The 121,896-nt window shown below is 35.3% G+C and overlaps 10 protein-coding genes across 16 annotated transcripts; 8 read left to right on the forward strand and 2 right to left on the reverse strand.

The window, feature by feature from the left end:
* The first annotated feature begins 13,301 nt into the window (after window positions 1-13,301).
* LOC128675486 (uncharacterized protein) lies at window positions 13,302-16,350 on the forward strand. Its single transcript, XM_053754927.2, has one exon. It carries the CDS (start codon window positions 13,429-13,431, stop codon window positions 15,421-15,423), a length of 1,995 nt encoding a protein of 664 aa, XP_053610902.1. The 5' UTR covers window positions 13,302-13,428; the 3' UTR covers window positions 15,424-16,350.
* Window positions 16,351-18,891: 2,541 nt separating this feature from the next.
* LOC128675483 (putative neuropeptide precursor protein) lies at window positions 18,892-21,803 on the forward strand. Of its 2 annotated transcripts, XM_053754924.1 has the most exons (5): window positions 18,892-19,111; window positions 19,691-19,816; window positions 20,195-20,435; window positions 20,512-20,667; window positions 20,742-21,803. In XM_053754924.1, the coding sequence occupies exons 1-5, from the start codon at window positions 19,033-19,035 to the stop codon at window positions 21,271-21,273; spliced, it is 1,134 nt and encodes a 377-aa protein (XP_053610899.1). In that variant the 5' UTR covers window positions 18,892-19,032; the 3' UTR covers window positions 21,274-21,803. The 2 variants fall into 2 exon arrangements, with proteins under 2 accessions (XP_053610899.1, XP_053610900.1); XM_053754925.2 differs by lacking the exon at window positions 19,691-19,816 and having other exon boundaries at window positions 18,917-19,111.
* A 238-nt stretch (window positions 21,804-22,041) lies between these two features.
* Window positions 22,042-26,337, forward strand: LOC128675290 (uncharacterized). 3 transcript variants are annotated; one of them, XM_053754596.1, is made up of 5 exons: window positions 22,042-22,266; window positions 24,060-24,264; window positions 24,761-24,928; window positions 25,405-25,493; window positions 25,861-26,337. In XM_053754596.1, exons 1-5 carry the CDS (start codon window positions 22,242-22,244, stop codon window positions 26,250-26,252), a joined length of 879 nt encoding a protein of 292 aa, XP_053610571.1. In that variant the 5' UTR covers window positions 22,042-22,241; the 3' UTR covers window positions 26,253-26,337. The 3 variants fall into 3 exon arrangements, 1 of the variants encoding a protein (XP_053610571.1); XR_010370067.1 differs by lacking the exons at window positions 24,060-24,264; window positions 24,761-24,928; window positions 25,405-25,493; window positions 25,861-26,337 and adding an exon at window positions 22,527-23,193 and having other exon boundaries at window positions 22,042-22,446; XR_010370066.1 differs by lacking the exons at window positions 24,060-24,264; window positions 24,761-24,928; window positions 25,405-25,493; window positions 25,861-26,337 and adding an exon at window positions 22,527-23,193.
* Window positions 26,338-26,556: 219 nt separating this feature from the next.
* Window positions 26,557-52,438, forward strand: Tak1 (TGF-beta activated kinase 1). The gene is made up of 10 exons (XM_053754546.1): window positions 26,557-26,819; window positions 26,898-27,197; window positions 27,435-27,614; window positions 27,921-28,056; window positions 29,533-29,633; window positions 30,204-30,926; window positions 31,233-31,320; window positions 49,880-50,055; window positions 50,387-50,497; window positions 50,939-52,438. Exons 1-10 carry the CDS (start codon window positions 26,739-26,741, stop codon window positions 51,032-51,034), a joined length of 1,992 nt encoding a protein of 663 aa, XP_053610521.1. The 5' UTR covers window positions 26,557-26,738; the 3' UTR covers window positions 51,035-52,438.
* A 226-nt stretch (window positions 52,439-52,664) lies between these two features.
* On the reverse strand, window positions 52,665-78,414 carry Pgant5 (Polypeptide N-Acetylgalactosaminyltransferase 5). Of its 2 annotated transcripts, none has more exons than XM_053755063.1 (14): window positions 78,254-78,414; window positions 77,781-78,001; window positions 76,595-76,799; window positions 75,565-75,694; window positions 71,047-71,213; window positions 69,745-69,909; window positions 66,692-66,845; window positions 64,875-65,052; window positions 59,871-60,051; window positions 58,587-58,726; window positions 58,264-58,362; window positions 57,900-58,034; window positions 55,782-55,982; window positions 52,665-55,374 (listed from the first exon to the last, which is right to left on the reverse strand). In XM_053755063.1, the coding sequence occupies exons 2-13, from the start codon at window positions 77,931-77,933 to the stop codon at window positions 55,815-55,817; spliced, it is 1,875 nt and encodes a 624-aa protein (XP_053611038.1). In that variant the 5' UTR covers window positions 77,934-78,001; window positions 78,254-78,414; the 3' UTR covers window positions 52,665-55,374; window positions 55,782-55,814. The 2 variants fall into 2 exon arrangements, with proteins under 2 accessions (XP_053611038.1, XP_053611037.1); XM_053755062.1 differs by lacking the exon at window positions 59,871-60,051 and adding an exon at window positions 62,613-62,793 and having other exon boundaries at window positions 78,254-78,412.
* A 567-nt stretch (window positions 78,415-78,981) lies between these two features.
* Window positions 78,982-81,624, forward strand: LOC128675575 (solute carrier family 41 member 1-like). The gene has a single exon (XM_053755067.2). The coding sequence runs from the start codon at window positions 79,449-79,451 to the stop codon at window positions 80,766-80,768; it is 1,320 nt and encodes a 439-aa protein (XP_053611042.1). The 5' UTR covers window positions 78,982-79,448; the 3' UTR covers window positions 80,769-81,624.
* A 1,053-nt stretch (window positions 81,625-82,677) lies between these two features.
* On the reverse strand, window positions 82,678-84,048 carry RpL37A (Ribosomal protein L37A). The gene is made up of 3 exons (XM_053755068.1): window positions 83,889-84,048; window positions 83,572-83,700; window positions 82,678-82,858 (listed from the first exon to the last, which is right to left on the reverse strand). The coding sequence occupies exons 1-3, from the start codon at window positions 83,889-83,891 to the stop codon at window positions 82,718-82,720; spliced, it is 273 nt and encodes a 90-aa protein (XP_053611043.1). The 5' UTR covers window positions 83,892-84,048; the 3' UTR covers window positions 82,678-82,717.
* Window positions 84,049-86,153: 2,105 nt separating this feature from the next.
* On the forward strand, window positions 86,154-96,569 carry muc (midline uncoordinated). 2 transcript variants are annotated; one of them, XM_053755064.1, is made up of 10 exons: window positions 86,154-86,401; window positions 87,571-87,749; window positions 88,662-88,844; window positions 89,292-89,336; window positions 89,734-89,916; window positions 92,481-92,776; window positions 93,046-93,140; window positions 93,647-93,846; window positions 94,422-94,524; window positions 95,201-96,569. In XM_053755064.1, exons 1-10 carry the CDS (start codon window positions 86,286-86,288, stop codon window positions 95,328-95,330), a joined length of 1,530 nt encoding a protein of 509 aa, XP_053611039.1. In that variant the 5' UTR covers window positions 86,154-86,285; the 3' UTR covers window positions 95,331-96,569. The 2 variants fall into 2 exon arrangements, with proteins under 2 accessions (XP_053611039.1, XP_053611040.1); XM_053755065.1 differs by having other exon boundaries at window positions 92,529-92,776.
* A 966-nt stretch (window positions 96,570-97,535) lies between these two features.
* LOC128675264 (uncharacterized) lies at window positions 97,536-100,828 on the forward strand. 2 transcript variants are annotated; one of them, XM_053754562.1, is made up of 3 exons: window positions 97,536-97,671; window positions 98,003-98,157; window positions 100,273-100,800. In XM_053754562.1, exons 2-3 carry the CDS (start codon window positions 98,007-98,009, stop codon window positions 100,737-100,739), a joined length of 618 nt encoding a protein of 205 aa, XP_053610537.1. In that variant the 5' UTR covers window positions 97,536-97,671; window positions 98,003-98,006; the 3' UTR covers window positions 100,740-100,800. The 2 variants fall into 2 exon arrangements, with proteins under 2 accessions (XP_053610537.1, XP_053610538.1); XM_053754563.2 differs by having other exon boundaries at window positions 97,552-97,671; window positions 98,000-98,157; window positions 100,273-100,828.
* A 3,383-nt stretch (window positions 100,829-104,211) lies between these two features.
* On the forward strand, window positions 104,212-121,632 carry Itgbn (Integrin betanu subunit). Its single transcript, XM_053754871.2, has 13 exons — window positions 104,212-104,475; window positions 108,207-108,345; window positions 111,937-112,094; window positions 112,603-112,768; window positions 114,406-114,550; window positions 114,810-114,996; window positions 115,210-115,331; window positions 115,689-116,018; window positions 116,758-116,930; window positions 117,261-117,446; window positions 118,158-118,327; window positions 118,627-118,827; window positions 119,925-121,632. The coding sequence occupies exons 1-13, from the start codon at window positions 104,403-104,405 to the stop codon at window positions 120,296-120,298; spliced, it is 2,424 nt and encodes an 807-aa protein (XP_053610846.1). The 5' UTR covers window positions 104,212-104,402; the 3' UTR covers window positions 120,299-121,632.
* Window positions 121,633-121,896: the final 264 nt, after the last annotated feature.

Genomic DNA, 121,896 nt, shown 5'->3' on the forward strand with positions numbered 1-121,896 from the left:
CACATATATGAATTGTAATTTAAAAAGTTGTAGTAGCTAGTAAAGAAAACGTAAAAACATACTTTCAGGTTGATCGGTTTATATTTATAAACTATAAATTATACGCTCAAAATCCGTCGATCTACTTTTTTACAGGCCACACATCACAGAAACAGCCAAACTATTCCAAATATCGGCGAACTAGTCAAACTTGAGCCGCCGCCGGGCCGACCTCAAAGCGGTCGTAACAGCGACCCGAAGTTACATGGTGTGTGGCCACAGTGCGGGGTAGCGCAGGATATCAAAACGGAAAGACGAGCGATACTGGCGAGCTAATCACGAGGTCGCACCGCGAACATTCGCAGGTCAGCCGCGAGACCGCGCCGTCGACCGCGGCGCCTTGCCAACATACATTATTATAGCGAATAGTTTACCTTTCTGATTATTTCTGATGTAAATTTTACCGTTTACACTGTTTCATTGTTCAATTAAATATTCTCTTAAAAATAGATATATTTTCAATCATTTTCCTAGGTACAAGAAAAGTAAATAAATATAAGTACGTACAATTTTCCAAAGTACTCTAACATTTTTTAATACTTACAACTTTAAAATGATTCATCGAATGATATTTAATTTTTCATCGATTGCAAACGAAATGTAAGAAAACATATATCATAAGTACTATTTTTGAATACCAATCTCTATCTTCGATAACACGCACAATCTCTTACCGAACACACTCCGTACAAGGCTACATAAATAATCGAAAAGCCGACATTGTCGATGTCACTGAATAAATAACTCGACACTTGTTCGCAAATAAACAATTTAAAATGTCAAGAATAGGGAAAGGGTACGCAACCCTTTTCCTTCTGACATTATGTTTTCTGACAACCAATTTTAGACTTGTTTGCCGACTGAAACGACTGCGGATGTTTGCAGTTTTGTAACTTCAATATGTGTTACATTTAGATTTTAATTGTGGCGTTAAATTGCCAAATCATGAAAAAGAAAAGACGAAAATCATGTTATTGAACCTTAATTCTCTCTTTTTAAATATAACAAAAATCTGAAATAAAATTTGTAACAACAAATAAGTATGTTTTTAAATACTTCGCTTATGATTAAGTTAAAATCCATTACAATTTATTTTTACCGCTCAAGAGTATAGGCCCGAGGCTTCGTTATCGTGGTAATTTCGAGATAAAAAGTACCCTAAGTGTTTTCCAGGTATAAAATAATATTCTACCCGTGTACCAAATTTCATAACAATGCGTCCAGTAGTTTATAACTTATAATATTAATAGGAATAGACCTTCACTGGAACTTTTTCACGTCAAAATTTAAATTAGATACATAGTATATTTATTTATTTCTAAAACACATCATTCTAAAAACATTACACAACGACATTTACCTTTTCTTTCAGTTCGCTCACATAACTCGTCCTTGGTCTCCCCGGACCAAATATTCCCTGCATCTTTCCTTTAATAAATAACAATTACTTCCATAGCTAAATATGTGAATAACAATAATAACATAAAGTGAATAACATAACCTCTTACTGGTTCATAGCTATAAAAACCCGTGGTTTAATGCAGTATGAGCTGCTCGCCTGCAGTTAGTTATAATCGAGCAACGAAACTGCAGCTGTGCGCCTGAGGAACGAGCAACTAGGGATGGGTCGTTTATCGATAGTTTTCTTTGATTTTAATTTAATCTCTGAAAGCAATAACCTAATGTAATGTATTCTTTGATGAAATAAAGAAATAAGTTGTTTACGACTACAGAAATAGAAGTACACAAGTGATAACCTCAACAGTAACTTTCAGAGGACAAGTTTATGTTGTAAATACAATTATCGAATTTACAAAGAAGAAGACAAGACAAAACTATATTTTTTTGTATCAACTTCTCTGAATAAAACGCATCGTAGCACTCGTCGTAGATGTGCTACGCCAGTGCTACGCCAGTGCTATGATTTGACTACGCCAGTACTATGTTATTTTCACACGTGAATTCCAAAAAGGCAACCGGTCATAAAATCAGAGCTTAATCAGGTATTTTATACCCGAACCTAGGGCGCGGGCATCACAATCGATAATGTAATCAGGAACACGTAAGTATAAGATAGAGACAGATTTACGTAATAAATAACCGAAAGGTAAATTATTAAGGGTAAATACCCGAAAACGAAACCCGGAAAACTCTGAAATGAGAAAGAAAGAATATAATTTATTGCATACACACCCAAAATATAATGTATATTTTGGGTGTGTATGCAATATTTAACAACAAATATCGATATATCTTCCCTAACAATCCCATCCCTACAAAGTCTCGCCATATGCTACGCTCGCCCTTAAATTACAGAACTTCCCGCTCATAATAGAGAGATATGCCTTTAATATCTGCCGGAACTGCCTTGTTTACTTTTTGCCTCCGTTCTTATATTAGAAATTGTGCTCTATACGAGTACGCCTCCAACGAGGTAATTGTGATGTATATTTATTTGATATACTCCGCCATTCTCCGTTGGTATCAAAGTTTTCGGATGACACGGATACAAATGGGTGAAGTATATTCTTATTTTGTACTCCTTTTTATATATATTGCTAACCCAATGTGCTATAATAGAGAACGCTTGTTTGTATGTGAATAAAATTATCTACAAAATTAATAATTTTTATTTTATTCATTAATATTTTGTGTCAGGCTGTGAGTGTAGATTTTTTTTTGTCAGTAAGTACAGTAAACCGCAAGTAAGGTTACCCTGCATGGACCGGTTTGCTGCGGTATTAAATGCAAATTTTCATTGAATTTTAATGGGCTGACGTACAACTGTCGACTGTACATGGTTACGATATTGTTTAATTTTGTTCATTTACTTGTCTTTATGAAGGACAATTTCTGTTATTTAGAAGCTACTCAGTCTCATGGTGTTTAATAGGTTTATAAGATAAAAAATGTTCATCTATATTCAGAGTATATTTGCGGTAGTTATTTGTTAATCTTGAAACATAAAACAAAGAGTGTATTCCCTTAACACAACGACATAGATACTCAGAGAAATTCGAACATTATTAATAAGGCAGCCCTAAAACAATCAAAGTAGGACCGGCAGTGCTCATCATTACAAAGTGGCCAATAAAAGTGTCCCTTCCATCCAATCACAATGTCCTGTCGCACCTGCCCGCTGTCAGTAACGTCACGTGCGAGGCTAAGAGGCTGCTTAACGGGAGTGACCTCGCTTACCAACTCACAACTGTGACTAAGACTGAGCGCTGAGATTAACGGAGTCTAAGCGAAGCGGGAAGCGGAAAATAATATAAATAATTCAGAACTAATCACTCTAATATAACTATTCCTTATATAGTGATTCCTCATATAGAAACCTAGATTTCTAAATAGTCAAATAAATAATATGTTTAATTGGAGAGTTGAAAATTTTAATAACCTATTATATCTGGATGTACATAGTCATGGATATGCTTATATATTAGATTCAAATAAAAATATAGGTTACGATTATTCAACATTCCTGTTACGAACAGGAATTGTAACTAATAATGGAATGCGCATAATATTTAATGATATTAAAAATCTTATTAAAGATATAGATTACAATAATAATCAACTAGAAAATAATACTCCAGAAGAGGATTCTTCATTTTTTCGAGACTAAGGCTTTGTACATTTTACATCAAAACATTGCAGGGTTATTAAATAAATCTGATGAGCTTTGCATTATTTTACAAGAACTCATTGATAAGAAAATAGACGTAGACATCATTTGCATAACTGAACATTTCATGGAGACTGGATACGAGACCTTCCTAAACTTACATAATTATAATTTAGCTGCTTGTTACGGTAGAAATAATTCCAAACGAGGAGGAGCGTGTATTTTAGTGAAGAAAGAGCATAAGTGGAGAGAAATAAATGTTAAAAAATATTGTGTTCCTAGTACATTCGAGTGCTGTGCGGTTGAGTTAATTGATTATAAACTTAATATTCTTTGTGTATATAGGGTGCCAGATTATAAAAATATATATGATTTTTTCCAAAAGTTGGAACAAGTCTTAAACGGTATATCGAAATGTAGTCAAAAACAATTAATAATTGCTGGTGACTTTAATATTGATAATCTGAAAAATACTAAGGAAAAAAATGAATTTGAATGTATATTAAATAGTTATGATTTAAAATTAGCATTGAAACAAGTCACTAGACCAGTAAGCCAGACATGTATTGATAATTTTGCTCATAATTTCAAAAAGAATTGTATAACGGAAGTGTTAGATTTCGGTCTGTCAGATCACACAGCTCAGCTTATTAAATTGCCTATTATAAAAACTGTAAGATTTAAGTTTTGGCGTAGAACAGTGCGAGATTACAGTGTCGAAAATATTAATAAATTTATAGACTGTATAAAACGCTTAAGTTTTTCGGAAATATATAATACGGTGGACCCCAATATTGCGTATCACAGTTTTGCAGAAGTTTTTATATTATTTTATGATTTATGTTTTCCTAAAAAACGGATTATAGTCAATGTCTATAGAAAACAATCTTGGATTTCCAAAGGATTAAGAAATTGTAGTAAAAAGAAAAGAAGTCTTTTGTGGAAGTTTAGAACAAAGCCTACTCTTAATAATAAAATAAATTACAAAAGATACACGAAACAGTTTAAAAAAATTATTAAATTGACAAAATTAAGTCAAAATAATTATAAGATAATGACGTCCGAGAACAAATCAAAAACCACATGGCAAATTATAAATCAAGCTAGACTAAACATACCAAAAGAAACAATAAGTCGAATTAAAGTTGATAATCACTATATTACAAATCCAGAGGAAATAGCTAATTCATTTAATAATTATTTCATTGACAAAATCAAACCAGAAAAAAGAAGTCGAGCCAATACCATATCTGCTATTACCCATAGACAACATTCAATGTTTATGGCACCATGCTCACCAGAGGAAGTTTATAAAATTATAAAAGAACTTAAAAATACGGATAGTGTTGGGTATGATGGTGTTTCAACCAAAATACTCAAAGCTGTAAATGAACATATATGTCATCATGTTAGTCACTTAATAAACCTTAGTATAGAAGCTGGTGTTTTCCCTCAAGACTTAAAAACTACCATAATTAAACCTTTATTAAAAAAAAATAACAAAGAACTAATGCAATATTATCGACCTATAGCTTTAAATTCTATATTTTCAAAGGTTTATGAAAAACATTTTTCCAACCAATTAAACGTCTATTTTGAAGATAAAAAAATTTTGTGTAATGAACAAAAGGGGTTTCGTCGTAATAAAAATATAAATATGGCCATCTATGATTTTTTGAAAATTGTATTAACTGAAGTTAACATCAGAAAACCCATATGCTCTATATATTGTGATATGACACAAGCTTTTGACTATGTTCAACATGACATACTATTACACAAGTTAGAAGCGTACGGAATTAGGGGTAATGTGTTAAATTTAATAAAATCATATTTATCTAATCGTAAACAGTTAACAGAAATTTCAAAATTCAATCCTAAAACACAATCGGAACAACATTACTTATCAACTGAACGTTCTGTATTATATGGTGTTCCACAAGGTAGTGTGCTTGGGCCCCTTCTTTTCATAATATATATTAACGATCTTCCAAACACTACCAAACATAATATGACTTTATTTGCGGACGATAGCACGGTAACAATAAAATGTAATGATGTAAATATTTATCAATTAGATATTAATGCAACTTTAACATCCATAATTGAATGGCTTGATAATAATAATTTAAAGATAAATCTTGACAAAACCAATATAATGCATTTTAGTCAAAGACCGCTTGATACGGAAAATTATAAAATAGAATATCAAGGCCATGTGTTGAAAGAAGTTGATTCAACAAAATTTCTAGGGCTAACTATAGATTCTAAATTAAACTGGAAACCCCATATAGATGGTCTTAGTAAAAGACTTAGTAGTTCGGCGTTTGTACTATTTAAACTCTCAAATGAATTAAACATAAAAGCGCTTCTTACAGCTTATCATGGTTTAGTGGAATCAATACTTAGATATGGAATAATTTTTTGGGGCAATTCGACGGATAAGGATATAGCTTTTAAAATGCAAAAACGCTGTATTCGCGCAATGTTTAGACTCCAAAGCACTGATAGTTGTCAGCCGTTTTTTAAAGAACACAAAATTCTTACACTTCCGTCACTTTACATACTTGAGGTAGCAACATTTGTGAAAACCAATGCTCATTTATTCCCTCGTCTAGCTGATGTTGTATTGAGGAATCATCGAGATATCTATCGATTATGCATGCACCCATCAAAAACTGCTTTACTCGGTAATAGCATAGTATGTATGGCACCGAAAATTTACAACAAAATTCCAAATCAATATAAAAGCTTAAATTTAAATCTATTTAAAAAGCACCTCAAGTCTTTATTAACTGATAAATGTTATTATACTTTAAATGATTTCTTTAATGATAGACTCGGATAGAATTTAGGGCTAGTATAGTACATTATAGTTCATTATAGTTTGTTTTGGATTTGTAGTGGATAGCATGCTCCTCTTTATTTAATTATATTTGCATACCTATATTCGGTAAAACGTGTAGGTCTAATTCATTTTGACCATTTGTACTCATGTTTTTGGCAAATAAATGTTTTCTTTCTTTCTTTCTTTCTAAAGAATATGTATCTTCATTGCATTTTATTCAATATGTCTTATCTGTCCAAGTAAATCTTTATTTCCCGTCTTAAGAGCGTGTCCCACTAATCTTCATATACAAGTAGGTATGCATGAAGGTCAGTGGCATGTCCTATGCATGGATTTAGTAAGTACTTCGGAGTACCTACTAATTCCAGTCCTGTGTTGTGTGTTGCTATGTCGTCGTCCGTCACGTTGACAGACGTCGACGGATCAACGCAGAAGAACGTAGAATCGTATAGAATAGAACGTATATGAAGTTTTGACGCATAGCAACGCACGTCAATGACAAAACCTATAGAAAACAACAGAAAACGATAAAGTACTGCATCGAAGACTGTCATCGCAATGAAGCGCGACTGAGCAATTGGAACACGCTCATACTCGTACTCACTTCCAACACATTCACATACCTCATGCCGATTCCTTTTTTGAGTTTACAGATAAAGTTTTTATAGAGAAAACGCATTTTTTCAGTTCACTTGATTGTGAGTCTTTTAAAAATACAGACAATACTAAACATTACCTTTTTGTTGACCCAAGAAATCTTAAAAGTGCAATAAAGACAAAAATATGTTACATCAATTCTCAAACTTTAGCGGTTATGTATGATTTGTATTGAACAATACCGCTCTAAGCCCACAGTTTCTAAGCACACTACCTAAGAGATACTTCAATAGCCGGCAATTTCACGTGCTACAGACGCCAGATGCGACCGACACGGCCCAAAAAATAACATCCCCGAAAAACATTTGGAAAGAAAGGGATATTAGTCTCCGCGGGGCCATCATCGAAGCCAATCGCCGACCGAGGCCCCGACGCGACACTTTTTTATTTATATTATGGCTTTATACGCGGTGATATCGTAAAAGTATTTTATTGGCACGTGTCTAGATTCTTGATTTTATAGGTTATTAAAAAAACTAAAATAAATTAATAGCATATATTAATTTATTTTAGTTTTTTTAATTGTTATGCTGGATAGAGCTAACTAGCCTCAAGCAGATTTACCTAGAAGTTGGTTTATCTATTACAATATTAAATTTTGTCAACCAAACTTTTGTGGTTTCCATTACATCACAATAATAAATAATTGTTTGTCATTTACGGTTATAGTTCACTATCAACTACTTTTTCTATATTCCATCTGTGTCATCTATCTGAAATATGGTCACGGTGATGTGAAAGAGTACCATTTAGACTATCACGTGGCAGTAAGTTGTATATCTCGTAGCACATTCGTAGCCGATGCTACGAACCCTCTACGAAATACAAACAACATGAGTGTTGTTTTTGGTTATGCGGATTTAATCTGATGTTCATTTCTTAAATGAATATAATGTATTACTTAGAAGAGGAAGAAATAAAAGTAAATTGCGTTGCTCTGAAAGAGAAATTTTATTATCTTAGATATGTTTTACAAATACAATCTTTATTTCAAACCTTATAACTAAAAACTTACCTGAAAAAGAAACAACATTTAAATCTATTATTTCTCCTACTTTAATCTAAACCTAATAATAATAAGAGGGAATATTTAGTTTAACAAAAGGAAAATAACACTTATCATTCACTGACATTAAGTTCTGTCATGTCATCAACAAAAAATAAACCTTAAGCAAAGAAGATTTATTCTTACATGAATAAAAAAGTAACACTTTTTTTCCTAAAAAAATAAATTATGTTTTAAGTTAGGTACTATCAGAGCCGAAACTGAAAATCGTTTTTATTAATTCTCACCGTCCAAACACTGAATTTCGAAAACAATTTCATAAGATAATTGGAGCCATCAGGAACACGCCGGCGCGGCGTGGGCCGGTAGTTAGGTAGTTATTTCGGCTCGCGTTACGTATCAAGATTCGATTTCGGAGGCGACAAGTAGCGGCGTGTCACGCTGTCACGAACATTGCTCCTTACAATTTGTAGTACGAGCGGTCCTCTAAATGAGGGTGCATCTTTTTATATAATAGAAATGTATAGAATACCATTATTAATTTATTAATAATAATATTAATTTAAAGGTATAATCTTAGAGCCACGCCGATTGCTCAGTCGTGCTCCTCCATTTTGACTTCCGTTCATAGACAACGCAGAACTCGTTTGAAGTTTTGATGTACGTCAACACACCTCAGTGTCAAAATCTAGAAAACAAGGAAGCGCGACGGACCTATAACGTGCACGGAGCACGACTGAGCAATGTGGCATTGCACCTTTTCTGAAAATCTGACACCAGTGCTACTCGTAGCAATAACACACTCACACAGAAGTACAGGAATAATTTAAAAAGTTTAAAAAATTGTATATGTGAAAAGCTACCACGAACCTATATTTAATTGAAATCTTAGCTCTTAGCTTGAGAATATCTACAGCTGCCCATAAACCTATATTTAATTGAAGTCTTAGCTTGAGAGGGTATCTGCCTACATTCACTTTATTTCCTTTGGTAATTATTTCCTACAATTTATTACAGAAGTAGGAAAGGAATACGAGCATCCGTCTTTGTATACCAGCTAACTCGCTACGATCCAGATTGAAATGACCTTCCTACCTATGACGAGAAACACTGCACATTACTTAGACGAACGCACTATCACCAATTTTCCAGGCAGCCCCCGGTTTTTTCCAATACGCGTTCAAGATCATTTAACATTTTTATGTGTAATCTTGCTCGGTGGCGATAAGGTTAGATTTTTGCGTGCCTCGCCTTTATTTTATCGACATTTTACTGCGAGTCTAAACAGATTAAATCTAAGAGGGCTCCCGCATCAACTCGAAATGTTTACTGGCTTGTATCAGTATGTTTTTATAAGATAACTGACTTTTACTGCCAATTGCTCGAGGGGTCGTAAAATTTTAGAAAATTTGAAAAAATATGTAATTATGTTAATATAAGATACACTTTTTGTGGTTTATATATTTAACTCTTCGTAAATGCACTTGATAGTTACTAAAAAAAGATATGGTTGCTAAAAAAATATGATTAATTGCCAAAAAGCATTTCTATCCTTTTTTCCTAATGAAATTAATACAAAACCAGTGAAAAGCGATTTTTTAATTATCGTGGTTTTGATATCATAAAAAGAGCAAAAGTTATTTAGGTAATGGGTATTTATTAAAATATAAAATAGCAAATATATAAGTATGATAATTAAAGTCGAAGTAAAGAAAAGTTTCTTTTTAATTATTTTAATTGTTTAAATAAAACAATACAAACCAAATAAAAATTTACAAAATCCATTCGATTTGTCAAACGAATAACGAAACGGATAGCTGAGTGCTCGTCAAGTGCGTAGTGAATGGTCGCTTTGCGTAATGAAACGTATAAAATACGAGTTTTATAACGCGAGAGGATCTACGCAGCGGCCTTTTTAAATTATGCAACATTTGTATGGAAATACGATGACACCCTGATCTTAAAATGAAGAAAGTTCAGAATGGTAGCTCGTTTTACGTTTAAGGGAAGAGAGTGAAAGATCAGTAACTCTTTCTCTCTCTTTCTCATCTGAGCGTTTTCCCGGTAGCTTTAAAACGTCAGAGATCAGTCTCCGCTTTCCTATTTTTTCTTCTGCACATTCGCACGATCTTCAACGTCCATAGTAGAACATTGGCGCGCAAATCTTTCTTGACAACATCAAGCAGGCTCGTTTTACCGTTTCTGTCTCCTTATTCATAACATCTTATTTATCCACGCGTTTCATATTACAATTGTAATTCTAAATTATAAATCAAAAAGTAAGTTGTGATTTTTTAAAGCTATGGATGCTATTCACCTTGTTTTTGGTATGAACATTTATTTTTTCCATATCAACGAAAGAAAAGAACCTTCCTTACTACGACGACCTGTCAATTCTGTAACCTCATTGTTCTATTTCCTCACCGACTTCTTAAAAATACATTGCGTGCTTGTTGTCTGGTTGAAGCCGCCTCGCTATTTGATTGCTTTTTCATGTAGATAATATTGTATTTATGTAGCGTAGACGCGCATTGCATTTCGTATAAATTTTAATGGTGGCGGGGAATCGGCTAGATCAAAACATGCACAAATGATACCGTGACAGGATAAACATACCTTTTTAAAGAAATACTTGACTCGTAGGTACTATTTAAGTACTTGTACATATAACATAAATAGATAGTTTATCTTATATAAACATTATCTTACATAAGATAAACTATGCTTCAAATGAGCTTCCTGATTAGCACTAGAGGTTTATTTTACTTATAAATAATTAATTATTTTTTATTTATATAATTTCTATTTAAGTATATAAATAACTATTTCGTTATAATAACTTCAAGCTGAAAGTTGAGCAATAGGTCCTTTATGTAATAATAATATTTCATAATAATATATCAAATTTGCGCTAACAAAAAACGCAAAGTATTCATTCACTTTTCAACCACGTACAGCGATGTTAACGCTCTACAACTTTAGTTAGCTTACAACATATTTCTTTCCCTGCCGCCTGGTTATATTGTACATTCAACAGCCATAAACCTGTCAAAATTCATTGCAAAAACGCCCCTATTGCTGTAGCATAAAGTTCTATACAAGGTAACGGGATATGCGGTCGACTATACATTTGGCAGCATGTTTAGTGGCATATTACATTTTTAATTAAACTACGAAGGCTCCGGCGAGCCTGTTTGTTGAGACAACAAGGGGGGTTGACTGACATATTGATGTTTCACACACAATCTCATGCAAAATTGCCAGTCTAATTATATTACAAACTTAGGTATACGCACATTTATTTTACTAAAGTACCTATAAATATTGGTAACTTGGTTTTCCCACATTTTTCCGGGATGAAAGGTACCCTATGTTGTCTTCCGTACCTCAAACTACATGCAAATTTTCAAGAAGATTGGTTTATAACATTGGGATCTTTATATTGTGATAATACTGTCTACTAGCTTTTGCCTACAGGTTTGCCCGCGTGAATTTCCTATGGGAACATTTTTTGTTCTCTGTACAACTAACGACGGGACTTATATGTATTTAGTAGAAAAATAATGAAGGTGTAACAATTAAACAATCTCGCTTTCGCATTATAAATAACAATTTTTCCACTATAACATACCACTTGTTATATTAAAGCGAAAAAAAACTATGCAGCGGTCAAACTGTTGAATGCACTCTCTGAAAACATTCAGATAGAATAAATTTAAAAAATAATCTGTCAAAATATGCCGCGGGTCGATCTGCAGGGGTCATCTTGTTGATATCATATTTCCCACCCTGACTTTATTTTATTATTACGATACCAAACCTCATCCAATGCTTGCATAAAATTTAAACCTTTAACTGGTTGCAATAGAATACATTTTTCTCTATTTCAAATATTTTTTTGCCAAGACAGTCATTCAGGCCGGCCTAACCTTATATTCTCGAAGAATGGTTGGTAAATTTTCAATACTCTCTTTATTAGGGGCGAAAACGAGAAGAGGGTGAGTGAAACAGCCTTTATTAGATTTTCTAGAACACGAACACCCTGTGCATACAGGTATTTTTGTGTATTTTTTGATTGCAGTGCAATCAAAATATACATTTCTGTTTGCAGCATATTCCTACTTGCATTAAACATCAAATAAATAGACAAATTCTTTATTTCTATATAAGACGGCAGTATTTTGTTACGCTTTAATTTAGCTTGCTCTGTTTAGTATGTCAATACCATAAATTTATTTTATCTATGGTTAGTACCTAATGGTGTGGTTCAAATCTTGCAATTTAACTTAACCCAATTCCAAGCGTCTGATTGATTTGAAATTTATAAGTAACCTTTATTATTATGACAATGCAATGACATGTATAACATGAGCATCCAGCATAGGTTCCCGATGAGGGAACCGCTAACTGCACGAACATGTTTTTTATTATCACACAACGAGTGACCCAAGACCTTTCTGACGACAATTAAAGTTTGTGTCAAAAATTGCATTCTTGTGAAAAACTTAGCGTCGTGCCGCTCCGATGTGCTGCGTTGTTTGTTTTCCGTAGGTTTTGACACTGACGTGCGTTGGCTTACGTTGAATCCCCATACAATTTCTATGTTGTCAAAACAACGGAACACGATTGAATGGAGTCGCGCTCTTAATTTTTATTGACCGAGCGAGCGAAGCGAGCGAGGTCTACAAATCGAGTTGTAGCAAAAATACATTTTTTTAAATGTATAATATCTATGAATACATACTGGCGTAAATATTTCATTGTGGAATCACCCAAGTGCCATCTGTTGCATTATGTAAGAGAAAAAATTACAATTATGAAGCAAAATGTTGGTATGCTATTACACAAGATGCAGTGTTGAATGGTACATAAAGCTGTAAATAGATGGCGTAATCGTATTAATAAAAAAAATATGCAGGGAGGGGCTAGCTAAAAATTTTGCTTGTTGTTTTTTAGTTTTACTTATGTATTCTTAAATTCTCGTACTGTATCTAGAGTACAAATATAAAAGACAAATTATAAACGGAAATTAAGAATATTTTGTAGTATTTTCATTCTTCTTTTTTATTTCGATAATGCAATGGCAACATCTATGATCTTGTCTTGTCAAATGAATCAAACGTCAAAGAAAAAGAGGTTATGTTGTGTGATGTGTCAACGGCAACGCTTTTAAGTTGTTTATTTGATCTAAAATAATAATGAAAATATAAGTTTTTTTTATGTTATTTGTGACTGACAACAACTTGAGCAATGGCTGTCGTAATAGAAACAACATTAGGCGATATTACTGTTGATCTATACTTGGACCAAAGGCCTGTTACATGTCTCAACTTTTTGAAGCTTTGCAAGATGAAATACTACAATTTCAACCTATTTCACAGTATAAGGAGTGGTTTCATAGCTCAAACAGGTGACCCTACTGGTGAAGGTTCCGGAGGTCAATCGATATTCGGTCTGTTAGAAGGTCCAACGAAGCGATTCTTTTCTGGTGAAAAGATGCCGAAAATTCGTCATACCAATGCAGGTTTGCTGTCAATGGTATGCTCAGAGGACATGATGGTAGGCTCACAATTCTTCTTTACCCTTGCGCCTGATTTGGATTCACTAGATGGTGTTCATTGCGTCATTGGTGAAGTGACTGAGGGGCACGAAGTTTTACGAAAATTAAATGAGGTTATTTGTGATGATGGCCATCGTCCCTACCAAGATGTTCGTATTACCCATACAGTAATTCTTGAAGACCCATTTAATGACCCAGCTGGATTCAGAGCACCATCCAGGTCACCATCGCCCAGTGCGGAAAGATTGAAAGGTGGAAGAATTGCACCAGATGAAGAAATAGATGAAACTCATGGGAAATCAGCTGAAGAAGTCCAAGAAATGATTGAAGAAAAGGAGGCCAAAGCAAGAGCAACTATTTTGGAAATAGTAGGAGACATCCCTGATGCTGACATTGCACCTCCTGAAAATGTGCTCTTTGTTTGTAAGCTCAACCCTGTCACAACCGATGAAGACTTAGAAATCATATTCAGCCGCTTTGGTGAGATAGTAAGTTGTGAGGTTATAAGGGACAAGAAAACGGGAGATTCATTGCAATATGCTTTTATTGAATTTACAAATAAAAAATCATGTGAAGATGCTTATTTCAAAATGGACAATGTCTTGATTGATGATAGAAGGATTCATGTAGATTTCTCACAATCAGTGTCCAAGATGAGATATTTAGGAAAAGGAAGAGGTGTGAAATATCTTGATGAAAATGATAAAAACTTCAAAAATAATAATATTAATGAGAGTAGAAATGCTTCACAAAAGAAATATAAGGATAGAGATAATAAAAATTATGATACTGATAAACATAAACAACAAAATCATGAAAATAGAACTAGTAATAGAGAAAAGAAACAACCAAATCTCAGGGACTCAAATAATCGTAGAGGTAGAAGTAGGAGTAGAAGCCAATCTAGAAAAAAGAGACCAACCTCAAGAGATAAAAGGCATGTTAAAGATAATAATGAAAATGATTCAAAGCACCGTGAATATTCAAAACAAGGTGCTATTAATGACAAAGAACACAGACATAGAGAACGCAATTATCACTCACACCATACTCAACATACTCCAGAAAGAATTGATCACTCAGATAAAGCTGAATCTCCAAAAAGAAGACAAATAGACATTTCAAAATCTGAAAGACATAAACCAGTTACTGAAAAATATAGCAGAAGAGAAATTGAAAGTAACTCTAATGGAGAGATTAGAGATTCAAAAGATTATAAGAAGAAAACTCCAAAGAGAGTTCAAGATGATGACTCAGACACAGCTATTGCTAGTAAAAAGATTAAAAGACATGACTGCAAAGAGCAAGTAAAAAAGCCAGAATCCAAAAAGACAACATCAATTCAAAAGAAGCCTGTGGAGAAAAAAAAGAAAAAGAAAAAGATTGTTAAAAAACGCAGGCAAGATTCCACTTCATCATCAGATACTGATTCGTCAGAGACTAGTTCATCTAGTGATACAAGTACATCTAGTGAGGATAGTAGAAAGAAAAGGAGAACTAAAAAGCGTAGAAGGAGACATTCTTCAACCAGTAGTAGCAGTGACTCTAGTGATTCCTCATCAAGTTCATCATCAAGTTCATGTTCCAGCTCTACCAGCTCTAGTTCTGATAGTGAACCTAGAAAAAGAAAGAGAACAAAAAAACAACCTCAAAAAGTCATTAAAAAGTCAAAAAAAAGATCATAGCATAGCGCTTATCAATATTATAAAACTGTAGTTACAAAACACTTGTGTTCAATGTAGGATATGATTTCTGTATTTTTTATTTTATTTTAAACAGTTTTTTGCTCTTGTAAGCAATCTATATTTTAATTCTATAAATCACAATTGCAATACTTTAAAGTTTGTTTTGTTGCTTTCTCTATCAAAAAGAAAAGAAATAAGAGCAATAATGATAACTATGACACTTGATGTGCCATTATTTTTAAATTATAGTCAATTGGATTATTCAATGCTACTTGTAACAATAATGTCCTCCTTTTTTTTTTAAATGTATAAACAAAGTTTTTTTCACAATCTGTACCTAATCTACAAGTTTACTTATTTGTTTATTGTGAACTGGATGGGTGGAATATGGGTTCATTGTAATGATTTAAGTATACATTTTATGTTCATCGTTTTTGTCTTAAATGGTCTAGGTAATAAGGAATTATATATTAGAACAATTGTTAGTACAAAACTTTAATGCCTAATAAATTGCTTGAAATAAGGGCATGTTTTTGATAAAAAATGTACTTGCACACAATGCAAATATTTAATTATACACTCATGTTTTGCTATTGAATAAACATTAATATATATCATATTTGAACACAAGTTGACTTTAATATTTGTGTTTACTTTAATATTTACAGTACTGCCCAAAAAATGGAGTATTTTGTTTTCATGATTCATGTATGAACATTAATTAAAGTGTTGTAAATTTTTAAGAAACAAGTAACTTTGGTCTATTTCTGATTTGATAATGAAATTTGACATTTAAAATATGAAACCAAATCTTATTGGTTACTCTAATACCAAGAAATTGATTGATTTCCTTAGTTATTTATTAATTTTATTTAATTTTAAGAAGTCTTTATATCTTATTTCATTAAATCCATACTTATTACCTGCGTATATTTTTTTATTCAATGAAATCATTTTAAATAGATTTACCCCTAATAATTCTGGTAAGTGTAATATTTAACGATTTATTTTATATTTATTATGTTTGTGATGTAATAATAACATGAAGGTTTTATTTACAGCTGAATTAGTGAAAGTTGTGAAACCGAAATACGGGAAAGTATATGCATAGACCATTATCCTCACTTCAGCCAGTATCATAGCAGATCTTCAAGATATCCAGCCCTGGCTCCACGGCCAGGTAACTTTTGTTCTGTATAGTGAGTAACAGACCATATTAAGATCTGTTCTTGCAGTGGGTTCGATGGAAACAAAATATATAAAATAGCTAATCTATATTAAAACAAATACTATAATAATAAATCGTAACGGTCACCCGAATATTTATCGAACGTTATTTCTATATATATAAGTAACGACATAAAAAAGATTAATTTTGGACTTAAGTGGGTGAATAATTATTTTCAAGGCTAATTTGTCCAACATTGGCCTATTTTCCTCTGTAAAACTCATGCTCTACTACGCTTCTTTTCTTCTGTACCCTTTATTGTTTCAAATATTTGACTTATCTAAAGATTTGATTAACTCTAGTTATCCAACTACGGTTCTATATACATATATACCAACTAATATTATCAATGCGAAAGTAAGTTTGTTTCTTACCTCTTCGCGCATTATGTACTGGACCAATTGTTATGAAATATGGTATACGGGTAGAAAATAACCTGGAATAACACATAGGGTTTTTATTCCGAAATTCTCACGGGATCGAAGCACCAGGGCGCAGCTAGTATATAATAAAACTGAGATTGCAGTTTTGTTATATGTTCAGCCAGGAATTCCATGACATAATAATTATCGTTTTCATAAATCTACTTACGCACCGGTTATGGTGTCAATTGACCACACGCACCTCGGTTGCATCGATTAATAAATATATATTCGAATAATGCCCATCTGTTATACAGATACATTATATCTTATCTTTTATACCTGTGTAAATAAAGAGCTGTTTAGCTCGCGCTAATATTAAAGGCAAGTTATTTCTTCGAATTAAAAATGCTAAAAACACCCATATAAGCGCAATTTCCCAAAATTCCCACAACAATCAAGGTGCAGCTATTTTGTTAAAATATAGATTCGATCTCGGGATCATTCATAAGTAGCGATAATACAGACACAGTTCAAAAGGAGTAGGTTCTGTACTCAAGCGTGTTGACAGGACGTCGAGACGACCATTAGCCGTAGTTGCCTTTGTCAGTCAAGTGGCTGATTGTCCAGATGACTCCCGTTTAGCTCCATTGTGTGCCGACCCGTCTGTATAAAGCTATATTTGTCCTTATATACCGAACTATTTTTTCCATTGTACAATTTATTTATTTTATTTTATACTCGCATTACTCGATTCTTTAGGATTGTCGATTAGTTTCTCATAAGGAACCAAATAAAATTTGTCAAATTGGATCAGAAGTAAAATGGCCATAAGTGGGAATCTGACTCGCCCACGTAATGATTTATGTATTTAAGTATACTACTTAAAAATGCTGACTTATGTATTGTTAAAGCCAATATTTACTGAAAGCGTTCATTGAAATTACAGCAGCTATTAGGTATAGGTATTCGTTTAGATTTAGATAATCGAGGGAACTCCTCAACGTTTTACTACACGAACATTTTTTTGTCACATCTATACGATGACAGCAAAAGCTTGGGTGTAAAAATCTATATTTTTGTAAAAAAAATATTCTCATTCGGCAAAAAAATGTATTTGACGATTAGAGCCAACACTCATTTGACCATAAATTTTTATCTGCTATATCACTATCTCTCTCACTATACCTATCTCTGCACTATCATTAATGCTCTCTTCCAGTGCTACTCGGATAACTTATTAAACATCTAAATATCCTACAAAACTGGCGAAGTTTCGAAAGATTCCTTCAGGTATACAATGTAACTATAAATCTAAAATTTGTTGATGCCTTAATATAAATTATCTCAGTAACAGTCAGATGGCACGTGTCCTGTAATCAAAAGGGGTGGCAGACTCCCTTCAAAAAGTATAACATGTTTAATGTCACGTAATTAATAAGTGCCGACGCTGTGCCGCCGTCTCGCCCCATCTTCCACGCAATAAGGCTCTTATGAAGAGCTTGTTTAGCTTAGCAGCTCAGACGTCAGACGAGCGGGCCGGATTCTGGTCAGATTGAGATTTCATATTCCAGATCCAATAAGTTTACGAACAATGGCACTGCGGTCGTGATTCAATCAAATTGATTGCTAGGAATAGGAATTATTAATTGGAGTTGAAGGCATTTGAGTTCATTTTTGTCGGGCGTTTGTTGTAAATAATATAATCACACTAGGTACTTATAACTAACTAAATTGTGTAGCATGGCGAATAATTTCGTTATAGACATGCTCGCTCGTAGCTTCCATCCATTCCACTCGGTGTGTAGCGCTCGCTACTAAATCATATTTCGTTATAATTGAATCACCGTCCAAGTCCGCTCCTGTATAACTCACTGCGCATGTCGCGAATTTATCGACGAGAGCAGTGGTTTTCTCTCGGACCAGCGCGCCAGGAGACGACAGTCGCTCAACGCCACCTCACATCGCATCCGGTGTTACTCCGACATTTAATTTTATTGTTCCCAAAATTTAGTGACGATGTTACTAATTTCCTTTACCGCGTTATCCGCGGTGCTAATCGTTTGTGAGAGCATCCCATCACCTACGAATAATAAGGGTGAGTTTTTCATTGTTTGCTTATTGCTTGCTAGGGTTGTTTTGATGGTATCGATCAGCCGGGCCCGGCCGCGCTCTATATTTAGCAACAGGTGGTAGTTGCGCGGAGAGGTTGTTGCGTATCACCTATGCCCAGCATCAACTATGACCTTTGATATATGAATGACCTATTAGATTCTATTGATTTTCCTCGTTTAAATTTTTGAGAAGAATTTAGCAACTCTTTCAGTTACTTACTCTTCCCATGTTATAGGTAAATAACTAAGTTTATCATTCCGCAATGTTTCGTCGTCATAAATGAGGTCAATATCTTGACTGCAGTTATTAGGATCATAATTTATTAAACCAAATTCGGAATCATATTTTAGAAGTCGCATTTTTTTATATTCGCATATTTGCTCGCTTCGGTATGTGCCTCAATGTGTGTATCATTAAAATAAAAGGTTTGAATGGATCATTATCTATTTCAAAGGTTTCTGTTTTCGCATAAGTATTGTTTTTAATTATCATCAATGTATTCAAAATAACGTGACACTGAATTGTAAAGTTAAGAAAAATGTATTCGAATATCGGATTTTAGATGGCGGTCCAATTGGTGAACTACCAGAAAATTGGGACCAGACCAAAGACGACACACAGTCTCTATTTCTCAACAAGAGCGACAAAAATGATCTGGAGCCGTATCCACTCGCTCTCAGCGAAGAAGGTAAACCATGGCCACACCTAAGCGAGCCCCATCTACATCTTCATCAAGTCACGTATTCTATAATTGTATGTTTGATAATTATTTACACGAAAAGTCAAATTTGTATCTTTTCTAGGCTTTTCATATTAAATTTTTATACAGTCTAATTTTTGTTTTATCAGATAAATAGATTAAAGGCAGCTACCGAAAAAATATTATATCTCTGTCAACGAAAATGCTATAAGTATATTGAAACAATTGGAGTGTTTCGCCTATCGATATTGTGCAGAATAATGTAGTATACGTGACTTTAGCCATTGAATTAATCACCACTTCAATCGTGACTAGGACTTTTTTTAAATTGTAGATGCAAATACCTAGAGAATTGAATTATTTCAGGCAATGCTGAAGGATTTGAACAAGGAGTTGAACAACGTTACGACTCTGCAGCATCAAATGGAGAACTTGACAATCTCATCGTAAGGCCTGAACTGTATGGAGAGCCTCCAGCGATGGAAGGATTGTCTTCGGGTTACGATGTCGCCCGAAGACGCAAACGCGGCAGCGGTACCAAGGTTGGTGGAGCTGGAGCTGCGACCAAAGTAGCTACCAAGAATGGTTCTGGGAAAAAGAACTTAAAGTAAGTACCTAAATTGATTATCTTATTTTTTCTTAGTTTTTATAAGTCACTATTATCATTCATGTAATGTTTCCAGGCCTGAAGAACATAACGCGCCATCTCCAATTGATTCAGCTTCACATGATCAAGAAGCGCATCGCCGTAAACGTGGAAGTGGCACAAAGGTAGGCGGCGCAGCTGCCTCTGCCAAAACTGCCACCAAAAACTCCGGAGGAAACAAGAAAAACTTCAGGTAAAATTGGACACAAGTACTGGTTTGTTCATATCATGTCGTAAGTAAATTATTAATTTTTTTTGTCCATGCAGTCCAATCATGGAACGCCGTAAACGTGACTCCAGTCTAAGCGCTGCTGACGTCCGAGCTCTCCTCAACTTGTGGGAAGCCCAAGAGCGCAGGAAACAAGAATGGACCGCCAACCAGTGGGCAGCTGATCGTTACTATGGCCGCGTCAGCCCCGTCGAGGATGACCAACCCGAGGTAGATGAAAATGGTGACATATGGTACAATGAACCCGTACTTGTCGGTGCCCGCGAACGTGACTACCCTCACCACTCGTACTTCTCCGAACAGAACCGCATGGCTTTAGCCCGAGGCTTTCCAGAAATGTACCAAGCCGACCCCAATGAGCTCGCTCAAAGGTACGAAGAAGCGCGTCGTAAAAGGCAATATGCTAACAAGGCAAAACGATTCATGGTCGCCAGGAAACGATCCGATGGCATGATGCACCAAAACAACTACAGGCCCAGGGATGACCTATACACTTTAGCCGAGCTACTGCGCTCTGCGCCCCGCGTCCAGGAGCAAGACATGCCTGTGTACCGGCGACTGATACTTTAAAGTCTTCTTAGAAGTGAGGTGTCCATTGGATGATCCCTGTGAGCCACCATCTCTACTACAACATCTCTCCTTTCAAGAACTCGTTATAGGGATCTCCACAACTAATGGGCGTTAACATGGCATAATTTGGGGCGGGAGATTGTCGTGCATTCAATTCGCAGTGTGTATCGGATACCTACCAACTTAGAAATAGTGGAGTTAGATAATAACGCCATTTTAAGACGTCATCTATACGTGCTTCAGTTTAGTTGATGAAAAATGTGGTAAGGCCTAAATTTTTCTCATACAAAACCTGATTTTTTTAAAATTGTTTATCCCATTTCCTACCTCAGTTCATTGCATATCTGTCAAATCTCACAAAATATGTATTATTATAATCAACTTCTAGATAGATATAAATGTCTAGTTTCGCTGAATATAAATAGTTTAAGTGAAGTTAAACTTCGCATTTTATTATAATACATTATGTATTAGTGTTAGATTTATGTGTAAATGGTAAATGCTGTATTAAATTAGTATTATCTTATTAATTCGAGTTTTATTTATAGGAACTTACCTACCTACCTTACTGTGATAGTTATAATGAATAACAATATGCCTATCCCTATTAAATATCCGTAATTTCACGCACTATTTTTCTTTTCACTAATTTTCTTTGGCTTAAATTTGAGTATTCCTTGCAAAAATATTTTATTTTCAAATTCATCACACTGGATAGAATAGCACCTACATGTACGACTGGCTGAATGTCAATGTCTTACATAAAAATATAAATTTACCCAACTATTATCATAGTCAAACTTCATTAAGCTTTGACCGTATGATATATTTAGTTAAGTAAAACTGAAACGGTCATTATAATATGAATGAAAAACCTCGCAATAGTTTTATAAGTAGAAAGGTAACCGAAGAAAAATTGCTGAAAGACGCCTGTACAACCACAGACTTCGCGGACACGCCTGCTCACGATGTCCAAGCCACAGCGCGGTCGACGTATGATTTATTTTTATGTATTTTGCACTATTTCATTATGTTTATATTTCGCCTGTGCAAAGATCTTTACCATTCGGTTGCTAGCTATTTTTATTCTGATGTTGTTTTACCGAACCATATTATGGATCTATTGAGATTGCAAAGGGAACTCCAGAATGAACGCGAATCCACCTATCGCAGGTATAACTCGCTCCAAGGATCATCGCATCTTTCTAGAAGTAGAATGGTCAGTAGGTACAGTACAGTTTCATTCGTTCCAGAACATACCATCGGACACGCTCAACAAAGTTCTCGATGAGAAAAATGTTCCAAGCATTTAAGTCCTATATTATTTCCAGTGAAGATGACATCACCTTACAATGTACATCCAAGAAAGGATACTCCGATATCGACAACGAACCTGTTTTTGTTCTTGTGGAATCTAGTAGTCTAACTAGCCCTAGCTCACAAGAAATACTAGTCGAGAGTAAAAGACATGATAAAGAACCCATTTTTAGAGGCAAATCACAGAAGCACTTAAAACAAGGCGTTGTAATCCCTTTTGACACTCCATCGACAAGTAAAGATCACAGGCTCGATGTAAAGTCAAGTGAAATTCATAGTTTCGAATCCAAAGATGAGTTGCAAATGGCAGATATTAATCTTCAGAGTGAGAATGATATTCCGCTGGATGATACCGAGATTGATAACGAATCTATCGTTCTATCCTATTTAAAAAACAAAGACGCATTTTTGGACAGAGAGGGGATCATACTATCAGCGAAAAAGAAATTTTCACTTTTGCGAAGTGTACCAAAAATGGAAACTATTTTAGAAGGAGAACAATTTAGCTCTTTTCCTTTATCTAAAAGTGAATCGACGTTAAGCCCTGTAAGATCAATGTCTAAACAAAACTATTTACCTAAATAAACTCAGTTCAATTACATAGTGGTTTGTATTATTATGATGACATTTACATTTCTTCTAGTTATCATATAAACAATAGATAGCTAGGTACATACTGTAATTGAATATTCATAATTTACAACCTAAAATTGTCTACGTCACTCGTTAGACTAGACACCATGGAGTACTGCAATGAGACTTTTATTGGACTTAGGTACAATAAGACACTTATGTATGTAATGTGTCTATCAATTTATAGATAGTATAACTATCTAGGTATACATTCTAGTTAATTAGTAGCTATAATCTATTCTAACAAGATGCCGAGAAGATAGTCTTTATCTTTGAAATACGTAGTAATTGTATAATGGTTTTATTTATTTTTTATTTAAAACTTGATTACTAAAATGTATGTTAAGTACAAATAATGGACTTACGCCATATGGCATTCTCTAATACCTCCTCTAAAATGGTTGTTTTATTTTGATTGCCATATTATTATAGAGATGAACTACTTATGTAAGTCTATGTAGCTATGTTAGTTTAAATTTATCCTATCCAATTCAACATAACCAAACCACGGTTACGGCACGGGCTTACAAATTGAGTTTACTGAAACTATCGAGTTCGAGAGCTTACAAAATAAAGTTTCATGTATACCTACTTTCTATAAAAAGTGAGGTACTAATCGAGTGACGAGTTGAAATTAAACAGATTTTTTTCTTTTAGGTGATCTATGTACAGAAAGTCAATTTATGTATCTAAGTATATATAGACAATCACATTGTCTGACTGTAAACAAGGCATTTTTATTTAAAATTGTCCAGATAATGATTTAGGTAGTTAGGTGCTCAATCTAATTTAGTTTATAACTAGTCACTGCATAACGATGTATCCCTCGATCACAGAACTGTCGGAGACTTCCCTGGACGTCTACATACCATCATTCCCTGGTTCTCCAAGGTCTGTGAACTACCAAGGCTCAGAGATATCGATTTTGTCCGATGTGGAAAGTGAAGATTGGAAAAGAGCTATAGAGTTCATACACCGCGACCATGATTTATTACTTGCTGCGGAGACTGGGAATGACGTACTGATTGATATACTTATCCGGTAAGTAGATGATCTGACGATTTGGCTAATAGTGTACATCCGGTAACGAAATACCATTTGTAAATAATAATATTTGTAACCTAACATATGAACCTAACTGGCTTTAGAGTACTTACCTATGTATATGCTCTAGTACGTATCTACCTATAATAAAACGGACATCTTCGACATACATTTAGGTAGGTAAGTTGCAATGTCTGCAATGTTGCAATGCCTAACTACCTCTACATTTTTGAAAGCTTTATCAAAAAATATGCAAAGGCATCGGAGAGAATTATTGAATCGTCACCTTGTAATGACAATTCTACACTTTGCTCAATCGAAGAACCATTTACTTTGATCAGAACAAAGTCCCGTAACTATGAAGTTCGATTAATCAAGTTTAATCCCAAAAAGTCCGGCGCAAACCCAAATGTAGGCGTTGGGTTTACGCCTGAATTTTTGGAAGAAACCACATGGAAAATATTAGAAAAGCTGACCCGATAACCTCTTGTAGCAAAGGCACGAACATCCAGCAAAGAGACCACCTCGGCCGCAATGCCCTGCATCTGGCTGTCTGTGCTGAGAGTAGGAGAGCAATCGTCCTTCTGCTGCAAGCTGGGATCATCCCCACTATCAAAGACAACCTGGGCATGACTCCTTTGTCGTTGTGCCTTATGAGAAGGTTTTCATTTTTGTACTCGCCTATACTCCGGAATATAAGTACCTACTGTTACATATTTAGAAGCTACTAATTAATTTATTATTTTTCCGTAAGTACAAATCATATAGAACCAATGTCTGGGTCTTTTGTACGATACAAAGTTTTCGGAGGTCAAAATCCACTTTAGGTTTACAGGACCAGACAAAGCAGCAAAGTTATTAGGTAGGTACCTACTAGCCTGTTGGCTAATCATCTCAAACCCAGTCCAATCAGGGTTAAGCAGTACTGTAAACTATGTATGTACTTATTAGGAAGTTTGTAGTTGGTACTCTTTGTAGGTATCTTTATCCCCATCGGTATAATTTTTGAAATTTTACCAAGATGCGCATATTATATATGGGTATTTGTTTTTTGGCCTGCTTTTAATCAAACTACTTAATTTGATATTCATTTGAATAAAAATGTAGAATATACAAACGAATTGTGATTTGTTTCAGGCCATCAGTAGAAGTAGCTAATCTGTTATTTTCACATGGTGCAGTAATTTTACCACGTGTGACTCCTAACGATACAGGCTTGTTCTTACGTAAGTGACTAAACTTCATAAAGAAGTTCTATAGAAATAATTATATATATTTATCGTTCTAATGTTTCTATGAGTATATAGAAAAGAAGACTTAATGTTGCATCTCTATAATAGTGTACTCCTGGGTTCATCCTCGACATTGTGCCTTACGTAATGATTAGAAAAATATATAATAATGCGATTGGCTTGCTCGTATAGAAAAAGAGGAGCACCATTTCAAATACGAACAAACAAAATGTTAACGGTTTGTAGTTATGATTAAGTTTTACAGCTGCAAATTTAATTATCATTGCAATGAAGTTTTATAAATGTAAATATAAACTATTATTCTATTTAGGTACCTAATGTATTTTTGTATTTACTTCAGAATTCATCATGATGTGTAAACCGACTGTCGAAGAGCGCAAAATAATACGTCTACTGGTTGATAAAGGTGCTAAAGTTAATGATCCGGAAGCCCCTGGGGGCCGACAAGCACTTCACTTCGCTGCCATGAGCAATAACTGTGATTTAATCAGGCTCCTTGTCGATCTAGGAGCAGACTTAACTATGACCAACCACAGAAATGAAACACCGACACAAGTCGCTAAAACATTTAACTGCAGGAATGCTTATAGACTACTAACGATAATTGAAGAGTTCTTTGCTGACAAAACTTTTTCCAATATTTCGTCATCAGATACTGATGCTAATGCTAATACTGGTACTACTGCGTCTATTGACGCAGACCTTGCAAGTTTATTGAATAGACCTATGTAATATTCTCTCTCTCTCTCTTTCATTTCTGCGTTTTCCTGGTTCCTTCCTTCTTCTGCGTCAAAGCTTGTTTATATTATATTGCTCAAGGTTGCGCCTCTTTTATTATCTCCAACTCTACAACTACTTCCAATCAAAATCACCTCGTTTAAATTCGTTTTGACGTGAAGATTAAAATATAACTCGAATTAAAAAATCTGCTCTCTCATCTGTTACAGAAAATACCGATTTACGCATTTGAATTGATTCTTTTGCCTGTGTTTACGGAAAAACAACTCAATTTTCACAATGTGACTGATGAATGACATTTGTTCTACAGTTTCAAAGATGGCGGCCCTGTCGCAGTTGCTTTTCTTTGCCAAACAATACTAAGAAAATTGATATAACCGACTATTTTTACCCTATTATAAAGAAATTCAGGCAGATCTTATCGATATATTTAAATGTATCTGTACTAGTCGTTTTGATAATGTGATAATAAGTATACCCATGGCTTCCAATTCGCAAGATTCACCTGTTCAGCAGCGTTTTGTGGAGGAGATAGATTACAGTGAAATACAGGAAATAGCGGTAATTATTTCACATCTACAACATTATAGTCAATTAAATGTACTGATTCAGATATATAACTCGAAATGTATCAATTAGATTGTAGGTAAGGGTGCATTTGGAGTAGTTTGGAAAGGCCTATGGCGTGACACATTTGTGGCAGTGAAGCACATCAATTCTGAAGCAGAGAGGCGGGAGTTTGCCATTGAAGTTCGACAGTTGTCTCGTGTTTCTCACCCGAACATAGTTAGACTGTATGGAGCTTGTACCCAGCGTGAACATGTCTGCCTAGTGATGGAATATGCAGAAGGAGGCTCTTTGTACAATGTACTACATAATCGCCCCAAACCTAAGTACACTGCAGCTCATGCTATGAGTTGGGCCCGTCAGTGTGCTGAAGTAAGTGCAATTAGATATAGCTATATCAACTAATTATTTTTTCGGACTGCCTGATCTGTGATTTTCCATGTATATTTTAATCAAAGTATGTTAAACACAAATTTATGGAATTTTATCATTTCATTTAGATTTTAGGAATAATAATCATATCATCAAAATTTAAACAGCATTGCTTCTCGGTAAAGATAAGGAAGGATGATAAATTTCAGATAATATATATGTTGTTATTATTTACAGGGTGTAGCATACCTTCATGCCATGAAGCCAAAACCGCTAATACACAGGGATTTAAAACCACCAAACTTGCTTTTAGTAGGAGGTGGACAAAGGCTCAAAATATGTGATTTTGGCACTGCAGTTGATAAAGCTACATACATGTCTAATAATAAAGGAAGTGCAGCTTGGATGGCCCCAGAGGTAATTACAAATGTTGTTACTCTTGTCATTTTCGTTAATAAAATGGCCCTAGATGTAGAATCAAATTACTGTGCTTATAATTTCAAGAGCTTCAAGTGCAACAAATTGTACAATCCCAAATAAGACACATCCTATAAAAAATTACCAACCACACACCAACTCGATTTTGATGGCATTGTACATATTCACCGAAATCTTATCTTTTCAATAATATTCCATCTTATTAATGGTTGTTTCAAATTCACCTTACAAATCCAAACTGTCATATGAATTTTTATAATAACATGTGATAATTCTATGTTACAGGTATTTGAAGGTTCATGCTACACGGAAAAGTGTGATGTTTTCTCCTGGGGCATCATACTTTGGGAGGTTCTTTCAAGGAGGAAGCCATTTGACGAAGGTGGCTCAGCATTCAGGATAATGTGGGCAGTTCATACCGGTAATTTTATAGTAAAATATTCTGTCAATGCAAATTCCAATGCTAACTGTCCCCAGTGGACACCAAATGCGTATCCGTCATGTAAACGTGCACATGCATATCTGTGATGTATTGTATGTTGCATGCCTCACTGATTGTGTTGCGCACTCGTATATGTGCGAGTAGCTTGTCCTAAGTAATTTATTGAACAACTATTCTTCTACCTCATGGAATTTCCTACCCTCATTAAAAATATCATCAAAATCTGTAAAGGAGTTAATTCTAATAGATATAGAAATAACTCTCAACAATCTTTTTTTTTCAGTGATTGCGATCTTGTATTTTCATAGGCCAGTTACTGGATAAAAGAAAGTATAGAGTACTTCAATAACCAGATATGGTAATTTAAATTAACTTTTATTTATTATTGAAATTGGTTACATGATTTATTATATTTTTTTTTTGTTCTGATTAAAGTATATATTATATTGAACGAAGTCACGCGCATCAGCTAGTATAGCAAGTAAAGTTAGGAATGCTTTTTTACTTCGAAATATTAACGACAACATGATATCACTATCATACAAAGTCCATAGGCATATTTTTATTATAGTGAGTATTTATCGATATAATAAAAATATAACTAGCAGCAATAGTAACTACCACAAAATCTTCCAAGATTGAATCTTTTGATATCTTGTTTTAATATCTCTCATAAACTTATAATAGTTAGCAATAATCACTAACAAATGGAATCCTTGTATTCATGACTTGACTTCTTTGTCAGCAGCAAAAAGTATATTCTGTATTTTTATATAATCTTAGACCGACCATTGCATTCTCTTGGGAATTGATTTTAAAATCCGCTTTTGTTTAACCACGTCGCCTGTATTTAATCTTACTAGGAGTTAAGCCATATTGATATAATAGATGGACAGACAAACAAATTTTTAATAATATACCAACTATGCATTATTACATCTTTTATGGTACTCCCACTCATAGCCGTAACAAATCAAAGTTGAATGTATAACATTTAATAGTTCTTTGTCACAATGATATCACTTACCATGACTTGATTTGATGATTCAATTATATTCCGTTAAAGGTGTCTCAGTAATTGTTGATCTGCAGATCATTGTGCGTTTCGGTTTAACTGTGACTACATATTTCTCACTGCTCCTTGAAGTTTGCAAGTGTTTGGTTATCATTTGTCTACGGGTAATTTAAAAATGTTTTTTATTTTTATTATAATGTGCAGTCACATTATAATAAAAATTAAAAAAACATACTTTAACTTATAGTATGCTTTAACTTCTTAAGTTCGTGTATTTGGGGGTAATCTTCACTCACAGACTACTCAGCTTAAGAGTCATTACTAATCGACCATGTTTTTCAATAAATTGGGACCATCCTTAGGTCTCCCATTAAAATCGAATTATTCAATGAACAAAGAATTGTACACCATCTTATATTATTCCAAATACCAATTTTCAGGTCGAAGGCCTAATTTGATAGAAGGTTGTCCAAAGCCGATAGAAAAGTTGATGACACAATGCTGGCACAAAGTTCCTTCAGAGAGACCCAGTATGGCAGAGGTAAGTGTCAGCTGAATTTTCAATTATTGCAATATTCTGTTACTCATTGAACCAAAGTGTATTGGTAATGTTAGTACAAAAAGGATACATTTTAATTTTCATCTTTGGTTTTGAATTACCAGTGGCAACCCTGGACATATACAATTGAATTATTATGCATGTGCTTATGATTTATACATTTGTGCATAAAAATTGCAAAAGAAAATGAAATTGGTATGGTCACGACTAGTTTAAGTGGTGTATTATGTTTACATTTTAAAATCGAATATTCAAATGTTTATAAAAACTTTATTTTGAATCTATAAAAACGCAGCTCCGCCCGCGGTGTCCTTGTTTGACTTCGAGTCATTAACTATATCTATTTCAAATTTCATCAAAGTGGACCCAGGTTTGACCTTGAAAGTGTGACCGACAAGTAGACTTTTTTTACGCATTTATATAATAGTATGGGAGTATGAATTCAAATGTGTATAAAATCATTATTTTGAACCTAGATGAAAAATCTATATTATACCAGCTGTTGTCCATAGCTGCGCAATAATAGTATGAATATAGGAGTAAACATTTCAGGTGGTAGAGATGATGTCGTCGCTGTGTGAGTTTTTCCCCGGCGCGGAGCTCGCCATAGACTACAACGACTGCGAGGAGGAGTCCCCCGCCGAGGACGAGTATCTCAGCGAGCGACACTCCGACACTGAGGTATTCTCCGACTCCGAAACCTCCGCGCCCAGAGACACTGACCGGCCGCGCAGCTTCGTCGGCACGCAGGTCACCAAGCTGCAGAACTGGATGGCCGCTGAAGCGCATCCCAAAACGTCAGCTTTACCCAGGGAGGACACCGACGGATACAACAGGATAGGGCCCGTGAGGATCCCGCAACAGTTCCGAACCCCCGTCACCATCTACCGGGCCTCGAGCTCGCCCGCGCCCGACAGGTGCCCCAGTGAGAGCAGCACTCCCCAAGATAGCCTCCTCGCTGTCCGAAGCCCTATATTCAGTGAAACTTCGTCCCCGAAAAGGCTGTCCCCTATCGCTAACTACAACATCGGGAACATGAACCCGAGGCATATGGATATAGAGCAGTATTGGAACAGAGAAAACGATATGTTGTCTCCGGGCCGAGGCTCCTCGGTGACCAGCAATTCGAACTCTTTGAGGAAGGAGGACTATAATCAGAACTATTGTGATAGACTGAGCGCGGGCGGCAGTCCGATGACTCCGATGAAGGAATACAATGGAAACTCTCTACAGAGACAGAATATACAAAAACCTTTAGAAATAGAAGTGGATCCCGTAAGTATAAACTCGATACATACCCCGCACCAGTCCCACCATGACAACTATATATCTATGTATGTATTATACCTGGTTTAAATGTTATTTTATTTATTACTAATTGGTTTGCATGCTTTACAAAATTATAGTGTGGCAGTATTAGTTATTTAGTTTATTAATTTCCCTTTCTTTTTGTCCTTGTCCAAAGAGTATTCAAAATTATTTTATATATCTTCCACGATATTTCCTTATCATTAACTGTTTATTATTTTTGGTGTTGTTTCTCTCGCGGTATCCATAGTCATAAAGTTTTTCTTATTACAGAATGCATGGGAGCTTCAAGATCCCAACATTTATGGAGAACTATTGGGAGTCAGAAATACAGCCGGTTTTGATAAATTCTACCCGTTAGGTAAGTATTGCATGATAATTTATAATAATTAGTAGACATGAGTTTTTAAAATGAAAAATAGGACAAACAGATTTGAGTAATTTTGTAAGGACCAGTGGTTTCTTTTTTATTTTGTGGTCATGGATAATTTTGTAATAAAAACACATCTCTTTTTATATCTCTCTCAAATAGTATAAACTTAAGCATTGTTCTAAGTTATATCAGAGACTAGCTATTGCCCGCGGCTTCGCCCGCGTGAATTTCATAGCAAAATCTCAGTAATTTTTTTATCGCGTACTCTGTAAGACTGGTAAACATATATTCGATATATTCGATTCAAATTCGCATTTTTTCTCATCTTTAGTTCAATTTTCTGTTTCCCGCTGCGTGTCTCGTCCCGCAAACTTGTCCAATCCCGCTTCCTGCTTAATGTAAAGTAGATATCCCGTACCGTTTCCTACATATTGTGCCGTCATGTTTTTTGCACTGTGTCCCGTCCTGTTTCCCACTACGTGTTTTCCCATTTCCCGCTCCGACTCCCACTCCCGCTTTCCGCAACGCGTGCCGTCCCATTTTCCATGACGTTTTTACGTCCCGGTTTTTTATTAACCACAAACGTAAATTAAACATTTTTTGTATTCACTATTACTGTTATTTACTACAAAAAGTAAGTGTGCCAATTTTCAGCTTTTTATCTTGAAAATTGTATTAAGTCCCATACAATCTTTCACCCCCCTTATAAAGGGGTTGAGGGTTAATTTTCAGAAAAATCTGAAGCACGTATTCATTACTTTGTTGTAAACAACCAAAATCTAAATTTTCAAGTCACTAACTTCAACGGTGTAGAACTTTCATATTTACAGTTTTTCACCACCTTCGGAGTAGAATTTCCAAAAATCCTCTCTTAGTACTCACTCACCTACATGCCAAATTTCAGCTTCCCGCCCAGCAGTTTCGGGTGTATATGGTTATACTGATATATTGATACATACTGCGCCCGTTATATCTATATCAGATTTTAATCGATATAAACAATTTGTTTATATTCTGTTTACACCTTTCTACAAAATTTTAAAGTAAATCGGCTCCGTGGATTGTTATTTTAATTTTCCTACAGAATTGATTGATTTCCTACAGATTGTTATTTTAATTTCCCTCATTTTCCGGTATGAAATGTCTATGAGCTGTTAACCCGGGATTCCGAGGAATTTTTGATTCATAATTAGTTTTTCAATTATTCTATTGGAACCTGACCATTTACCGGGATGAAATGTATCTAATTTTCCTACAGGGCCCTCCTCATTTTCCGGGATAAAATGTCTATAAGATGTTAACCCGGGATTCTGAGGCATTTTTGATTCATAATTAGTTTTTCAATTATCCTACGGGAATATGACCATTTACCGGGAAATGTATCTAAGATGTATATAAGGTACCTACATACTAAATTTCAAGCAAATCGGTCCAGTAGATTTCGAGTGATGCGCGTTCAGACAGACAGACAGACTTCGCGGCCTCACAGCCCCGAATGCCACAAATTTGAGCCATAGACAGTGAATAATTATGATTCTTAAACCAGAATATTAAGCTAAGCATTATATTTTTTTTACTTAAATAATACATAATCCGTACTAATATTATAATTTGTATATTTGTTTGTATGGAATAAACTCAAAAACTACTGGGCCGTTTTCGATGAAATTTTACACAGATATCGACGAAATCTCCAAGAGTAACATAGGCTACTTTTTTGTTGTGGTTTTATGGAGCGGGTCGCTAGCAAAGGTATAAGGTTTAGGTTTAAAGAATTTATTCTCATAAAAAGATTACAAAATCCACTTACATGAGAAAAGAATTTACAAATATGCTTAAACTAAGATGCAGTCACCGTAATAACATTTTAAACATGGGGCAAACAAAAGGTACAGAAAAAACCTATTATCCAATAAAAAAATAAAGTGTAAATTACAATCTATCGTATATATTGAACGGAAACACATTCGACAATTTTCGATGGTAATCAGAAATGTGCCAACATGAAAACAAACAAACACGTCCTGATAACCGCTGAGTCAGTGCGCAGGCGCGTCCTGTAGGACTATTTGCAGCGGTTACTCATCGCCGCGACTCTGCTGTGGTATTTGTCGCTTGTCTAACACAAGATGTTGCCATTAAATGCAAAGTAGCGATTTCTCGCGACTTCGTACAGTCAACAGCCCATATATCTCTCTAATGTGACTATGTACTACCATAGTAGTAGTTAATATTTACACCTAAGCTCTATAGCTTAGGTGTAAATATTGCGACAAATAGTATAGTACATTTCTTGGATTTGCGATGCCCCTTCTGCCACTAGTTGGAAGCGGAATGTTTAGACAATTGTTCCCTATGTTATGGCCTGCATGACCTTCAGAATATCATCATTTAGATACTAATCGCCATCATACATTGTTGCTTTGGTGTTTGTCGACATAATATATAGCCTTAATTACTCTTTCAAGTCTGCAACATTAACTCTTATCGGGTAAAGTATATGTGGGCTGCATTGTTTATACCAACAGATCGTCCTCCCTAACATAGGCATCCCACGTGTCAAGGTTATTTTTTTATGCAGACTGATTGAGTATTTAGTTCACTAGTGTGTACATGATTGCGCCACTAGATGCCGGTAGTCGTGAAAGTCACGTCAGATGCCTTTAGGCGACATGAATCTGACAACAGCGATGTAGTATATGTACCGAACCATATGAAACAGCCGTACTAATCGAACCTATAGCAATAGGCCTCACAAATAAAAAATAATGAAAGCATTATTTTCCACTTCTAAACAAAATTAGAAATATCTTTTAACAGTTTCTACGAGCATCTTAGATGTACTAAGAATTTCGGTATATTTAAGTCCTCGTACAAAGTATGGCTTCCTAGAAGTTAGACGCGACATTTGTCAGCTATGCGATTCTGCGCTTCTCTGATATCGGCGGATGACTCATTCTCATACCAACGGTCTGGACAATTAAGCAAATTATCAAGATAGAGGAAGAGACTAGTTCTTTTTTCATATCACGTTACAGTTACCAATTGTACCAGCATACCAAATTTCATCAAAATCTGTCCAGCAGTTTAGCTGTGAAAGCGACAACAGACAGACGGACAGACTTTCACATTTATATGTAACATTTTTGTTATCTTTATGATGCAACCGAACCCGTCTCAGTGAATCATCTCAGACTAAGTTTTGCTTGCACGTGATTTTATACTTCTGCGAAACTGTATATATAAATCTCTTCATTTTTTGCTCCACATTGTATACAAGAGAAGAAGTGTTTTACGGCTGCTTATACTATAGCATAGTTTAGCATACGCCGGATACATTGATACAGCTAAATATATCTCTTTGTAAAGTTTTAAAATAAAAATTTCTTATATATTGTGGTCGACATTGATTTGTCGCCATGTGTGATTACAGACCGTGGCGTTTGTGTTGAAAGTATTATTTGGTGCGTATTAATTTATTTGTTAGTATTTTTATTATCTTCAAGGCAATGACTGGTGTTGCTTTGTCTAATACGCAGCACAGAGATGTGTACTAAGTCGTCGCCAGGGCCGACGCCGGCTTCCAACTCAAACGTTTAAAAATGTTATAGAACATATTTTAATTTAAGTACACTAATATTTTTTGTATTAGTCGTTTCCTAATCCATTCAGCCACGCAATACCGCACCGCTACCAGTGTTAAATCACACGCATGCGTATAATGCAGTTATAGATTGTCCGCATACTATATATAATATGTTGGTCCAGATGCGGCTCGGGTCGGTCCCGTGTGAGTCACGCTTCTCGGAAGGGGCCGCGATTATTTTAGATTGAGTCCGCTTACCTTCTAGGAACCGGGGCTGTGGGACCAACGACCGAACGAAGAGTATTGTTAGAACAGTTCCTAGTGTTACAGGATAATGCTAACTTGTATATTAAGTTACAGCCACTGTAAGCTGTAACTTTGGCGCGTTTAGTTTTTCTGTTCCTTTTGAGGTTCTCCAATGCAAAATGTTATTCAACCATATTTTTATGTTTCTTTAGAATATTGTTTCTTTAGTAGTTTTCTTACACACCAGTGCTACCTAACTGTTGCCCGCGGCTCTGCCCGTTTTAAAAAGTAGCCTGCTTCAACTATCTCCACACTGAAAATCACCGTAATGAGAGCTAATGCGAGTAAACTCGCCACTAGGGGCGCTGGGGTTGCAAAATGTTAGTTTTCAAGCAATATTTTGACGTTTTTGTTGTGTGCATGAGCGACACCTAACCTTTCGTAATATCTGCGTAGTGACGCAGCTTTAGTCCCCATCAACCCTATTCTTTTGTCATGTAAAGAAGGACAAATAAACATGTTTACATTTGTAATATTAGTATGGGTTCAGTTTCTTCCTAAACAGTCCGGCAAATCCATCTTCGGGTTTGCGAACATATTGGGAATAAACCCATCTATGGTAGGGATTGGTTTCACAGAATTAGGTTATGTAATTTTGTACTGATGCAGATTGCATTGGTGATACAATATTGTATATAATATTGAATAACATTATCTTTTTCAACTTCTTGTTATAATTTTCGATTTCGCAAATGTTAGGTATGTTCATTTTGTTTATTTTCCCCAAAAAATTATCTGGAAATCGCGTTCAAGGGAATTTTCCAAGATTTCTTTGCACACGCCAAGAAGTAAAATAATAAATAGTGGTATGATGATTCGTCTGTCGTTTTGTATAGACGTGCGTATTCTCGCATATGGCTAGACGGCTCGTGTTTTGTTTATCGACTGCTTCCGCCGGCGACGGCGCACATGGGAATATGTCGTCTGCCTCACAATCATCAAATCACAACAATGAGTTGAAAAAAGTTGCCAAAATTGACAATCAAAGATGCTGTCTATTGTTCATTGTATAGTTGCCGAACCAAAGTGGTTACCACCAGGATAAATATCATCCCACATCAAAACAGTCGCCAATAATACTGTAGCGGCATCTAAATATATTCTTAATTCATTGATATCTGATATCATCACAAGGATAATTGCACACACTGATTGTTCTATTGACTTTGAAAAAGGATATTTTGAAACATCACGAGGACACACTGGCTATCAATCACTCCCTAATTATGCTAAATTTCATAATGAATTTGCAAAACAGCAAATCGGTGGAGGTGCGAACTGAGACGATCCGTAGCGATCCCATAGTGCTGAGTCAATGCGGTAACCAGCAGCGTGGTAACATTGATATTCTAACACTAGATGTAGCATTCCATACAAAAACGCTCTTCAAATCCGGTCCCTATTTTTTTAGGGACTATCTCTGTACATACGCAAAATATATATGGAAGTCAAACAAAATATATTTTAAAATGCTTTCTGTATATTGGTACATAAGTATCATGCAAATTCTCTCGAACGGATTTGGATGGTTGATGATCTGAAATCGCAGGCAAAAGCTTGTTACAAATAAACTTTAATAGAGCTTTAATTTTTTTCGCGTAATACTATGATAAAAAAATAACCTATTTTCACGATTATGTAATATTTCACCGGCCCATTTGCAAGCGTTCATGCTGAGTCTAGGTCTTTATAAATTCAATGTGAGGTAAAGTAAATAAGTAGTAATATTTTCATGGTGCCGCGGCGTCGGAGCGCCCGATATTCGCTCCTCAAATAAACAAATGTGTTGATTTTTATACAGTAACGCGCAGCCTTTGAGTTTTGCTTCATTCTCAATGGCGGTTATAGAAATGAACAAATATTATCTTGATTAGTCATAGCTGAATGGCTTTGGAATTATTTGAGAATGAGTTCGTTTAATATTTGTACAATAGTCTTTTCTTCATTCATTGATCTATATCATGGATTATCAAAAGCCACTTAAGTAGCCACTCAAAATGGCTTGAGTCAGCCAAATGCTGAAGGAGTGTGGTCTTTGTGCTTCCTAGTTATCATTTTATATTTTATCAAAGTTTCTCTCTGTCTTTCTCTTCTGGCCGTCATCACGTTTTCTTTCAAAGCCATAAAGCGTCGTAAATCCAGTCTTCCCTTTCGTACGGTCTCTGGCATCTTGATACATATTAAAAGTATTTAGAAGTTATTTCATCTTTTTCAAGGGAACAATATTACAAAAAAAAAACCGATATTTCGAATTATGTTACTGTGTTATTTAAATCATTAAATAAAATTGAGAATAATTAGAAATATCTTAAAAGTGTGCGCAGTCTCAGAAAATGGCCTATATTCTTTAAACTTTATAATGACGGCCATTTACGTTTATAAATAAACCCCGTTGAACATGAGTCATGGCACCGTAGTAAATTAAATACATAAAAATATTGAAAACGTTTATTTTCTACACACATAACACGCGTCCTCTAAAGAACACAATATTTATAGCTATAGGAACATACAAGATTTCGACATTCGCTGCCTATAAATACAATGAACTTAGCAAGTTTTTATTTATTTTATTTTTAGTTATAGAATATGTGGATGAAGTGATTATGTAAATTGTATTATTGGTAATTAAATGTAATGTATTATTAGATTTCATAAAATATGCGATATTTAGGTCATATATATTTTGACCGATCAAACTTGTAGGAAGTTTTATTTTCTGGAAGTTAGCTTTGAGGTCGTAGAGCGCATGTAAAATAAATTTCAACTTGATAACTCTACGCGTTCGAGAAAAAGTGTTTTGACAGACGGAATACGAAATGATTTTACAAGGGATCCGTTTTTTTTCCTTAGGACAACCGAATATACAGGTCATCCATCCACACAACCTACCCTGATCGTATTGACTTGAAACTAATCGTAACAGCAAGCGTGTGTAATCAATTAGTTTATTTTTAAATCTAAATTAGACAGACGCATATGTCAACAGAAAGAATCGCTCGGTCGTATGAATCACCGTGTTACAATTAATCTAATTTAAGGTTATTGGGGAGGTATAGGATGAGCTTCGCCGTCGCACAGTCTCGGGCGGCGGCGCATCGTCGCATCACGCACGTTGCATCCGCTGCGCCCGCGCATACTTACGTTACACACTCGCATATCGCACGTGGCCTGTCAAGGACGGCCCAAATGTTATTATACTTGTGAGAAATGCCGCAAACGGACTGTGCCGTGCAAGTTTCCATTACCGTCCAACCCGATTACGAATTGCAAGTGATTGTTGACGTTTTCATGAGTGAGTAGATTTGCTAATTGTTGCATGACTGATCATTGAGAATTAATGAGCATAAGTAAGATAGTTCAAAATATTTTAGTCTACACTTCTACTCTTTATCTGTTTCATTTAGATATATTTCTATTAGACATTAGTTGAAATTTATCTAGCTTAAAATGTTAATTAACCGATTGTATACTACTATGTACCTATGTATTGTTCAACTAAGTACTTAACTGATTACTAAACTATTATTTTCATTCATAGTTCTCAATTTGTCTCATTTACAATTCGAAAACTATGAATATATATAATATAATTAAATAGCACAAACTCGTACAAACCGATACATTCTTATACTTGCCAGACAGCAATTAGGTTTCGACCCCACTTTTTTGACATTGCAAAAACATATTCAAGGTCCCGCGGCCAAAACCCAAAAGTCGTTGCCCTTAGAATGGTCTATTACGTCACCAAATGCTGATGCAGTGATGAACATAATTTTGGAGCTGAAGTAAAAAAACTTGTTTAAGTAACTTGGTGCCTATTTTAGCAATACATGTTAACTGACAAGTTCGGGATAATAGACACGTTCCTTCCTCTCCATATAATTCGATAGAAGTAAAAAATAAACACACATTCACGTACCTATACAATGCTCGTTATGATAATTATCTCCTATTGAGTTTCAGGAATTACTTAATATTTTGTTTATATATATATATATAAACAATATATATATATATATATATATATCGCAAAAGATTTTTAGGTAACAACGTTTAACTGAGACAAAATTGATGAGTTGTTAAATAGATAAAAGGAATACACTGATTAGAAATAAGACTATTTAAAATAAGACACCTCCTTAGCGACACAAACATAATTTATTTTTACTATTAATCAAATAGAGAAGCCATTGCAATCATGCGGCAGATTTATAATCGCCGCTAAAGATCGCTGACAGTGAAATAATCGGTTGTCAAAGAGCAATGCCAAAAGCTGACGGTAGGATCTAACTGCCAGATAACACAAAATATAGAGTGACTAAACTCGACGAGACTCAAAGAATTGAGTGCAAAAGGAGTCTTGCAACTCAATTTGCAAGTTTGGGTAACAATCATTTAACTAGTGCTTAAGCTAGTGTTTTAATAGAAATTGAAGTTATAGAGAAGCTAGCAAACAAATAAAATACTCCAATGATGAGATGAAAAATACGAGACCTGAATTTTTTAATCTCATTATTTAAATTTAGTTTTAAAAAAGCATATTATGTGACATGCGCACACAAGCTTATGTGAATATTTCTGTAAACACATAAATTTGTGAAGGTAGCTAGCTAGCAGGGCAGCAGAGTGACGCTCTCATCTAGCGTATGAATCACGACTCGTTATTTTATTGCTGTCGGTTATCGATGTATCTAAAGATAGACGTGGAAAGGTACTAGATTTAATGTAAATAAGGACTTGTGTTTATAATGGCAATTATTTTGTGAATCTTCACGCCTTTTCCGTAGAAATCTAGGGTGGTTCCCATCGAAATCCGGAATTTACTGGTTTCAATTAATACTTTCGTTTTCTGATATTTCAATGATACGTGATATTCATATTTAGAATTAATTTATACGTCACACAACCAAATATGGGTAAATCTTCACCAAAGAGAGAAAATGTCGGTACACTCCTAATAAATGTGCGCGGTAGTTGTCGTAAAAATATTCTATTTTCTCGTTTTGGTATAGAATATCCTCAAAAATTGAAAATTTCAAAAAGTAAATACCTGGCAACTGTACGTCTGTTTTGGGTATTCTATTGAAGTAAAAATAGCGATTATGTAAGTCCGTATTAAATTGTAGAGGTGTTGACAATGTTTTAGTCTAGCCTTTTACAAATTTCGCTAACATACAATTCAATCGAATCGAATCACGAAAATATATTTCAGGTAAACATTTCAACGTAAACAATGCTAAGTATTTTGCTCACAACCCGGTTACCAGTCTGCTTATGGCAACACCTAGCGTTCCTCGGCCGCTGTCCAAAATTACGACGGCTCTAAATTTATTCCCAATGTTAACTCTTTTGTTGTATGCATGATCTCGGAGCGACGATAATAAACAACCCTCTTTGAAGATTTAAAAATAAGCGTGTTTACGTGTCCCATTATCACGTGACGAGGAGCAAGTGGCGACCCTTTTGTTGTCAGAGCAGTTTCATTTGGTCATTCGTTTCATCTATTTAATGGAAATTTTCAATTCAATTACATTCGTTCAATGCTTTGTGATTCAGCAAGTTTGACGGCTTCGGTGGCGCAGTGGTAAAGTGCTTGCCCCTGAACCGTGAGGTCCCGGGTTCGATCCCCAGTCGGGTCATGATGGAAAATGATCTTTTTCTGATTGGCCCGGGTCTTAGATGTTTATCTATATATTTATTTGTTATAAAATATAGCATCGTTGAGTTAGTATCCCATAACACAAGTCTCGAACTTACTTTGGGGATAGCTCAATCTGTGTGATTTGTCCTAATGTATTTATATTTAAGTTTATTAACATTTTAATCGCTTGTGTCTTCTGTCTGATTAGAGTCATTAACAATGTCTGTTTTTGGGTTATTTAAGCATCAGAGCTCAGATCCGTCGGCGATGCCAATATCTGCCAATCGTCACGTGTCGTTTGGCAGGCAACAATCAGAAAATACTGTAAATCATGAACGGTGAGACATTTTGCAGACGGCGCCTATAGTGATTCAGCCTGAAGCGATTGCCTTTATAGCTGCGGTGGTCGGGGCGGCCGGGCCGTTGGCATCGGCACCGCTACATGACTAACCGCTCCCGCTCTAGATACAATCAAAATATGTGACAAGTTTATTTCTATTCGGAACAACACATTCTGCCCTGCTCGATATAGTTGAGCATCTGCAGATTTTTTCGACGGCTTAAGTAGGTCGGGGCTCGCTCCTGCGTCACCCGCCCGGCCGCACGCACTGCGCTTACGTTTACGCAAAAACGTTACGCCGTTATTTCTACAACATCGGTATATCGGCTATCTGTAAACTCGCCTTTGTACATTTCACGATCATTTTAAACTGTTGCTATGGCTTTTCCACGTAAATCAATGTATGAATTCTTTCTTATGTTTTTCAGATTCTCACTTTTATTTTCTGGCCGTGATTGACGTTTACATAATACGTTGTCAACTCGTTTAGTACTAATTAGTTTCATTTTTCTTCTTAACCTGTTACCAAGATCAGCGTTGCCTTGAAGTTCTTCAGATTTTGCAACTGTCATATAATATAATATCAGATCATCAGTCAATGTTTTTTGCGGTCGCTCTTTGGTTTGGACATTGACGGTTGATAATTCAATCATTCAATAAACTATTTATACCTAATAAAAAACATTCGTCGCGCCCATCATGTATTTCTACTTCCGTCTTCAACTAAAATAGGCAAAGCATTAAGTCTAAAATATAACGCCTAATTACATTACAGTGATAGAATGGTATCTAAATGTGAATTGATTTGCGTCTTCACTTTGAAATTATTACGGAGAGAGACTACTAAAGTACCTATTAGAAAAAAACTTGTTATTGAATTGTGTGTGTTCTCGTGTGGAAAGTTGGAATCCAACGGGAGTCGGCAGTAGACTGCTCCTCCAAATACCCGTGACTCACCGTGCTATTTCACAACGCTACCTTTGCCAATAGCTTTTGTATTGCTTCCTATTGCTACTAAAGATTCTTCCACTCGCGATTGAACTACTTCAGTCAAGGGCTAGCTACCTTGTTTATTTTTAAATTGATTTGAAAATATTTTAAGCACCTTTAATATGATTTCTTTCTTCTTTTTCAGTTACTGTCGATTCTTGACATAGATAGATAACAATAGTATTCAACAAGATTTCCGTTAAAAAATTACTATAAAAATGCTACACTACAATAAAAAATCAACTATCACGACTCAACGCGTGTATTGTCAGGCGCCATGTAAAACATTTAAATTAAAAAACTACTCAAAGTGCCACTTTTAGTGCGACATAAAAAGAACTATTACATGTTTAGGCACCTCTATAAAATGTGTCTCGTTATTCAGGCAACGCATTACATATTAAAGCGCCCTAGTGAAGCGTCATCAGCTATAATTTAGCATAAGCCACTTCCGACACGGCCCGCCGCCCACTGGCGTAGTAAACAGAACCACAACAACATTCTTCAAATCTAATCAAATTAGTTAATGTTGCACGTTAGCACGTAGGCCAAGTATTGAGATAAATCGTTATAATTTCACATTTCAGCTTCCTGCGCCATCCAACTAGACGATTTCGAAGGCATTATGCGTCTTTCATTTCACACAAGTTTACCCTTAATTTAGTAACAGAATAAAATACATAAATCTTTCAATCATATACTTCCATTAAATATCTACCTTTGACACTTTTTCAACTGGCGTTATTGTGGCTTGTCGATGGAAACAACCTTATATAATCGGATCCTCCCGTCTGCCTGTCACAAAACGTTTCTGCTTAGTATCGTGAAGATTCTTTGATGTGATCTGGATATAATCACCTATATAGCATTAACGGTGACTGCCCCAGATCTAATTTCCTTAGAGTTGGCACGAAATTGTAAACTGCCCTCTTTACGATGACGATAGACGTGAAATACCCAAACACTCTCACAACGGATACATATCTGCTTTTATCAGATTTTTATTTGTTGGATGATGCATCGCTTTTAGAACTATCCGCTTATCATCATCTCACCCCTTTTCTGCCGACTGCTGAGCATATGCTTCTCTTCTTTTACGCCAACCTTCTCTATCTTATGCTCCCACTCTTATTGTCGTTAGTTCCTAATATATTGCGCTCGATACGATACCTAGTCATTTAATTTCTCTTGGCCTTTCATATCACGATCTATATAAAGCTAAGGACAATTTGTAACTCTCTCGTACTTTACTGCGCTTAATGCTGTCGACAAATTTTCCTTAGACTAGGTCCTCCTAGTATCAATCAATACTCTTATTTTTAATTCCTGTAACACTTCAATTGCAAATAGTCCATGATGTTAACATCGTAAAACTGAAACATCCTTTTAATATGAGCGATGCACACAATTTTAGTTTCCATGAGTCAGACAAGTCAGTTGGCCTCTGCAGAAGCACATATATATGTCCTTTGAGTACTTTAAAATTATACGCAAGGACGCCTAATTTAGCTCGGTGGATATTTCCGGATCGAATGAAAGTGTCTCTGATGAATCAGACTGTTTAGGGATTCTTTCTATTTCAGTATAATTGAAACCCAACAAACTTGCGATATCTTGTGGTTCATATCGTCATCAGTCGTGCCTTGGATCCAGTCAAATATCACTATGATTTAGTTATTTAGATTTAGTACTAAATACGTCATCAGATTTTGTTATAGGTATATTGAAATAAGCGATTTTGTCCTCAACAACGGTGGTTACAAAAGAATATTTCGACACAAAATAAAAAGGGCTTTACCTTAAAAATGTTTTAATATAAGTAGAGGGCTTTTCATGTGAGTCCCGTTCAACAAGAAAATAGTTTGTAATTTAAGTAATATTTTGGTTTTGCCATCGACACACAATGAAAAAAAGCTAATAAAAAGCTAATAAAAAAAGCTAATTGATATCTGTGATATCAATTATTATTTTAAGCTTAAAAAAATTATTTTATAAGATTAAAAAAACATACTACAGAACACTGCTTGCGCAAAAACTCGCACATGACACTTTCTTAAAATAATGGATGTAAACGTAATTCTGTCACTTCGCCCGACGTGATCCTAACATTAAAAGTTTGGACATTCCAAGCATTTTTGGCTATCAAGTTTTAAGTATTTTGTTTAAAAAACTGAACGAATAATCGATTTTTTTAAACTCGATGAAGATGTATCTTCATCGATGAAGACAGAGCCTTTGCTCTGCCTTTTTACACATCACGGGGGCGAAGCCGCGGGCAACGTCTGTATGTCTGTCTGTCTGTCTGTCACTAGGCTATATATCTCATGAACCGCGATAGCTAAATAGTTGAAATTACTTATTACTTTTTATAGTAATTAACAGTAATAGTAAAAATGTTTAATTTATGTATATGGTTAATAAAAAACCGGGACGTAAAACGTCATGGAAAATGGGACGACACGTGTTGCAGAAAGCGGGAGTGGGAATCGAAGCGGGAAATGGGTAGGAGACACGTAGTGGGTAATGGGACGGGACACATTGCGAAAAACATGATGGCACATAATATGTAGGAAACGGAACGGGACATCTACAATTCTTCATTACATAGCAGGAAGCGGACAAGTTGGACAAGTTTGCGGGACGAGACACACAGCGGGAAACGGGAAATTGAACTAGAGATGAGAAAAAATGCGAATTTGAATCATATATGTTTACCAGTCTTACAGAGTACGCGATAAAATTAGTGAGATTTTGCTATGTAATACACGCGGGCGAAGCCGCGGACGAAGCCGCGGGCGAAGCCGCGGGCAAAAGCTAGTAGAGTATATTTAGCATAATGACGCTAATCAGTAGAGCTGTCTATGAAATAGGTATTGAGATGTCGACATCTCAATACCTATTTCATAGACAGCCATTCCCCCCATTTAGGGGTAAATTTTTGAAAAAAGAGACCCGTATTTACTCATTTATTGATAGAAGTAATCCTGTAAAGTTTCAAACAAAACAAATTAACTAATCTGGTTTCCCCATACGAACTTTAAACCCCCTTTCACCCCCTTAGAGGGTGAATTTTGAAAAATCCTTTCTTAGTGCATCCCTAGGCCACATAAGGAACCTACGTGCCAAATTTGCTTACTTAATAAAAATAATAAAAACCCAGTCTACAGAAACAAACCCTTGAAAAGCCTTATTACAGGAATATGAAGAATGTAATGATCTGTTTCATTGTATGCTCTTTCCTTTAGAAGGTCGAATCCACGTGCTACTTTAAAACTAATTTTCATTCGAACACTCGGATTTGAGATTCCCAAAATAAAGATTTCGAAAAAACTTTCTGAGCTTTATGTTGGCTGTCAGCTTGCGTCTATAAATCGCCGGCTAATAGAATAAGTTGTCGGTTGGTGGACAGTTTCCGCGCGGTGTCAACCGGGTGACGCAATTGCGGCTGCGTCTGAGCCGCGTCGCGACGCCAAATCGAAAACATATTAACGTATTAACGCCTCGGATCAAAGAGCTACATCCTTCGCTCAGCTGATTTACTATTTAGTAATCTTTACGGGATTATTTCAGATTTCCATCAGTTTCGAAATGCCCAACATTAACGTCAATAAGGAAAACGCCTATAATTTTATATAGATAAACCTAGACTAGAATACCCTTAGTGCGCAATACGATCGTCGTGATAACAAAATGTCCGTTGCCAAGATTCACCCATTGTCATTTTTCAGCGCGATATCTATGTGACTGCGTGCGCGACACCTGAGTTGGTCCGTCAAAAGTGTCGCCCAACGTTGTTGACGACGGTTGTCTTAGTTTTGGCTTCGTAAAAGCCCATAACTTTTTGGTAGATAAGTATAGTTGTAATAAAATTTTCGTCATATTCTTATTTAAAAGTTCTGTCGGTGGAGTTAAATGGAACTGGTAATAATTCTTTTATCGGTCTTCCCTATACCGTAATGTTGGTTAAACCTTTTGGTCTTATTTTTTATTTAGGAGGGAAACTCTTAAATATGCCTTTCTTCCATATAAGTTGAAGTAGTAAACTATGTTTTTGCATTCTAAATAATAGGTATTCAATTTCCAAGAAGATCTTCAGCTGTGTCAGTTACAAAATAAACATTATTATTTGGAATGTTGTAAAAACCACGTCCAGGCAAATAGATTTACGCACTAACCCACCGATTTCCTGCACATTTCGCCGCGCCAGAATAAAATATTCTTGTAATTTACTGCTCCCGGTTTACGTTTTATGGCTGATCGAAGCTAGTCGTAAAGTGTTAGTCATGGTCCGTTTGGTCGGGAGCGTCCATCATCGCGCGTCTGCCTGCACCGCCGAACTGTCTTCGCCTGCCACTCGTTAATTATCGGCGAACGTCGTTAACTGCATGAGATTATGAATAACTTTCTACTCTTGTCAAGGGAATTTTGTTCCTGGTTCCTTTTAAATATATGGGTAGTGTGTGGATTAGCTGTAGCCCTACTAGCGACTACTTCATTTATACGCGGTCTATTGGATCATAATTTAACCCAATTTCATCATCATTTTTTAGTATAAAAGTATAAACATTTCCTTTGAAACTAAATCGTTCTACTGTATCTTAGTTTTCAAGTCATGTCAAAATTTTTTCGTATAAATTGTAACACCGCGGAAATTCAAAATAAATAGATTTTGGCCACTTCCGATAGTATGTACGCAGAAGATTTATGAGTTGGATTATTCTGGGCGTTCCCTAAGACTGCGTAAGTTATACTTAGTAGTAATGAGCTATTAAAACAGCGAAGTTGGCACGTTGCACTGGCTACACTATATTTTCTAAGGGCACGTGCCACTAAATTGTTTTTTACCTCTACAAATCTGTCAGGGGGTTACTAAAATATATGCGATGTATTGTTGTTGTATCGAAATGCATCTACATAATAAATCCAAAAATTATCATCTCTCATCAAGTGGCAATTTCTAAGCTCGTAAACATTTTGTTACCCTTGTTCACGCTGTTGTTATTTCGCAGATGATAAATTACTTGTTCCTTGAAACCGTTGACGTAGGGCTATTTATTGTTAGCCGCATTACCGTGTCACATGCTGATTATGAGATGCATTTACGTCCGAATTACGTTGATTTTGCGCACTGCACCTTCTTCATCTGCACATCGTAGTCGTGCTATGAATTAAGGGCCGCGGCGATGCTGCAATCGGGCCCTAAATTATCTCAAACAATCGCAGGCGAGCGTCCAACACCAGTTGTCAATGCTTGTATTACATCGCGGAGTGCAATCGATCGATCAAAAGTAGGGCGAGAGGTTCGGACGAGTGAGGCGAGTTGCAAGAAACGCAAGAGCGCCGTGGGCGCGGGTCGTCGACCGCCGCGGAGACCGGGGCGCGGGCGCCTTCCCAGCGAAAACGGCAGAAAACCTGACGAAGGGCGGCAGCACACGGTGTCCGCATTTAGCTCGGGCTGACGTCGCTGAGTCACCGCACCGCGAATAGCGTCGGTTTGTTTGTTGCACCGCTCCCGGCGCTCCTTGCGGCCAGCGGCCAGTGTCGGGCGCGCAGTCTCCGCGACTCCACGCCATGACGCCGCTGCCCGCGCCGCCCGCGCGCCTGCGCCGCCTGCACTGCGACTCCGCCGGCATCGTCACCACCATCAGGGACACTGTCAGCTGCAGTTGGATATTCTACAGTGAGTGTCCACTGTCCGACTGAACCTTCCGCCCTTCATGAGGCCGCAGCTCACCGCCGCCCTTCGCGAGGAAGTCCCCGCTTCCTACTACGCGACGCGATACGCCGTCGAAAACACCACTCCGTTCTGGATCACGCGAACCTATTGTTATGTGAACGTTGGCTAACATAAAATATTTTTAGATATTACATAGAGTTGTTCTTAAAAGTGATTCGTTCTCACGTGAAAATTATGGGAAGTGTATGGAAGAGGCATCGATTTCCGTAATATTATTTGCTTCGCAGTAAGTTTTGGCGCTTCTATAGCAAGCAATGCATCCGTCACATTTTTTACAGTGTGTTTACAAATTACAATATTTGCAAGTGTTGTCAAGTAAAGATCAAAATAATTAAAATCAAAGATTTCGTGAGGAAAGTTGTTGCGTTTTGTCAAATTGATTTCATATTTATGAAATGTCTACCTTTTATCAGAATCTTGTGAGCTTGAATCTGAATCTAAGGGCTTTCTGGTTAGTTGCTTACACGATCGCATCGTAGATGATGGTCGTTCGTTCCTCTCCTTGTTTAGTCCACTGCTGCCATCTATTGTGGGATATGGAATCGTACGTAGAAAGCAGAAATCTAGGTGAAGAGTCTGACATCACCTACCGGGAGTATATTTAACTACTGACGTAGTAACCCTGCGTGCGACTGCGTCCATTCTAAATATTAGGATTGTTCTTGAGTTTGTACGACTACGCTTTTATTTGTGATAAAATCGAAATAACCCATCTCTTTTATTAGTATCTCCAAGGTATTAAGGTATATTTTCGTATGTACACATATTCAAGTATAAAGACTGAATGTGTAAACTATATGAATTCATATGAAAAGACACGTCTTCTAGACGAAGTGTTTATTAATTTAATCATATGTCTTATCTACTCATATATCGCAATATGATTTATTTTATTATAAAGATGGCTAATAATACTGGCCCATGTTCAATATAGGTGTTCTAAATGGAAGCATAGACCACCAACAAGAAGTTAATTGCTATGTCTTTCACAAAATAGCTGTAACTTTGTTAAATTTGTGGGAAGAAATATTATAATATATAAAAAAAAAACATGCTAGGCCCCTCTGACTTTTTAAATGTTTCTTTAGACATTTGTTCTCGGTTAGTAGTTTGTAGCTTTGATTGTTGATGATGCCGAAAAACTGAAACCAAACCAATGACAATATTATGTCAAATGTTCAAAATTCTGTGCTTAATAGGATTGATTAGACCTTTAGTATAAGCATACAAGGTTCTGCCACCCCAGAGCATAAATAGCAGTCACACTTTAGTCAGTAATTGTCAATAATATTTGTCAACATTTGGGAAAATTTGTATGAGTCAAATTATATGCGCACAACATTTCTTGTAAACAACATTTATGAAATGAAAAAATACATAATTGCTAATAGGTAATATAGCATTCACAAGGAGGGTTGATATCAGACAAGTGGATTGTTGTAAAATCACAGTAATATCTTCAAAAAGTTAACGTTTGTTTTCATCAGCTGTTGTAATTTAATCTTATATAAATAAAATGAGTATGGTTCGAAAAAAGAACTGAACTCTTCATGAATTTGACCTTGTAACTGAGGGCACTCATTATTCTTATGATTGTTCCAAAATTGGGACTGCAAAAACTTTATATACACTTAAAATACTATTTATACAAATAACTAGCTTTTACCCTCGTAATTTCCCACGCGAATGTATGTTTACTATATAGATATAGTCTATATACTAGATAGATATAGTCCTTCTCTGTACTATAAACTAAAATTTCAAAATTATTGGTTGAGTAGAGTAAAGAAGTAAAGAGGCAACAAATATCAAACAAAACATATTTTCGCATTTGTAATATTAGTTGGAATTGAAATAAGAAAAGAAGTAATTTTTTTGACAGTTTTAAATATGGAGAATTCAAATGTGGTATATGAAATGGGCCCAACATTCCTATGCACACAGACAGTAGCGGAGCCGAGCAGACGAGCGGCGCTGCGACGCCGCAGCCGGACCCCGCGCTGGACTCCATGCACCTGATGCTGGACCCGCACCTGCGGCCGCTGTCGCCGGACCCCGCCAGCGACGAGTCCAAGCGCATCTACCAGGAGCACAAGCAGATGGCGCCAGAGTATCTACGGGTATGCTGAAAGTTATTTCTAGCTATATTTATGTCCCGATGATTAAGACCGTATGGGGATCAATGTTACATGCACAATACATTGATCCTCCATACTTAAATAACCTGTATGGTTGTATGTATGTGAATCAATATTTGCTAATACAATTTTCTTATCTATACATCTACAGTTAGATAATTATCTGAAATCTGCTCACATTGGTAGTTCTCTATAAGGTTTTCTCCATACAATTTTTCTACCCTTGAATAGTGACTGAACACTCCCTTTTTTACCTAAATTTTTTTGTATGATTTATTTTGAAGATTAATTATTTGGTTTCCATAATTTCCAGGTGCAGACAGAATTGGCGTACAAGAGTAAGCAAAAGTCAGAATTAGAAGCACAAATGGATGAGGAAGAGTTACGGCAAAAGCGAGAGATTATACAATTAGAGAACGAGAAGGTAAATAATAACAGTGTTCACTGTAGTTTAAGATAATACACCCATGCTTTTGTAAAATTATATTAGGACCTCGCCTGAGCTCGAAAAGTGTTAAAAAGAGTCAAACAAAATCCATGCTTTTATTCTATACTAATATTATACATGAGAAAGTGTGCTTGTGTGTTTCCGTTTGTTCCTTCTATCCACTAACCCCCGTCCCGCAGCAATGTGTGGAATGCAGGCTAACGCTAGCCATACACAAGTGGCACGAACCGAGGTCCTTTAAATCACATCTTAACCACTGAACCACCGGAGCTCCTAGCGGTGAATTCACTAGCGTTAGCCCCCGTTGCAGTACTATCAATAACAGATCGGCCACATAGTTGTGGTCAGCGACTGTAGTGTGCCTCGTAGCTTTGCGAATCCTTGCAACAATTATTTAAATCATTTGTATCGTTTCAGGAATCGTTAATAAAATTATACTGCAGTTTAAAGAAGCAGTTGGCGAGGGTGGAAAATGAAAGTTGGCTGCTCCCTGAGGACCTCCCGCACGAGTGATGACCCCTACGTCCACTAAAATCCATCTTGGAGATCCATTAATGGACACGGCCGGACCAATGTGGCTTTCTGATCCCTTTCTCAACTACTTTATACTTTATATCGGTATTTAGCTAAGGAATCCATACACAGTCCGTTTTTTCTAACGAGTCCTAACATGTAAACAATCTTCACAGTAGTGTTAAATTTTGTTGAAAATAAACAAAATATACATTTACAGTTCAAACCTGTACGTTTCAAAATATCACATTCGCCGCGGAAGTAATTTCTTAAAAAGTCTATTTTAATTAATATTACTGTGGAATCATAAAAAGACATGCTAAGATAGTTTACAAATAAAACTTGTACTTAAAAACGAACTTTAGATGGAGCAGAGACGCATGGTTGCCGTTTGACATAAGCATAGGACTTAAGCTCCTTCGCTCACTGGTACACACCGAATGGAATTTAAGATATTTTGGTATGTTATGCAAAAAGATACTCACTTTGATTTTGACACGGAAGTTTTTTTTTTTTCATATTGTGATACAGATTTAATTGCAACAGAAATTTAAAATGGACATATTGCTATAACAAACACTTTTTACAGCGAGAGAATATTATAAAATATTTTTTCAGTGAAACAGAAAGCCACTAAGTCTGATCATAGCGGACAGTAACGGAGGCGAGCGACTTACGTATATTGATCTCAGTCACACCAAATGAGCCTTCCATCGAAGCCATGCCCGAATTATTTCTATTGTATGTTTTGTCTCACATAACTGTAGCATTTGCAGTGTTTTAACCTCTACCTTAGTGTTCATATCATTTAATTTTATTAACAAGCCGATCGTTACCACTCTTTACACGTAATTATCATGATTTTGTAATGAAAGACTTGAATTAGTAACTTTGAATTACAAGGTAACTTTTATCAATTTTATTTACCAATTATACTATTATACCCACCCTTGATATAATCGTACTAAATACGAATTTATGTATTAATATCGTTTTATTAGCAGGGACCCGAAAAACTTTCTCTAGATCGAGTAAAATTTCGTAGCTCCTGCCATAATTACCGGGTATACCTGTGTCATCGTTACCATAAAAACGAGATCATCACATTTGTTTTTAACTCAATAAGTCATCACATTTGTTTTTAACTCAGTAAGTTATAAGAGTGAGTTCCCGGTTCCTGTTTAATATGTTGTTGTAAAAGCACGTTTTAGTGCTTATATTGTGATTGTGAATAGGAAAAATGTACATCAAATGATACAAATTGTAATATCATTGTAATAAACATTTTCTACTTTTGTAAGTAATCATTTTTGTGTGTATGCATTTGTTTCTTTGTATAAATGTACAATAGCATTAGTGATAGATAAGTGTAAAATGTTAAGTTTAATAAATATTAAAGATTTATTGCGTGTATTCAATTGTAGTAACCAAAAGTCAATGTCCGAAAAATAGTATCGTTAAAAAACCTTTTTAAACATACAAACTTCGGAGGGTGTTAAATAAATAGAGGATAGGTATATGGAGAAATATGTCTTGATACATATTTTTTAACAACACAAGAAGTGTTGTTAAAAAATATGTATCAAGACATATTTCTCCATATACTATAGTGTAAAATAAAACAAATGAATAAAATTCAGTCAAAACAATATTTATTTCAAGTTACATCAGGTTTGTTTGTTATTGGAATGGTGAATGTTTTACGATAAATAAACGCTTTTGGCACTCTTGACTGCGTCCAACAAATACGATTTGAGATTCAGAGGTCGTAAATGCTTTTGCAATGCAAATAGGAGGGAACAGTATATCAATAGAAAACTAGTCGAATTATTGTAATTATATATCAAGTAAATGATTTCTAGATATGCTATTTTATATTCACCAATTGGACGAATCATCACGTAACAAATTATTTACAATAACTACACTTTCATACGACTATCACTTTACAGAGGCCAACGGGCGACACCCGTTCGTGCAAGACCGTAAACAGAAAAATGTAGGCTCTTGCAGCGCATAATATAGCATGAAATCCTACGCAGGAAATGGCTTTGTCTGTTAACAGGAATAACTAAACTAGATAATTCGTTTTTAATCGTCTACGTGGAGAAATGCATGAAGCGGTGGTCCAATGCTCGAAGCCTGTAAACCGACAGGTCCCAGGTTCAAATCCTACTCGTGTCACAGAGTTTGCAAAAAAATCTGACTCGTGTATTAATTAAGTAGTAACAATTAATAAACGACTACTTGCTTCCAGTGAAGAAATAATCTTGAGGAAACCTGCACTCACATTGATAATTTATAATCTAGTGCGTTGAATGGAGAAAATAATGCAAACCACTTCATAAATGTCTATTATGTTACACATAATGGTCACAACCCTCGGCCATGATAAAGAAAAAACATCAAGTATGTGACAAAGAAACCCATCGCCTGCGCAGGCAAACAAACCTTGATAATCTCCATCGAACAAGAGTGTATAACACACAAACTGTGATGAATTTCATAAATTAATTATATCTCCCATTGTTATACTACATCTAGTTCCTTTATTACATCATATACTTAGTGATATGATCAATTTTATTGTTGAATTTCTCAAAAATAAATATTTCAAAAGCAATAAAAATCATTAACTTTAAAAATGCATTTTTTACATACATAATTCGGCATCGAGAGGACTAAACCTGGCCCTCGTTTAGAATCTCATCGAGCGCCTGATTATAATATAAGTATATATATCAAACAATACTAATTTTTTTTCAATACATTTCGTTGTTTATGGGGCCCAAAGATAAATAACAAATATGCAAATAAAATTTCATAAGAAATACTAAGTGTAAAACTAAATGAAGGCAATTCCATCAAGATACTTTCATCTAAAATTAGCAATAGATTACAATTCTCTAACCACGAAACGTGTTGCGACATACAAATTCAAAATTATTAAGGCAACAGATTATACAGTATTAAAAATCTAACAGATTATAGAAATCCAGTGACTGGAGCTTGTGACAGGATTTTCTTTACATTTAAGTCAGAAAGTATTGAACAAGAGTAACTACAGCATACTAAAGACCTTGCTCAGATTCACACATTGCTAAATATATAAACACTCTGTGCAATAAATGCAACAACCAAACGTGGATACGTAATCAACCCTGCTTATATCTCTAAAAGTATAAATAATGTCAGTATATAATCTCCCATGCGCAAATAGTAGAGTAAATGTGAAAATAGAGGATATAGGAAGTAGTCTTTTAAATTGTTTAACATATAGGAAGTTCTTAACTATTTACCAGCTAGATACAAACTAAGGACGGCTTTCTGGGCGTGCTGTCAAATTAATAAATTTTGACTAAATAAAAATGGACTTCACAATAGTGTATTTTAAAAAAAACAATATAAACTTTAGCTGCCACCACGCAGCACGCCGAGAAATTAGTCCTAACAACAAAGTGGCAAATATAAGGCAGTTTGGCAAACCGTGGCATTCCTGCCGCTAACCAACCAACCAAACGAGGAATCTTACGTAACAAAAATAAAATTCTCTATTTCCATAACTGCAAGTTACAACTTATTATCAGATACACTATACAGTATTGAAAATATATTGTTGTACAGTAAACAGGATGACCGGATGGTTGAACACAGTACGCCTAATGGCAAAGTTTAGCACCGTGACTCTTCACCGTAATGCATCTGGGACCATCTGTGATCAACCCGTCCCGCGACTCCGCTGATGTCAACTTGCAGTTTTAAATAAATAAATTCAAAAATATAATTTTGCCGTCTTAAAAAGAAATGCAAATTCAGCGTCGCGGCTCGCTGCGGTTCGAAGGTGCGAACAATATCATGATTTACAACTATATTGAGTATCCATTAAAAGATTAAAAAACTTTTCTATAATTCTATGATCTATATATCTGTGTAAACTACCGAAGACTACTATTGAGACTATAAAAATGTTTTATAATAGGGCACCCAAAAAAGTAGCTCTCTACGCGTAAATACAATCACAACATAAAAAAATCTCAATCACTAATTTCTCTATCTTTCCCAAACAAAAATAAAATTTTATTTTAAAAAATCATAAACTTCGTAACTCTAGAGAATATAATACAGCGACATCACTACCCAACGCAATACTATTTTGAGCAACATTTACGATGAATACAACATATAACTGCATATTTTATGTATTGTCAACGATTCACAGGATCTCGCGCGTAGATATACTAATAAAATTTTATAGATATAAAACATCAGATATACATAAAAACGAGGAATTTTGATATCTAATGAGAGGGGAAGACTTTTATGGTCTATCGTTGTAGATCCTGTAAAAGAAAACATGTTATTAGTTCAATAAGTGAATTAGCTAAAATTTATATGGTAACAATGATAATATTATCAAATAGACCACAAGAAAGACAGAATTCTCATTGCAATATTAAGACGGAGAGGATACTACTATAAAAAACCGTTAGGTGTTGAGCGAAATGGCAATTTTTTATTCATACTTTCTTTGATGCAATACGGATGTATTCCATCTCTTCTTTGGTTTCCCTGATACCTTTAACTTCCATTTTTAGCGACCTTTTAGTAATATGGGTTTCTTCGTCTCAAAATATGACCTAAGGTACCATCATAACCTATACATATTAGCTTTCATCCACCAGCTTTTTCCCCGTCATACTCCCGATATTCCATATAATTTAAAAATTCGTCATATAATTGTACATACCTTAGCAGCGTGCGTAGACGCGGGCGCAGTGGACTATCTGTCCTGGTCGTGGGCGCGCTTGGCCTGCCACTTGAAGTCGACCTGCATGAGCCACTGCTGGCCGCGCGCGCGGCTGCACGGCCGCAGCACGGGCTTCCACACGTCCGCAGACTCCGGCTTCTCCAGGCACATGCCCGTGTTCGTGTGTTTGATTACACGTGTCTGCCGGCAAACGATGGGAAATTCAAGTGTTTTTCTTTTTATTTTGCGAATTTTGATATTTATAGTATGTCTATCTAAAAACGAATTTTTAACTAACTATTTATTCATAAAAACGATAAAAAGTTTGTAAAGTTTATATTTAATTTGAATTACAGGGATATATTTTTTTGCTATTGCAACACCAAATATAATGGTTAAGATTGGTTTAAACAACTATCTTTGCTATAGAAAAGGAGCCCTCATTCGCTTTTCTATTCTTTTTAGACAGACCGTAACAGTCTACTAGGAACTTGAATAATTGATTTATCATTTATCTCGAGGTATTTTGTTAATATACTTGACAGTACAACGCCTGTAAGTAGTTTATTACGCTATCTAAAGATTTAATAAATTATTATTTAATTGTAGGTACCACTTATATCGAAATAAATACTAGATTTCTAATAGAAAAGAATATGAACTGAAAAAAGTCTTTGCATTGCAGAATAGTTCTTTGTTTGACATAAATAGAACAGGAATGTTATATAAAAAAAGAATGGACTAAATACTGTGTCATTTGAAATGCATACTATTCACTATAAACTTTGTCACCATTGTTATAAAGTTTGTTTTTATATGGAATCTTAAGCCGCAGGTTAGTCATATTTATGACCAAACACATAATTCTGAACGTACTGCGAGCGATCTACGCAAAAATAAGCAGCAATCGCGTAAACATCGACATTCGTAAAATAACCGCTTCCAAGAACCATAAAAAGGGTGTAAAATCGATTTTGTTGAATCCTTGATACGATGAGACAAAAGCGTTATTTTAATATTATAAATCAAGTAGAAATAGTATCTGCAATCTTAATATAAACTAATTGCGTCACGGGGCTTGGTAATTTTGGGATAAAAAGCCTACCCTATAACGTGGAATTAGAATATATTCTATCCACTAACCAAACCCGTCCAGTGGATTTGTGTCATTGACTAACAAACATCCTCACATACATAGAATATGTTGAACATCTTCATTGAACGAAAATTCTATTTGAGTCAGAGTGGGACTTCAGGACCTTAAATTTAAAATTTTGTGGCCTTTTAATATATTTTTTTAGATTTCTATTGCAAAAAAGTACGTAACGTAACAGAAATACGCATACGCAAACAGGAAAATATTCGTGTCTGATTCTCCCCTTTTCGCAGAACCGTGAGTAATAGAAAATAAGAAATAGTATGTGAAGGCCAGAACTTAAGATCCTTTGTGTGTGTTATTATAAGAAACGAGTCATCGACATACTCCTTTGTTTATCTTAACAAATAAAATCACAGTCATGCCAATTAACTTTTTTAAGGTTTATTTTATGTGGATTTGTTCGACTTAAAATTTCATTTCAAAGAATTCAAAAATAACTAAAAATCAAGAAACAGGGATATATAATAAAAACTAATACAGAGATCAAGAAAACAAGATCAGAACGCGTCGGTGTAAATAAGTATTTAATAAAATCAGAAGTATGCAAAATTAGAGGAAGAATATATTTTCATAAAGTAAATATTTCTACATTTCGATGCGCAGTGGATTGTAAACCTCATTAATTTTATTTTCAACTATCACTTTTTACGCCCAAAAAAGAATATAGATAAATAGTAGTGATGAGTATCCGAACTAATATTATAAATGCGAAAGTAAGTTTGTTACCACCTCACGCTCTATCTACTCAACCAATCTTCTTGAACTTTTGCATACACGTAGTTTGAAAAGTGGAGAAGGACATAGAGTACCTTTTATACCGAAAAAATAACTATTCCCGTGGGAAATTTATCCAGGAGAAGCCGCGGGCAAAGCTAGGAGTAGATAACAAGTGAGATCCTTCAGAAAGTAGGTACGTGTACTTGTTGTGGGTGAGATGATGGCGATTTTTATTATATTACCTTAGAATCATAGGTCCACTCTTGGTTGCCGCGCATGCCGTGGCACCGGATCAACTTGATGGGGCCCCGCGGGTGCGCAGCATCCAAGCAGTTGTCGTCAGACATTATTTGCTTGCGTTTCGTGTAAGCAAACACCTGGGAATAATACATACACAATTTTATATCAATCTTCCATTTGTTAATTTCAAAGTTAACACAACGCTAATATATAGGTACATATTTTGCAAGAAATAGTGTCGTATAATTATTTGATATCAACATCCCAACTAATTTCCAACGTGTTCAGTCCCAAACTATTTAACGTACCTTTTTGAAAATATTACCAGCAAAAAACGTTACTATAATTCAAAACAGTAATATCAACCTGGTTTCCGCCCATGCCGTGGCAGTACCCCATACCCAGAGCCTGGCCGGCTTTGCCGCCGAGCGTGTCCAGGCAATTTGAAGTTTCAGCGTTGCGAATCTGCAAGTACAAACAAGTTTTTAACAAAAATTTATTTCTTGATGCATCCAAAGAGTGACAAAAAAATTAAATGACTAGAAAATTTCAATTCTGTAGGACAGAGTATTACAAAATACCTATATACTGGTACATACGCAGTGGTAAGATACAGTACCTTGTGTAGATTCTTTATGCAAAGTCTCAAGTTAATTTTGTATTTGTATTTGCTTCGTGTAGGTACCAACCTCTCCGAGATAATAGTAATCCAGCGGCATCTGGCTCTCGGGGTAAATGTTCTCGAGGTACCACCGGAAGTTCTTGCACTTGAGACGCTCGCGCAGCTGCTTGCGCTCGCTCACATCGCCCACCGGCACGTTTAGCGCACCTGCGCATGCGCATCATAATAAACTCCAGACATTTATTAATTTCGAATTATTCTGTCAATCACATAATGTTCACAAATGTTAATACTGCAAACAATTAAGAATGTTGCATCACGCGTGATGGCGTATTTTAAATATAATTTTGAATACGTATTTATAGCTTATTAAAACACCCATATCATTTTCACGATGTGACTTTTTGAGTTAGTAACGAAGCATGAATCTTTAGCGACCAATGTAATGAGTGACGATGTATGAACGTTATGTTAATGTTAATAAAATTTTAGTTTTGTTATTAAAATATAAATTTACATGCAATAAGAAAACTGTAAAATATAATGTTAATTGTATAACAACTAAGCGCAACGGTGTAATAAATACTATAATATTTCTATTAACTACACTAATCAATACAAATAAACAAATACAATATACATAGCGAAACATATAATTTAACTTTACACCACTCGCACCTAGTTATTATGTCGTTTGTTCTGAAATCAATCGGCCAAATAAATTTATCGGTCAAATATATTTTCATGGAGAAACTGGAAAAACTACTTGGATTGTATCATTCACATGTAAGAGGCGAACTGCTACTGCGAACTGTAACTGTTCTTTTAAATGGTGTAGCGTGTTGGAGTTGTAATTGAATTGGTAAGTGCAGGAGCAAAAGATAACCAAACAATCACAGCTACCAGCTGTACACTTCACACCATACATCGTTTAGTCTATAGTTGGAGCTCAATATCCACTAGCGATCTAGGAAAAAATATTTCAACAAACACGGTTTCATCGTTAAAAATTAGTTCACTTTTTTAAACTAAAAATAAAAAATGTGGATTATGTATTAAAGCGTTTTAAAATTTCTTATAGAATCTTTCTCCTGACTGACTGGTCAACAGAAAGATTCTTTAATTGCTTACTGGATGATTATCAGGTAAGTAAATTTTCTAACGAGATGATTTTTCAATCGGACGAGAGTAATGTTGTTTTTTTTTTTTCTTGATTATATTTTGGCTATGTAGATAATCTGCTATTTTGAAAATTATTTATGCAAATAAATCATTTGGAAATACTGGCACACAAAAATAACAAAACAAAATAAGTTTGGCGTTTGATTTCAGAACGCGATTCGACAGACACCTGGGTTAATTTTGTAGTAGAAATTCTTCCAGTCGTCAAGCCACACTTCAGCGAGGCGCGCGTTGTTGTGGTTGACGACGCGGCCCGTGCCGCCCGGGAAGGAGTAGGGCGTGGTCTTGCGGAACACGTGGCCCACGTGCGCGCACGGCGCGATCTCCAGCGTGCCCCCGCACATCCACACCTAACCACGAGATTGCTTAACATTTTCCCTTAGTTAGCATTCGTTGTTTGTTAGGACCTCTCCGAGTTGTGTGACGTTTGAGCCGCGTATCCATTTGGTGACATTTATCGAGTAGTGGCACGAACGGAGGGCACGAGAGTGTATGTGTACGTTGTTTCGTCGCACTCGTTTATTTTATTGAAACTGTACTCACTACTTAAAAAGTTAACAATCGATAGACTCAATGACACATTAGTTTCGACAGCGGCTGAAAGAATTGGAGAGGGAAGAATGAAGGTTAAACTTAATCAGCTTAAGCGGCGGCGGACCGCCCTATCTATTTGGATCATGATTGGAGATGAATAATTGCTTATATACACCAAAACGTGCAGATATCGCATTTTCTCACTCAGTACAATTTACATAAGTGAAACTTCATTTACATGGGGAGTGTAAAGCCTAAAAAACATGTTGTGCTTCAATATCCCCTAGTGGATACACAGCTTCAAACGTGTCTTTCACACCAATGTCTATCTAACAAAAATTTTTTTTTTCTTGCCTTTAACAAAATTAGTTTCCACCGTTCCGTGAGAGATCCTTGTGTTGGAAATATACTTTCAACTTTCAAAGTCTGATTTCAACCCAATATACACCAATACTCGCATACACAGGATTACAGCATATAAAAAATTAAAACGTATTATAGCACGTTTCATTACTTAATTACACATAAAAGCTGTAAACCGATGTAAGATTTAGTTATTTGTTAATTGATAAATTCTAAAAAAAAAAAAAATTATTAAAAAAAATTACAATTAGTGTAGTGTAGATGTTATTAACCAGGTTAAAATTCCTAAAAACATAAACAAAAGATATTAAATTATACATACGACTACGTACATATATAATAATTTTAAATACATTAAATATTTTTCATAACATACATAAAGTAACCCAGTTCGAATGTTAACACTAATGTTATGAAATATTTAAACGAGACAATATAATTCTATTAAGCCATGATTTTTTGCCAAGAACAGAAGTAAAAAAGTATTTTTATTTTACAAAACTATGCATAACTTATTCATATGACATTTTTTATAGTAATGTAATTGAATATTATATACATGTTAGGACGTATATAAAATTATACGATAACACATAAATATTGTATGATTACTGATCATGTATTTGCTTCCGCTCTTGACCACGAAGAATTGCTGTGGTTAATATCGGCACTAAAACTGATCACCCTCATTGCTTCTGCATTTAGAAGAAGCAAAACAATAAAATTTCAAACAAAACACAAGAGATAAGTAATAATTTAAACAGCATACAAGATCACAAAAGTAATCGATAAAAAGAACACTGAAAGAAAATAAAAATGAAACGAAATGAATGAAGTGAAATGAAAATATTGGCCACAGGTGCTAAGTAGGCGATGACATTAATATTTATATCAATGTATAAATTAATCTTATAATTTTCCGCTCATAAAAGTCTACTAGAGAATAATGCATTCTGTTTATTTCATAGTGATACTTCATACGTATATGATTTGTTCGTGAAGGCAAAAAATATACAGATATCGTACAAATATCAATTAAAAAATACTTTAGTTATACTTATACGCCTGCTATATCACCATGGCCATAGCTTAAAATAGGTTAAATTAATATAAAGAAGCGAAATGAGAAGTGCATACAGTGAGATGAATGCAGCCGCAATGGCGTCGCTAGACTAGGCGGGTCCATGTTAATGACGTCACAACTTGGCATTTGTTAGTGAATCCCAAGCCACAACAAAACTTTTTTAATTGTACTGCTATTTTGCTGTTTTATTTAAGGCGTATGTTGCGCGGGCTTTCGGGTCACCTTGTCTTTGTCACAAATCTTACGTGTGAAAGAGAAAAAATCCAATCCATCATGGATCAACTATTTCTGTCACACACAGGATTTGTTAATGAAACAGGAAGAATACCGCTCGACGAATTCCCGCTCCTTGAATGTATTAATTTCAAAACTTCAATATTAACTTGATGTCGGCTGTGTTAACTGTAATGAGAGTTCTTCTTTACGACATGTAACTGGATTCGTCACAGTAAATTAAAGCGATGTATGCAATATAATCGTGGTAAACAATTCATGTTGTTTCTTTGTTATATTCCCAGAGAAACACACTTATCGCTGCGAAACAATTAGTCCTTATTTCAAAGTTAATATTTAAAAGAGTTTTCCGGGTGAGACTGTTCCAACACAACCGCCATTTTAGTTTTAGGGCGTCCGCTGCGTGATGCATAAGGCCCGGTATCCATTTGAAATTAATAATTTCATAAATCAGAAATTACATAATTATTTTGTATTTCATAAATTAGAAATTACGTAATTATTTTGTAATGTGCCCATATATTGACATTTTAAGTGGATATTTCAATAAAAAAGATGTAAAGATTGTGTACCAACTAGTACTTAAACAAACGCATAACACGCGTGCGACAGAGACGGCCTAAATAAATACGTCATGCAGCGATCAGCCTCATTTTAAAACAGCAACATAGCAGTCCGTCGGACTGAATACGGAACCTGGGTTCATGGCATAATAGAACTCGCCCCACTCGTCCATCCACACTTCGGCGACCCGGGCCGCGTTGTGCAGCACCACATTCTGCACGCCGCCCGGGAACGTGTACGGCGACTTGTCCCGGAACACGTGGCCCACGTGCGAGCACGGGATTATCTCCAGCCGCCCGCCGCACTGCCACACCTGTGCGACCCCCGCCACGTCACCATCACTATCACTATCACTATCGCTACATACTATAAAACACATAGCTTCACGCTGTCTGTCTTTCGCTAGATCTTTACTAAAAAACGCATTTTTTAAACAAATAGAGTGATGAAAGAGAAAGATTTATGCGCACAATTTATTATGGTTTTACCTGAGTGAAGCCGGGACAGGTCGCTAGTTTATAATAAGACAAGTGTGGTTCCGTCCTAGAATAGGACCACTCCATATCCTCCCGTGGATGTCGTATGAGGCGGCTAAGCGATACACAGCCTATGCAGCTGATACGCAGCAATAGCATTTCCAAGAAGGGTTGTCATTAGAAGGTGACGTCGTAAAATCGTAATATAAGTTATTTTTAACCCTAGGCATTCCGGCTTCACACCCCCGAAAGTAACTAGAAACAAATAGGATGGATAGAGGGATAAAATAAATAATATAATTTATCCTGGAATAACACATATGGTACTTTTAATCCCGAAATTCCCACGGGAGCGAATCCCCACGGGCAACTAGTTTATGATAAACTGTAAAAAGTAAAGTACATTAAACATTAGTTACATATTAAACCCAGTTATACGATATTAAAATGTTATTCGCCTATTGTGATATACCTACTTACAATAATTGTAAAAAATTACCAATATTATAATTAGGTCTCCAAATACGAAATTAATTGAACTTTATACATCACAAATTGTCGATGAGAATGTTTATAAAACCAAATTTAAATATGTAAATTTTTTATAATATACGACTTTTTATCAACTGCATTGTTCTCTAACAATAAGAAAATGAACCGTATCCGATTTCATTACCCATAAACAGTTCGTAAAACAAATATTATTTTGTAATATTCAGATACAGTCAATGAGAAAAATCACTGTGAGGACACTAAACGAAAAATGACTGTCAACTTTTTGGAATCCATATAGCTACAGAAAAATTGATGTTATATTTTTAACATTGCCACTGATTGTTTTGTCAGTAAGTTTATTTTTTATAACTGATCCAATAATTATTTAATTGTGGGTAAAAAAAATAATATTGAGAATGGTCTATTGTTATGCTCATTTGAGCGTGAAAATAACTGACGTCATATTAGTTTAGTGAAGACTTTTGGTGTTGATTGTACATCAACCAGATGTTCCAATATTGACCGACGACGCTGTAGATCGACGACATATTTATTTATAAGTATTTTGTTATCGACAATAGCCTATCAAGGAATAGATATATTGACAACACGTGAGTTGTTTCACGTGATTAATAACATTACTAATCTAGATTAATATCTAGATTAGTGAATAACTAGTTATGAAAACTAGTTATTCAACTGAAAATATACATATGTCCATTGTAATGTTTTATTTGGTTTGGTAAGATAAGTATGATTGAAAAAAATAAACGAAGAATTGTCGAAAACAAAAGGGCAGACGAAGAAGGGATTGAAAGGGATGTAAGGAATATTATGTTTGTTTTGTACACGTTACACAACGATAATCGCGGATCTCTTGCAGACATAAACACAGGTGGTACATTAGTTGTTCAAATTGATTTAACTCAATTTGCAATTAAGTCCTGATTGCTGCAAATTCATGCACATTGTAATTTTTCCTTGGGTGGATGCAAAACTATCATTAAAAGCTATATACGTCGACCGCGGTCGCAGCCGATGTTTGAACCCATACCGTCCCGATAGTTGAAAAGACACATGAAATTTCATGTATATATCCGATGTAAGTACGTACATTATATTCGAAAAAAAATCGCGTCTTTTAAATTATTGTGGGAAGGATAAGACAATATTAAGTAATCAAACCGATTTGCCGCACATTATGGGTTGTTAGACAGGGGGAGATAGCTGAAGGTCACCTCTAGCTCACAATTTTCTATTATAAATACACACAAATAGGCCGTTGTTGTCAGATTTAAATTGTTTTATTATGAACCCTCCGAGCTTATGCGCGGTTCTGCGTAAGATTGTGTTGTTATTCTGATGTTGTTGGTCTGGACTATTGTGTCTGGTGTTCTAATGAAAGTAAAAGAGAATACGATACCCTAAAGCTCATCTCGAGGTTCTCTCCCCCCCAGATGTCCATGCCCTGGTCGTAGGAGCCGATCTTGTAGAAGTATTCGCGGTCAATCGCAAACAGCCCGCCCGCCATGGTCGGCGTCCGCAGCGGCGCCGTCCTGTCCCCGCCGCGCCGCGCCATCTCGCGTTCGGGCACACGATACCTGAAAAACGCCATAATGGACTGTTTAGTTACCATGTACCCTGACCTCGCTGGCATAGCCCTACCCCATTGCTCAGTCGTGCTCCGTTGCGTCGACGCAGCACGTTGCAGCTAAGTTGTTTTCTGCACGTTTTGACATTGATGTGCGTTTATGTACTACATCGAAACTTCATACAATATCTACATTGTTCTGTGTTTATCCGTCGACGGACGTCAAGGTGACGGACCGCAATGGGGCATGGCTCATAGAGGGGTACTGGGTCTACATCAAGGGCTGACGTCAGGCTGTAACCGGTCATAAAATTAGAACTGTATATATAATATGTAGTAGTCTCTAACTAGGCGTAGAAAGTTGATAAAAACATTTGATATATAGGTTCCTCGGGAGTGTACGATAGAACTAACGAGGAATTCCCGAAATTCCCATGTGATCGAGGAAATAACAACAGAATTTTATTGCGCGTACGTTCTCTCTGTTACGCCAATGTCAAAAACAAGTATTTCTGCATAAATGAAAATCTTCCGTTTCTTTCAGCAAAATGTCAATGCACCAGGTTTAATTAAAAGGACATTACGACGAGTCCGTGTTATCGCAAAATGAAGTATTCTCCTCGTTATGGCTGGAACCATACATAGCCTATGTTATCGCGAATCAATACACGTTCTATGTGCCTATTAGCCAAATAGTAATTGGCGTCGACACAATAGCCGTAGAATGAAAACAATCAAGCGTCGGTCTAAACACATCTAGTACTAAAGTACAGATAGCTCCAAATAACTAACTAACTATGCAATTTTCTTATCTTCATTTCAATCCAATAGTCGACATACTATATTTTAGAAGATATTTCTAAAATTCCTCCCACCCTTCACTGGAAGATGTCGCTTTAATAATATCCTTTTTGAGTCTTTAATTTTTTGTATTTTATTTTTTTATTGTATAAGTGGTGTAACAGGTTCCAGATGATATTCTTATTTCATAAAAGTCGATAATCCTTTGCTCTTAAAATCTGGTATACCCAATATGAATTAAAAAAAAACACACATAAGAAACAAAATATTGTTTTGACGTTTTATTTTTAAACGTTTATAAGTCAATGTATTGATAGCTGGCCACCCGGCCACCGCACTGTTTTGTAGTTGACATCAAGGTTATTTCACATAATTGATAAATCTTTCCCTTCAACTCTGGTGGGCCGTAAATCAAACTTACTATTAATTTAGTTAGCAATTAAATTTGGTTGTTAATTTTGTTCAAGGACGTAAAATGATGGAGTGGTCAATCAACTCTATAGATAAATTTCTACACGTAAAGAAATAGTAAAAAAAAGTCGATAACACCACAGTTACTATTTATTATTAATAACATTAATTATATACATAACCTATGCATGTATAACAACAAGTCTAGATTTAATATATAAAAACTAGTTGCGCCCCGGGACTTCGCTCCCGTGGGAATTTCGAGCTAAAAAGTACCCTATATGTTATTCCAGGTTGAATTATACCCAGTACAAAATTTCATAACAATCCGTCCAGAAGATTTTGCGTGAAAGAAAATATACCTCACAAACATCCTCACAAACTTTCGCATTTATAATATTAGTAGGATAGACCTTTCCTTAATCACTAAGTCTTACCATCTAAAGTTGAGCTTCCAGTTGAAACCGCCCCACGTCATGTCAGAAGCCTGTATGTACTCGAAAGTGGTGTCTGAGATCACGTCTATGATGGGACATACCACCGTCGACCTGTCTTCCACGATTCGCGCCAGCAGTGGCTCCAACCAGCCCTCTGAAATAAAAAAAAAAAACATTTAAATTAAAAAGGTACATCGAACGAAAATTTTAAATTTATTTAGAAATATTTATTACTAGTTGTTGCCTGCGACTCCGCCTGTAGTAACAGTAATAAATTTATCGCTTCGTTTTGACTTGAAAGAAGGAAAAACAATAAACTTTCACATATGTCGCCATGACAAAAGTTGGACGTCATAATCATTATTAAGTATATCAAGTAATTAAATATGGATTATGATTCTTAACCTGCTGACTACTAGCTAGTCTATACTATTATTATAAAGAGGTAAACATTTGAAAGTTTGTATGTTTGAGGTGGGTAATCTCTGAAACTAAAGAAACAAATTCTTTCATCATTAGAAAGGTACATTATCTTAGATTGCTATAGGCTATATTTTATCTCAAAATTCGCACGGGAGCGAACCCCGGGCAACATCTAGTCATCAATAATGGTGTCCAATCAGTTATTTTTTAATTAGTGTGAGCATTCATGTAAGTATTACTCTTGATTTAGGAGCTTGATTAGGAGAATTTTAAGTAACAAAATCACCTAAATAATATGACAAAAAAAACAGATGTACACTATGTATAGACATATTTAGTTATTTATAGTTATATTTGATATAGTTAAACAGTTAGGGCTGTTTAACTATATCAAATATAACTATAAATTAGTTACACACACAACAGACGAATGCAAATATTAAATAACACAAAATGATAACAGGAAGAACCGATTACGTGATAAGACAATAATTATTTTAGTAACGATAAGATAAAACCCGCAGAACTAAATGCTATAAAAAACAAAAACTTTTACTTTCACAGTAAATCATCAGAACGAATTAACATTTACCGTTCCATTTTATTGTATCGTTAAAGTTAAGTAAGGTCATGGTGTCGCTATGCAATTAAATGTCACTTTGTTACATTTTAGAAATTAATTATTACATAGAAATCTTAACAAATACGTAGAGTAAAAAGTAACTGAGTTGAAAAAAACAACTGTCAACAAAAAAGTCAGCTCAAAGAAAATTAAAAAATAGAGTTTATGGTGAGCTGTTTATTTCCTAATAAATTTGTACAAAAACGGCCGAACTACTGGACCGAATTGTATTAACATATCTAAAATTGTCCGAAATACGCCTGTCCCTTGACCCCAATTCTGTTTGTGGGCGAGAGAACGGACCACAAGTACCGTACAAGGTGCTAATTGCGACCATAGACATGGTGCCTTGACGAGATAATTTCTTAGGGTCGTTAACCTAGGATCAATCTACAGAGTAATTTAACATCCAAGTCGCTTCTGAAATAATTAGTTGATCATTCTCAGAGCTAGTAAGCTAAATATTAGTTGGAAGAAACCGGGAAAACGCTCAGATGAGAGTGATCATTTGTTAATAGAACATGCAATAAGTTCAGTAGTTACGAAAACTATTAAAATAACATAAAATGGAGGTAGTATGAAAATTAAAGAAATTCATTTCATAAGACCTTTAGAGACGTGAACTACAAAATGCGGTAATAGAGCCTAACATTTATAACACATCTTTTCAGGATTATTTTGTTCTACTTGCGCCTGTGGGCTGCATAAGTTGCTTTTTGCACTACCAGAACATACATGTGCCATTCAAGGTTTAAATTTTTCCAGTTATGTGTTCCAAATTTCGGCATTTATAATATTATTAGTAGGAAGTAGGATTGTTAATATTTATTTCTTTATGTACATCGATATCCCAATGAAGCGTGCGTGAGAGGAAATCCTTCTAAAAGCAAACTGAACGGCCATTGTTCCTCTTATCAAACGCCATGTTAACCATTGTTGACTTTCAGAATGAACCGGAAAATTGTACATCGGCCTCCGTGGCTTATTATGAATACTTTATTGTATATTTCATTATATATTTATTGATTGAATCGCAGAGATTGGCGGGTACGAATTCGGTATATTGTCAAAAATATAATTGTTCCATTTTGAGGAATATGTCGATAAAGTGTGATTTACTTTCTTGAAGATTCGTTTCTCGTTCCATTTAATAAGATTCCTAACGAGCGTTTTTATTTTAATTTTACCAGGTAACTAAAATGTGTATAATATTTGCCTTAGCATATTTGCACATAATTTAATAGTTTCATAATTTTATACATCATTCATTTGTTATATGCATTTTTCAACAAAAAGACACATCAAGATTGCAACTTGTCTGAAATTTAATAATAAGATTATTATAATATAGAAAGTATGGAACCATACGGAGTACTTTTAGATTATAGCTTGGGCGTTAGTGTCCCCAATAACAAGGATTAATTTTGACTTTCGATAAATAACTGTTGATATCGCCTTACAATAGCAAACGAAAGATGCATTCGAGGCCGCAGAGAGCCTCATCTACTTTCACTAATAATGCCAACATGGGACCTTCAACTTTGGCTGCCTTCGCAATGCGCGCCAAACACGGGGTGACGTCATCCTAAACGCCTGCTTTGCAAATCGTATTTTCTTAGGTACTTGCAAGACAAGCGTGACGGACGTCGCGACTTATTACATAAACATCTCATATTCCATTATATTGGTGAAAATACTGTATGAAATTCTTTAGTTTCTGACATTACCAAAAAACATTTTTGTCAAAAAGTGCATCTACATACAGGATTATAAAACTCATGAAAACCGTTGTCTAAATGCTAAATGTTATCTACAATTTTTCATTGCCTAATTTATGACTTACCTGAAACGTGATGAATTAATGCCTACGGAAAAGTCATGAATAAGTCGGCCAGTTAATTATTGTTTCTATGCAAGTTACCTAACCACAATTTCATTGGTTAGTTTTCCAAATAAAACCCTATGATAATGATTAACGACTTAGTACTTACGACTTACGAGGACTTACCAGTGCACTCGCAATGCGCGTCCAGGAACGTGATGACGTCACCCTTGACATGTTTGGCGCCGAGCAAGCGAGCGCGAATGAGACCCGAACGGTTCTCAGTTCGGAACAATCGCGTTGACACTGGCAGCGTCTTTATGTAGTCCTCTAGCTTCTTGCCCAAGTGCTCTATTGAAAAAAAAAATACATGTGTTTAAATAGGTAGTTCTAAAAAAAAGAAAAACGTTTTTAAATTAATTCTAAGTAAGAAAAATACTGGCACATGCTGGTATATGCTTTACGCCATCGATTACATGGCGGATTAGATGGTAGTTCGTAAATTACAGCGAAAGAAAACATTAAATACATTCTGATGAACCTATTTAATAATTTTAAAATCAATTATTTTAATTATCTACATTGTTCCTATATTACAATCTACTTCCTAATGCGTAGTAAGTAATACAATATTGTTTAATTCAATATAAAAAATATATAACTAAACGAGTGTATAATAAAACAACGCGTATCAAATGTAGCGGAACATTATTTCGTTTGGGCACGCGATACACGAGCGACAGCTCATGTGTAACGTTTCAACGCATCGTGCGTCTTAATAACAGGGTACAGATATGGCAACGACAACATTTCAACTCTTACTAACTTGTCTATAATAAATTGAAGTGTTACAGTCTCTTGCAGTCGTATTCCTCATAGCGTCGTGGTCGTAACAGCATGCAGTCATTGTTGAAATGTTAACTACTTAATAACTTTCTTGCCAATATTAATGGAGTGGTTTGCCATTGCCTTCTATATTTCACATCCTAGATGATAAATTATCAACCCAAGTGCAGGTTTCCTCACGATGTTTCCCTTCAACGGAAACAAGTGGTGGTCGATGAATACTGACTACATGAGTCAGATTGCTATCTCATGTGGCACGAGTACGATTCGCACTTGGGACTTTTCAGTTAACAGGCGAGCCTCAATCGGACGGGTCTCACTCAATCATTGGACTACCACCCCTTCGGTATAGATATTTACAAAAGCCAGCGTCTATCAACGCTTATTAATCAAAATAGCGTTTTAGTATAAACATGTAGAGAAGCGAAAATACGAAAGAATACATTGGGCTCCGACGTTTTAGGGCTGAGGAAAAAATCGTGACAACGGCATTATAGCAACTCAAGGTTTTTTTTATTATTTTTTTTGTAGCATGTCCCACTGCTGTGCAAAATCCCTCTCACTCTCACCATTAATCCCGGATCATGATCTTGACTATTTTTTAGATAAAGCAATTTTTTAAGCGTTAAAATGAGTAGTTACCTTTTTCACTCGCGTCATCTACTAGTATGATCTCCTTAAGTAGCGGCCTCGGCGACCGGTTGATGGTGCTCCATATGGTCCTGATGAGGGTCGTCCACGCCTCGTTGTGGAACACTATTACCACGCTAGTGGTGGGCAGGAGTTCTGGGTACGGCTTGTCTTTGCACCTGTTGACAAAGATTATTTCAATAGATTCACACTTGACTTCCGGCCGCAAAGAAGCTCTTATTTCGTTGTCCGTCTGTCACGAGTTCACGACGCTTTTTAAATTTAATACTATTTTATTGCTATTATAATTTGCATGAAAGGAAATATGAATAAGTATGAATAATAAATATTTCCCTTCATGCAATTTTTTTATTCGTTCCACTTTCACGCCAGAACCATTCAGACGCTAGAAAACATGTTACGGTTCTTATTTAATATACCAATTACATGATCCCCTGTTTGTTGTGTTACAAATAATATAAACCAAAAAATAGTTTTTAGTCTGTGATAACGATTAACTCTGTTTTGTTTCGAAAATTATAATCTCCATCCGCCACAGAAATTTTAGGACGATGTCTAGTTTAAACTACATACATTTGTTTGATAATAGATCGCGATTATTAACGAATACTTAACATTTTAATGTTATGTAATTCGTTATTATATATATTATTCTTATTGCAATAAGACAATAAAATGAACTACAATAAAATTTCAGTGTCTTAAAATCCTGTAAATAATTTTAGATAGAAATTAATTTTAAAGTTTAAATATTGCATTATACACACAGGACCTTCATGTGACCACTGAAAAAATTGAATATAATCAAATATGGTAAGATAATATTTATAATCACAGATTTAAAGTATGTTTATGATTGTCATGACTTAAACACTCTTCAGTGTAACAATAACAAAATTGCGCAGTTTATTTTCGCGTATTCAATTGATATTTTGTTTGATACAGTTTTCATTCACATCAGAGCAGTGTTAATGAAAACATTACAAAACAGAGCATTGACCAATATGAATACAATGATATTATTACATAAGCGAAATCATGACAATGGTTTTGAGAAATCTTTAACAGAAACACGACATGCGAAGTTCAATGGGTCAACTTTATTTAATTTAGTTAATTTTATTGTAATTTATATTATTATGTACGTCTAAGAACATTATTTATTGGTTTTAATTTGCTTTATTATACCGCAATTAGTATATAAAGATAATTATTAAACTTTATGCAAGTGGTTAGAATACGACCACTCCATATCCTCCCGTAGTCATACGAGGCGACTAAGGACTAAAAAGCCTTGACAACTATATAATAGATAATGCGAAGCATTTCCCATGTTTTTAAAGTTTATTTTTAAGCGGAATCCGGGCTTCGGCCATCACAGCCGCGAATGAAACCGGCTTGTTTGCCAATCCGACAAGGTTACGTGTGATATAAGATCAAATAGTTCAAATTCTATTTATTTAATTTTAAGACATTTATAAGACGCCTGAATTGAACTGACTATATATATTTATTAAAAAACATTTTTTTTTATTATGTCAAATATACAACTTGCATTGTAGTAATAGCTACAATATTGCCTCCCTTATCGCTTTTACGCTGCTATAAAATTAAAACCAATTACCTTCGTAAATTCAGTAACGAAAAATGTACTTACAAAAAGTAAAGATGGTGAATGAAAGAGAGTGAAAAACTATAACAAACTAATGGATATTAAAGTGTGGCAAATAATGTTCATTTTACAGATTTTTTTTAGAATATTGGAATAATAATTTTAAAAATATGAGTGTGTTGTTGATTAACATAATTATAATAAGAAATTTAAGCATGTAGGTTGAAAAGATAGACATTTTGAAACATAAGTGTCTAAACATTTCTACAAAAACTATAGATATCCATAGATTCATCAGAATAGGTATACCTACTTGGACTTTGAACTGGGCTGCAGAATAAACTAGAATTTTTTCAGATGATAGAAGGATACCTTAAACCTATTTATGACAGCTGTAATGCTTTGAATTTATGACGTACGATAAAATTTAAAATATTTAATGGAAATCTACTGCAACTCGTGGGCCAATCACCACCGTAACTAATTTTACTTGCCCATCGCACACAGTATAACAATTACCTTCTCTGCAAACAAAACTTGTTCAAATATCTTAAATTCATACATTTTTAAACAATACCTTATATACCGAGAACTGCCAATATTCTGAGAATTATTTACAAAGCAATAAATATATAGTCTTTTATTTGAGTTATAGATATTTTAAAATAAATTATTTTTATGAATTAATATCGGTCAATTCGTTTTATGATAACACTGAATGTAGGAAATGAAAGTACGAATCATATCAACGAATCATAACATTGTTCTAGCCAATTCATTATAGTGAACATGAACTTGTCGAAATAGTCAAAACTTTGCAACTTTTGAAGACCAAAGGCTGGAAGGTTGAATCTTTCATGTAATCATCGGTGATAAATTACGCGATAAATCGTTCTTTATATTTGCGTGTGTTTAGACGTGCGACGTCGTCGTTTCATAAAAATAAACGAATGATTATTAATATTTTTGTTATGAAAATAGAGTAGACTTCCAACACACAAAATTATAACAACTGTGCTAGTTACTGCACTAATTGAAATCAGTGCATTATAAGAGAAATATTAAACGACGGTATTTAATTTTCAGAACCCATAACAAGGAAAACAAGGAAAAATTAATTTCCTAACTGGTATTTCCAGACATAAATTCATTTCAATAAACAAACAGAATAACTCTTAGCTTTGCGTATTTTATTAGTATTAGATAAGAGAAAAAAATGCAATTCAAATCATTTATTGTACATTTATGATAGCATTGATAGCCATTACATGCAATCGACTCGAATTAATGAATGGTTTTAATAGTGATTTTATTACCATGCAATAAGAACTACTATTGAAAAACCATTGAAACACGATATCGACTAACGTTGCCAGAATCGATTTCCAATGCAGGAAACAGATAAAACATTGAGTGCACTTCAAAAACCGGTGGCCGACAAATAGAGCAGCGAGTTATTAATGCCACTCGGACTGACTTAAAAGCGGTCACTTCATCTGACTAACAAATGTGCTCGAAAATAATGTCGAGAGCTCGTATTAAAATTCATGAGAATAAACATCAACAGTCAGGGAAACAGTCATGATACATGCAGTTTGCTGTTATTATTATTTTATTTCCTTTTCCTTAACATATTATTTAAAATGTTAAAAATATTTCTAAAGCAATCATGATTACGTTTGACGTCGTAGGTATTACAGGTTAATGGAGCCCATTGCTGAAAATAGAGCTTTCCAGTGGGGGTCTTATCGGAATAGCCGCGATATTTTCAATCGACTTTCACTGTATTCTCAACTGTGTGCTGTGCCACGCGGGTTCGTTCAGAAGGAATTTTGCTTATTGCATTCCAAATTCAGTGGTGGTTCATTGATTATGAGGATCGCTGTGTATATGAACCGAAATGTCTCAAGTTCGAATACTACTCGTGTCACGTCAAATGAGTTTGTAAATAACAATCTGATTCATGTATGGTAGCAAATTTAAACATTTCATCAACCTTGCTTCCGGTAATGGAAATTTTCGTGTTGAAGTCTACACTCTATTAATCCGCTAGTGAAATAGAGAACACATTTGCAAACCACTGTATTAATATGGCCAAGAAAGCGTGTGTTTCATTTCACATAATATTCGACCCTTATTATGAAGAATACTATAAGATGATGCCGAATGAAAGTTACTTACTATAATTTATCGTAACTGTTACACAACGGCACTTCATTAACATAGTTTGGTAACATTAATGGAGCGAGTTATCACGACACTTAGAAAGTTGGTCAAGTGCAGTCACAATAACTCTGTAACTCAATTACAGCATATTAGCTATCTTGTTGGTTCAGTCACTGTCCTGATAATGGCTACAACTTTATTGCATTGTGTTTGAAGAGCATACTATACTAGTGACTCAGCCCACTTTCTTGCGAAAGTGATCTACCTAGGATGATCTTAAAATAAACAATGCAAGAAAAGAAAATTTGTAAGTTTTAATGAAAACCATAGTAATATAAAACATATATGGGACAGACGCCTATAGAGACCTTGTTGTAATATTTATTAACGTTATGGCGTCTACACACTGTCGCCGAGCTCAGATAGATGACGACGTGAATGACATTGCGCCACGAACTGTTTGCCGACAGTGTATATCAGAAGACTTTCCGCCTTCTTTGTAGATTCGTGTTCACGCATAATCGTCTACTACATTCGCATTTTGTTGTGCTAAAGGACGTTTACGGCGCGTGTCTGTCTGACGCTTAATAAAAACAATAAAATTTCTTTAATTTACTGATCAGTCTATACATGTATATATATGAGATTGATGGCCATATCAAACATGTTATTGTTGTATCACCACCTTATTATTGTTGAAAAGGTGACGATAACAAAAAACGAGCACTTACTTTTCAAATCTGACGTCGGTGAGTGACCTGTTGAGTGATATCATGTCGCTGGCCATCAAATTGAACTGGTTTTCTTGGAATTTGTCCAGCATCAGCTTTTCTTGCTCTATTGGGATATTCACAGCTTTGCCTAAAACAAAGGGTTTGTTTTGAGATTCAAACCGAATATAGTTTTATTATTATTAATAATAACTATGGGTGTTTGCCAGTAGAGGCTACAAAAAGTATAATCATCCTATGTGTGTACTGCAAAAGTGCAAAACAAAGACTTTCATACATATATTTTCATAAGTCAGTTATTAGGGGACTAGGGGTACAGGAAAAACGCCCAGAGGAATTTTATTGAAAAATTTTAAAATATTCTATGGGTAAAATAGGATCAGATATTACAAAAATAAATTCACTGTGGCATACAAAGTGCTACAAGTGTTAAAATCAACAACTTTTCAAATTACCCAGATAATACCTGAAAAGCATGAAACACGATTTGATACTTACCTATGTTAAATTAATAAAAAAAGGTAGTTTTCTATGTACAAATGAACAAAAATAAGTAGGTAATTTTGTTTAATATTTTGAAAAATTAGCACTTAAAAACTTTGCAATTCCAGAAACTGTATTGACAATGGTAAAGAGAAGCAAAATGAGTGCTTATGTATTCAAAATGTTTTGAAAAACTGAATACAATTCATTTATTTATAATGATATTGTAATTTTGGCTGGTGGACCAATGGGAAAAAAAATTTAGTAGATACACCAACAACTTTACATGTTTTCCAAATACAAATGCGCCAATACCATGTAAAAAGAGAGCATTCTGATGCTGGTATCCTAGAATTTATCATTATAATATCTATTACATGAAAGTAATTGTTTTTATACTATTTAAATTATATTAGCATTTAAGTATTTTTAGATTTTTTATAGGGCACTGTTGAACAATATGTGCACCATCGCTCTATGTATTAAGCTTTATAGCTTATTTCTCTATTCTTAGTTTTTATAGGCAAGTGACAGTAAGAATTCTCACCCATCTCTCCAGGTAGCTCCCCTTGTGGCCGGACTGTGGGCATAGGTGACCATCGCTTCAGCCTAGACTTTGGATATGGGGGCAATATTAGACCTTCCTCCCCTATGTCATGAATCTCATTCTCCTCAATGTTAGTGTCATCATCATCTATATTATGATGGGCTGCTGCTATAGCAGCTTTTTTCCCTCTGACAGCTTCATTATGCTAATAAGAAAAATTAAACACATAGTCAATATTTTGATACAGATACAGTATCACATCTTATGGCCATCTCCCATTGTATACTAGGGTCAGCCCTCCACATCATATTATTCTACAAGTTTTTCATGGCTATAATATTAATTTAAATAATCACTTAAATTTTTTTCCTTTTCTTTTTGGAGTATTCTATGAATGATTTTGATATATTAATAAATGATTTGTAAATAATGTTGTGCTTGTTATAAAGAAGTGTGTGTGTGTGTATTGTCTTGGAAAATACATTCCTTAAGCCCATGGCTCATCAAAGCATTAATTTAGTGCATAACAAAAAATATTTGCTACTTTTATTTTCAATGTTTAATACTAATAGAAGTTCCTGAATAACTTTATATGAGAATTACATCTTAGTAAACAGTTTCCATAAATGCAGTAAATAAAAAAATATGGTTATCATATATTTCATTCATGCAAATATCCATTTTTGTCCATTCTCAAGTCATTAAGTGTTAGATTTGCTTTGATGTTGTACATTTACAACTGAGATAAAAACATCCAACATACTGTTAAATCAAGTTAGCACATTTTCACTAGTGTTCTAGACTTTCACTCCTATAATTTGTCACAATTTCAATATTGGAAACTTTACATTGGTGCACTGTAAAGATTACATATTGATATTACAGAACTAGACGCGTTTTCATTGGTGTTATTATAATAATGATCATTTATAGCATTTCAGTGATAAAACCAAGTTTTATCAGATAATTTTAGCTTATCAGTAATCAGAAGCAAATAACTTCATTCATTTCTTCCATGTGTTGATTGTATTATTATAATTACAATTTAATAGGTACTTGAGTACTTAATGTGATGATTCTATATAATATATCCTTTAGACATTTAATCCTGAATGTAATGTATATCTGACATAATAAAAATATGGAAGTTTATTTTAATATTTTTATAAAAGAGACATAAACATACCCAAGTCTCCTGATCTAATGCTGGTCTTTTATTGCAACCATCGCCGAAACAATCCGAATACATTGCCAGCAGCACCACATCGATCAGAAGCCATGCCAATGATGTCAGTAATATTATCCGGCATGTGTGTATCCTTATCTTGCTTCTAAACATTGTTACCACTGATTATGATCTTCACTGCCACATGTCAAAGTGAAATCCTCAATATTCCGGCGGCTGACCTGTAATGTTGGATTTTGTAGGATCCCGATCAAAATGTAGGTAGATTCGTACATACCAAATTTTGACACAACCTGCATTAAAATTTTTACCACTATGAATTTGGTTCACTAGTTTCAAAAGAAAATGAATATTCCATTCACAATACACGCAAAGTAGGTTTCCGGATCTCAAAACTGGACATCACATCTATGTATTATTTAGTTGCTAGAATGGACATCGTTTTCCAAATCCAAGACACAAAATTCACTTACTTTTATCTTATAAACAATATTACTTTCTAATTATTAATGATGCTGGTTTTATTCCGAGATGATTTATGCAAATATATACGTGACCAACGCCACTGCAATAAGAAAGAACAGGGGACATTCGACATCGACAATCACAAATCACAATCCTACCCTACCACTACAAACGTTGTACATAAACGTCAACGTCATACATATGTCAACATTATCGTGACATTAACAAAACTTTTTTGTTTATTCACTAGTGATGTACCGATCAGAAATTCTCTGTTCTCAATATGTTTCTTTGAAAACGTTCCGAAAATTGGGAATTCTCGGGAAAAAAGTGTGCAAATTTCATCCAAAAATGTCTAAGTTTCGGGAGATATTTACTCCCGGACTTAAAGCTATGCTACTCAAAACAAACCACAGATATAAGAACATTACGACGTAATGTTTGACTGTTTATGAAAACATTAATGTTCATATATCTATGAAATAAACCTATGTCAGCGTCTCTATTACCAAGACTTCATGTAAGTTGATATGGAGGCAGAAGTCCTAGCATGCCAGATTTAGAAGAAGGGCCCCGGGCGCGATGGAACGGAATAGACAAAACTATTTTTAATTAGGTATATACCATGGAATTAGTAGGTACTCCAACAAGTACTTATTAAATCCATGGTACCTGTAGGTAGGTACCCAATGTAGGTACCTAGCTATTATCAATCAAGTCAACATCTCACATGTCACTGTCAAACAGCTGTTTGCGTGTGCTTCTTGTCTGGTCTGCGACCTTGAAATTGTTGAAATTGATAAATATTTTTTATTTCGTATCATTCATCATTCATACATATATCCCAATCCCAAATAAAATAATCTCAACTCAATGTTTCTTATCGGCATTTTGTCTTGACTCCCGTGTGATAGTGGTACAACTGGCAACCGCGATTCTATTTGCACTAAATATTTTGCCATTTATTCAAGTGTTCGAGCAGCATAATGATGTGATATCAGAGAAATAGATATTTTATACTAAACCATTCGCTAGCTATAAATTCAATGTAGAACAAAGCAAGTCGAAAACTGCCATATATCAGAAAAATCATGAAGATTTCTTGAGATTTGGAGAGATGGTGATAATTAAATAAAAGACAGTGTTATCAATTTAGGTGTAAACATCAGATATCTTAGTCTGATAAATTTATTTGTAAGAATTATGAACAGAAGTAAGAACAATAGTGCCAAAATCTCAAAGTCTCTTATTTCTGAAGAAGACATGGACGCTGATGGATATAGACTCATAAACAGTGAAAATAAACCACCTGATATTAAATATAATAAAGAAAATGCATGGATTGCTGGAGTGCAAATGTTTATATCATTTCTGGTAGCTGGGTTTGGCATGGTAGCTGCCAGTCTTCTACTGGATTTTGTACAACATTGGCCTGTTTTCAAGGAAGTCTCAGAAGTTTACATCTTGGTGCCAGCTCTTTTGGGACTGAAGGGTAATTTGGAAATGACATTAGCATCACGTTTATCAACCCATGCACATTTAGGACATCTTGATACACATTTGGGTGAATTAGTTTTTGGTAACCTTTGCCTTATACAGTGTCAAGCTGTATTGGTTGGGTTCCTAGCTGCAATGGCTGCTGTTGCAATGGGCTGGATACCGTATGGAGAGTTTGACATACATCATGCAATGTTACTGTGTGCTTCCAGTATTCTCACGGCATCATTGGCTAGTTTTGTGCTGGGTCTCATCATGATAGGTGTAGTTGTTATCTCGAAAATGATGAATATAAACCCAGACAATATTGCCACACCAATAGCTGCTAGTCTGGGTGATTTGACAACCTTGGCACTGTTATCTTGGATAGCATCCCTATTGTACAATCTACTTGGCACAAGTATTGTACTATCATCTGTTATTGTTATTATTGGCGCAGCTTTAGTCCCTGTGTGTGGGTATATTGCTTGGAAAAATCAATTCACAAGACAGGCCCTTGATGAAGGCTGGGTGCCTGTTGTATCTGCAATGGTAATAAGCAGCGCTGGTGGCCTAATATTAGATTATACTGTATCAAGATATAAAGGGGTTGCAGTATTTCAGCTAGTGATAAATGGTATAGGTGGCAATATGGTTGCTGTACATGCCTCGAGATTATCAACATCATTGCACACGGGCCAAAAGGAGAGCTCAGTATTAAGTAAAACTACTAAATTGTTATTAGTGATGGTGATACCTGGACAACTAATATTCTTGTATACAATAGGTTTCTTGAGAGCTGGTCACACATCATTGACTGTTGTATTTATATTGGTTTACATGGCTGCTGCTCTGACACAAGTATTCTTACTGCTTACCATCAGTTACTACTTGGTTATGTGGATGTGGAAATTGGGAATGGATCCTGACAACTCTGCTATACCATATCTGACTGCTCTTGGTGATTTACTTGGTACTGCATTGTTGGGTCTTGCTTTTGTAATTCTCGATTTAATAGGAGATAAAGATGCTGACTTAGGAGACTGATTATAAAATAATCTTGAATCCATATCGCGAATGAGTTTATGTAGAACAGATTGGCCACCTTATTGTGGTCAGCGACAAAAGTGCCGCTGTCTGCAGAACTTCTTTCATGACGTGGACTCTTATACCATTATAGACTTTAATTTGGCTATTATTTTTTGCAGTATACAGTAAGATAAATTCTTTGTTATTTTAGAATTGTGCCATGTTGATTTTTTAATTGACTAGGTTATTTATTAAACTTATGTACATCCAAAGTAAAACTGTACTGCCATTTGAATAAAATTCAAATTACCTATTTAAATAGTTAACTACCTATGTTGTTATTAGTATTAAGATTTATCTACTCTCAAATTTTATTTTAATATCTTCTCTTATACTAATTAAAATGTATATATAATAACTGGAATTTTGATGGAACTATTTGAAACCTCAAGATGCTGAAGATGATTTATATAATTACCTATATGAAGTATTCAAGTACTTAAATACTTAGCAATAAATATATCGTAAGGTTAGGAAAGATTGCCTGCCACCTTCATTAAAAATGCTATTTAGGTCCTGCTAGCTAGAGCAAATAAGTAGGTATATGTACTTACATGCTGTTAAGATAAATTATTGTACTTATTTTGTACACATTTTCATCCATCATCACATCAGTTTTTTAAATTCATTTTAATATTATATTTGAATGTACCTATATTATTACTAAATAATAATAAGAGATGTTTCTTATTGGTGCTATACACTTGGCAAATGTCTATTTTTATATGTATAAAATATTGGTGCAAAAAAACTATGTACTTTTCAATATTTATAAGAAAATAAAAATTGAATAAAGCCAACACTTTTAGACTTTTTTTTACAAATAGGAGATTGACTGCATTGCAATCAATCTTGTTCTACTTTTCCTAATCATAGGGGCACTGTGATGGGCGTGCATTGAGCCCAGTAGAGACACATCTACATAGGTAATATACTTAACTGGTCTAATTTATACCAGAATAATACAGAATTAATACCAGAAAACCAGGTCCACATTACAAAATATTTTATATGTAATGTATCATGCAAACCAAACCTACCATTCGGATTTAAACAAATTTGGTACAAAGATGAATATTTTTGGCCTAGAATTCATAGGCTATATATGTATATACTACCCTGGAAATTGTGTTACATTTCCTGATTTTCTTTTCACCAAAGTAACAATACTCTACGCAGACGAAGTCGCGGACCAAACCTAGTTTAAGTGTGTAGTATTTACTCAAATGTGTACAAAGAATATTTATAATATGTACCCTTCAGTTTGCTTAGGTATTGGCCTAAAGTACCTATTACACAATTGTTTTATTTTTTTAAAAGTCCTCGGAAAATTTATCCAATGCAAACTTACTAACAGAAAAACACTCAAGAGAAAAAATACCTAAATGATAACAATTTATCATTTACTTAGATGTTGGTTATCATTTTACATAAACAGCCATTGCTATGTGCTATAGAGCAATATGACTTCACACTGCAATGATGAGTTGTGTTGTTGGTTTTGGACTTGTATGTGGTATTATGCAGCACCATAGAATTAGTAGGTACCTACTCCGTTCCTACTAATTCCATGTGCAGCACAGTATCCTTGATATGTCATTAAGATTTCTATAGAATATTAAGGTAATACTATTATTTTGTGGTTTATTGAAGTTTTAATTTTAGTCTTAGCAGTTTTTTTTAGTATGCAAGAGAAATACTAATCTAGAACCAAGTATCAATAACAGATGGACTGTAGCATAGACAAGGGAATATACTTTTCACACACCATCACATATTATGTGATGCAGACTTACCAAACATTTTTGTTTGACTTTTTTTAAATTAAATATAAATTATGTTTGACTAAAAAATAAAACGAGTTACATTTAGTTTTAAATTTATTGCCTTATTCTAGTGTCAGATGTTTACTTGACTTCACGTAACCTCCTCACTGCTGATCGGCAGGAGGAAGCAGCTGTTGTAGAGAACACCCAGGCGCCTCCTGCTACAGTCCTCTTGCAGCGCTTGCATGACCAGATACCAACACAAGATCTCTTCATTGCATCCTGAAAAATGAAACAAAAAATTCCTTATTGTTGTTGAAGGAAATAGGATTTATTAAAAATATGGTAAGTCCCTACTTATAATTTAATTCCTAGATATAGCCATGTCCAGGATAGGATATAATCAAGTGGTGCAAATACATAAATATGAAACTATTTGTTAAAGTGTTACCTTCTAGTCTAATATTACTTTTTATCTTTCTGAGAAACTAAGAAAATATTTAGTGTACAGCAACAATAAACACAACACAATTTACAGATTTCACAATCTTTACTAAAACAGAAATATGAGTCTTGAGATGATATTAAAGCAAACTGAAGGGTATTTTTAAGCATATTCTATTTGTCAAACTTTTTTTTTGACAAAGAATGGCAAGAGAATGCAAAGGATAGGAATGTGTGGAACAAGTTCCAAAGTAAATATGGTAAATACAAAACACAAGTATTATGAGAAATCCTACTAAATCAGTTTACATTTAGTTATGGAACTATAAAAATTTAGATGCAGCAGGCTTCTGAATATTTTGAATGTAGGTACAGAAATTACTAACAGTAGTAATAATTAATAGATGTACAAATGCAATGTTGAGAACTTACAGCAATATAAATTGACCTCACTTCGAGGATATCACAGGTAAAATGCAGAATTACGAAATGTGTGAAGTAAACATGTATCTATGTTACTACACGAAATAGGTGGTAGGTACTTAACTAACCTTTCCACAGAAAGAGCAAGTGTATTTAGCATGCTGGGTCACTTCCATTTTCTTGACCATTTTACGTAGGGAAGCACCATAACGCGTTCCATATTTGCCTGTAATTCCAACCTTCTTCGTGCGTTTGGCCTGAAATTAATCATTGTTGTTTACAATAATTGTTTCGCCGTACTATGTGCACGAAAAAAATGTTATTTCACTAGCAAAAACAAAATAATTATCACAGCATACACATCACTTCACAAATAATGATATTCGTGTATTTAATTCCATATATCCAAGCAGATGGAATAGATATTTTAAAATTATTTTCTCACCATTTTAGAAATAACCTATTTCCACAACACTGTTGAGAGAAAAGAAAGAGTTGCCAAAATGATTTTGACATTGACATTTCTAGCACAGTTTTTTTAATTATAAGTTATTCTCTAGATCCAGTAGCACTGGATCGTTTAAATAGGGATCCCAATCCCACAAATAGTAAAATGTGATTTCAATAGTGTTCAATAATTATAATAAAGGTATTGTGTTTTACATTGGACTTGAATCATTTAGCAAATTTCTATGTCTGTCTTGTATTTAAAACACTTTGTGTTCTGAAAGCCTATTTAATAATCCACTAAATCCTTCCTTTTTCTTTTAAACTCGCACCATTATTGCTCAGAAGGTATTATTGGCTGTAAATCTGCAACAATATCGAAAATGGACTTTTTGCCTCCATTGCCAATGTTTGTGTACCTTAGTTGTACCATTAGCGCTATCTGCGCCGAGCTTTGCGTAATATGACCTATTAGTAGGTACTACGAAGTACTTATTAAATCCATGGTCACAAGTCACAATACATCATCGCCATAGTCACAACACATCATCGACATCGTCACAACTTGTGACGTAATGTGACTTGTCAATTTTTTATTTTATTTTTTTTATTTTTATTTATTCAAACAACAACAGCCATTCTTACAAAAACATTGCATTATAAGTTAAACTTACTAATTATATCTATACAAAACAAATCCGGCCACAAAAGTTGTTCACAATTTCCTTAATGTAGGTCTCCTTAAATTTAAAACAATTTTAACTTTATAATAGTGCTAATAAGCATCATTACATGCAAAGTAAAATATACATACATATATATACACATACACATACATACATACATACATACATAAAACAGTATTCGATGTTCTATCATGGATTTAGTAAATACTTCGTCGGAGTACCTACTAACTCCATGTGTTCTTTAGCTCAAGCGAAATTTGAAATCCTACTATTCCATAAAAGCGATACCGTGTTACGACACATTCGTATAAATCTGAGGTATACCTATTTTACTTTGTGGCGACATCTACCACGCCACATGCACAACGGCGCAGATGTAAAAAGCCGACCAAACGCAACTAATAACAAGCCACACAAGTGATCCAGGACACTACGGACAGATGGCACAACGGTCGACTCACTATGGACAGCTAACAAGCCTAGACCGCGCAGACAGTGCGTTTTCGATTGGAAGCATAAATACAACCTCCGACATGACACCGTCGGAGCCGTGCGGTTCCCCAGGCGCAACACCTAGCCTGGCGGGAAGATCTTCCCTTTGTGGCGGTCGAGCATAATCACCTAGCTCCCGCTACAGTGGTGACCCCGACGTGATTGAAAGCAGCCTTCGTCATCATCACACCCGACGTGATTGAAGCAGCCATCGCCAACGTCGTACTCTCCAATCTTCACCATCACTCCTCGCACCCTCATTGGTCTCAAGTCAGCAGCAAAAAGTCACTCGCAGCAGCAAGCCATCACTCATCTTCAAGGGCATCTACAGGACCATCGCAGCCGACGCAACGCGCTTCCTGGTTCTGGCACCCGCAATTCTCTTCGACTTCATCGACGCCGACGCACCCTGCAGCCCACGTCTGGACGCGCGCACTCACCGGCGTGGCAGCCATGTAGGGACCGGTGCCAACAAGTCATATTCCGCTCACGACAGTCTCGACTCACCGCAGACTACGAGCTCAACCTACGCATCCCGACTCACTGGGACATCGAGTAACATGGCACACACGAGAAGCACAGACTGCACATCAAGACTTCATCAGACCTTCGGTCTTGGGGAGGAGTAATGTGGCGACATCTACCACGCCACATGCACAACGGCGCAGATGTAAAAAGCCGACCAAACGCAACTAATAACAAGCCACACAAGTGATCCAGGACACTACGGACAGATGGCACAACGGTCGACTCACTATGGACAGCTAACAAGCCTAGACCGCGCAGACAGTGCGTTTTCGATTGGAAGCATAAATACAACCTCCGACATGACACCGTCGGAGCCGTGCGGTTCCCCAGGCGCAACACCTAGCCTGGCGGGAAGATCTTCCCTTTGTGGCGGTCGAGCATAATCACCTAGCTCCCGCTACAACTTTTAGGTTTCTTCCTTTCTTTTGTTAAAATAAAGCTAATTTACGCTTTTAAATGTTTCTAGTTCTTTATAATGTACTTCCAGTGTCTACGTTGACGTGACCTACAAAAAAAAGAAATTGTCATGTTCAAAACTCGATATTATATGATGACACTGACAGTTTCAACGACCTACAACTTGGAAAAGGTCGATCTTCTCTTCTTGTATGTACATACTCGTCTCGTACGAATAATAAGCCGTCCCGATCACCTGGACGGATTAGTTTTAGCTTATTATCCATATAAAAATGCTGCGAACGATTTTACAAACCCAGGCAGTTAGTGGAAGCCTAAGAAAAGCTGTGCGGATAAATGTCACGAGATGCATTAGCACTGAACTGGCCAGAAGGAAACAATCAAAAAGGTGAGTTGTAGCTGATAAATTACTTAGTTTAACTGAATTGTTATTGTTTTATAATGTCCTTATACAACTTATGTAAAAATAGTGACATGTTTCATAAAAAACATTATGTATTTACTTGTTAAAACTGCGGTGCTAGTTGCATAACCAAAACGTCAACGCTTTTCACCTTGGAGAGTGTCATGATCTCACATGCTAAAACCGCCGGCTTCCCACGTGTCCAAAAGAATGAATTTTCCAATGGTCTAGCATGGTGGACTTGTGAATTAAATATATAATTTGGGCTTTATCATTATCACTATGACAAACAAGTGTTTAGGGCTAAGTAAACAGGTGCAAATTAAATAAAATCAAGAAAACATGTAATACACATTGTCCAATGTTATTCAGGATAATATTATTGGTCCCCCATTTTTTCCTGTGCCTTTGACATTTTATTAATTTAAATGGTATGTCAGTCTTGTTGTTAGGTGATTTGTTTCTTGTTTTGTCAGACACCATTCATGCTAGTTTAATTGTAACAGATACTCATTACACTGTAGTTTAAACCTTATTTATTAAGTACTTGTCATAATGCAAGTGAATACATTTTTGGTACATTCTATAGGTACTTATTTCATTTGGAAGAAAAATCCATTGTCTGATTTTACAAAGGATCAAAGGGTCCTCAACATTAGAGCATTTAAGGTGTTAATTTTAACCATGAATGACCCATTTTTATTTCGGTGTAAAAGATCATGCTGTTATCTCTTCCAACACACTTCCAACACCAGTTGGTTATATAACTTCTTATCTTTATAAATTACCATGATATGACTTTGACAATACAGATGTAAATTAAAATTGGAAAAAGAGATTAGAGAAAAATAAATACAGGCTAGACAGAGTCAAGAATTTCAAACTGAACCTTATGGGATAAATTGGTTTACTTGTGAAATTGAGTTTCATGTAGTGACAGGTTATTTGATATGAGAATCCTTTGACAAAACTGTTGTTATACTTATAGATTTTTTAGGAACATACTTTTGTGGTTAATAACCTTAGAATGTACAGATTTGAACTAATATTTGATTTATTTTCAATAATAAATACTGTGAACATTGTTAATCTGTAAGAATAAAAGGAGTGTACAGGTTGTGTATAATAAAATTAAAATCATCTTTCTTGTTTAGATTGTTATCACCAACTGAGAGTAAGACAGTCTTAGCTGTGCCACAATGGAGCCCCCAAGTGAGATATTACTCGAGTCTACCGCCTCACAACAAAGTGAACCTGCCAGCACTGTCCCCGACCATGGAAAGTGGTTCCATTGTGAGCTGGGAGAAAAAAGAGGGTGACAAACTCAATGAAGGTAAACAGATTATTTACCTTGTATGACATGTAAGTTTTATCTAACTATATCAGTCTGGGAAAGATAATACTAATTTTTAGTACAAAATTTATTCTGAATCACACATGTTTATTTTTTTACATAGTTACAAGTTGATGACAGTCCAACAAATTTTTTATTAATCTGTTGATCATGGAGAATCTGGAGAATTAAGACACAATAGATAAACAACTGTTATTTGTGATGGGTTAAATTTATTATTATAAATCTATGGTATACTTTATCACTATGAATGTTACATATGCACTAGTAGTTGCATTAATGAAATAGGAAATATATTGAATATTATTTTATTCCTTTATTCTTTTATAATTACATTATATACATTACATTATATAGTTAAATTAATTTAAATATCACATTATATTACATACATAACATTAATGTTATGTATGTAATATAAAGTTGTACAAAGTAGCTTAGGTTTAAACCTAAGCTACTTTGTACAACTAAAATAAATACTAAAATAAAGTAAAGATGATTTTATTTGATGAGATTCTTATCTAAGTCTTGCAACCTAAGTGTTGATTGAAATTGCTGTAATTTATTTATGCACATTTATTTAAAGTTTATGTCTAAAGTGTGTGTTTAATAATGATTGAACAATATACTTTTTATGGTATTGCAATTCAGTTTATTTGTGGTATGCTACACTGTAGTTTCCCTGTTTCTTTTTTAATTTTTAATTATCCTGGTTACATTTTTACGTCAGACTAGATTAGCAGGAAAATCTAGGTAGCTCTTAGTATTAGTATAACTTTACCTATCATTTGGTTTTTAATAACATTAATGGTTCAAATGCTTTATTTGATGCTGATGATTCAAATGGGTTAAGTAACATACTGAAAATAAAAATAGTTTCATTTATTTAAGGTGACCTCCTGTGTGAAATTGAGACAGACAAGGCTACCATGGGTTTTGAGACCCCAGAAGAGGGTTATTTGGCTAAGATTCTCATTCCTGCTGGCACCAAGGGTGTACCTGTTGGCAAACTGCTTTGCATCATTGTAGAAGACCAGGCCGACGTAGCAGCCTTCAAAGATTTCAAAGATGATTGTAAGTTTTGTTTTCGCCTGAGGTTTCATTGGTTTGTAAACTCTTTATTGCACATAGAAATACATGCAAAGAAAGCAATAAAAAAAGAGACAAGACATACAAAGCAGGACTTATGCCAGAAAGGGATATATCTTCCAGAGTTTTCTGGAAACCCCAACATTATTTCTTAAAATATCTTGACTTGTACTTCAGATGCATGCATTTGGATTATTCTGTGAGTAGGATTTTATGTTTTATCAAGAAGAATTACTATATTATATGAGTGAGTTTGAAATGAGTTTCATATTGCTGTAGTTATACAAGTAGTATATGATGGACTAGGTTTGTAAGATTAGATAATTGTTTATATAATTAGAGAAGTAGATAGTCACTATATGCATTAGTTTGAAAGGTATATTATCGTTAAAGTCAAGTAGATTTTGTTTTAATACAAACTTATTCTCACAGCCGCAGATTCTCCACCACCACCAAAACCTAAAGAGGAAGAGGAAGGTAATTATAATAAATTATTTGTTATCACTATTCTGAATAAATTCAGATGCTTTTGACAATTAATCGAAGGAAGAGGGTTCAAGATTGTGCACTGTGGTAATATATTTTTACATAAAAGTATGTAGTATGATAGTAAGTATAATACGTAAGACATAACTCTATAAGTATTTTCCTCATTTAGTTAGACATAGTATTATTATACGAGGATTGAGACGTAGTTGAGATATAGTAGTAGCATATTTTATTGTACTTTTTTACTTTTTAAAATAACTTTTACTTTTTTTACTTACTAAAATAACTTTCCTAATAATATAACACATTATACGATATGTTTTTTATCTAGTCCCCTTCGCTCAATGGGATGAAATTGTAAATCTTCTACCCATTTTTTACGTAGCCCCCAGTCCAATGGCGAAGCGGTTAGCAGCTGAAACAGCCCCCAAGGCCTCCGAAGGCAGTCCCCTGGCCACGCGGCTGGCGGCCGGCACAGCTCCGAAACCCTCCCCTGCAACTGAAGGCAGGGTATACGCCAGTCCCATGGCAAAGCGACTAGCAGAGCTTAAGAACATAAGGCTTGGAGGTCAGTTGCTAAGTCTGTTTATCAATATTTATGCTTATATTAGGTCCTTACATATGAAATTGGCGTTTTGTTGTACTGGACATTTTAATCACAAATTTCTCCTCTTTGGTTAGGAATTCCAAATTCTAATTTATACGGCTATTTACACATGTATTTGTGTTTCGTTAGCCGTCGTTCATTTGTTCTTTTTTTTTCTTCTGATTTTTCTGTTTGCGTCACTCAGTTTACAAAATGGAAAACTTGAAATAACGTTATATTTACGAGTTCCACCGTGGCACCAGTGCTGCGGAAACGGCTCGAAGGGTTAATTATGTGTATGGCGGTCGTGTCGCAAAAGAAAATACAGTGCGTTTTTGGTACCAACGCTTTCGTTCTGGAAATTTCGACCTGCAGAACAAGCCCCGTGGACGGTCGGAGACCCTAGTTGATAATGAAGAATTGAAGGCTATTGTGGAAGCGGATCCATTGCAAACCACGTCCGAGTTAGCTTCAGGCTTTGGTGTTAGTGATAAAACAATTTTAATCCACTTGAAGCAAATTGGGAAGATTAACAAACTTGAAAGGTGGGTACCTCACGAATTGAGTGAAGCAAACCGGCAAACGCGTGTCGACTACTGCGTTACATTACTTAACCGGCACAATAATGAAGGGTTTTTAAATCAAATCATAACCTGTGATGAAAAGTGGATTCTCTAAGATAATCAGAAACGCTCATCGCAATGGCAGGACCCTGGCCAGCCAGCCAAATCCTGCCCCAAGCGAAAATTGACCCAAAAAAAATTACCTGTAAGAGTTTGGTGGACTAGTGCCGATGTCGTTCAATACAGTTTTCTCAAATCTGGCCAGACGATTACGGCAGACGTCTATTGTCAGCAATTGCAAACTGATGGAAAAGCTAGCTGCTAAACAACCGAGGCTGGTCAATCGCTCCACGCCACTGCTGCTTCACGACAACGCTAGACCACACACTGTACAACTGACGGCTACCAAATTAGAGGAACTTCAATTGTAATGTCTAAGATATCCACCATACTCCCCGGACCTTGCTCCAACAGATTACCATTTTTTTCAAATTTTGGATAACTTCTTCCAAAGGAAAAAATTCAACCCCGATAGGGCAGTCCAAACCACCTTCAAAGATTTTATTGATTCCCGTCCGAATGGTGTTTTTAGTAAAGGATCAATGACCAACTATGAGATGGCAAAAGTGCATATATAATAATGGTTCTTACTTCGATTAAATAAATATATTACATTAAAAAATATTCCACTTTTTGTTCCTCATATACCAAACGCCAATTTCATATGGAAGGACCTAATATTTCCTCCTGTGGACGTATTACTAAGATATAAGAACACCCTTGATTGCTTGATTGCGTTGACACTGGTAATTTTGGCAGTTCGTGTTCGTTTCGGAACACAGCAGATTTTTCAAATTAAAGATTTATTTTTAACCTGGACAATTTTGGATCATCCTAATATTGTAAATGCGAAAGTAAGTTTGTAAAGCACGCTTTATCTGCTCAACCAATTTTTTAGATTTTGATTAACAGAGAAGAACATTATGGTACCTTTCATCCCGGAAACATGTTGTTCCGTGGGAAATTCACGCGGGCGTAGTTTAGTATCTATGTCGAATTTCATAGAAAATAAGTTTTATTGCATGTGTATTTGGCACTCACTTTACTGACAATGTAGTAAAACTACATTAACGATTAACTGTACAAGTTAAATTATCTCTTTCGATATGGATAAGAACATCAACTAATATACTTGGCTATAATCAACAAAGTCGCCTGGTACGATTGACCTTGTATCTTCTCTTCAACGTTATACTACGTATTATCTTTGTTGCACATAACTTATTAATTAGAGTAATTTATTGAGATTCAAGTAGATCAAAATCCTTATTAACATTCAAGATCTATCACTTTATATTTATGTATATTCCTATTAATTTTGTGATTGTAACAAATAAAAAAAAAATTATTGGACCTATTTTGATTATCTTTGGCACTTAGATAGTCTAGACCTTCAGGCGTAGCATAGACCTTATACCTTTTATCGACCTCATACTTTTTATCGCTTGAAAATGCAGAAGAAGGCCCCTTGTCTATTATAAAGTTTATAATAGATAAGCAGCCTTCTTCTGCATTTTTAAATCATTATAAAATACGCCCTGTTTATTAGTAGATGGTATGATATAATTTTATTTATTTACTTTTATTTTTTCTATGCAAAAATAAATTTTAAATTATTAAAACTTATTAAATAGTGGCAAAGCACACCTTGTATGATGTGAAATACTACGGATGACATTCAGATCAAAATATATACATTGATCTTATGAGTATCTATAGACATAACTTACTTAAATTACATTTTGTCCCTATCACTTTCCAATACTTGACATTGAAAGATCGAGACAAAACGAATTTTAGTTTTAAAGCACTGTTTTTTAACATTTCACGAAAAAGACTGCTATAGAATCATAAGTAATTTTGATTGGTGTCATCCGTATCATGCTGCATAGTAGGTATAACATTATCTCATGCCACCTATAGGGCAGGGGTCTGGCTTGTACGGCTCACTGAAGAGCGGTGATCTGGCAGGACTCGCCTCCGGGGCTCCGGACGCGCCGGCTGCCGGCCGTGAGGCGCCGGCGCCGGCGCCCACGCCCGGCTCCAACTATGTCGACGTACCCCTCTCTGGCATGAGGGAAACTATCGCCAAGAGATTATCCGCCGCCAAACAGTCGATACCCCACTACCAACTGTCTATGACCTGCAATATTGAGAAGACCCTAGCACTGAGGCAAGCAGTCAATGAAAAATTGGATAAAGAAAAGGCTGGCATCAAGGTTTGTACTTATTTTCGGTTTCAATTTTCTCTTTTTCCATATGAGTCCCCAAAACTTTTTCAAGGGTTTCGATATAGTCCTTGCCCTGTGCCCGATAAAATATGGGAAGTAAGAGAGATCGAAAATATCTTGTTTTCTTTATGTAACTTTCAGTTTAGAATATACCCATTAACTATTCATCCCCACGATAAGAATTATAAACAAATTTGTGTAGCCAATTTAAAAATAAAAAAGAACTCGTCGTCCCTATTAATGTCGAATATCGTCAGGTTTCCGTTAACGACTTCATCGTGAAAGCCGTGGCGTCGGCGTGCAAGAGAGTGCCGGCCGTCAACGCGTACTGGATGGATTCGTTCATTAGACAGTAAGTACTATCCACGGAGGAAAACTGTTCCAAGTAAACTCATTAACAAATGGTGAACTTAATGCTAAAAGCATTCTTCAGCTAACCATTAGTACAAATAGATTTGTGCGGCGCAAAATAGAAACACAATATAGTAAACTTACTACTATTAATCTAACCACTGTTGAAATTAATTATTTTTTATTATCTTTTTAAAGAGTTGTGTAACGAAAAGCGGCCTTATATAATTTCTTCAATTGCAAACTGGTATAATTTGTCCTACTACCATTCATCTTACTACCATTTACAATTGTAGTATGTTTATTGTTTTTCACATAAAATATATTGGATTTCTATAGAAAACATCCTGGCAGTTATTTTAGTATTTTTTCTCCTACGATTTTATCCCAAAATTTCGACGAAGGCGGAACCTTGGTGTAGCTAGTGAATAATAATAAAACATTTATTCCCAGGCCACAGGTCCCTAAAATTACGAATAAATACAAATTATCTATTCTCTTTTCAAGATTCTCGAACGTCGATGTAAGTGTAGCGGTGGCGACCCCTACCGGGCTGATCACGCCGATAGTTTTCAACGCGGACTCCATCGGCATCATCCAGATTTCCAAGAACATGAAGGAGCTCGCGCAGAAGGCAAAGGACGGGAAACTACAGCCGCAGGAGTACCAGGGAGGCACCGTCACGCTGTCGAACTTGGGCATGTTTGGTGAGTAGTAACGTCATAGCCATGCTATTTTTCTTTTTCTTTTTCAAAAGTTGTGTGACACGCGGGGCAGAAGGTAGATGCGTGGGTAACGCGGCACGTCCGCCCCCTCCCCTACATCAGTCTGTCGCCCAATAGTATTAAGTAATTGTCGTTGCGTCATAGCACAGCTCCCACCCGGCCATAGAGCAGTCCAATAATTTGTTTTTACATATCTACAAAGAGTTAATTACCTTTGTAATTTCACAAAGTCGTACAACACATTATTACATTATATACCGCCATAACGCCACTTAGAAGAGAGCGTTTGGATGAGCTCAAAAATGTGTTACATTATTTTTAATTTTGCCATTATACTTCGAAGTTTTAAGTGTTGTTTAATTCCTTCACATTAATACAAAAGTACTAAAAACACCACGATAATTTAATTACATTTGGTCACCTTTCTCAATTAGGTGTTTTGAAATTTTTTTCACTAAAGTATATTAGGGTAAGCTTTTTGGCTCTGATATAGTGAAGTTACTTGTAGTTAAATTTCCTAATTACAAAGCAAGTAATGTGAAATACACGTGTTCCAGGTATAACGCATTTCAATGCGATCATCAACCCACCTCAGTCGTTAATATTGGCGTGCGGTGGAGTGCAAGAACTTGTCATCCAAGATAAGAAAGCGGAACATGGGTAAGTGTTGAATTCGTACCAACATTTTTCATCTCTCTCATGTCCTCGTATTTCCAGTTGGACACACCATCATCACACCAACACTTTGGTGTTTATCAACCAATAGCGATCAAAACTAATTCTTCATAATTAAATTTTTTGTCATCACATTTGACAAAATATATAGTTATGAAAAATCAGTTTTTATACAGACACATTATCATCTATCAGTTGTAGGAATTTCTGTTGAATATTTGATTTTATGTTTATATTGAGATAAGGGTAATTGATATAATGTACAATTATACAGACACGTAGTGTGAATGTGTAAAACACGCGTGCGTTGTTATCTCTCACACTGTACGCGCTTTTACGTAATCGGGAAGCACATTTTTATACGGTAGTTTAAACATTGTTTACGATATTCTTCTTTCGCCTTGTGATTGTTTCCACCGTCTCGTATTAAAGATAAACATTAATGAATTATTTTATGTAGTTTACATTAAAACATATATATAAACATTAATTATTTGATTTTTTAATTTACTGAAGCAAGAAATTTTTCAGGATTTTGGATCTTTGATTACTAAGTTAAATAGTGTGAACATGGGCATTGTAGAGGCTAATAAATAATGTGTAAATTATAAATAATGTTTCTATTTTTCTCCCTATTAATTTTATTTTTCTTTAATTGTAGATTCAGAACAGCGAGATTCATCACAGTGACGGCCTCAGCCGACCATAGAGTTATCGACGGAGCGATCGGCGCGCAGTGGATGAAGGCGCTCAAAGACAATCTAGAAGACCCTGCGCACATCATCTTGTGAACGGGCGCCGACTGATGCGATTGGCTAGCTCACATACAATTTGCTTAGTGAATAATATCGTGGGAATAAATGTCATAGCATATTATAAAACGATAAATTCGACGAAATTTGTCGATTATTGATCTTAATTCTTGTGCCCTAGGTACAATTTTCAGTAATCGAACATGAAAAAAAAATTTTGATTAACGTTTATCCCTTTTGGATATTTTCAATTTAATTAGTGTTTCGATGATTAATTTGAAATGTTTAGATAGTATTAAACGTAACTATTCGTAAACATATTTAAAACGAATTTTTACTCTAAAATATGTATCTATTTATATAAAATTTTATACGAAATCTTTATACGAAAATGTATTCGTTTAATCGTCAGGAATATTCATTTAGCAAATTGTTATGAGATTTTATAGTTCAAAGTAGCTTGTCCTTCGATAGTGGAATTGTTATACTGCGGTGTCGTAGGGTGGTTATCCCCTAGTTTACATATTACTTAGAAAACTAGGGTGATAACTATTGTGTACCTATTTATCTTTTTTTTATAAGTTTACTGAATATTTTGTAGCTTTACATTGTTTCATTATAGTTTTATATTTATTGTATTCATTTTTATAACAAGTACTTGTTTCGACCTCGTCATTTGGATATAATCATCATGTTTTATTTTTCAAATCTATTTATTATCGATCTTATTCTCTGTGCGAAGGACTTGCTCACTCGATATTATAACTGTTTATTTATTTAGTGAAATAAGGAATGATTGTACAATGAACATATTATATAGCTAAAACTTACCGAGCCGTCTTTTGCAAGAATTAATTATTAACATTTTTCCGAACTGGTAATATATAAATATCATCAAATACGTATTTTTGGAAACAGGCTTTATTAGTATGGGATACAGCTTGCCAAATTATATGTCAAAAAGTGATAATTCATTTCAGACCGTATTCCGTCTCCGGCTCTCAGACTACAGTTTAACTTGGAAAAGAGAGGAAGACAGGAATAGATTACATTGTTCATTACTATTGAGTTTTGACAGCATATTTGACAATAAGTATACAATGGCGAGACCTATGCTTGTTATTTATTCGCCGGGATAGTCGTAGAGTGTATATAGACATGATCGTTTGGCGCAGCGCAGATAAGATAATGGTGTTAATTTTATGTTACCGTCGTGTTTAACGCTGCCAGATAAATTTATGGACGTTAGTGAAATTAAATAATTTTATTTATTATTTATGTGTATGTTTTATTTCAGTGTCATATTAATTAAATTTTTCCTACATACACTCAGAAAGTGTATAAATTACAGACGTAAACAAAGAAACTACAATATTAAGAAGCAACAGATATTAAAACGAACAACAAGAATGCAAAACCTACATTTACACTAAAAATTAAATATGCATTGTAACACACAAATCCTAAAGCTACCAATATTAGGACCAAAATTGTGAAGTCCGTACCACAGAGCCAGGCCATTATAAAGTCTACACATACGAGTAATAATTTGTTCCCGCCGGGGACGAATGGAATATTTTTGAAAAAAATTGCCACCGGGCATGACGAACGGGAATGACCGAATATGAAATAGTAGTCACATCACTCTTTGCCCGTCGTACAGTTATTGTCTCCAAAAGCAAAAGACTACCGATATCCAATAACCTCTTATAGAATATCAATTTTTTATAGTACCAACAGTACAGATATACACACCACGTTATCGGTTCTGCTAACGTTAAGTCATAATCGTGACTTAGGTTGCGATTGAGGTAATATTATAGTCAGCGATGCGATTTAGGTATTTACAGTTTATTCCCAAAAATACAATGCAAAGCCATCATAATTAATGGCGTATTGGACTTCAGAAATAAATTATTCGAATTGAAATTTTTAATGAACTCAATATTTTGACGATTTCTTCAAACTTTAATCTCGTGGCGGCTAAACACTATCGGGAAACAATTTTCTAAACTTTGGCAGTTTCTAGATACATTGCTGTTTTTTCTTGCGGTAAAAAAGCTTACAAACAAACTAGGTACGCAATGCACCTTCATTCGCATCGCCATCTGTCAAAATTTGTTGAAAGTGTGGCGCCACAAAATTTTTAAGATAAAAGAAATAATGAAGAGCAATACAATTAGATACAACGTATTTATCCTACAGAAATTATTACATTTTAATTAGATCATACACGAGGCTCTTCATGGCTGGAAAAAGATTGCGTGCAAAAAAATTAGCACACTGCTCATGTCATGGACGTAATGTCACGCGTCTGAAGCGACATAATTTATTAGAATACCACCCATTTTGCGAATTTTAGGATCGTCGTTAACAAAAAGTATGCCTTACACGTATTATTATAATTCTAGATACATAGTAGTTTTGTTGTTAACTTATTTCGATGATAATATTATCTTTGGGTTAGAAGCTTTAGGACTAAGTAAGTACATCTCAATAAGACTAGGTGGACAAATAGTAGGTACCTATTCTTATTAGGTATCACGGGTTCAGGACCGTAGGAATTGACGCGAAATTAGCACGGTCTATTCCCGCCCAGAAGATGGTTGCTATAATTGAAATTGAAGATGATTCAAGGCGGCAAAATAAAAATGGAACGATCGCCAATCCGGTCAATTAATCCAGATAATATAAGCACCCTTCTTCAGCAGAGCCATGGATGAACTCGAGGAAGAAGAAACGAAGAAACCACCGCCGAAAGAAGTGCCGGTGGTGCAGGACGAAGGATTCTTCACGCATCAAACCGGCGACACCTACGATGGATTCTTTGAGGCTAAGAAAAAGGATAGGAGTCTGAAAATGTCTGGTTAGCTTATAAATCTGCTGTCTATATTGCAACTTTAGGTATCTTGGTCGCTCTTACATCACTTTGCTACATCTCAATAACGGGTAAGGTTATATCTTATTTTGAAAGGAAAAAAGGAGCGATTAAATTTAGGGATATGGACCAGGTAATGGTCTTCATCAGATTCACTGGTATAAGTAATTATGTAAGTAAGAATTTGGATGACTTATGAAAATATTTTTATAGTATTTTAGATAGGTACTTACCTAAGTAGTAGTTTGTAGCTTTGGTAAACATCATCTAATTTAAATATGACGTGAAAAAGTGCCTGTGAAGGCCTAATTTCTGAATAAATGATTTGATTTTGATTTAGTAAGTAGGTACGAGTATGTAGGTATACGGCAATTCGATTTCTTTCTAAAAAGGACCAAACTATTAAGATTAGTTTCGGTTCTTTGTTCCTACACGTTCATCAAACATACAAAGAGACATTTTAATGGTTACAACTCATGGAACCAGAATCAGGCTCGCTCGGACATTTTGTCAGTCATTGCTTTGTCTAATGTACCGTATCGCGATCCATTCCACTCCATATCACTATTGTCACGCCCCAATTACTACAAATGATGAGTTTGTATGCATTGCCGTGTTTCCCAAGTAGACCCCACGCCTAAATGGAAAAATGTAAGAACATCTTGGCACTTCGTATAGTTAGATAAGTCGATTTTTATTTAAGTATATCTAACTAATATATTTACCAGCTTGTTCGAGATGCATTATGAATTATTAAGTATGCATTAACAATAATTTTATTTGTGCCAATAGATAATTATGTAATTTCTGAAAAAAAAAATGTGGTACCAAAATATGAAAATTATGCCTGACAAATTATGCCATTAATTCTAATGCAATCCATGGTACCTAGTGCCCTCTTTAGTCCGAACTATGAGATATGAATCTGTGATCATAAGACTCTAAGTAGGTACCTATTTATTTCTTCTACGTGATTACCAACTGGGCTTCCGCGGAGTATAGAGGTAGGTACCTATATTTCAACAAAATTTAGGTTCACACATTGCTGGAAACCATCGAAATTTATAATAATACTAGCTGGAAACAGACGTGTTAATGAGGCAAGTAACGATTCAACATTGGCTCTATGGAATGACAAGTTCTTCAGAAACCTATAAACTTGGTTGTTTGTATGCTAACAACAAATGTTGATCAGTACATGGGCCACATAACAAACAACTTTTGAATAAGTTCCCGGTTGCAATCGCGCCTGTGATGCCCCGAAGCCCAGGGTTCGCGGAAAATATACCTATCTTCATATTTCAAAGATTTCCTATGATCTTACGACGAGCACTAGTCGACGTCAAGCCTCTTTGAGAATGTTGTTGCCTGTCAATTGCTGTCAGGGCTATCCCTTAGTCGGCTCGTACGACATCCACGGGTGGATATGGAAGTGGCTATTCTAAAGTGAGAAGAATAAGGATAAATTTATTGCCATAAAAATAACATCACGAAGGTATATGAAACGTTGATAATTGTAATTACTGAAAAATAAAATTTCTGGCACCCACCGAATGATAATCAGAAAGGACTGATATGTTATTGCGTCTAGTTGCATTATTTTCTTAAGTGAACGCTACTATAGCCCGTGCATTTAATACATTTATGAGCTCGTGTAAGTTAGATTCTTACTTTGTGCATAACCTAAAAAGTGAAGGTTGTGGTTGTCAGTTAGCTAGCTGTGGAGATGCCACACACGTCACTACAACGAACAAAAATGTTGCAACTTGTTATACGTACCGTAAGAAGCAAATATGCATCTGACTAAATGTACTTAAACTCAACCAAGATATTCTCAGAACCTTACAAATATTGAAGTACCTACCTAGTAACCTATTAGACGCGTAGTACTAAAATGGAACCACTCCATATTCTCCGATGGATGTTGTACTCTGTGAATCGAACAGCATTCTCTGTATTGACGTTGACGAAGATAAGAGATTGGTCTTGAAACTTTAATAAGAGAGTTAGAAAGAGATGTATGGACAAATATTTACTACATCATTCATACTAAAATAGAAAACAACAGGTGTTTGAAAATAACAAATTATTATATCTTCTCAGGACCGGGTGTTTACACAACGGCTGAGGGTGACATCTACTCAGGTATATGGGAAGGCGACAAATTTGGTAGTGAGGTAGCGAACATTTCCTACACAGATGGCTCGAGATATGAAGGATATATCAAAGATTGGAGCTACAATGGCAAAGGCTCATACATTTATCCAGATACAAGTGCATTGAGTTGCGATTTTGTCGACAATTGTCCAGTTGGAAATCTGGTACTGACTGATCCGAATAAACACATTTGGTTAGCATCCCCAGAACTGGGTTACGCCTGGTTTGAGCCTGTGAATCATTATTATGACATGCTGGAGTCGACGCGAGATTACGCCGGTCTAAGGAAGCGCAATAAGAAGAAGGCGAACATTGAAAATAATACGGAAAAGGTCAAGGATAAAGACAAAGAGAAAGAGCCGTCGATGACAGCGTCTTCTCCAGTTTCCAATAAGTCCAAGTCGAAGAAATAAATTGGTTAATGCAACTCTTGCTTGGGATAATAAATGTCTGCTCATTTGGTGTGATTTTAAATCCTTATCTTTTAATTATTATAAAAAGTCTCCCTGTTGTGTTTGTCTGTTTATCAAAAAGTACCAGACGTTTTCACCAAATTGATCGAATTTATGCGGTATCAAAAAGTACCAGACGTTTTCACCAAATCGATCGAATTTATGCGGTTATTAATTAGACTATATCTTGTCAAATCTCTGATAATTTGATTATTTATTCAAGCTGTAGCCCATGGCAAGAAGTAGTCATGTCACTCTCCATCTCACCGAGTATCTCTACAACCAAAAAATCACCTGAATCTAATGCTCCATTTTGACCTGAAAGAAGAATAAATAAACACACATACACATTTATAATAATAAATAGGTATTTTAATAGTTCCGCAGGGATAGAACCTAAGTGAGCGTACTTTACTTTTCAAGTGGGTTGCGTAGGTAATTACATAAGTCATAGATTTAAATCTTTAAAGTAAACACGATCGGAAGGCTGGCTGCAGAGTCGGACTTTACTCTGTTATGGCCCCGTATAAGGATCCCTGGTGTGTATAAAAAACATTATGCGCTGATGTGACGTGTAGTTCCGCTCTAGAATAGGACTGGTGGATGCCGTACTAGGTGACTAAGGGCTACAGATACATTACATGGGGAAATACCATGGGAATATAGGTACCCAAAACACCAATTTTTGCTAAAGTTTTTTAGGTGTGAAGTATCATCGCTTCGATGTTGCCGAAGCTATTTCTAGTACCTTTATTTCCTAGAGCTCAAGTGTCATGTGGTTCCGTTTTATAATAGGACTATTCAAACTGAACACACAAAGATGGGAGAGAGATTTGTGCTAAATGTCTGTGAAGGGCCCCCGAAAAATTCATTGGCGAAGGGCCCTCGACGGTTTGTCCGGGCCTGGCTGCCTGTGCACCGCAGTGTTGAAACAAGCCTCGTTGAACCTCTAAATAGGTACAGTTAGTCTTCTACTTAAAATACACTCTTTGACAGTGTGACACTCAACATTTGAACCCAGTCGCGAGTCATGGGTAACGTAATGTAACTTTTAATACAGTCACTAACAATAACATCACTCGTTTTTAGCTTCAGATTTTAAAGAACATTTTAGTTCTTTCCTTTATTATTTTTTTATTTTCTATCAAGAGAGACCTTGGTCCGGGAGAGTGGCAGCATGATTATTTACTAATATTTTTCAGTATAATTTTTTTTGCTTTAAATCATCAGGCTTATTGCAAAATTTTATTCTCTGACCGGAAATAATATCATATATAATCGACTAACTCGATCGATCGCTTTTATATTACGTGTTCAGTAAACTTAGTAAATATACTTATATAAAACTATGACTCCATTAGATTTCCAAATGTGACATCACTCACTCACGTATAAGTGCATAAGTATAATTCTAATTTTAATTTAGTTAATCAAAGAACTTTCAGTGTAGGTATACACCTACCTAAGTACCTACATACATTTTTTGGCCTTCCTTTAGCATGATTTTATTAACATTATCATATACAGAAGTAGACTGCTTGCCGCCTACATATTACCAAATTGTGACTTGTCTAAAATCTCAATGCTTTTGTTCATTGCACTTTGGAGTTTTGGCCTCGAGTGTACGCCCACTGATTGACTATCCATTCGGGTTTATTCCACTATGTTCACATTGTTCACCTGGTTAATATCATCTTTATTTAAGTTCTACTTATGTGAAAGAAACGTAACATATTTTGCCATTGCCTTATCCATTTATACACTAAAAAAAATCATCAACTAAAATGCAGGTTCACCTTTACCCTAAACAAGTACTTTTACGAAAACATTAGTCAGATATTGCTGTAGAACAGGTATTCACAAATCCTTATGGAAGCCCTCATATTTTATAGGAAAACAATCCGCAGATATTTACAAATCCTGAGACATAGGGAGTCAAAAAGATAATCATTAATTTTAAATGTAACCGAGTAGAACTCTAAACAAATTACAATTAATTCTGATATAATCACTTGTTGACATAAAAATTGACTTAATCCTGGACCTTTCGATCACAAGCGTCTTAACCGCTGCAGGTGAACAAAGTGGAACAAACCTCCTTTGGAACATGAGCCAGGGAATCTCACGAGCGTTTGGGTTCGGTTAGAGGCGTTGGGGCAGAGGTGAAGGTCAAGTTACCCTGGTTCTGGTGGGTGAGGAGTGGCGCTGCGTGACCCGGGGTCGTGTGTCTCGTGAAGTGGCGGTGAACACACTAATTAGTAATTAGGAAGGACGGCCGAAGGACAACGGTTTTATCGCCTGATTTTCGCCCGTTTTTATTCGCTTATTTTTCATTGATAGATTTAGAGGCATTATTTTTTAATACTGTTAAATAATACCAACCATAAAGAAAAGATTATCCTGATTGCCGGTTCCCTTTTCAGAACCAACACGAGTTGTTAGTACCTACTTAAATGCCATGTTTTGCAAAGCGGTTACCATAATCTAATTATAATCTAATAATCCAAAAATTACCATAATTTAATTTGATTTATCTACGTCAATGTACTTAATAGATAAATGACTTTTTGAAGCCTACTATTTAGTTTTTACCCCTTATCCAAAATCTTTGGTTTTTACCAAATTTTTGAAACTTCCAATCTTGTTTTTACATTATAGCAAAGACGTATAATAGTGGAAATATGTACCTATCGATGTGCTCACTGTATGTTTAATGTTTACACCTAAAATAACCTTCGCAAAAACTCTTTCCATAACAAATGCGTAATAGTGTTCGGCAATACTCGACATACACCTAACAGATTAAAAAATGCAAAACAGCCATAGAATTTATTCCATTTTTACTTTTGGTAAGAAATATAATTACAATGTTGACGAATGAACTTGAAAGTTTAATGTTAGTTTGAAAATTTTCAACCAAGTAAAAAATAAATAGTCTTAGTAACTTAGTAGAAATTAAATGAAGTAAATATTCAAATCTCACTTTAGGTACTTATTTCAGAAAAATTTTTTAACTCTTCCTATATCAAATGCTTTCAATGTTTTAATAATAATTTAAAGATAACTTAGGTACTGAAGGAGCTCGAGGCACCTGTCCTGTTTCTAGACGTTATATTAAATATTTTCAGGGCCTCTGACTACGGGAATGCAAAAAGTTGATGTGTTTACATTTATTTCTTCTTTGAGCAACGCTGATGGATTAACTATACCTAATAGGAGTACCTATACACAAATTCTATTCACAAAACCAAATTTAAGTACCTAAGTACAGCCATATGTGTACTTAGGTACTAACCAAACCAAAAATTCTAAGTCCGATGAATAATAAATGAAACAATAAATACCTAAATTAAATAAAAAGTTTTAAAGGCTACTCAAAAATATCCGCTAGCAGTAGCTAGCACCATCCGCTAGGCTTGCTGACAACCGTGTGGCAGAGGTGTGTCAGATGCCGCGACGGAGAGACGTGAGCGGCCGCGTCGCGACGCAGCGCGCCCGCGCGTCCGCGCTCGCCCTTATCTCCTTATCACCCCTTATCAATTACTCACCGCGAAACCGCTCGCTCCTCGCCAGTTGATTTTCACGCGTGCGATTACGATTGCCAGATGTGATTACCATTAAATCATGACTGAATTGTGTTATGCTAAATTGTCTGTGTTTATTGTGCTCCTCTTAGTTTTGGATGTTGGCGGTCAAGGTAAGATTTAACTTGACGTTTGTTTAAGATAAGTAATTGATTGGAAACAGTGATAAGCAAACATATGTGTAAGCAACATCTTATCTGTGTTGAAAAGACAAGGATAGCAAAAGGAAAATTATGATGTTAACCAATATAATTCTTTGTTTTTACTTAGGTATCCAGGATAAATAGAAAATGTTTGCAACCTGTAAATAAACCGTGTCTACCTTGGAAATAACTGCGTAAGTTTTAATAGGATTAGCAAGCAGGCGTTAAACATCTCTGCGTCTCTGCCATTCTTAGACGATTATCGGTTATAAAATTAACCGTTTTCCATCTGTTAGGCCGTAAACTGTAATTTGCCTTCTCCGAAATTCAATTTCAACTACAACTAACAAATTTAAATTAACTAAGACCAAATAATTTATTGGTTTCTTGCTTGTAGTCACTAGTTTTATTATCGAAATAAACAGACGCTGTGCACTTGCATAATGAAACATAATAAAACTGATTCGTTATCTGTACACGCATGTAAAGTAATATAAACCAATGACTTCAAAAGCGGAGATTTATTTGATGCACGCGTAAACCGAAATAACTAAAACAGACGCATGGCGCCGAAGCCCACCTGTTACATTAGTTTTCTAAAATAGGATTTACACTAAATAGGAATGACAGTTATAAATAGAATAAGGAAGGAGGATATTTTGAGCTTTCAACAAATTACTTTAAAATCGTTTTCTGGATAGGTAGCGAAGTGTCTGAAAGATTTGTCCGTGACTGTGATAATTGTATGCTACCTACTACATAGCAAAACAAACATGGCTATACCTAACAATGTAACATCTGTATTATTGTAGTACCCGTGTTTAACAAATAAATTATTTAATGATTGTAGAGCTACACGCATACATCATCCGCAAATCATTGCAAATTCGCCTCTTTTCAAGGTGCGGAAACATTTTCAATGCGGTTGACTGTATCTAAGATTTAGTAGAAACTGGTGAGCGTTGAAATAACGCAACGTGGTAATAAGCGATTTGATGACATCAGCATTAAAGTAATAGGTGCAACGAATAACTTTGTGCCTATTACTGTATTATTCTTATATGTATAGTTATAAATAAGTAGTCAAATTACAGTTTATTATGCTTGATATATTCTCGAGATCATTTCAGAGATTATGTCTTATGCTATATTTGTCGTGAACATTTCAGGACGGATATATATATCAAAAGGTAATTACTTACCTATCCCATGTTCATCCTAGGTTATATGCGAGTGCACCAAAAGCTATCATAAACACCCATCCATTGAAACCTTTTCTTGTATCTGTGGCTAGTTGTGGGTAAAACAACCGTTTGTTAAACATAAACAGCTAATCCACTGTTAAAAGTCGTTACGGCAAAATTTATGTCTCAAAAGGCTCGTGTCTACGGCTTCCGCGTCAGGCATAAACTCATTCGGAAACGTTTCTCATTCCGAATCTCTAAATAAAACACGGAAATGCTTTTATGTTCGTCTTCATCGCTAGTTTCTAATGATGCGCTTTATGTATCTGGAACTCGAAATTCTTTGGTCATCGTTCTACTTTTATGTGAATTAGCAACTTCTATTTCAGTAAGTGATATTATGGTAAAAACCAACGGTTTTTGTGTTGCCAGTATTTAAATACCACTGACTGAGATGGGATTAGATCACCTTTCAATAAGTTTGATAATTATCAAATTTTTAAACTGGACAATGTTTAGAAATAATTAGAAGGGAGGAATTAGGTAAAATACTTAGAATACCGGGGTTCATTTTCTTGTTGGTTCTAGTAGTTATTTCTAATTCTAATCTTATCTACTGTCTTAGTAACCTATTTTTGGTAGAAAAACAGAATCTTAGATTTTATATCCATCGTTATCGATATTTTATCAGATACTAGTAGAAATTGCATTTTACTACGTGCATTACGTAGTAAGGTATAGTCTACTGCTTTTCAATAAGAATAACTATATGTACTGGTACGGTGCAGCGGTGAACTATAAATTGGTGTTATTCTATGTGATACTATGAGTTTTGTACTATGCGACAGATTATTTCCTCAAGTAAATAGTACCTATTCGTAAAAAAATAATAAAAAATCGCGACGAATTCCGGCAAGAACATCCTCCTTTTTTGAAGTCGGTTAAAAACATGAACATTTTCAAAATGGACCTGCGAATTTACATGGAGCTATCTAACTTAAGCAAACTTCTGTAAAATCTCATACGTATACAAAACCTCTTTGTATATATATCTATGTATCTACTTGGTTTGTGCAAACCAAACATGATTTATTTGCTAAACTCATTTTATCAATTTACGTAGGTAAGTACTAATCTTACTTATTGTAAGTAGGTACTCACATCATGGATTCCGAGCATCCAAAAATATTTTAGACAAAAAAGGTCATGAAACGGTTTAAAAAGTGGGAATAATTCCCACTTATATGGGTTTTTGTTCATTGTTACTAAGTACTTCATTTCAAGTAATAATATGTGTCTATATTTGCTTATAGATAATCATTGGACCTACTTATTTTGATTGATAAACCGTTATTAAATTTGTGTGCAATACACGTCCATAAAACTTAATAGGTTAATCATCGGATGTGTAGTCCGGTTGCGGTGTTACCGCTTAGTTATCGACTATAGGATCTATTAGATAGTTAAACTTGTAGTTAAGTCACGCTTTAATATGAGACACGTGCCGTCTTTATTTGTTATAGACTACATAATTAACTTTAGGAGGAGAAAAAGTCTAGCTACATTATATTTTATAGTTCGTTTCTCCTTGGAAACACTCTGCTCGTCTGACTTGATGAAGCGGGTTAGTTCTGTCATGTAATAAATTTAGGATGTCTGTGCCCTTTCCGATGTAGGTATGTATGCAAAATAAAAAAAAATAAACTCACTTCCACAATTGATATGACGGCATCTCATCTTCAAGTAGTAACTTGAACATGAGATGCCGTCACATCAATTCATCTTTGCTTCGAAAATATGATATGGCCGCATTTACTTAGTCTATCAGTAATTAACATTCTATAAGAGGTTCATTTTGGTAATTTTACAATAGTTCAATACTTACTTAGTTACCAAATTGTATTGTTTCAACTTATGCTATTTTCTCACTTCGTGATTTAGTTTAACGATTGCCATCTGGCGATAAAAACCGGAATAGGCGGCTTAACTATAACTTATCATAAGAAAAACAAATGAAAGTACAATAAGTAAATTATGTGATGCCGAAAATAGGACCAAGTACAAGTACCTCTCTATAAGTGACGCCTGTTGACACAGTGTGTGGGCGCGCCCGGTGATTACGGAGACGGGGAGATTAACGCCCTTATAGAACCATAATACTTATAACACGTAACACAGTGTGCTTATTGCTTATCCTAGGCATTATCGTGCATTTAGAAAAGATTGTTAGGAAGATTACGAAATGGGAACTATTCTATTATAATTTACCAATTAAACATGTTCTTATCGAATATATTATTGCTAACAAATGGTGGTTTCAGTTTTATTTATTTACATCTTAATTATTAGAATCCGGGTTAGGCACGAGGTAGTCTCCTGAGGTTTGACGATGTCTGATGTTCCGCAATAGCGCTTGATTGGCGCCACCGGAACACTAGTGTTCCGGGTGGGATAGAGGATTAGAAATATGGTCGCTACTTCACTTTAAGTTTACATTACTATTTATATTTGTTACAGCTCAACAACAGCTATTTAACAAACTGGTATGCATAGAGAAAGAAGAGTGCGGTGCATGTCTCACTGCGGCGTCTCATTGCCGCTGGTGCGCCGACCCTTACTTCGACAACAGGGTGCCGCGGTGCAACGATGATGAAAGGCAAGTCTTGTAGAATATATTTCATCAAAGCTGATATGTGTACCAATGATCTGACAAATAAGGACGCCGAAAACTGTGGGAAGTGGAAGAGGCTTACAACATAAAGTCAAAAGGGAGTGAAAAGTTTCATTCTGATAGGTTGCGGTGACGATATCCCAATAGGCAGCCCGTAAGAGAAAAAGTAGAAAAGGAAAACCTGGTTTCGACGTCCTATAATTAGGAAAACAGCCGGGAAAAGGCTCAGATTAGAGATAATATGATAAGAAGAATAAGTAGAAAAAGAATAGTGCAATATATGAATACACACAAACAAGCTTCAGGCATACCAGAATATATCTTTGGATGAAAATAGCTAGCTATAGACACAAATTGTCCACTAATGATCAACACAAATATTGCATTTACTCTCGGCTATAATGAATGTATCCGTAGTTTGATAAATTCTCTGCAGTAATTGAACAAGAGGCTGGGTAATGTTCGTGATTTACCATTTATCTCAAGACCCGCTGTTAAAATTACTTTAATGTTTTGTTCGTTGCTAATAAATCTACTGATTTCTAAGAATACCAGCATGAATGTAATTAAGTACCTATTTATCGTTCTACTCTCCAAGCGCAATAATTTTCACAGAAATAGAAATTGCATTCTTTTGATTTTTATGACTATTAAGTGAAATCTATTTTCCACATCGAGCTGCGGACACGTAGTGCTACATAATTTATAACAGTTTAATACACTAAATTAGGACGAAACCCAAATTACTTACGTTTAAATATTTTATGTATGATGGATGACTAACATTCGAACTTACTATGTTTCAAGTTAATAAACATTTCATTCATTAATTCGTCTGAATTGTTTATGAACTTTAAATAATAATAAAATGCGCTGGAGTATTTTGAGAAGCATTTCACATTTTTCATATATTTCGTGATAACATTAAAATTACATTTGAAATTCTTTCAAGAAACTATTACCCTTTACCTTCCCCAAGAACTGCGGAACATAACATATTGACAGAAAACCATGCCGAAGTACTGAACAAGCGCAATTTATACGCATGAGTTTTTTTTCGACATCGCGTCACGAATTTGATGCCACTCACTGACTTCTATAAGTATGTACGCTGGACTAAATTGGAATGTTTTGTTATTTTCTTACATAATTAAACTAGATCTTTACCTATTATATTTCAATTTGTAGTTACAGATACCTAGGTTAGTATATAAAGTTCTGCCAAATTATGGAGAAGGAGCTCTATTTTTTAAATGAAATTATAGAGTTAGGAACGAGCAGATACGTTATATAATTCGCACCTACTTTTTACACGCTTATGTGGTTGTACTGGCTAGGTCACCGTTGTGCATCTGCATGGCTTTGTAGAAAATACTCCGTTGTTTTTGTTTTTCTACAAAATGTAGTTTAAAAGTTCATCGCTAGCTAACTACTATAGACAAATATTACCTATCTATATCCACGAAAGTTCTGCATTGCCCAGTACAAACACATTTCACGATTAAGTATGCTCTATCCAGTAAATCAATCTATTAAAGATCATTGTAGCTGCAAGTCGAGATTCCCACGTTCCACTCCGGTACCGGTCCGGTCCGGACCTACCTACTAATCAAGAGATCGTCGTTTGATTGATTATTGATTGTGAAGGTTGCACCACGCCTGCTGCGATGGGCTGGGATGAGCGCTGTACAATGCACCATGATGCGAGATGTTGCTTCACCTAATCAGAGATTAGTTTTCATGCACATTAACATGTTTCATTAGGGCGCATACATTCACAGCTGTGTGTACTAGCTTCAATAAATGTAAACAACCGTCATTTAATGCCGAACGGTTACATAGTCACTTTGAATTGAGGCTGCATTGTAAATTTGTACAAGTAGACGTGTAAAAGAAATGGGATGTGATGAGAAATAATAAATATTTCTTGTTTCATTTAAACAATAATTTCCTCATGGTTTTTATAAATGAAATATGTTTTTTGTCTCACTCGTCTTGACAAGTAATACAATTTATAAATACATATAAATAATGTATAAAAGCTATTTAAATTTAAATCTAAAATAATGTTATTTTTGCAATCACATGTAAATACCGAATCTTTATGAATAGACCTTTACAATAAAAGAGAGTAGAAGGTTTTTCAAAAGATTATTAACTATGGAATAGTTCATCATAAAGGTCAAATTGTCTGACGAAGAAACAAAAAGTACTTCAATCATGGCTGTTCCTCTCGTGACTATCGGCGTGCTATCGGCGCACGGAGAACAGTGGGTGTCTCGAACGCTATTTGATCAACTATATTCTCAGTGACATGTAATATAGGTACACTATTAATTTTGAATGGATGGTGATAGTGATAAATAAACTATACCTATTTCGTTGTATATAGAATCGCTCTTTCTAATCACCACGATTTTCTGCTGTTACATTACGTAAAGTGAAGTACAGGGTGGCGTAAAAAATATTTCGAAGATTCGGCTGTAATTTAATGACCGTCCTACCTGAAGTCAACCAATAATTTGGAATACTGTTGTTGCCTTTCAGTTGCAAAGTTTCTTATCGTATGACATTCTACGGAGAGTCGAAATTCTCGTTCGGAATGTAGAAATCACACGCCTGTTTTTTTATCTTTTGAGACAATAGAATATTCCATCAAAACTTTATAATGACTGAAAAAATCACACTTCGTTTTCAAAAAAAGAAAATAAGAATACAATTAAGACATCAGATTGAGAACCTTGTACCATAAACTATACGCAATATAAAATTAGATCATCAACATCAGAAGAATCACATTATTAGTACAGCCTATGATTAAGATATAGCACATCGTAAAAGGCAATCTCGCGCAGACGTCAAGGATAATGATGGTGCATCATGTGAGAGCGGCTATTTTCATTACAGTCACTTGTTATTTCTTCCTTACCGCCGAGCTTGAGAACATCTAGATAAAATAAATACTGGATAAAATACTGGTAATTATGGTAGATAGAAGACGTAATACATTGTTAATGTTTAGTTTATTGTATAGTTACATAGTTGTCATTACATAGTGTAACTGTTATATGTATAATTTGGTTACATATAACAGTAAGATATAATAAATTTACTAGATTGTGTGTACCGCAATCGGCTACGAATGAGCGTAGCTTTCCTCTACGAGAGTTCGTAGGTACCTTAGAAATTAGATCGTTCAATTTACAAGCAATTGCAACGTGGAAAGAAAAAATAGTTATTCAATTCTATAATCTAATTATAGCCTTTTTAATCATTTAAATAATTCGAATATTTATTTTGCTTTTTATTCAAACTCAATTGGAACAAATTCATTCATTCATTCAAGTAAAATAAATATACCGGTCACGCAAAACTCGGTAATTGCGGAAATGGAACATATCTTTATGAAGATGTAATTTCTTCGTCAGTTCGAAGACCTTCGGTCGTTTTTTGACAGGTTTGTGTTTCGATGTTAACTATCGCTGTGTATACATAATCTTCAAGTTAGTAAATTCAGAGCTAGTCAACACCCTTATTAAGCATTTTTTATAAACTAATTAAATAAACTCATTACAGTTTGGTGGCGGCGGGGTGCGGGCAGGGCATGATCCAGCGGCCCCTGAGTCCTCTCTGGGAGACAGTGGAGAGCAGACCTCTTCAGGACATGCAGGCTGACAGTGTGGAGGACGTGGTGCAGATACAGCCGCAGAAGTTGCGCCTTTCTCTCAAACCAAGTTAGTAATGGTCGGTGTATACACCGACCGAATGCAGCATGTGGCGATGCTATGCGTGTTTGCTGACGCATCTGGTGTGTGACAGCCTTTATTGCCTGAATTGAGGCTGGTGTCTAGCGATCGAGTCTACGTATGCGTTACACTTCCATGTACTATATACGTGTACAGTTACGCATGACACGGACGATGCATCTACGAGAAATTTACAGTGAAAAAAGAACTTAACTGAGTGAACACATCATTGGGATTGTGGCCTGTGGTCCAGCCCTCAAATGGGCCCACTCCTATCCTTCCGTGGAAGTCGTACGAGGCGACTAAGGGACACATGGCATTAACAGCTTATAGGTACCCATAGCATTCCCAGAGAGGGTTCACGTTAAAGCGGCCGGTTGTTCATAGACAAAACTTCAAAAATGATTATTTTTTACGTGAACCCTGGGATTTGGGGCGTCACTGTTCCGAATGTTACCAGGCATTGAATGATGATCATATGTATGGTTTGTTGCAGGAGAAACAAAAAAAATAAAGTTCAAGTACCGTCCTGCGAAGAACTATCCTCTGGATCTATACTACCTGATGGATCTGACATGGTCCATGAAGGATGATAAGAAGACGCTGGTATCGTTGGGAGACGACTTGCTGGCTATGTTGAAGAACTTGACTGACAATTTTAGGTAAATTTTGTTTGGATATTTGTTACTCAAATATTGTTAAACTGCTTCTAATTGTTATTAGCACTCGTTTCCAAAATCTCATGTAGAGGGGCTTCTGAATACCAGCGTTATTTCCAAAAAATCTCATCTTGTTATCACCAAATCCATTTAAAAAGTGACTTCGTTTCCCATAAATACCAAAAGTACTAATAAGATTGCAGTTGGTTAGCAATATTATGATTATGACACTATGTCTGCGAATACTCTATACTTAGTAGAAGGCCTAAGTACTGTCATTATAACTGCATTAGCCTGTAATGAAAATCGATTGATGCGTGTCTTCATAAGACACGAATCAGTATTTCCAAACAGCATTATAGCTAAAGGTACTCATAAACAATCTATTTATTTATTAATAAAAACAAGAAAAACAATATCAAAATAGTTGACAGTACAGTACGTTTTAAATGAAGTTTTTCTTACCTTATTCATCTTATAATTATTTATTTTAAAGTGCAATTGAAGAACATATTCAAATAGTATTATTTTTATTTATCACTAATAAGAGTAATGTCTAATCACCATCTCAATTCCAACGTCATGCGCTTGATTATTATCTTATTAAATCCATCGTCATTTTATTCCAGTCGCCTAAAGTCATCTGACATGATTTTTAGATTTGGTAGGTATTCAATCACACAAATGTCTACTGGATGGATTTCAATGAAATTTGGCACAGAATGTAACCTGAAATATCAAATGAAATAGCAAATAGAGTTATTATAACAAATTCTTACGTCACCGAAGGCCCGGGACGCAGCTAGTAAAGATATATGATAAAACCCAGAGATTAGTATATTTTATAACACTATAAAACCATAACAGACGCCATATACTGTACCATAATGATGAATACTAAATTAGTCTGCAAATACAAGTAGAGTCACTGCTGAGCTGAGATTCAGGTTATTATTTCATTCATCTTAAAATAAAGTTCGATAATTTCTGTTGTCAATAAAATTATAATGGCGCGCGCCATACGCAATTTGATCGCGGACAGGATAGACGTCTTCATCAGTGTACTGTGTGAATTTACAAAGGTTGCAGTTAGGGTAATAAGTTATAGTGCAAATAATTGAATTATATCTAATATTGCTTTTTCTGTTGCATTGGGTTTAAACTGTAAAAATAGAATAAGTTATCCAAACTTATACAACAATAATAAATAAATAAATAATTTCGAGCAACTTTCAGGCTTTGAGCTCTAAGTTGTTCTATTCAAATAAATTTAACACCATTGACCATAGATTTTAAAACATTTTCTTACATGGTTATTTATTGGCACCATGGAATCAGTAGGTACTACGTTTGTCACAATTTAACAACTTTATTGAACTTTATTCAATTGACATGCTAGACGGGAAACGAAAGAAAAACATAGAATATTGGCGGTTTCTGGCCAATCAGAGCATTAGTCTCCTGTCACAATTTTTAATTCTACCAATAAGGTCGCCAATCCCGCCATGCAGCTAAATTCTCTGGCAACTTGGCTCTGACTACCTCGCAAGGGACGACGTGTTACTGAATCTGTTTTTGTTGAAATCAAAATTGTTTAGATACTTACACATATTTCACAGTCCACACGCCTTTCATTTCAGACTAGGTTTCGGCAGCTTCGCCGACAAGCCCATGATGCCCTACGCCTACATGGACCCCAACCGACTGAAGAACCCCTGCGCGCTGGAAGACCAGAGTTGCGAGATGACTTACAGCTATAGACATCATTTGTCGCTCACCACTGAGGTAAGAATATTTGAAAACTGTATTTATTTTACTGAAAATGAAAACTATAATAACAGGAAATATCGCAAGAGTACGTAAAAATATCCAACACGTTTTTTAACATCCTTAAACACAACATTAATTTGTTTATTTCCATCATCTTTAAAAATAGCCGATCTGTCGATGACATTAAATAATTCTGCAAATCCTGATTCCGAAGCAGGAACGATTTCTATATGTAGTTATTAGAAATAATTCGAGAATAATTCATGAACCACAGGTGAACGACTTCATAGAGAAGGTGAACAAGAGTTCGGTGACGGCAAATCTGGACAATGCGGAGGCACAACTAGAAGCTCTGGTGCAGACGGTGGCGTGTGACGTCATCGGCTGGGAACCGCGATCCAGGAAGATTGTTATACTACTGTCAGACGGGTTGATGCATACTGCAGGAGATGGCAAGATCAGTGAGTATACTTTAATATTCTAAAGTTAATTCATAGAGAAGGGTTCTAGATAATGGCGCCGCAAGCTCGGAAGATGGTCAGTAAGTAGACAATTATAATATGGTGAGGTCCAAATGTGGGCCTGTGATCTTTTTCTCTAGGTCTGAGCGCCCCGTGTCCTATTCCCGCAAATAAAGACCTACATCATAATCGCCACTGTTATTTATTCCACAGGTGGTTCAGTAAGGAGAAATGATGAAGCTTGCCATTTGGACGAGAACGGCTACTACTCTGAAGCTCCCACTTACGACTATCCGTCTATAGCTCAAGTATACAGACTTTTAGATGAATACAAGGTAAGGCACTCTCTCCACGAGGGAGAGGATCGCGGCGATATTATCGTCGTGCCATGAATTTCTATAGGTACACTTTCTATGGCGCTGTCTCCACAAGGGAGAATCGCGGCGATATTATCGTGGAGACAGCGTCATAGAAATTTCATGGAAATAAAACTGTGTTTATCGCAACATTTTAGCGGTCCCAATATGGCTGCATATGAAAACACAGACTTTGGACATTATTACTTCTAAATTGATATTTCTGTAGCTAATGATTACAACTAAGCTTAGAAAATGACCGCACTAACCGTAGCGAATCTAGCAGTTAACTAGAATTCGCATGCTCCAAATTATATATTCATTTCCTATTCACAGGTTAACGTAATTTTTGCTGTTACTAATGACGTCAAAATACACTACGATCAACTACACGAGTTGCTGAAAGATTTCACGTACGTCGCTAAGTTGGAAAGCGACAGTTCTAATATATTGAAGCTAGTCAAAATGGGTTACGAAGATTTTGTGAGCGTGGTTGATTTTGAGGACAATTCCAATTTGGGGCCGATAAAGATTAAATACTTTAGTGATTGCGGAGAGCCAGGCGGGCCTTTGGTGGAGACGACGCGGTGTACGGGCGTCGAATATGGGATGACGTTGAATTATGAAGCTTATCTTACTTTGGAATCGTGTACTGATTTCAAAATGGTGAGTTTTTATAATGGGTTTTTGATACCTACATGTACTTAGCACATATTTTGTTTGCTCCAATACTGTCAGTCTTACACCACTACAGCCCTGAAGTGAATGTTGTTTTCTGGGTGCATGCGTTTAATTATAACTTATAAGTATGTGCCTAGGTATTAGTTTATTTATAAAAATAATTAGATTTTTATTCCTATTCTAAGATTTCTTACATTATTCTCGGGTTACCCGGTACAAGGCTATATGAAGATATATAAAAATAGGTTTTAATTTTTTTTTAGTTATTTTTATATTGAAATAACTCTATATATCATCGAAGAGTACGATTTTTTATTTCATTTAAAATAACAGTGCAAATGCAAAGCCTGTTTCAATTGTAATATCTTTGATAATCTTAATAAGTAGTATCAGCCGAGATATGAATCTGTGCAATGAATAGACAATAAAAATTCCTATGATTCAATTGAAACGCAGAAGTTTGTAACAAATCTTTTGGTATTCCGTAAAGGCCATAAGCGGTCAATAGCACCGATTCTGTTTCGTTGCACGATCTGTGCAAAATATTGCTCTAACTAATTTAAAAATGTTGTGTATAGAGGTAGAGATAGAATAACATATTCAAATTTTACAAAACTAACAGCATATAAAAAAAAGGAATGCTTTTAATATCTCTCAAATCGGATGTTCAGTAACCAAGATTTTTCCTTTTAAATACTTATGCATTTTCGAACATGTATTGCAGTATTACGAAGATATTCTAATCTCCGAGAGCCAGCTTGGGCAGGACACTCTGAGCCTTGAAGTACAGATCCAGTGCGGTTGCAACTGCTCCGGGGACCAGCTCAAGGACATGGCCTTGTCTTGTCCTTTGAACTCCCATCCAGTGTGTGGCGTCTGCCAGTGCGACAACGGATGGTAAGTTTGACACTTGGTTGTTCACAGTTTATGTGGCCTTGTGTAACTTTATTTCGATTTCGTAAAGTGTCAAATTATTATCACAAGTATGGAGGTCGAAACTTAAATATTTGAAAAAATTATATTTCTAAAGCGGGTCAAAATGTAAATATTTTGGAGATCTAATCTGAAAAGATTATTATTCACCTCGAACTGAGTAGACATCGATCTCCTATTTAGCAATACAACATGATAACCGTTGTTAATAAATAGTCGTTTAAACTAAAAAAAGTCTTAGAATCCACCATAGCAATTAAATTGTGGCTTAACTTGATGACATTTTCATTTCAGGTCGGGCCCCAAATGCACTTGTTCAATCGCCGACGATACAGCATCAACTGAGCTTATGATGCAATGTCGAGCTCCTAACTCGACGAGGAGCTGCTCCGGCGCGGGAGACTGTTTGTGTGGGAAGTGCCAGTGTGACCCCGGCTTCCAGGGCCGCTACTGCCAGTGTCAGACCTGCGAAGTCAGCACGTAAGTGACCTTAGTAATTTATACTATATGTGTAACTGTATTTGTACTTATGATAAAACAAAATCATAGTAAGCCCTTGGGCTTACTTTGTCTCATTATTCATTATAAATAAATAAATAAATAAATAAATATATTGGGACAAATCACACAGATTGAGCCAGTCCCAAAGTAAGTTCGAGACTTGTGTTATGGGATACTAACTCAACGATACTATATTTTATAATAAATACATATATAAATAAATAATTACATATATAAATAAACATTGTTACTTGGTCCTCATTATGCTTGCATAATGAGGACCAAGACTGTTTAAATGAGATTTTCTGCATTTCTTCTCGCCAGTGGTCATTATAAAATATCGCTTGTAGCTTTGAAAATAATTTAATTTCTGAATAAATGCTTTGACTCAGCATCAGCAGGTAGTACTGAACTATTGGATTCTTATGACTCTGAAATTTATGTTTAATAAGCGAATATTTTTCCAGCGGATATAATTGAATTTGATTCCTTATCTGCATGAATTTTCATCTCACATATAACAACATAAAAAATATGACGTCTCCAATAGGACATAAATATGGTCTTCAATAAAGCATGAAAAAGTATTATCACTTCTCCAATAACCATAGTGTTGTTTATTTTTATACATATTGCTTATACATACCTACTACCTAGTAGTAGTAAACTTGCATTTTATTTTTGTTCCAGAGAGAACGGACTAGAATGTGGAGGAGAAGATCGCGGATCGTGCGCGTGCGGGGAGTGCGTGTGCGCAGACCACTGGGGCGGCGTCGCCTGCGACTGCGCACTCAGCAATGAGACGTGTATAGCGCCGGGGAGTAAGGAAGTTTGCTCCGGACACGGAACTTGTGAATGTGGTACGTTTGTAGTTCCTAAAGCGGGCTCCAAAGACATAATTACAGTTATTATTAGCTCCTACTTAAAACCCTTTCGCCTGTTTAATTATAAGATACTTTGACTAGGTTTTTGAAATATATAAAAAAAGCTGAAGAGCTGATGGATCCTATTGACAATTTTCGCCTAAAAAGGCTCTTTTGAGGCTCTCTGCTGTAGTTGCTGCAGCACCAGCCTTCCTCCAGCGTCCCACACCAGCGGTCGAGATTCGGTTTCTACTTTTAAGATATCTCATTGATCGAACTGTTCATTGATGTCCTAGGCCAATGCCTGTGCGGGCTGACCGACGCCAGCCCCCCGAGCCGATACTCGGGCGCGTACTGTGAGACGTGCGCGTCCTGCCAGAACCCGCTCTGCGCCACCTCCCAGCCGTGCGTGTCCTGCCATCTGGAGCAGGGCTGTGACCGCCCCTGCTCCATCGCCAGCGGCAACTATACTGTCGTCGAGAACTACAACACCACAGGTACGTCTTGTTTGCTCTGAGATACAATAGAGTGCTTTTCCTTAGTTTATGTTGAGTACGTGTGCGGACTAGTTCAAAGATCAATCGATTGCGAAACCAATTTGAAAAATGCATGATGACCCTATATATGTATCAAAATAGCACCATGCAAAGGATACAGAAATCTCGGTCGTGCTCATAATATGCCCAGCATCTCTAAGGCTGTTTGTTTTTTCGAATGCTTTTTTTTAAATTTGGCGTCTAATGGTATTCTTTTCTTTCGTCGGGTCGACTATTCTAATTGTGTCGCTTAAACACGTATGTGAAATGTTTGAAACTTAGCAGATGTTGGAAAATTTAATAAATTACTACCTAATAAATGTGTAATTTGAGTCTTACTATCAAAGTGACAGCGTTAGTGTGCGGGGAAAGCAGATTTGTCCTCCGTTATTACGCATTGAAAATGTTAATCACACATGTAGGAGAACATAGCTACCAAGCGAGACATTAGCATTAACGGCATAATCAGCTGTTGAAATTACAAGTGGCGGTTAGATGAAATCGAGGAAAGTGTCATTTGTGTTGTGAGCCAATCTCGCTTGGTCACAACTTGGCTAACCGCAGTTCGTCAGGGCCAAGCAGTTAGACAAATGATAGCGGCATTCTAGACTGCGGTATTTGGGGTGATTAGATATAATTTACTCTTTTTACTGATTTGTATTGGATAAATAATGTTAAAGGAAATGATTGTCATTTTGCTTCCGATATTTTATTTGCATTTGACGTGCACACAATAGAAACGAAGTTTTGTTTAAAAACGAACTTCTCACAATATTACCGGCGAATTCGTTGGCGTTAGACTTCTGCTTCGACTAAGTAATAAAACTATTGCGAAATTTATGCCAGTAGATATAAACATTTTTTTTATCTACATCAAATTTACCTATAAAATGTTACGTACGTTTTGATCACTTTCCAAAACTATCAAAAGGTGTCTTCATCAGATTCATATAGATTTTCTTTGGACTTTTCCTTATTTACTATCCGGACTCAACTAACAAATATGAGTCTTGGCCTCTAAGACGAAAGCTGTTTGAACATATTCATCTTATTTTCAGGAGCGATAAAGAGTACCGACATCAGCTGCATATTCCGTATCGACGACTGTGAGTACAGATACACATACGCTGCGGCCTCCAAAGACTCGATCGACATGGAAATCATCATACGGAGTAAGGAGTGCTCGCAGATCAGTAGAGCGAGAATCATGAATGTTGGGTTTGCAATCATGTTGTGCATCGTAGTGGCAGGAATTGTGGTCATTTTGATTGTTAAAAGTCTGCAAATTGTGTCTGATAGAAGGGCCTATGCTCAGTTTGTGAAGGAAGCGGAGATGAGTCGGCTGGATCAACAGGAGTTGAACCCGATTTATAAGTCCCCGATTTCCCAGTTTACTATGCCTGAAGGGTATCCTAGAGATAAGATGGAATGAATTGAACTGGTTTAATAGTTACAATGCGCAGCCACTACAAAATTATACCTACTAATATGTTTTACTTTGATGACATGGCTAAGATCACCTTGAGACAAGGAAAATTTTGTGATTAACTGTAAATAAATACTTGATACCTAATTAAAATATTCCACTTAACAACACTACTCAAAATAGGTGTAAATTGTCACGTTTCCAATAAAAGTACTTAACTACGAATCGTAGATCGTAGTAGTCGTACGGTCGAATATAATCATAGTAGTCATACGGTCGAATTGCATAGTTTGCAATGGGTGATATACATAGGTCAGTGTGTTTTAGGTAAAAATATGGAACATGCAGCTTACTCAAGAGCTTGTTGTATGTGTAAAAATAATGTTTAGTAATAATTATAAAAACTTTTTGTACCTAATTATTTTAAGCACATTAAGTTACTACGTACTTAATACTTTTAAAATTTTTGCATACCTACCAGCACGAATCGTTACATACTTAATAATCTACTTATAACATCAGAATAGAAGTAATTTCATATTGAATTTGTCTTATCTATTGAAATTATTGCAAATACAAGTCCAAAGAATGTCTGTCTGTATATTTATTATAGAGAGAGAGGTTAGCCTGAGACTTCTTAAGAACATAATCGTATCGAGAATGTCAAAATGTGTGTGGAAAATTCATAGTTCCGAGTCACCAATGTGGTGTCACCACACAGTGGGGCATACAACTTTGTTTTGTTTGGTAAATAATACCAGAGAGTCCAGTATTATTTTATATAATGACATCTTATTTATCTACTAAAATTATCATTAGTAATTATCAATTATCAGTTGCCTTGGAAAAGCATGAAGAATTGAAAAGTGATTGTGTTAGATAGACAAAATAATATTGATGATTATGATTTCTATTTTCCTTATACCAATCACGTCGTCGATTAATAGGGCAGTTAATTTAAAAAATTAAAATTTGGCACAGTTTATTTAGGGTACGATAGAATAGTATCGTTGTTAATTTTCTACATAAATGATGTTATCAATATGTTTTCGGAAGAAAAAAAAACCTCAGTTATCCACCGTGTATAAATTTTGCATAAATACCTACTTAATATGACAGGAGCTGACTAGAATCGTGATTTTATGATGATTTACGTGATTTAGGTAGAAGTAGCATGTTTTTGAATTTAACATATGTCACAATTTTCACTAGTCTTTTGCATTAATGTACTTATTAATTTAATGACAATTATTGTTATATAAGTTCTTAATTTTAATTAAGTTAATGCAATTAAGAAATCTACATTTGTTAATTAAAAATAAAACAGTTTTGAAATGGTATTTATTTATTTTGTATAAATTGGTATGCAGGTATATATTTGTCGGCTTCGAGTAAATATAGCTTGCACAGTGGTTTATTTTACATTTAAAATATTTACACATTTCTACAACTTTTGGATATTGAAAAATGTTGAAATTTCGCTGTAAAATAAACGACTGCGTAAACGAAACGACGTAATTAAAACACAGTTATTTTAATGTGATACATAAATGCAATCATAACGTGAAAATTTTCAGGTTGCGGTCGATTCCGTACCGACTTTT

The sequence above is a fragment of the Plodia interpunctella genome, chromosome 14, assembly GCF_027563975.2.
Source record: "Plodia interpunctella isolate USDA-ARS_2022_Savannah chromosome 14, ilPloInte3.2, whole genome shotgun sequence".
NCBI classification, from domain to species: Eukaryota; Metazoa; Arthropoda; class Insecta; order Lepidoptera; family Pyralidae; genus Plodia; species Plodia interpunctella.

Bases quoted from the DNA above. Each gene is read 5' to 3' on its own strand.
- LOC128675290 (XM_053754596.1), top strand. From the start codon at position 22,242: ATGTCCAAGCCACAGCGCGGTCGAC. The intron at 22,267-24,059 runs GTATGATTTATT...CCTCGATCACAG, and splicing joins CAAGCCACAGCGCGGTCGAC to AACTGTCGGAGACTTCCCTG. The intron at 24,265-24,760 runs GTAAGTAGATGA...AACCTCTTGTAG, and splicing joins CTGATTGATATACTTATCCG to CAAAGGCACGAACATCCAGC.
- Pgant5 (XM_053755063.1), bottom strand. From the start codon at position 77,933: ATGTTTAGAAGCAAGATAAGGATACACACATGCCGGATAATATTACTG. The intron at 75,695-76,594 runs GTGAGAATTCTT...CCTTTGTTTTAG, and splicing joins GGAGCTACCTGGAGAGATGG to GCAAAGCTGTGAATATCCCA. The intron at 58,363-58,586 runs GTTGGTACCTAC...TTGTACTTGCAG, and splicing joins ATTACTATTATCTCGGAGAG to ATTCGCAACGCTGAAACTTC.
- RpL37A (XM_053755068.1), bottom strand. The intron at 82,859-83,571 runs GTTAGTTAAGTA...TTCATTTTTCAG, and splicing joins CTTGCTCTTTCTGTGGAAAG to GATGCAATGAAGAGATCTTG.
- LOC128675264 (XM_053754562.1), top strand. From the start codon at position 98,007: ATGGATGAACTCGAGGAAGAAGAAACGAAGAAACCACCGCCGAAAGAA. The intron at 98,158-100,272 runs GTTAGCTTATAA...ATATCTTCTCAG, and splicing joins TAGGAGTCTGAAAATGTCTG to GACCGGGTGTTTACACAACG.
- Tak1 (XM_053754546.1), top strand. From the start codon at position 26,739: ATGGCTTCCAATTCGCAAGATTCACCTGTTCAGCAGCGTTTTGTGGAG. The intron at 26,820-26,897 runs GTAATTATTTCA...TGTATCAATTAG, and splicing joins GTGAAATACAGGAAATAGCG to ATTGTAGGTAAGGGTGCATT. The intron at 29,634-30,203 runs GTAAGTGTCAGC...TAAACATTTCAG, and splicing joins AGAGACCCAGTATGGCAGAG to GTGGTAGAGATGATGTCGTC.
- Itgbn (XM_053754871.2), top strand. From the start codon at position 104,403: ATGACTGAATTGTGTTATGCTAAATTGTCTGTGTTTATTGTGCTCCTC. The intron at 116,931-117,260 runs GTAAGTTTGACA...TTTTCATTTCAG, and splicing joins TGCCAGTGCGACAACGGATG to GTCGGGCCCCAAATGCACTT. The intron at 117,447-118,157 runs GTAAGTGACCTT...TTTTTGTTCCAG, and splicing joins CAGACCTGCGAAGTCAGCAC to AGAGAACGGACTAGAATGTG.
- muc (XM_053755064.1), top strand. From the start codon at position 86,286: ATGCTGCGAACGATTTTACAAACCCAGGCAGTTAGTGGAAGCCTAAGA. The intron at 87,750-88,661 runs GTAAACAGATTA...CATTTATTTAAG, and splicing joins GGGTGACAAACTCAATGAAG to GTGACCTCCTGTGTGAAATT. The intron at 93,847-94,421 runs GTGAGTAGTAAC...CACGTGTTCCAG, and splicing joins GTCGAACTTGGGCATGTTTG to GTATAACGCATTTCAATGCG.
- LOC128675483 (XM_053754924.1), top strand. From the start codon at position 19,033: ATGTTACTAATTTCCTTTACCGCGTTATCCGCGGTGCTAATCGTTTGT. The intron at 19,112-19,690 runs GTGAGTTTTTCA...ATCGGATTTTAG, and splicing joins ATCACCTACGAATAATAAGG to ATGGCGGTCCAATTGGTGAA. The intron at 20,668-20,741 runs GTAAAATTGGAC...TTGTCCATGCAG, and splicing joins GGAAACAAGAAAAACTTCAG to TCCAATCATGGAACGCCGTA.
- LOC128675486 (XM_053754927.2), top strand. From the start codon at position 13,429: ATGGCTGTCGTAATAGAAACAACATTAGGCGATATTACTGTTGATCTA.
- LOC128675575 (XM_053755067.2), top strand. From the start codon at position 79,449: ATGAACAGAAGTAAGAACAATAGTGCCAAAATCTCAAAGTCTCTTATT.